The sequence below is a fragment of the Malania oleifera genome, chromosome 13 (genome assembly GCF_029873635.1).
Source record: "Malania oleifera isolate guangnan ecotype guangnan chromosome 13, ASM2987363v1, whole genome shotgun sequence".
In the NCBI taxonomy this organism is placed as follows: domain Eukaryota; kingdom Viridiplantae; phylum Streptophyta; class Magnoliopsida; order Santalales; family Ximeniaceae; genus Malania; species Malania oleifera.
The window spans coordinates 8,645,720-8,789,898 of record NC_080429.1 but is presented as its reverse complement, the minus strand read 5'-3'; the positions used below and the strand labels follow the sequence as shown (position 1 = coordinate 8,789,898).

Below are 144,179 nucleotides of genomic sequence, written 5' to 3'. Positions count from 1 at the left end.
ACGTCCCCAGCCATCTCAGCGTCTCCTAGTGTCAACGCATAAACCCTCACCGGTGCAGTGTTCCTCTTCTGACCACCGCGGGGCGCCTGATATCCACCCTGAAATGGTCTGGTAGCCCGTGCATAACCTGACGGCATCTGACATGCTCGTGCCATGTGACCGGGTCTCCCACAGCGATAGCAAACATTCTCCCTAAATCGACATTCACCCGAGTGTCTTCGGCCACACCTGGCACAAGTGGCGGGAGGCTGACTGCTCTAGAATCTCCTGTGCTCTACCATCTGTCTCTGGCCTCCACCAGATCAACCTCCTCTCCAAGGGCCTCGACTGGGACCCGCTTGATAACTCGAGGGTGCAGCCCTCTTCTTCTGACTCTGTGCCTCCGTCTCTCCAGATAGACTCTCCTCCACGATAGTGGCCCTGTCAACCAACTCTGAGAAATCCTGGATCCTCAGTACCGCCACCTGCTTGTAAATATCCCGTCTCAAATTTCTCTCAAACATTCTAGCTTTCTTTGCTTCATCTGGGACAATATAAGGGCAGAAGCGAGAGAGCTCAATAAATCTCGCCGCATATTGTGGAATAGTCAACGACCCCTAGGAAAAACTCAAAAACTCCTATACTCAAGCCTCTCTGATCGAAGCAGGATAATATCGATCAAAGAACATGTCCCTGAATCGGGCCTAGGTCATCTGCACTAGTATAGCTCTCTGCTCCTCCAACAACTTGGTGGCTATCCACCATCTCTCAGCCTCCCCTGCCAGCCTATATGTAGCGTACATAACTGTCTGCTCGTCAGTGCAGTGAAGTACTGTCAGGATCTTCTCCATTTCCTACATCTAATTCTTAGCAATTGTAGGGTCAGTCGCTCGAGAAAAAGACGGCGGATTCATCTTTATGAATTTCTCTATGGTACATCCCTAAGTTGAGGATGGACCTCCCTGCTCTCTAGAGCTCCGCGCTATCTCAGCCATAACTTGCTGAGCCACACTACGAAGCACAGCATTTGAATCCCCACCTGCTGCGCCAGAAGGACCTGTTCCATCATTCCCACTAGCGTGAGCACTATTGTCCCCTGGGTCCATCCTGCAAACACATAGAACACCGTTTCAAAATTCTATCTTCCTATAGACTCAACTTATTCAACTAAAACTCCAAAACCTCTATTAACTATCCCTCCTGTTCCTAATCCCAAAATCCACTCCTGCAACCTAAACACGTGACTCGTCGACAGTTTACTATGGTTTTCCTAAAATCGTCACCCCAGGAAAAACACAGAAACTACCATGAAATCCTGTATCCAGCTCATAGGACAAAACCTCAAACTCTTCTCCTATATTCTGGTATTGATTTCGCTGCACTCTAGAGTCTACAGAACCTAACAACCTAGGCTTTGATACCAAATTGTAACGACCTCAAAATTCTTATCATTTTTTAAAAAAAATATATACAATAAACATTCCTACGCAGCGGAAACACAAATTATAAAACCATTTATACATAAACTATATAATACCAGAATCCAGAATATACAGACTATACAAAAATGTCCCTCCAGTGTCATCTATCCAAAAACATACACTACTATGACAAAAACTGACCCTATAATCAGGGAGATCTGAGCTATACTCTATTCGCGAGCCTGATCTGCTCGCCTCACTGGTTCACCTGAAAAATGTTAGAGTAATAGGGTGAGTCGACGCTCAGTAAGTGGAAATATGCTATCACTAGTGTGTGGCAACTAAGTTACAAGTACTTTAAAATCTAGCAACTGAACTGTAATGCAACAATTTGTAAAACATATCTTTCAAGCATATCTATATTTGTCAATTTAAAATACACTGTATCGCCTGTATTTTCTACTTTTCATACTGATAATATCATACTATTCTGAAAAACTGTAAACATATATATAAAACTGTGCTTTTATCCCTAAGACTCTATACATTATGATTTGACCCCTCATGACAGGGTTGTGCGGCCCGTAGGCGGGACTCTATCTGGTCGGCCCTCCAGATAAGTCATCATACTCTACACTACCTCAGCCCGGCCAAACTACATCCTCTCATAAGCTCGGGACTAGCTACTACCTCGTCAAACCGGCCCCCTCAACCCAATGTACTGGGGAGCTGCATACTCTCTGAGCACGGCTGACGGTACCCACATACTATCTGAGATATGTGGTTGCACTCTATCTATATCTAGCAACGGTACCGTGCTATGTAATCTATATATGTCTGTGTAACTTTCCTCAGGGATCTGATACTATATACATATATACATATATACTCTTTTACTGTTTTCCATTATGTTTCCAAAATTACCATAACTCTATCTTTCTGTTTTGTATATTCTGTAATTTCTGTATACTGTATCCGTAGGTAAGGCAGCTGTAGTTTTAGATGGGTATGATAGTGCAGAAGTGTTGAACGTCTCTGAGAAAGATTTGGGAAAAGAATGGATATTAGATTCAGGATGTTCCTTCAATATGTGTCCATTGAAAAACTGGGGTTTGAGTCCTTTACATGCTTAGAAGGAGGTCAGGTTATCTTAGGAAACAATAAGTCATGCAAAACACAGGGTATTGGGATTGTGAGACTTCTAATGCATGATGGGATTGAAAGAGTGCTAAGAGATGTGAGGTACATACCTGAGTTGAAGAGAAACTTGATTTCTCTTGGTAGCTTAGATAAGACAGGGTACACGTTTAAGTTTGAAGGAGGTAGTCTAAGAGTATGTAAAGGTTCATTGGTAGTGATGAAAGGGGTGCTAAAGAATGGGTTGTACACCTTAGTAGGAAAGACAATGATTGGTGAGGCTTCATCTATCAATCACAGGGTAGAAAATTAAGTTTCCTTGTGGCATAAGAGGCTAGGACATGTTAGCCAACAGGGCCTAAAGGAGCTAGAGAAACAGGGGCTGCTTGGGGGTAGGAAACTTGAGGAATTGTCATTCTGTGAGGAGTGTTTCTTGGGTAAGTCTACTAGGGTTAGTTTTAAGAAGTCTACTCACACCACAAAACAAACTCTTGATTACATACATTCAGACTTGTGGAGACCTGCTACAGTTAGTTCTCATGGTGGTTCTAGGTATTTTCTGTCAATTATAGATTACGTTTCTAGGAAAGTATGGGTTTATATTCTAAAATGTAAAAGTGATACTTTTGAAAAGTTTAAATAATGGAAAACCTTAGTTGAAACTCAAATTAGCAGAAAAGTAAAAACACTGAGAACAGACAATGGATTAGAATACTTGTCAAATGAATTTTATGAATTTTGTAAAGCTGAGGGCATAGCTAGACATAGGACTATTAGGAATACTCCCCAATAGAATGGATTAGCTGAAAGGATGAATAGGACTATTTTGGAAAGGGTAAGATGTATGTTAGCCACTTCAGGTCTGCCCAAGACCTTTTGGGTAGAGGTGGTGACCACTGTTGTATACCTTATTAATAGGTGTCCTTCCACAACTCTAAATTTCAAAACCCCTCAAGAAATCTGGTCGGGTGAGCCTACTGATTATCAGGGTTTAAAAGTTTTTGGGTGCGTAGCCTTTGCCCACATTAGAATTGATAAATTAGAACCTAAAGCTATTAAATGATTTTTGTGGGATACCCAGAGGGGGTTAAAGGCTACAAGCTCTGGGTTGTAGAACCTGGAAAACAAAAATGTATTATCAGCAGGGATGTATTTTTTAATGAAACTAAAATGGGGGGGGGGGGGAGGGAAACCAGAAAATTCAGATGAAAGTGTTAGACACTCTGATACTAGTGACCTGCAGCTTGAGGTGGAGCAACCCTTCACTTCTCATAGACATTTAGAAACAGATGCTGCAGATTTCGAGGAGCAAAACTTAGAACTAGAAACCTCTGAATTCAGTAAAGCCTACCTTTTAGCACATGATAGGGAGAGGAGGGTCATAAGACCTCCTCAAAGGTATGGGGAAGCTTATATGACAGCTTTTGCTCTTTCTGTTGCTGAAACAGAAATTGAGGTGGAGCCTAAGACTTTTAGAGAGGCCATGGATAGTACGAGCTGAAAAATTGGATTCTTCAAATACAAAAGAGAAAATAACAGTCTCTAACAAGAATAAACCTGGGTTGATGGTACCTAGATCGGAAAAAAAAAAAAACCTCAGAGGATCCAAGTGGATCTTTAAGAGGAAAGAGGGAATCCCTGGAGTTGAACCACCTAGGTATAAAGCTAGGTTAATGGTTAAGGGATTTACACAAAGGGAAGGGAAAAACTATAATAAAATATTTTTCCCTGTTGCGAGGCATAGTTCAATTAGAATTCTATTATCTTTTGTTGCTGTACATGACTTGCATTTAGAACAACTTGATGTTAAAACTACTTTCTTGCATGGTACTTTAGAAGAAATAGTTTTTATGCAACCTCCCGAGGGTTTTGATACAAAAATGAATAAATCATATTATGTTTATTCAGACATCTTATATGGGCTGAAAACCATTACCTAAACAATGGTATAACGATTTGAGTTTCTTGCATGATTCAATGATTTTTGTAGAAGCACTTATGATGGATTGTTTTTTATTATAAATCATGTGTAACTTTCATATTATTTGCTATGAATATTGTGATGACCATGTTGTTTGGCTTGTGAAGACCTTGGATCTGTTTTACATCACGTTTAAGTGCGTGCTTAACTCGAATTTGAAATGATACTTAGGACCTGTTAAAAGAATACTTGGAGGGAATAACGAGAGAAGATTAACAAAAAGTTTCCTCTACTTATCTCAAAATCGTAGATTTCAGGTGGTAAAAAGTTTGGAATGAGTCATGTTAAATCTACTACTTCTATTCCGTTGCACACGTGTTAAATTATCCCTAGAAAATAGTGTCCTGAAACTGAAATGAGTCACTATTTATGAATAAATACCTTATGCTGTATGTGGTCGTGCAGTGTAATGCTATGGTAATGTTCTAAGACCTGATTTTTATCTTATACTGTAAGTCAAGTGAGTAGATTTATGAGCAAACCTGGAAAACCATCAAATTGGGGCATGCTTTGAACAAAAATTTTCATACTTTGTCTAGAACAGAACACATGTATCATATTTGGAACAAGTAATGCAGTTATGAAATATGCGCTAAAAGGATATGTCGATTCTGACTATGCTGAAAATCTAGATATCAGGAGTCTTGTCTGGTCGGTGGTTTTTCCTTTTTTAGGTAAGTGCTATTATTGGAAATCCCATTCAGTCGGTGGTAGCCTTGGTCTACCATGAGGCTAATATATTGGTCCCATGACTGAAGCCTTCAAGGAGGCTATATGGATAAAAGGACTGTGTCTAGAGTTAGGAATGTATATTGGAACCGTTATAATTTATTGTCAATATCAAACCACTATTCATTTGGCTAGGAATCATGTTTATCATGATAGGTCCATACATATAGATGTTAGGCTGCATTTTGTAAGGGATATTATTTCTAGTGGTGAAATAGAAGTAAGGAAAATTCCAACAGAGGATGATCCTTTTGATATGATGACTAAAGTAGTACCTAAATCCAAGTTTGAACATTATTCAAACTTGGTTAAGCTTGGAAGTTGCTAGTGTTTGTTTTGCAGGAACCGCCATAGGAGATGCTAAGGAGGTGCAAGGGTCACAAGCTTACCAAGGTGGAGAATTGTTGGAGTGTCAAGCTTGAAACAATCCAAGCCGTTTATATTAGGAGAGATCTAGTGGCTGTTTTTTATATGTTATGGGGGGGGGGGGAATGATGTAATTTACTTGTAATTGTAAATAAGTACATTTAAAACAAAAGGGGAGCGGGAGGGGGGGGATATTATTTTTTTGCTGTTTGCAGCTTCAGCGGTGCAGAACCGAGAGAGTCTTCTTCTTGCCCATTCAGCGAGACAACCGTGAGAGATTCTTTTCCAGCCGCGAGAGGGCACCTGTAGCCGAGGGTTCATTCAGCCGCGTGGGAGAGTGAGGGGCCCACAAGAGAAGGAGACGGTAGTGGAGGTTCGGCGTTGGGGGGATCTCCAACCTCCAGTGGAGGTTCACGCAAGTGTAAGGGAAGGTAATGCACAAATCTAGTTTATTGGGAGGGTTTCTTTTAGGGAAATCAGGGAGAAAGATAGGAAGAAGCCTAGGGTTCTTCGCATGTGTGAAGAGGGGGTTCTCTTGGGTCGTTCTTGGGCTGATTTTCGAAGGAGATTGGTAAGCCCCAAAGGTAAATCTGTGTATATGCGTTTATTTCCACCGTATTTAATAAAGTGTCTTGGAAGGTGAGTTCTTGTCGTGGATGTAGGCCAATTTTTTGGCCGAACCATGTAAATGTGTTCTTGTGGATTGTGATTGTGACATGTTTATATTTTACTGAATTTATTGTAGCTTTGCTGAATATTGGATTGGTGAACATATATTTTTCTTGCTCAGGCTTAGCACACACGCGCACGTTAAAATAAACAAGTTTTAGTTTAGGTGTGGTTGTGGTTGATGTTTAGGTAAAATCAGATTCTTATTGTTTTATAATTGATTGAAATATGAAAATTAGAATAAGTAATTAGCTTAATACACACAACAAATGTCATACAAGAAACTACAATAAACATCTGTTGGCTTGTTGAAATATCTCAAACTTTTTTTCAAAATCCCAAAACATCACTTAATAACATTTCTTAACAATGAATGACGAAAATTAAAAAACTTCATTCTTTCCTTGTGGTCTAACGCCTCTCTTGAAATCAAGAAAACGATATCTATTTTCCTCATACGGAGCCATGTAACCATAAGTATATTGGGATATCCGACATCAACCACATAATATTTTCCTGTCAAATGAAGGGTAAAATATATTATGCAACACTCAAGTATGTACCAACAACTAAATTTGTAGCTTTTACGCAGATGTTAACGGTACTACTCAGTGGAGGATGGGGAAAGTTTAGTTTAATCGATCGAAGGCAATGACTAAATATTCTTATGTCATTAGCACTTCCTTCCCATCCAACATTCACAAAGGTGAATAGCATATTGAACAAGCATGCAACCATGAAATTCTGTGTACAAATTAATTTACGCTCGCGATATGGAGCTTGTTTATCAACTCCTACAAATGCATTTATGTGTGTTCCATCAATTGCACCTATGTAGTCCTATAACAAAATCAATTATAAAGTTTAGACACTTTTTTTTTAATGTGATCATTAATAAAAAGAAAAGAGTTTACAAGATGTGTATGTTTAACTATCATACCTTAAAGAAGGGCCAATACTTATTATTTCTTATTTCAGGGGGAATTTTTGTTAGTCTCCTATGTGATTTGATAATCTCAATAGAAAATTAAAATAATGTCACGACTTTTTTTTTTTTTTTTTTATTACATAGGAACTCCAGTAACCAACAAACCCTTTGGACCTCCTGATGCAGTACCAAACTTACGGATCAGTGTCCTCCCCCTAAGTCTCGCTGATCAGGTAAAGTCCGGAATGTGGATACGGCTTTCGTGCATCAGTTGGATGTTCAGCCAATTTGATCCCTGAGATACATCTGCATTACCACTCACGGTCCCCCGCTGACTCACATAGAACTCTCACCATCACATGTCAAACGGTAGTTAGCTGCATGTGCAACACTATATAAAAAAAAAATGCACATCCCTTGTGATAATAAATTCTTTTCCTTAATTGTCTTTCTAAATCCGAAAGCACATGTCCTTCCATATGGAAAAGTTATTTGTAAGCAATAGGTTGATTCAATGCTTCAAGCATAGACTGATGCCCCAATAATATCGATGTCCTTATAGGCATTATTGTAGGATGCAAAATATTTTTATTTCATAGTTTTAGCAGTGTACGTAATAACACACAAAATAATTTTTTTTTAATATTCTTCTTCATATCTACAAACAATACACACATCCCATGAATTATACGGAATAGGCGTGGGTAATATAAAGAACCAATTAAAGTATAACAAATAAAATGGGCATAGGTGTTATATAGAACCAATTAAAGCAAAATAAAGAATATGGGCATAAGTTAACATAAAAATAAATAATATGGGCATAGGTTAACATAAAATATATTCATTTTGTGACTGAATGTTCACATTGTCTCTCATCATTTAATGCAAAATAAAATAGTTTCATGCATGAAAACATACAAGCATAACATAAGTCTATGGATTATAAAGTACAACTTAATAATTTCAAATTCATGGAGTTACTTTGATCTATTATAAAGTACAACTTAATAATTTCAAATTCATCAGTAAGCATTAATAGAAAATTTTTCCTTTTTCCTCTGTTAGTATAACTTCCTAAGTTACCCTTGTATCCTTGTATATTTCCTAAGTTACCCTTGTACCCTTGTATAAAGTCTTGTATAGTGTTATAAGATACTAGTGTGTCGCTTCTAACATGTATCAGAGCCTCCTAGGGTTCTTTATTTTTTCGCCGCCGCGCCTTTCCGTGAGGCTAGCACCAGCATCCTCCCGTGCAGTCCGCCACTGTCCTCCAGCCACCCGCGCTCCCGCCAGCCGTGACAAAAAGCAGCACCCGAACAACCCGCCATCCTCTCCTACAAGCAATAGACCATCGTGGCTGTTTGCTTCCTCGGGTGTTTCTCTCCCGGCGTCGTCTCCGTTCCACCATCTCTCGCGTGTTCTCGCTCCCGGCGTTGTCTCCGTTCCTCACCGTCTCGCGGCTCCTTCTCCGGCCGTCGTCCCTCTGCACTCGTCGGTCGTTTCTTGTTCGTGCATCTTGGTTCGTCGCGTGGTTGTTAAATGGCATCTTGGTTCGTCGTCTCTCTCCGGCGTCGTCTTTGTTTCTTCCTCCGGCGTCGTCTTTGTTTCTCCGGCATCCATCTCCGTTCCTCGTCTCTACCATTCGTGGTGAATCGTGTGTCTTTCGTTCTCCTCCGCCATCTTGGTTGTGGTCCTTCTTGATTTCTCCGGCGCCTTGCTCTCGCGTCGTCTCTCGGCTCTGTGCTCCACTGCGAGTCACCAGAAGCACCCCTTCTCTCTTAATAGTGCTACTATTTTTTAATTTTTTATTTTTTTCCTACTCTCCAATGCATCACCACTAACACAAAAAAAAAAAAAAAAAAATCTCTGAAGTACTTACTCTCCTCCTGTGCTTCACTTTTCCACCAGTGTCCTGCATTTTTATATTATTCTTTTTTTAATGCTCTTCACCGAGTTGCGTCAGCCTACATAGATTGTTTTGAATGGCTCCAACTAAATGCGTGGGCTCAACATATGTCAATTTTTTTGATTGGTCGTGATTATGGCGTTTTTTGTCACTGGCACAAACCGAAACCTACCAAACTGCCCACGCAATCCATTGAAGATTTTGATGAGGCTCTTGAGGAATGGGAAGTACTCACTGTAAAGATTTCTTCCTGGTTTAATTAATACCGTCCGTTCCTACATTACTATCAGAGTCTCCTTCCTAATTTTCGTATGCCAAACTTGCTTGGGATTTTTGGCCACACGATACCACTATGGCAGGGATGGTGCTCTCAGTTTCAGTTGCACTAGGCTTTCTCATATGCATCAGGAACCGGGACAGTCTATTGGCCGAGTTTCCTGCTCAGGTAATGGCATTTGGATCAGCTTTCTCATTTTTGACCCTGTTGTTTTTCTGATGAGCAATCAATTAGGAGGCCTTTTGCGGCATATTGGATCGCCGTCAGTTCCTTTACTTGAGGCATCATTACCGGGAGTGAATTTGAGACTACTCGATTCTTTGTGTGCTCGATCTCCTCTTTCCTCCATTTGAAGTTTGCTCTTGCGGACGCATTTGTTAGGAGACACGACAACAGACTCGCGGTTCATTCTACCGATATGATCTTGGCTATTGCTTCATCTATTCTCTACCCCCTGCTGCGGCTGTTGCTTTCTTCTAGCCGCCACGTTTTTCTGGCCAGTGCCACTATTGTGGAGGAAGGTCATCGTATTTCTGATTGCACTCCTAAAAAGAAGGCCAGGATGCTAGGGATGCTCTCAAGCTAATATCTCTTCCTCTTCTAGGCCTCTTGCTGCGTTCCTACAAGTCTACACCAGCTCCTCAGTTTCTCTCCATCTCCTTCACCTTCTTGGTCGTCTCTTTCTGCATCTGGACCTTGAGGCATTGTCACCCAGGTTCTTCATCCCGCACGTTCTAACTGGCCGTATCAGTTCTCCCCAGGTATCTCCTTCCCATTGGTTTATTGATTCTGCCTGTTGCAATCATATGACCCTGATTCCTCTTTACAATGCATCATAAACATTCTCTAACTCCTGTTCCCTGATTTGACTGCTGATGGTTCGCATATGTCCTGTTGTCATCTTGGTCTGTTTCTACTCCTTTTTTTTTCTGTACCTAACCCATATGTTATGCCTAACTTGTCTCTCAATCTCCGTTCTGTTTGTCAACTTGTTGAGAGTGGTTTTGATTTTTAACATTTTCATCACAAGGTTGTGATGTGTAGGATCCCAGACGAGCCAGCTTGTTGGGACTTGGTCGTAAGTTGTGGTCCGACTTTTTCGAGCTCACATTTCTGCATTTTGCCTCGTTCGTGTTTTCTCCCCCATCTCTTTCCTGTTGCAGTGTCTCCCGTGTTTGGCATTCTCGTCTCGGTCTACCTTATACCTCGTGTTTCAGTCTTTAGCTTCTAGTTGTTTGCTTGGGAAATGTTCATTTGACTTTTTGATTGTTATGTCTGTCCACTTGGAACCAGAAAGCTTTACCTTTTAATGAAAGTACTTCTCGGTCTTCTTCACCTTTTGATTTGGTTCATTCTGATATTTTGGGACCTGCTTCCTGTCCCCTACTCAGGTGGGTCTCCGGTACTTTGATTTTTATCGATGACTAGTCTCGTTTACCTGGTTTAGCTTTTACATGATTGCCTGGATTCTTTACTGTTTTCGTGACTTAAGAAATGATTAAAACACAATTTCACGGCACATTAAAGTCTTTCGTCCGACAATGCCCTAGAATAGCCTTTCTACTCCTTTCCTGCAGAACTTCACGAGGCTGCACCTTCTTCCGATCGATCTTTATTCCCCTCCCAACAGAATGGTCTGCTGAATTTAAGCATCGCCACATCCTTGACACTATTCCGCTCCTCACTCGTTCTCTGCCTCCTCCCAGAATCCTTTGGGAGAAGCCTGCTTTTTACAGCTGTTTACACTATTAATCGGGTTCCCACCCTTACTCTTTCTATAAATCCCCATATGAAGGCTCTCTATGGAAGGTACCCTATTATTCTTTCTCAATTTGTTGTTGCTTTGCTTGTGGTTTTTGCTTCTAACCTCATGACACAAAACTTGAACCTTGGTTCTCGTCTCTGTTGCTTATTCTTGTTATGACATTGAACACAATGGTTTCGGTGCTACGACCCCCATATCTAAGCGTCTTGGAGTCTCTCACAATGTTCAGTTTTGTGGGAACACAAAATGTTCACTCATATCCTCCCATTTTCTCTGGTTGTTCCTCCAGACTCGCCTATTTTTACTGACCCTTGACCCTGCCATGAATTCTCTCTCCCAATTTTTTCTCGAGGCAGGTCATGACAGCTCATCAGGGATCACTCACATCTTGTCTGCCCTCTCCCCGAACTATCCTTCTGATATCATGCCATCGCACCCTCCACCTCCACCTGAGTCTTGATTTGGGAATGTTCCATCGGGTAGTGCACTCCTACCTATCTTATTGATTATCACTCATCTACTGCTTTTTCTACTCTGACTCCTTCACGAGCCTCGCGATTATCGAAAGCTGTTCTGTTTCTGTTTTGGCAGCACTATTCCTGAGAACTAGACGACCATTCACAAACTCATACTTGGGACCTGATTGACCTTCCTCCCTGTAAAGACTGTAGTTGGGAACAACTGGGTGTATAAACGGAAAAATGAACTCCGAGCCGTTTCGAAGTAATAGGGAAGCTCGTTTAGTGGCAAAGGGCTTTCACTCAGAATATGGCATTGATTATGAGGAGACCTTTGCTCCTTTTGCGCGTATTAACCGGTCCGTTCACTCCTATTGGCGATGCCTCTGCTTCGCCGCTGGCTTTATTTCAGATGGATGTTAAGAAGCTTCTTACATGTGATCTTGGCTGAGAGGTATATCTGGCAGCCCCCTCCGGTATATCCTCCATCCTTCTGGTAGGTCTTGTCGTCTCCATCGTGCCTTTATATGGGCTTAAGCAGCTCCTCATGCTTTGGTTTGCCAAGTTCAGCTCCACTATTGCACCGCTTGGGTTTGCCTCTAGCCCTTATGATTCACAGCCCTTTTTAACCCATCACACACTAACTGCATCACTATTTTACACTTTATTTTGATGATATGATCCATATTGTGATGATACTACTACGGTTCATAAGCTTAGCCATTTTGTGTCAGCATTTTGGAGATGAAAGACCTCTGGTTTTCTCTGTTCGTTACTTCCTTGCTTAGAAGTGTCTCCTACCTCTGATGGCTACTCTTTGACTCAAAGCTAAATATGCTTCTGACTCTGAACGTGCCGGATCACCAATTGTAAGATCACTGATAGTCCGCTGGAGCCCAACATCACACTCCGTCTTATAACTGATGGGGATCTTCTTCCTGAGCCACTCGTTACCGACACTTGTTGGGGTCGTATTTATCTCACCTTTCATAGACCTAAACAGACTAGGCAGTGCACCTTGTTTAGCCAGTTTTATGTCAGCTCATCGTTCGTTCCTATGTAGCTGTTCTTCGCATTTACGATAATGTGAAGGTAACCCTATTTCATGGGCGTTTTCTTTTCCGTCTCCCTCATCCTTGACAGTTGCAGGTTTTATTCAGAGCTGATTGGCCAAGGGACCCTACTGAGCGTTTTGATCTAAACCACTTGGTTTTCTTTTTCCTACTTGGTGCTCCTTATCTCTTGGGGGGGGCGAAGCAAAAGCAACTATTGTTTGCTCGCTCCTAGTACTAAGGCTGAGGTATCGGGCTCCTTGCTGATACAACTTCTGAGCTTCTTGGCTTCCTCCACGATATGGGTGTTCCTCCCCTCACGCACTCCGCTTTAACTGTGACGATCACAGTGCCTGTCCATATCGCGTCACACTATGTTTTTTCATGAACACACCAACACATCGAGATCGATGTCATTCGGGCGTCATCCATCTTCCGGAAGGACACTTCACCTCTTGTCAGTTCCTCGACCGATCAATTGGCTGATTCTTCACAAAGGCTTCATCCACCTGGTCCGCCATTGTGCTTTAGTCTGCAACACTCCAGTTGACATCTTCATACCCCTTGAGTTTGAGGGTATGTTAGTATAACTAACTGCCTAAGTTACCAACCCTTGGTACCTTGTATATTTCCTAAGTTACCCTTGTACCCTTGTATAAAGTCTTGTATAGTGTTAATAAGATAATCTAGTATTTCTCTTCTAACATCCTCCATTCTCAAATAATTCAAATGACATCCAAATCTAAATCTGAATCTAAATCTTCAGAGATAAGTGTTGACATGCTATTCAACAGTTGAATGCATTTCTGCATTGAAAATTTATCTTTTGGAGGAGGTGGAGACGTTGATTTTATGTCCCCGCTACTCACTGATTTGCTTATCATTTGAATCAACCTTTCACTCTTTTTGACCATAGAAACCTTTCGGCGAGCTTTTCCCTTTCTAATAGATCCTTCGCCACTCTTACACTTTTGACCCCCACTACTTACTCGACACCCCTCCCTAGATGAGCTATGTTAACAGAAGAGAGGATGTGGTTAGGTAGGATCAAATGAGGTTCGTCACTCTCTCTCTCGATCCCTCGTCTATGATACGCGTACTACTCAATCCCTTCACACGCGTTAAACCAAAAGTTTGGGAATGTACCTACTATTGACGCCATAATTGTATGTGGGCTGATTTAATTGTATGTATGTAATGTATACTTAAAAGGTTTATTTTTTAAATTACTTAATTTTCAATTCAATGTGTTAGTCAAAAGTTGATTGATGCACTCGACCGTCAATGTTTAATCACACCACATCAACCTTAAAATTATGTGATTTTTGCTATATTGATAATATTAAAAACAACATTAATAATATTTAAACACATATTTGTAGGAAGCTGAGCAATCTTAATAGTTTCCTAATTTTTCAAACGAATTACATAGGATAAACGCGACCTTTGCCATACTATTGCTTTGAATGGAAAAAAATAGTAAAATTTGTGAAAAATAATATATATATATATATATATATATATATATATATATATTATCAACCAAAATTTTTGACAAGAAGTTTATTTTCGGCTTAACTTAACGATTCAATTCAATATATCGTCAGAGTTTAATATGCAACTAACATCTCATGTATTCCATCATGTCAACTTTCAATTGACACTTTTTATGTCTTGAAAAAGAAAATGTAATTTACTTCAATTCGAATATAATTTGAAAAATAAACACATAATTTTGTAATAAGCTTGAGTATATCCTATAATTTTTTAACCAATATATATATATAATCAACCAATATTATTGACAAGAAGTTACTTTTTTCCTTTTTTTTTTTTTTTTCTGCTTGACTTATGTTTCAATTCAACATAACTAGTCAAAAGTTGATGGCACAGCCTCAGCAATGGTATAAATCGTATCAGAAAAAATGAGATTTACTTTAGTTCGAAAAAAAAATAAAAAATAAATACAAAATTTTGTAATAAGCTTGAACAAATCCTAATAATCTCCTGAATATGTTCAAACTTATTACTTAGGAAAAATACATTGCCTTTGCCATATTGTAGCTTTTAATTGGGGAACAAATTTTGTGTCAATCAAACTAAATATATATATATATATATATATATGTATGTATGTATGTATGTATTTGTGCCAAACAAATTTATTGATTAAAAAAGGTTTACTTTTTGTTTAACTAAATAGTTTAATTCAACTGTATCAGTCAAAAGATGATGCAATTAGTACCATAAGTGTATTAATCACATCAACTTTTGATTGACACTTTTTATGTCTTGAGAAAAAAAATAATGTGATTCACTCTAATTTGATAAATAATTTGAAAAAAATTTAATAATTTTAAATGCATAATTTTGTAATAAGCTTGAGCTAATCCTAACAAATTTCTGACTATGTTCAAAACTATTATATGGAAAAAATGCAATGCCTTTTCCGTATTGTAGCTTTCAATGAAAACAAAAGAAGAACAAAATTTGTGTTAGTACAAATATATATATATATATTTATGTCAATAAAAATTATTGATAAAAAGTTCACTTTTTGTTTAACTCAACAATTCATTCATCAAATTCCCTTTGTAGCAGAAATTGAACAGGAAATTGCATGCTTGGTCACATTGTAGAAAATAAAATCACAAGCGCAAAAAAGAGATTGTCATGTTGCAACTTCAAATTAACTTAGTAGAAAGCATTAAGGATAAGTTTGGATGAGGTGTAGACAGTGACTAGAATGAGAGAGGGCATAAGAGTACAATTTGAGGTATGAGTTGGTCGATTACTATAGAGTGAAGGGGGGAGGAGGTTGCAATAGATGATTGTTGTTTTAGGCTATGGATGACAAAATCATTTACGTATCAAATTTCTTTTTCGTTGATTGTTATTATATTCGTTTCTTATTATTTGAGAAAGTTGTTGATAAAAACTTAGTTTTTATTTTTTCTAGCTAGTCAATTACTGATAAGCTTACATTTTATCACACTATTCAATTCAATTGTTTAATCCAGTTGTGCAAACCAGTATTTTAATCGATTAATCACAAAAATTTAATTGGAACCATGATAAAAAGAAGTGCACTTTAAAATATGCAAGTTGCTTCAATTAAGAAAATGTTTTTTTTTAAAAAAAAAAGGTCTGCTTATTTAGTTGAAAAATATTGAACATATATGGGTATACATTCATGGTGGAAATCCTGCATTTCGCCTTTTGTCAGTGATTGTAATTTTTCCATTAAGAAAAAGTACATGGATTAAAAGAAGATAAAAAGATTTTGCCAGTTTGGACAAAATTATTGACCGTAAAAGATATCACCGCCGTTTCCGGGGATCGAACCGGGCAACCGCGTGACAGGCGGGAATACTCACCACTTACTACAACGAGTTTGGTGCTCTCATTAGATTTCAGTGTATTTATATCTTTAAAATTAGAGCCGCCAAGTTGCAACGCCCTCAAGTGGGACATGGGAATCCAAACGCATAACTTTGTGGGTCCATTTATGTGGCTTATATTAGGCCCAACCAAACTGACCGTGTTTGACTCCATTCAGGCCCATTTGTGGGTATTACCTCTTTATCAGTTATACCTCAAGAAATATCAAATACTTTTAAGATCCAAATGGTGTTAATAATGCTTTGGCAGACTATTCTCTCTCTCGCTCTCTCTCTTTTGGTTTTTTTTTGGAGTTCGGAACTCAAAACTTCAAATTATAGTGTTGGGATTTGAGTGAGGGAACGAAAATAATTTTTTTATTTTAAATTTGATTGTTTGTTTTGCGTTTTTTACAATTAAAAAACCTTATTAAAATTAGAAACACTATTATTCATAATTTTCATAATACGGTCATTCAATAATTGCGCGCAAATCATTTTGCAGGCGTACAATACCAAATTAGTTTAGGATTTTTAAGTAGATGATAAAAGTGATTAATTTATTACCTCACTCTGAATTTTTTTTTTTTTTTAAATAGTTTTCAATAAATATGATTAACTCACATTTCATAATAAATATAATAAAAGTATATTAAAGAAGTATTCTTATGAATTAGTATAAAGTTAGATACAAAATTTTTTATGTGAGTAATGTTGAATTGAGATTGGGAAAACGGGACTAAGTTATTAGGTTTCAAGATTCTAGTCGGGGCTTCATAAGATTGAATGGGCAAACAATAATCAAGGATTTAATTTATTTTTTTTTTAGGATGCTAGTGGGTCCCGATATTCATTCAACACGATTAATTTATAGAATACAATTTAGCATAATTCAACAATCCTATTTTTTTTCATTTTTGTTATTTCATTTTTTATTTATTCTTTGCACTTCAAAAGTAAGAACAAAAAATAAAATAAAAGTTGTGAAAAAAGATTGACCAAATTACAATTTTTTGATACTGTATGAGTTCGTCAAAGTTTAAGTAAATTCATCAAAACTTTTTAATTGATTTTTTATTGAAGATGGGCCCTTATTTAATCAGAAAATTTACTTTGATTTTAAGTCAAATTTTTTTTTTTTTTGTCTAATCATCACCTATACAAATCTTGGTTATAGATTATTAAATATATTTATAATTTTAAATTATATGATCTTTTTACAAAACCTAATAATTTCCTTAAGAAATCAAAAGTGAATAATTGGACGACAAAAAAATTCCCATAGACCATCGAAAAGGAAGTTACAAAAAAACAAAATGGAGTGGAGGAAAGTGTACCAAAAACCCCATCATCCGTAAGAGCCTAGAGTGCAGAAAGCGTCATCTCTCTTCTCTGAGCGAAGCCTCAGTGCTCGACCCCTCTCTGAGTGGCCAGAGCGTTTCAAGTTCCAACGTTACCAATGGTGGCTCTGACCCTGCAGCTGCTCCCCTCATCTCCTCTCCTCTTTTTCGTCTCCTTCCGCGTCCGTCGCCGGCAGATCGCCGGACCTTTTTCCGCCGCGCCATCGTCCTCGGCTCTCTCCGCCAGTTAAGCGGCGTCTGCGCCCAGAGCACGGTGGAGAAAGAGTGCTTGCCGGAGGTCGAGCAGAAGCCGCGAGGAGAGGAGAAAGTCATCACGCCTCGTCTCAAGACTTCAACGCCTGGTTGCTCGATGTCATTGCTAACGCCGAGCTTGCCGATTATGGCCCGGTTCTGGTTTCCATGGCATAATCGTCCATACGGTTACCTATTTGGGAGGGCTAATCAGGTCCTCTGGGTGCCGTGAGTGTGTTGATTTGTTTGCAATCTTATTTCCTATTGATTTGGGAGGATTGTTGATTTTCGAGTCCACTCGAGTTCCGGAGCTGCTGAATTGACTTTTTCGTTCATTTTTTTGATTATTTTTGGTGTTGTTATGATTTTGAGGTTACTCTAAGTTATGGACAGGAGCTTGGTGGGCTTTGGAGTTGTTTTTCTTCGAGATCGGAGAGCGTAGGTTTTTGGTTTTGGGGTTTTTTTGTTTTTTTTTTTTGGGTGGGGGGGTTGTTTATGAACTTTTATAGAATTGATGATTTATTTCCGCGTTTTTGAATTTTCTATTTTTATGTTCGTATGCATACGCAGGCTGTCATTTTTTTGCAGGATAATGTGATTTAGGTTTCAGGAGACTGGTCACAGTACATTTATTTCCCACAGTCAATCAGTCTGAACTCTGTTTTGGTTGCTGAAAGTACAGGCGAGTGAGGTTTCTTATTTTTTTAAATTTTTTAATTATTTTATTTTGTGGGGGGGGGGGTTTTTTTGGGGTATTGTTAGAAGTCTAATCTTTTAGCATTTATATGTTAATAACAAGCACCTTCGCAAGCTTGATTAACTTAGTTTTGTGGTGACTATCTTGATCTTCTCACTTTCTCATAATATGAAGAGAAATGATTTGTTTAATAACCTGTAACATATTACTGTTCATTGTTTATGTAAGTTTAGAATGAGGAGGCTTTAAATTAGCTCTGAAGTTTCAATTTATCATGGAAAATGTTTAAATCAATCCATATATGTAATTTATGAAAATAATATATTATGGTTTTGTGATATTTTCATACCATTCCTTCTGCAGTTATCAATACTCATTCATTGAGAACGAAGCGCGCCATGTTGAGGGTTTTCATCCTGATGCCCTTGTGACTATTGGGAGGAGCAATGAACTTGGAAGAAAAACGCGTGGTATATTTTATTCCTCAAATCTAATGGTATTTGTCTTCTTTTTAAAAAAAAAAAAAATTTCATCTCATGGCGGGTTGGTTTGTTGTTTGTGGGTCTGACTGTTAAATCTGAATTTCATGTATCTGGTTCATGTTCATGCTAATATGACTGAGTTTTGGCTTTGATGTGCACTTCCTGAGGTCTGGCAAGGTTTTTCGACCTACGAGTGAAACTATAGTGAATCACATGTTTACTCAGTGGATTCCTAGTTACCGCGATCTTCCTCTTATGTCAATCAGGTGTGATGAGTTTATTGCATTGTTTACAATGTATCCGTTAAGTTTTATGAACTTATTTTCTTCTTTGTTGCAGTGGGCAAATGGCACAAGATGGGAGATCCGAACAAACCATTGGTGAGGACTCTATGAATTTCTTTGGCAGGAAGGTCATACTGCTCATGCAACTCCAGAAGAGGCGGAAAAAGAGGTTTGCATTTTAATTAACTGAAATTGCTTTTTAGTTTGTTGTAAATACTCTTATTTTCATGTAAAGTTAGTGCTGTGAATTGCAGGCATTACAGATGATTGATGTCTATACAAATTGCTTCTGAGCAAGCTGCAAATCCCTGTTTTGCAGTCGTAAATCAAGAGTTGAAAATTTTCTGGTGCATCTAAGACAATATAAACATTGAGCTATGATGGGTGACCGGAGTCTCTTCAGGCTGGAACCAGCCCACAACCTTGTGCATAATTTCTCCCGTGGCTTTTTGGAACACATGAATGTTTTCAGATATGAGCTTTTAGATTGTCAACTCTGCATCTAGGATTTGTCAAGTTTACTTCCCTCTCTTGTGAGAGTTTGCCTTTTTTTTAAAAAAAATAAATTTATGATTTTTCAATTTTTATCTCCTTATTTTTCTTCTCCTTTTTTCCTTTTTTCTGTTTACACATTGACTTGATATTTCTTGTTTGATTTGTCATGGAGATGTTAGGACGCTATAGAGCTCAATCATGCTTTTGATGAGTAAAGAATTACTGACCTTTTTTCCCAGTGATTGATCTGCAGGAGTTGATACTTCTATTGTTAGAACATGCATGGCTTTTTCTTTCGTTGTCACAACACACAAGGACCAATAGTAGGCGATCAAATGTCATTCATTTTCTTTTCTATGTGGTTATCTAACCATCTGGAATTATTTCAGTAACCACTGTCTACATCTAACTCCCACCTCCGACTGTGACGCACTTAGTGTCCTAATTTTTTTCACATGTATCCGGTCCCAAGCCCGGGTAAGGAGGAGAGTTGTTTTCTAGCTGACAGCCAGTGTAAAATTTGTCAGATTACTATGAATATGAATTCTTATACCGAATATTTGGCTTGGGTGTCCGTTAACTACTACGTGTTGCCTTGAACACTCGGGTTGTAACAAACGTGGGCGAGGGTAGCTAGGTCCGTTTGCCCCCCGAAGCGACGTGTCGTGTCGGCGCCCAGGTACGGCGCAAGTATCGAGGGTTCCTGCTCGTTTGGACGTGGGCATAAAGACGTAAGGAAAGTAGGATGAGAATTAGCAACTTGGAAATAGGACCACTTATGGGTAAAACATGAGATTTGTAGGGATACATGATCAGAAGAAGAATTATATATTTGCCTTCAAAAAACTAAGTGGGCGGCTTTTACAACATGATTTGCACTGGAAAAAAAATTACCTTACTGTTTTTTTTCGTGACTTTAAGAAAATGCATTAAAACCTCACTTCATCGCAACATTAAAGTCTTTCGGTCCGACAGGCCCTAGAATATACTTCTACTACTCCTTTTTCAGTCAGAACTCACGAGGCTTGGCAACCTTATCCCGATCGTCTTGTCCATTCACCTCCCCACAAATGGTCCGTGCCCTGCATGTATAAGCAATCCGCCACACAACACGCGAAGCCGTGACACTATTCCTCTCTTGCCACCCTTCTCTCTTCCTCCCTCCCAGAATCCTTTTTGGGAGAAGCTGCGTTTAACAGCTGTTTACACTATTATAATCGGTTCCCACCCTACCGTTCTACTAAATCCCCATAATGAGCTCTCTATGGAAAGGTCCCCTGATTATTCTTTCTCAATTTGGGTGTGCTTGCTTTGGTTTTGCTTCTAAACCTCATGACCATACAAAACATTGAACCTCGTCTCGTTCTGTTGCTTCTTGGTTAGACATTGAACACAAGGGTTAATCGGTGCTAAACTACTCCCATAGCTAAGCGTCTTCGAGTCTCTCTACATGTTCAGTTTTGGGAACCAAATGTTCACTAATATCTCCTCTTCCATTTCTTCTGGTTTCCCCTCATACTCTCGCTATTTTTACTGACCCTGCCATGCATCTCTCTCCCTTTTTCCTCTAGTGCAGGTCTAGACAGCTTCTCGGTGATCACTCCGTGTCTGCCCTCTCCCGAAACCGCCTGTCTGCTGATCATCGCCATCGCATTCCACTCCACCGGAGTCTATGATTTGGATGTCCATCGTGTAAGGGCACCTCCCTACCTACTTAGTGAATTATCACTGCTTTTCTTTCCTTTTTCTACTCTTGACTTTGCCCCTTCACGAGCCTCGCTATTATCTAAAGCTTGTTCTTTTCTGTTTTGGCAGCAAGCTTTATTCCTGAAGAACTAGACGCCTTCACACACACAAACTCATACTTTGGACCGCGCCTGAGTTGACCTGCCCCTCCCTGGAAAGACTGTATTTGGGACCAAATGGGTGTATAAACGGCAAAATGAACTCCGAACGTTCTGAAGTAAGATATAAGCCGCGTTTAGTGGCAAAGGGCTTACATCTCAAGATATGCTTGATTATGAGGAGAACATTGCTCCTGTTGCTCGTATTACCTCCTTCAACCTCACTATTGGGCTATTGTCCTGTCTGCTTCGCGCGATGGCTTTATTTCAGATGGATGTTTAGAATGCCTTCTTAACATGGTGATTTTGCTTGAGGAGTATATCGCAGCCCCCTCCGGATCTCCTCATCCGTCTGGTAAAGGTCTGTCGTCTCCATCGTGCTTTTATGGGCCTTAAGCAAGCTCCTCAGGCTTGGTTTGCCAAGTTCAGCCCACTATTTTGCACCAGCTGGTTTTTGCCTCTAAGCCCTGATGATTCAGCCCTTTTTATAAATACCCATCTCACACAGCTCACTGGCATCACTATTTTAACCTACTGTATGTTGATGATATGATCATTTTGGTGATGATACTAACTATTATTCATAAGCTTAAGGCAATTTTTTGTCAGCTTTTGAGAGGAAAGACCCTCGGTTCTCTTCGTTACTACTTTCTTGGCTTAGAGTGTCTCCTACCTCTGATGGCTACTTTTCTTTGACTCAAGCTAATATCTTCTGATCTTTCGTACACTTGCCGGTACACGATGTGAAGATCACTGATTGTCCGCTGAGCCAGCCCAACATCAAACAACTTCCGTCTTAACTGATGGGGAGCTTCTTCCTGATGCCACTCGTTAACCGACAACTTGTTGGAGCTTGATTTGATCTCACTTCACTAGACCTAACATTGACTATCAGTGCACCTTGTTAGCCATTTTATGTCAGCTTCCTCTTCCTCCGTTCACTATTTAGCTGTTCTTCGCATCTTACGATATGTGAAAACCCTATTTCAGGGCTTTTATTTCTTTTCCCCCTCTCACTCATCCTTGACGTTGCAGGTTTATATCCAATGCTGATTGGGCAATGGACCTACTGAGCGTTGACTAACCACTTCACTGGTTTTCTTCTTTATCTACTTGGTGACTCTCTTTCTCTTGGCTAAGCAAAAGCAACTATGTTGCTCCTCTAGTACTTAAGGCTGAGTATCCTCCGGGCTCTTCTGATACAACTTCTGAAGCTTCTTTTGGCTTCTACCCACCTATATGGTGGTCCTCACCCACCCTCACGCACTTCCTCCGCTTTACTAGTGACGATCCACAGTGCTGTCTCCAGATCGCTCACACGCTGTTTTTCATGAACACACCAAACACATCGAGATCGATTTTCCATTTTCGTGCGTCACATCGTCAGAAGGGACACTCACCTCTTGTCATTTCCTTCGACCGATCAATTGGCGGTACTTATCTTCACAAAGCTCCTCCACCTGGTCGCCATTGTGCTTTAGTAATGCAAACTCCAGTTGACAGCTCATACCACCTTGAGTTTTGGGGGATGTTAGTATAACTTCCTAAGTTACCCTTGTATCCTTGTATATTTCCTAAGTTACCCTTGTACCCTTGTATAAAGTCTTGTATAGTGTTAATAAGATAATCTAGTATTTCTCTTCTAACATCCTCCATTCTCAAATAATTCAAATGACATCCAAATCTAAATCTGAATCTAAATCTTCAGAGATAAGTGTTGACATGCTATTCAACAGTTGAATGCATTTCTGCATTGAAAAATTTAGCTTTTGGAGAGGTGGAGACGCTTATTTTATTCCCCCCCACCCTCGCTAACTCTCACATGATTGCTATCATTGAATCAACCTTTCACTCTTTTTGACCATAGAAACCTTTCGGCGAGCTTTTCCCTTTCTAATAGATCCTTCGCCACTCTTACACTTTTGACCCCCACTACTTACTCGACACCCCTCCCTAGATGAGCTATGTTAACAGAAGAGAGGATGTGGTTAGGTAGGATCAAAATGAGGGTCGTCACTCTCTCTCGATCCCTCGTCTATGATAAGCTACTCAATCCCTTCACACGAGTTACCAAAATTTTGGTAATGTACCTACCTATTGACGCCATAAATTGTATGTGGCTGATTTAAATTGTATGTATGTATGTATATTAAAAAGTTTATTTTTTATATTACTTAATTATTCAATTCAATTGTGTTAGTCAAAAGTTGATGCAACTCGGACCGTCAATGTATTAATCACATCAACCTTTAATTATGTGATTTGCTATAATTTGATAAATATTAAAAACAAATTAATAATATTAAACACATTATTTTGTAGTAAGCTTGAGCAAATCTTAATAATTTCCTAATTATGTTCAAAACTATTACATAGGATAAACGCGACCTTTGCCATACTATTGCTTTGAATGGAAAAAATAGTAAAATTTGTGAAAATAATTCTATATATCTATCTTCTATATATAATAGATATTTATCAACCAAAATTTTTGACAAGAAGTTTATTTTCGGCTTAACTTAACGATTCAATTCAATAATATCAGTCAAGAGTTTATGCAACTAACATCATCAATGTATTAATCATGTCAACTTTCAATTGACACTTTTTATGTCTTGAAAAAGAAAATGTAATTTACTTCAATTCGAATATAATTTGAAAAATAAACACATAATTTTGTAATAAGCTTGAGTATATCCTATAATTTTTTAACCAATATATATATATAATCAACCAATATTATTGACAAGAAGTTTACTTTCTGCTTGACTTAATGGTTCAATTCAACTATACTAGTCAAAAGTTGATGCAACTAGCATCATCATGGTATAAATCGTATCAGAAAAAATGAGATTTACTTTAGTTCGAAAAAAAAATAAAAAATAAATACAAAATTTTGTAATAAGCTTGAACCATCCTAAATAATCTGAATCTCCTGATATGTTTCAAACTTAACTGGAAAAATAACATTGCTTGCCATATTGTAAGCTTTTAATTGGGGAACAAATTTTGAGTCCACTCAACTAAGTATATCTGATATAATATATATATGTAGTGTATGTATGTATTTGTGCCAAACAAATTTATTGATTAAAAAGGTGAACTTTTTGTTTAACTAAATATTTTTAATTTCAACTGTATCAGTCAAAAGATGAGCATTAGTACCCTAAGTGGTATTAATCAATCACCTTTTGCTTGAGACAACTTTTTTATGTCTTGAGAAAAAAATAAGTGATTCACTCTACTTTTGATAAATAATTAAAACATTTACTAATTTAAATGCATAATTTTGTAATAAGCTTGAGCTAATCCTAACAAAATTTTTTTATTTCTGACTTAGTCAAAACTATTATATGGAAAACTGCAATGCCTTTTCCGTATTGTAATGCCTTTCAATGAAAACGAAAGAAGAACAAAATTTGTGTTTAGTACAAATATATATATATATATTTATGATCATACAAATTATGATAAAAAAAGGTTTTTCACTTTTGTTAACTCAACATTCCAATTCATTCATTCACTTTGGTGAGCGAAAATTGAACAAGGGAAAATTGCATGGCTTGGTCCACTTGTACAAATTAAAATCACAATCGAAAAAGAGATTGTCATGTTGCAACTTCAATTAACATTAGTAGAAAAGCATTAGGATAAGTTTGGATGAAGTTGTAGACAGTGACTGAATGAGATAGGGGCATAAGAGTAACAATTGAGGTTGAGTTGGTCGATTACTATAGAGTGAAGGGGGGAGAGTTGCAATAGATGTTGTTGTTTTAGGCTATGGATGACAAAATCATTTACGTATCAAATTTCTTTTTCGTTGATTGTTATTATATTCGTTTCTTATTATTTGAGAAAGTTGTTGATAAAAACTTAGTTTTTATTTTTTCTAGCTAGTCAAAATTACTGATAAAAAACTTACATTTTATCACAACTATTCAATTCAATTGTATTAATCAAAAGTTGGTGCAACCAGTATTTTTAATATATTAATCACAAAAAATTTTAATTGGTAACCATGAGAAAAAGAATGCATTTAAAATATGCAAGTTGCTTCAATTAAGAAAATGTTTTTTTTAAAAAAAGGTCTGCTTAGTTTAGTTGAAATATTGAACATATAATTGGTAATAAATTCAAGTAAATCCTGCATTTCCCTTTGTCATATTGTAATTTTCCAATTTAAGAAAAAGTACAATGGAATTAAAAGAGAGTAAAAAGATTTTGCCAGTTTGTAAAAATTATTGACCGTAAAAGATATCAACCGCCGTTGCCGGGGATCGAACCCGGGTCACCCGCGTGACAGGCGGGAATACTCACCACTATACTACAACGACTTTGGTGCTCTCTTGCATTTCAGTGTATTTATATCTTTAAAATTAGAGCCGACAAAGTTGCAACCGCCCTGCAAGTGGGACATGGGAACCAAACGCATAACTTTGTGGGTCAATTTATGGGGCTTAGGATTAGGCCCAACCAAACTGACACGGTTGACCCATTCAGGCCCATTTGTGGGGTATGACTCATTTATCAAGTTAGACCTCAAGAAATATCAATACTTTTAAGATCCAAAGTGTGTTAATATGCTTTGCAGACTATTCTCTCTCTCTCTCTCTCTCTTTTGTTTTTTTTTTGGAAAGTTCGAACTCAAAAACTTCAAATTATAGTTGTTGGGATTTGAGTGAGGGACGAAAAATAATTTTATTTTAAATTTGATTGTGTGTTGCGTTTTTACAATTAAAAAAAATTATTAAAAATTAGAAACACTATTATTCATAATTTTAAATAAATATCAGTCATTCAATAATTGCGCGCAAATCATTTATGCATGCTTAACAATACCAAATTAGTTAGGATTTTTAAGTAGATGATAAAAGTGATTTATTTATTACCTCACTCTGAATTTTTTTTTTTTTAAAGTTTTTCAATAAATATGATTAACTTAAAATTTTCATAAATAAATATGATAAAGTATATTTAAAGAGTTATTCTTATGAATTAGTTATAAGTTAGATACAAAATTTTTATGTGAGTTAATGTTGAAGTGAGATTGGGAAAAAGGGACTAAGTTATTAGGTTAAAGATTCGAGTAGGGGCTTCATAAGATTGATGGGCAAACAATAATCAAATTTATTTATTTTTTTAGGATGATAGTGTCCGATATTCATTAAACACTATTAATTTATTAGAATAACAAATTTAGCATAATTTCACAAATCCTATTTTTTTCATTTTTTGTTATTTAATTTTTTATTTATTCATTTGCACTTCAAAAAGTAAATAACAAAAAATAAAATAAAAGTTGTGAAAAAAGATTGACACAAATTACAATTTATGATACTGTATGAGTCGTCAAAGTTTAGTAAAATTCATCAAATTTAATTGATTTTTATTGAATATGGGCCCTTAATTAATCATAAAATTTACTTTGATTTTAAGTCAAAATTTTTTTTTTTTTGTCTAATCAATCACCTAATCAAAATCTATGAGTTATAGATTAATAATAAAATATTTAATAAATTTTAAATTATATGATCTTTATTACAAAACTAATAATTTACATTTAAGAAATCAAAAGTGAATAATTAGGAAGAAAAAAAATTCCATAGACCAATCGAAAAGGAAGTTACAAAAAACCAAAAATGGAGTGGAGGAAAGTGTACAACCATCATCCGTAAGAGACCTGAGGAGTGCAGAAAGCGTCATCTCTCTTCTCTTGAACGCGAAGCCTCAGTGCTCGACCCCTCTCTGAGTGGCCAGAGCGTTCAAGTTCCAACAGTTACCAATGGTGGCTCTGACACTGCGGCTCCCCTCTCTCTCCTCTTTTTTCGTCTCCGCGTCCGTCGCCGGCAGATCGCCGGACCTTTTCCGCCGCCGCCATCGGCTCGGCTCTCTCCGCCAGTTAAGCGGCGTCTGCGCCCAGAGCACGGTGGAGAAAGAGGTGCTGCCGGAGGTCGAGCAGAAGCCGCGAGGAGAGGAGAAAGTCATCACGCCTCGGTCTCAAGACTTCAACGCCTGGTTTCTCGATGTCATTGCTAACGCCGAGCTTGCCGATTATGGCCCGGTTCGTGGTACCATGGTCATTCGTCCATACGGTTACGCTATTTGGGAGGCTATCCAGGTCTCTGGGTGCGTGAGTGTGTTGATTTGGTTTGCAAGTCTTATTTCTATTGATTTGGGAGGATTAGTTGATTTTCGGAAGTCACTTCGAGTTCCGGAGCTGCGTGAATTTGACTTTTTCGTTCATTTTTGATTAATTTTTGGGTGTTGTATGATTTTTGAAGGTACTCTAAGTTATGGACATGAGCTTTGGTAGGCTTTGGAGTTGTTTTTCTTCGGAGACGGAGAGCGTTAGGTTTTTGTTTTGTTTTTGTATTTTTTTTTGGGTGGGGGGTTGTTTATTGGAAATTTTATAGAATTGGATGATTTAATTTCAGCGTTTTGATTTTCTATTTTTATGTTCGTATGCCATAAGCAGAGCTGTCATTTTTTGCAGGATTATTTGAATATTAGGTTCAAGGAGACTGGTCACAGTAACATGTATTTCCCACAGGTAAATCAGTCTGAAACTCTGTTTGGTTGCTGAGAAAGTACAGGAGAGTGAGGTTTATTATTTTTTTTAATTTTTAATTATTTATTTGTGGGGGGGGGGGGGGTTTGGGGGTATTGTTAGAAGTTCTAATCTTTTAGCATGTTATATGGAATAACAAGCACCTTCGCCAAGCTTGATTAACTAGTTTTGTGAATATCTTTGATCTTCTCACTTTCTCAGAATATGAGAGGAAAATGAGTTGTTATATGAACCTGTAACATATTACTTTCATTGTTTATGTAAGTTTAGAATGAGGAGGCGTTAAATTAGCTCTGAAAGTTCAAATATTATCATGGAAAATGTTTAGAAGCAAGCCATATATGTATTTATAGAAAATAATATATTATGGGTTTTGTGATATTTTCATACCATTCTCTTCTGCAGTTTATACCATACTCATTCATTGAGAAAGAAGCTAGCCATGTTGAGGGTTTCAGTCCTGAATTGGCCCTTGTGACTATTGGAGGAGGCAAGGAACTTGAAGAAAAACTCGTGGTATATTTATTCCTCAAAATCTAATGGTATTTGCTTCTTTTTAAAAAAAAAAAAAAATTTCATATCATGCGGGGTTGTTTGTTGTTGTGGTCTGACTGTTAATCTGAATTCATGTATACTGGTTCATGTTCATGCGAAATATGACCTGAGTTTTGGCTTTGATTGTTGCACTTCCTGAGGTTCTGGCAGGTTCGACCTACGAGTGAAACTATAGTGAATCACATGTTTACTCAGTGGATTCATAGTTACCGCGATCTTCCTCTTATGGTCAATCAGGTGTGATGAGTTATTGCATGGTTTACAATGTATCCCGTTATAGTTTTATGAACTTATTTTCTTCTTTGTTTCAGTGGGCAAATGTCACAAGATGGGAGATGCGGACAAAACCATTTGTGAGGACTCTTGAATTTCTTTGGCAGGAAGGTCATACTGCTCATGCAACTCCAGAAGAGGCGGAAAAAGAGGTTTGCATTTTAACTGAAATTTGCTTTTAGTTGTTGTAATATACTCTTATTTTCATGTAACAGATTAGTGCTGCTGAATTGCAGGCATTACAGATGATTGATGTCTATACAAAATTTGCTTATGAGCAAGCTGCAATACCTGTTATTGCAGGTCGTAAATCAAGAGTTGAAACATTTGCTGGTGCATCTAAGACATATACCATTGAAGCTATGATGGGTGACCGGAAGGCTCTTCAGGCTGGAACCAGCCACAACCTTGGGCAGAATTTCTCCCGTGCTTTTGGAACACAGGTTTTTCAGATATGAGCTTTTAGATTGTCAACTGCAATCTAGGAATTTGTCAAGTTGTACTTTCTCTTCTTGTGAGAGTTGCCTTTTTTTTAAAAAAAATAAAAATTTATGAATTTTCATTTTTATCTCCTTATTTTTCTTCTTCCTTTTTTCCTTTTTTTCTTTTTAAACATTGAGCTTGATATTCTTGTTGATTTGTCATGGAGATGTTAAGGAAGCTATAGAGCTAAATCAATGCTTTTGATGAGTAAAGAATTACTGACACCTTTGTTCCCAAGTGATTGATATGCAGAGAGTTGATACTTCTATTGTTAAACAAGCATGCTTTTTCTTTCCATGTTCACAACACACAAGACCAATATAAGATAAAAATGTCAATTCATTTTCTTTTTCTATGTTATCTAACCAATGAATTAATTTCAGTAACCACTGTCTACCTCTAACTCCGACTGTGACGCACTTAGTGTCCTAATTTTTTCACATGTAGCCGGTCCCAAGCCCGGGTAAAGGAGGAGAGTTGTGTTAAATAGCTGACAGCCAGTGTAAAATTTGTCAGATTACTATGATATGAATTCTTACCGAATATTTGCTTGGGTGTCCGTTACGAGCTACGTGTTGCACTTGAATCACTCGGGTGTAACTAAAAGTGGGCGAGGGTAGGCTAGGTCGTTGCCCCGAAGCGACGTGTCGTGTCGGCGCCCAGGTACGGCGTCAAGTATGCGAGGGTTCCTGCATCATTTTGGACGTGGGCAGGTAAAGACGTAGGAAAGTAGGATTAGATTAGCAACTTGGAAAATAGGGACACTTATGGGTAAAAACATGAAAATTGTGGATACAATGATCAGAAGAAGAATTAATATAATTTGCCTTCAAAAAACTAAGTGGGCGGGGGAGAAAGTTAGAGAAATTGATAAATCAGGATTCAAACTTTAGTACACTGGAAAAGAAAAACATAAGAATGGAGTAGACATTATTATAAACAAAAATTTAAAAGATAGCGTTGTGGATTTCCAAACTAGAGTAGGGGATAGAATTATAAAAATCAAGATGATATTAGGACAAGAGATAATAAATATCAATAGTGCTTATGCTTCTCAAGTCGGTTTAGCAGAAAATCTTAAGAGACAATTTTGGGAAAATATGGATAGTATTATATAAAGCATACCAGGGACGGAGAAAATATTCATATGAGGAGATCTGAATGGACATGTTGGAAGAGATAATAAAAATTTTGAGATGATACATAAAGGATATGGATATGGAGACAAAAATGAGTGTGGGGAGATGATCTTAGACTTCGCTATGTCATATGATTTTAGTATGAAGAATACTTGCTTTAAGAAGAGAGAAGAACACTTAATAACCTTTAAAAGTGACAAAATTGAAGTCAAATAGATTTTTTTTAACTAGGAGGGTAAATCGTTTATCATGCAAGGATTGTAAAGTTATTCCAGGTGAAAGCCTAACCACATAACATAGAGTCTTAGTGTTAGATATTTGTATTAAAAAATGGAAGAAAAAAGATAAAATAGACCTGTGTGAGAGAATTAGATGGTGGAACTAAAGGGAGAAAATATAATAAAATTTAAAGATAAAATGATCAAAGATGGTTTTGGACCATAGAGGATGGGATAGATACAAATACTCTTTGGAATAGATTAGCTAGTTCTATTATAAAGATAGCAAAAAAGATTTTAGGTAAATCAAGGAGAAGATTCTCAAATAGCAAAGAGGGTTGATGGTGGGATAAAGATGTACAAAAAATCATAAAGACAAAAATAATTTGATATAAAACGTGACAAAAATGTAGAAATAGAGATTACTTTGAAAAATATAAGGAGGCAAGAAAAGATGCAAAAAATGCCGTTAGTGAAGCTAAATATAGATCATTTAATAATTTGTATGATAGATTAGGTACAAAAGAAGGGGGAATAGATATATTTAAACTTGCTAAAGTTAGAGAAAGGAAGAGTAAGGATTTAGGAAATATAGAATGTATAAAAAGTGAGGATGATATTGTCTTGGTTAAGGATGAAGACGTTAAAGAAAGATGATGAAGTTACTTTAGTAAATCGTTTAATGAAAATTAGATAGAAGGTTTAAACTTAGAATTGTCAAATGAGGAAAAAACTAAAAAATATGAGATTTATTTGCAAAATTAGAGTTAACGAAGTTAAGTTTGCACTAAAAAAGATGAAAAATTGGAAAGCTATGCGAACAGATAACATCCAAATTGAAGTTTGGAAATGCTTAGGTGATAACGGAATTATATGGTTAACTAACTAATTTATTTAATATAATTCTAAAAACTAAGAAAATGCCAGATGAATAGAGGAAAAATACTTTAATACCCATATACAAAAATAAAGGAGATATTCAAAATTGTAATAACTATCGTAGAATTAAACTTATGAGTCATACGATGAAACTATAAGAAAGGGTAGTTGAACAAAGATTAAGGTTAGAAATGAAGGTTTCAGAAAATCAATTTGGTTTTATGCTTGGGAGATTTACCATAGAAGCTATTTATCTTTTAAGAAGATTAATGGAAAAGTTTAGGGAAAAGAAGAGGGACTTGCATATGATATTTATTGACCTTGAGAAAGCATATAATAGGATACCTAGGGAAGTTTTATGGTGGGTTTTAGAAAAAAAGGGTGTATGTAGTAGGTATACTGATATCATTAAGGATATGTACGATGGAGTAATGACTAGTGTAAGGACTATAGATGGAGAAACTAGAGAATTTTCAATCACCATAGGTGTACATCAAGGATTTGCTCTGAGTCCTTATCTTTTTGCTTTAGTGATGGACCAATTGACTAATAGTATTCAAAAGGAGGTTCCATGGTATATGTTGTTTGCAGATGATATTGTATTAATTGACGAAACTAGGGACGGAGTAGAGGCTGAGTTAGAATTTTGGAGAGAAGTTTTGGAATCTAGAAACTTTAGGATAAGTAGAAATAAGACAGAAAATATGAAATGTAATTTTAGTAATGATAGGAGGAATATTGGAGACAAAGTTAAACTTGATGATGAAGAAATAAATAGCACTTGTAGTTTTCGATACCTTGGATCTATTATGCATGCTAAAGGAGAAGTTGAAGATGTTGTAATGCATATAATTAAAATAAGTTGGGTAAAATGGAGAAGTGCTTCAAGTGTGCTCTATGATCGTTGAATACCGTTAAAATTGAAAGGGAAGTTTTATAGGACAACTATAAGACCAGCTATGCTTAATGGATCAAAATGTTGGGCGATGAAGAAACATAATATCCAAAAAGTAAAAGTTGTTTAGATGAGAATGCTTAGATGGATGAGTGCTATAACATTGAAAGATAAATTAAGGAATGAACATATTCGTGGTAAGTTAGGTCTAGCTTCTAAAGAAGATAAGGGAGGGACGACTCATATGGTATGGACACTTGCAACGTAGGCCACATAGTGCACCTGTGAGGAAGAGTGACTTAGTTACCGTGGGGGGCAGTAGAAGGTGTTGGAATTGGTGTGATCTCAAGAGGGGGGGTGAATTGGGTTTAAAAACTTTTTGGCTAATTTAAATATTTGTCGATTTACCACAGTTCATATCCCATTCAATATTGAAAGCATGTATGTAAAACGATTAAGCTATCGGTGCAGACATACATGTGTATCTCATTTAAAATATATGTGCATGCAAATAATTATAACTGTAAATGAACAGACATACACACATGGAAATTAAAGTGTGGAAATTAAATGAGATAATGAGAGAGAGAGAGAGACACGATATTTGTTATCGAGGTTTGGCCAAACCAGCCTACGTCCCCGCCTTGGGCATACCCCCCAAGGATTACACTACATCTACTCACTTAAATAGGCGGAGTAGAAGCTGTTAATACCTCTCCTTACGGGGCGAGATAAACCCTAACTCAATTATCAGGCTGAGCTCAACTGGTCTCCCTTACGGGGCGGAGACCATGGTTTGAAATCGCGGTCGTGGGTAACGTTGCGGGTCGTGGGAGACGCGGGTGTTACGTAACGGGAAGCGGGCGTAACGGTCGTGAATTTTTTTCATGCATGCACAACCATGCCAAAATTGAAAAATAAGCATGAAATCCATTAATACATGATTTTTAATGAATTTTGAAGGCTTTCATTCAACCTACAAATGCTTTTTAATAGGCATTATGATTTTTATATTAATTTTAGTGCGCTGTTTACAAAAAAAAGCATATTTTTTTATAGTTTACATTACTTTAATGAGTAAAAAGATGTAGAAATGTAAGAATCATTTAATTAAAGTCATAAAGTTACTAAAAATGAATCAATACTCAATAGACTCAATACTCAATATACACATTACACATACATGAATTTAAAAAGTGATTAATATCAAATATCAATAAATAGTTGAAAATACATGAATACAATATTTCAAATTTATAACATAACACATGTCACCACCAAAAAGAATGACGTGGAGGGTCTTCATAATTTGCATCTGTATCTTGAGATTGGGATGGGAAATTATCTCCCCATCCTTGTGGAAATACATAGTTGAATAAATCCAAGTTTGTGTCATTTCGTTGTTGCTCTTGAAAATGTACTGGTGATGAAAATTCTCCTAAATAATGTCCATAAGTTGGGGCAGGGGCTGGCTCTGGGTAGTGTGTAGAAAAAGACTCACTAGATTCTGAGATTCCGGATCCACTGAGATAAAAATGTGAGTCACGAGATGCATAATGTGGATATGCTGGATGAGATCCATATGATTGTAATGATGAACCATCTAAACCAAAGTCGCCAAAACTACGAACCACACCATATGAATCTTCAGTAGAATCACTAGGGTCACCACGAGCACTCCTTCTCCTGGGTTGTGAAGATTGGTTCTCTGGAGGAATACCCAAGTCATAATTTTCAGGTATGTCATGTAGTCCATAAGGATCAGAAGAATATATATCCCTTGCAAATGATGTCCCTGTGTCATATCCATAATTATATTCTACACCGCCGCTTCCACCACCACCACTGCCACCCCCCCCCCCAACCCCAGCTCCAGCACCACTATTACCATCATCATCACCTGGTGGGCTCAAACCAAGATTGTCATCACTTTGTGTACGTTCAGGGCTTGAACTTGAATCATCATGCGCGTTTATTGGTGGTTGATCACCTCCTTCTGTAGTACCACCAACTTTTTCATTTAACCAATTTGAATTGTCCTGACCGTCGAGTAGTGATGTCTCTCTCTTCTCTAACCATTGACTTAAAGGATCATCTTCTTCGAAAATGTAGTCCAAATTGATAGGATTGAAACCCTCTTCAATTTCTCGTTGGCTTCTTCTCATTGTACGTCTTAACTTTAACCTCATGTTGTAATGTACGAAAATAAGTTTTTGTAGTCTCATGTACTTTAATCTATTTCTTTTTTTCGTATGGATGAGGCTAAAGGTGCTCTAATTACGCTCACAGTTCGAAGTTGATGTGGTCTGGCTAAGAACTCTGATTGCCATTCTTTGGAGCTCAGGAGCACACAAGCCATAATGAATCCACCATTCAGCTGCATGAATAATTAAAAAGGGTTTTATGTTAGTATAGCGTATATTTCAAAAGTTAAATTTGAACATAAAGAGAGAAAATAGAGTCATTCTCCATTATTTAGCTATATAGCCATATTTACCAGGATTTGTTTGTTTCACTGCCCTTTGAGCTAACGGGGTTCCAAAAGTCTCTTGCCTATCTCGATATAGCAACAGCTAAAAAAGGATGATTGTGAAATATAATTAATTAATTAGATGTATTAATAATTATTCTTGAAAGTATTACAGAATACTATAACAATTCATTATTCAATTTAATGGAACCAATACTTACTTGATTAATAGCCCGAATTTGAGTATCTATATCGGATACCAACTTGGTTATCACTTTTTTAACCCCATCAATGACTTCTCTAGCAACTTCAGGAGAGGGTGGGGCACCATAAAGAAATTGTGGGTTCAAAAAATACCTTACAATTAAATTTAGAAACATATTAATCAATAGTTTTGTAATGCAACTATGCGTAATTTAAAAGTTAAAATAATAAAAAATTGTATTTGATTTACACTTACAAGCAGCGTGCAAATCTTGGTGCAACTGAAAACTCCACTAGTTGTCAATAATTTTCCAATAGTCTTTGTAAAATCGGCAATATTTTTGAATGGCCAATTTCGCCTTATCAATTGCCTCGTATATGAAGCCCATGGTTGGTTTTTCATCACCATCAACCAATTTAAGAATTTTTACTAAGGTTTCTTGCATTTTAATTATATCAGAGACCTTTTGCCAAAACTTTTTGCCTAAGATAATTTTCTTTGAATCATATGCTGGGCTTGATTTTGCCATCCCAAACTTTGAGTTTTTCCAAGCACCAGATGTAAACATTTCCCTTAATGCTTGTTTATGCCTGACAATAGTCTCCAAAGCAATGAAATTTGTGGCAAATCGCGTGATGGTAGGGCGAAGTAACTCTCTATTATTTGTGAATTTTTTCATGAAATTCACTGTCCATGTGTGGTTGTAAATAAATGAGGTTATTATTCTTACATCTTCTAAAACCTTCTTCACGTTACTTTTCTTACCAATATCTTTAAGAATAAGGTCTATGCAATGAGCTGCACATGCTGTCCAATAGAGATTGAGCCTTTTCTGCATTAATAATTTTCTTCCTGCCTTCATTGCAGCTTAATTATCAGTCACTACTTAGACAACATTCTCTTCTCCAATTTCTTCAACCACCTCGTCCATTAATCTGAAAAGAAATTATAGATTCAATAATTACTACTATTTAATTAAAAACATGCAAGTTCATAATACTATTTGCATATACAATTAAAATTAGAAAATTACCTGAAATAATATTCAGCTGTTTTGCTTGGCACATCAGAGGCATCAACTGATTTATGAAACACGGTGCCTCTATCGCAATAAACTAAAAAGTTTATAATGTGTTTTTAGTTGGTCCTGACCAACCATCACACATAAGGGTTACACCTCTTTCCTTCCTAATTCCAGCAAAAGAAGCTATATAATTTTTCATTTCTTGATACTCTTGCTCCAAATAAATTTCAGATATCTCATAGGGTGATGGACCCTTCACTCCTTTTCCAACCTCTGCAGTAATATCAAGCATAGGTTGCATAAATGGAGAGTCAGCTACATTCGCTGGAATTCGATTATAAATTAGGAATTTTCCAACTGCTTTTCCTAATTACTTCTTAAACCTTTCAGTAACTTTGTGTTGATTTCTAGTTGTTTCGCACTCTTGCTTCTTTCTAAAATAGGATCTATTGTCTTTAGTCGAGCTTCAGGGGCATCAGGATTATCCATTGTCGTCCACTACCTCCAGCTTCTCGACCACTATAAGATTGAGCTCCTGCTCTATTGAAACCACTGGTAGCACCACTGCCAGAGCCACCTCCCTCTTCATAAATATTACCCCCTCTAGATGTTCTTGCTCGAAATCTTTGTCTCTCTTCCCATTGTTGTTGTGATCATATGCTTTCTTGTCGAGTAAATCTCATTCTTTATTTTTCCAAGTCTTCTTCATCGCTCAAATTCTCAAAATCTCCTCTAATTTGGGCTTCTGCTTTTTCTTACCCTTTTTGTTTATCTCTTTTCTTCTTAGCATACTGGTGTAGATGTTTCATCATTTGTTCGCTGACTTGTGTGGTCACATTTGAGCATCCAGCTACTTGACCTTTTTTATGTGCCAAGTGTTGTTTCAAACGTGTAATGTCTCCTTTAATTATCTTCCCACATAACTTGCACATAATAACATGTCTATTACCGTCCACCGCAGTACCAAAATGCCATCCCATATCCTCACTAGGTAAGTTTTTATTTCCTTTATTACGTGACATATTGATAGACTTAATTTGATGATCTCTACACAAAACATAAAGAAAATACAAAGTTACAACCTTTCTAAAAAAAATGACAGGAATAATATTATAATTAGTAATTTAGTAAATATTAAATAATAAGTACTAAATAGTCCTTCTAATTTTAAATACTTATTACGTAAAAATAAAATATAATATTTGATTAAAAATAATAAGTGATGTTTAATTTATTTTTATATTTAATAAGAAAAATTATAAAATATTAAATATTTTATTCCAAAAAAATATATTCCTATATCTTTAAAAAGATATTTTCATTATTTTTATAACTTGATTTTGTTTTCATTTATAACTATAAAAAATTAACATTGTAATTTTAAAGGTGGAATTGGAAAAGACTTGCTCTACTTTTATATACAGCACAACATCACTAATAGAGATCCATATAGTACAAATTGACTATTTAATTTTTTAAGCATTTTCTCAGTTTATGGATTAAAATAAAATTTTTCTACAAATTCTAGTAGTAAACTAGTAATTAGTAAAAAATTGAATTATTGATATATTAACTATTAGGTTAAAATTTTTTTTATTAAGTTTTCAATTTTTACTTTATTTGATAACGAAAAACAAAAAATAGATTATGTAACGATTTATTTTATCTAATTTTAAATTTAAGGTCAAAATGATGTTTTAAAACTTAAAAAATATTTATAAATAGGAAATATGTGATGAAACTAAATTTTCCTAATTACCTTTCAGAAAATATAAGACAATTAAAATATTTATAAATTAAGAAAATTTTATTTTACATTATTATTATTGTTTTCTAATTTTTTACTCTATTAAATTGCTTTTTTTTTTAATTCAATTTAACAAACATAATTTACAACAAATTATAATTAAAAAAAAAAAACATAATAAAAAGTTTAAGATGTGGGAGATTTCTGATCTTTGAAAAAAAATGCTGTTAGGGGAAATAATTATGCAAAATGTTGTTTTACTCTTACAAATATAAAATAGCATAGAAATAGAACATGAGAAATTGTCCACTCCATATTTTTGGAATGCCATGTCATAGTCATTTATTTTAAAATAATATATATTTTATATGCAATGAAACCAAAAAGAAAGAAAGAATACGTATGTAAAAGTATGTTAATCAAAACTGAATATGACATGCTTAAATTGTTTAGAACCAATTTGCATATTAAATGAATCTGAAATTTTAAAGCTTATCTCAATTAATTTTTTACTCTATTAAATTACTTTTTTTTTTTAATTTAATTTAACAAACATATTTACAACAAATTATAATTAAAAAAAAAAAAAATAATAAAAAGTATAAGATGTGGCCATGTGGGTGTTGAGTGTTACTGAAATTTTAAAGCTTATCTCATACGCTGAGATGAGCAGAGGTCAGAGAGTCTGAGACTCTGAGTGAGACCGTCAGAGGGGAGGCGTCTCGGAGGACTGGAGGAGCCTCGAAGCCTTGAAGCTTCGTGCAATGACTGGCGGAGGGCTGGCTGGTGGCGGCGAGTGCGACGACTGGCGGAGGCTGCTGAAGGGCTATCGATGACTCCAAGCTTCGTGCGACGACTGGCAGAGGGCTGGCTGGTGGCGGCGAGTGTGACGACTGGCGGTTGAAGCTGCCTTCGGCCACTCTCAAGCTTCGAAGAACTTAGTTAGGATCAGGAATCATGAAGGCTAGGTGAAGGTTGCGAAGATGAGTAGATTAGCTCAGGCTTTGAAGGAGTGAAGGCGTGAAGCCTTCTTATAGCTTCGGCAGCTCGGCCAATAAAACTTCAAGTAAGTTTTTTTGCTCTTTGAATGTTAGATTTAGGTAGATTGAATGGCAGATGGGTGCTTGGGACTCGGGAAAGGGGGAAAGGAACGCTGCGCAACAGAAAGGAGATTCTGCAAGTTGTCGGCATGTAACGGTTCGTAACAGAGTGTAACGTTGGGGTAACGGCCGTTACGGACCGTTAGGAGACGTAATGGCCGTTACGGCTATGAATTTTTTTCAAACCGCATTATTGGCCTGTATCGGTTTCGGAGCCCTTGATTTACGTTACGTATCGGCCGTTACGTTACGTAATGGCCGTTATTTAAAACCATGGCTGAGACACCCCAGTTCAATTTTCGGACTGAACCGAACCGATTTCTCTTACGGGGCAGAGGCTTTTCAGTTCAATTTAAGGATTGAACTCAACTGGTCTCACTTATGGGGTTGAGACTTCCTAGTTCAATTTACGGGCTGAGCCCAACCGATATATTAAAAACATTTTTGTACATGATAAAATGCTTCTAAATACAAGCAGAGATGTACAACGTTTAAGCTCTAAATACATACACTCTAATATGATACGAGTTAAGCTCAGTAGAGTAAGGGTGCTTATCTAAGTAATTAATGCACAAATAAAACATATGAAAATATCAAAATGATTATTATGTTCTCCAATAAAAATTTTTGCTAATAAAAATGTTTGGAGAATTTGGAGTTTAGGCTCAAGAAAAATATTTGTGCAATAAAAGATTTCTTCCAAAAATGTTTATCAAGAAAAATAATCGGAAGAAGTATTAAAGTTACTCTAAAAAATGATTTTAATAAATGAAGATGCAAATGAGAATAAATGTAAATGAATAGAAAATAAATGCCCAAAATAAAAATGCTCTCCTTCAAAATAAATTTTGAAATAAATAAACGGAAAGAGAGTAGAAGAGATTTGACAAAAAATATGCCCCAGAGAAATGATTTTTATTAATAAAAATTCTTTTGGGAAACTTTGATTAACAAAGGATTTAGAGAGAATTTGGAGTTAATCAAAATTGCTAATATGAATTTATGAGGGGGTATTTATAAAGTTTGGGGAAATTATGACCGTTAGGGACGCGTTTGGTATTTTTAGAAAAGTTTAATTAATTTTAACAAGTTTTTAACATTTTAAAATGCTGGAACTTGAGAGGTTCGGTCGACCTGGGCACGGGCCAGTTGATTGACTATCCAAGCTCGATTGACCGAGCACAAGGCCGGTCGGCTGAGCCCTCACAATGAGTTTGAATTAAAAATGGGTTCGGTTGACCAGGGAAGCCGGACGGTTGACCATCGTAAGGCGATTTGGAACCCTTCATAGGTTCAGTCGACCATGGCAAGAGGTCGGTTGATCATTCATGAGGTTTGGTTGACCAAGACAATTTTGAACTACAAGGCCGGTCGACGAAGTGATTGGAAAAGTAAATTTTAGGAGACCGGTCAACCAAGGAAGCTTAGTTTAAAAGTGGTTCTGTCAACTGAGCAAGTCAAACTTTTGACTCCGGGCTGGTTCGGTCGACCGAGTTGATTAAAAGCTCGAACTGGTCAGTCAATCGAGGGTATTAACAATTAATATTTTGCTAAAAAAATCCAATGTTGGTTGACTGAAGGTCAACCGAAGTCTTTGTAAGCTCAAATTTAACCCTAAAGCTATTCCATAAACTTTGTATGATTTTAGTCCTTTTAGGAAAAATTTTTTTTGGTGAAATGTTAGGAGTTCTATGGTCATCTGAGCAATCAATCCATATCATGCAGATGCATGCATTATTACAAACCAAAGTTATAGAAATTAAATGCAATACAATTACAATAAATGTTTTCTTCTTTTGCTCTTCAAGTCTTCATGGAACAGCCAGGATGATGTGAGCTTTAAGTCCTTTCTGACTTCCGTCTTCCTCTTTTGTGTGTGTGGATTCCGAATTATGAACTTGTTCAAAATACTAGACACACACATGAAACACTTGTGTTTGTCAACATCAAAACAAAAATCGGACTCAAAAAGCCAATAGAAAGGTAGAAAGGGTAGGGCCGTAGGGGTAGACTTAAAATAACTTGGGAAGAGATAGCGAGTAAGGATTTAATATCCTTGAATCTATTAATAGAAATGATTCATGATCGCATAAATTGGCGGAAAAAGATTCATATAGCCGACCCTACCTAGTAGGACTAAGGCTTGGTTTTGTTGTTGTTGTTGTTGTACTGTCTACCTCCACACATGCAGATATATTGGTTTATTGGAATGAGGGTTCGAGGGATTTCTTATGTTTTGGAGAGGCATTATTCAATCTTGTTTCTTTCTTATTACTTTTTTTTTTTCATTTGTTATTTTAGGTTGTATTACTCCAGTTTCAGGTGTGGGGTTACTTTTCGCTTCCTTTTGATGCAATGCACTATTTGAAACATTCCCAATGACAGCTCTAAATTTGGGCTAGATGTGCAGCTGATAATGCAAGTAGAGCCCAACATAATTGTATTCTCCTTAATGTATTGCCTTCATCTTCTCCTTGATTGCTAGCTTTTGTAGGCTTTACTTTGGCATAGTGGGCCTGCATTCATTTGTATGCTCACTTTTTCGTCTTGGTCTTAGTTTCTTTTAGAACATTCCTTCAAAAGTTTATTTGGATTTTTTCTTTTGTAATAACCTTTGGAGTAGTCATTTTTCATTTTAAATATTGCATGTGCCTAAGCGATGCTATTATTTTAATACCTATATGCAAAAATAAAGATGATATCAAAAATTGTAATAACTATTGCAAAATCAAACTTATGAGTCATTTGATGAAACTGGAAGAATGAACAAGGAATAACATTAAAAACGAGGGTTTTAGAGAATCAATTTGGTTTTATGCCTGAGACATTGACAACATAAGCTATTTATTTATTAAGAAGGTTAATGGAAAAGTTTAGGGAAAAGAAGAGGGACTTGCCTATAGTTTTTACTTTTTATTTTCTTTAGAGAAAACCTATGATAGAGTACCTAGGGAAGTTCTATGATGGGTTTTAAAAAAAGGGGGAGTAGACAATAGAGATATTAGTGTCATTAAGGATATGTATGATAACAACTTGCGTGAAGACTGCATGAGGAAAGTCTAGAGAATTCCCAATCACAATAGGCGTACATCAAGGTTCTGGCCCCTATATTTTTGCTTTTTTAATTGAAGAACTCACTAGGAATATCCAAAACGAGATCCAATGGTATATGTTGTTCAAAGATGATATTGCTTAGGAGTGGAATGGAAGTAAGTTAAGACTATGGAGAATAACTTTAGAGTCTAGAGTTTTAGGATAAATAGTGGTATGATAGAATATATGAAATGTAATTTCATTCAAGTAAGGAGGTATATTGGAGATAAAAGATTAATCTTGGTAATCATAAAATTAATAGCACTAGTAGATTTTGTTATCTTGGATCTATTATGCAAACGGAAGGAGAAATTGAATGGGATGTAATACGTAGAGTTAAAACAAGTTGGATAAAATAGAGGAATGTTGCGGGCATGCTATGATCGTAGGATACCCTTAAAATTAAAAAGAAAGTTCTATAGGGCGGCTATAAGACTAGCCATGTTTTATGGAAATGTTAGGCAACTAAGAAAAAACATATCCAAAAAGTAAAAGTTTTATAATGCGAATTCTATGGTAGATGAGTGGTATAACATTAAAGGATAAATTAAGGAACAAACATATCTACAATAAGTTAGACATAACACCTGTAGAAGATAAGATAAGGCACGGGGCGACTTGGATGGTTTGAGCATTTAAAACGCAAGACAAATAGTGCACCAGTAAGGAGGAGTGACCTAGTTATTGTTACTGATAATAGAAGGGGTAGGGGTGGACCTAAAATAACTTAGATTGAGATAGTGAGGAAGGATCTAATAGCTCTTAAACTAGCCAAGGAAAATGCCCCTGATTGTAGGATTTATATAGCTGACCATAAAATGTGCGCCAATAAGGAGTGAGCTAGTTATTGCTATTGGTAATAGAAGGGGTAGGGTGTCATAGGCCAAATATTTCACACCTTTGTGAATGGACCGTGCGTTGCTAGCTAAAGCCCTCTTGTTTAACTAGCTAGCCTAGCGTTTACCACAATTCACCAACAAAACACTTTCATTGTCATTCAAGCACATCTAAGCAGAAGCAATAAGCGGCTTATGAAAGCAGTGACACTTGAGCAGTAAACAATGAAGCAACGTAATTCATTTTCAACACCTTCATTAACAGTGTGTGTCTAGCAAGTCAGGAAAGTAGGCTAAACGCGTTGAAAATAGCTAGTGAGTTTTACAAGTTGATGAACACTCACCCTCTCCTAGGCCTAAAATTTTTTTTATGCTATTCCCACTCTGGCACTAGGAAACATTAATATGACAGAGGAGTTATACTCCACTTTTTAGCCTAGGAAAAAATTATCTCTGAAAAATAACCCTACATTAGTATTTACATGATGGAAACCCATCTCAAACGCATGAGACAAGTGATCACAGGCAAGCATAATGCCCTAAACAAGCTCGGCTTGTGACGCTCCCTCACTTATGCGGTTGACGTCCTCGTGGACTTTGATGTTAGGTACACTTCAACTTTGTCCACGAATGGTTGCATATCTTCCGCAGAAACCTAGCTGATTTCTTTGTCGCGAAGGCCTTTCCACTTCACTAAGAACCCCCGCTGCTTCTTCCTTGAGGATGTGAACTCTTTGCAAGGATGTCTTCAACTTCTTGTTTGTCGGGTTGCACTGTCTTCAAATCTGCTCTGGTTGATTGACTTCTGCTTGGATCTTCGGTGTTGGCATTGAACGGTTTGAGGTAGCTGACATGAAACACAAGATGCACTTTCATCCAAGCTGGAGGGTCAATTCTGTAAGAGGCCTTCCCGACTTTGGCTAAGATGGGGATTGGTCCTTCATATTAATGAAGTTATGTGGAGTGGCAATAGTATTTTTAGAGTGTTAATAGCATCTTCTTTTTATATATCTATTTTCTGTGTAGTTTGCATGGCTTGTATTGCATAATAAAAAGTAGTTCATGTCTCATTTCAATGGTTTTTTCATGATTTTAACTTTAAGACCAATAATCAAGTCTCCTATCTTGTCCCCTTAATGACCTGATCTGTTTAGTACGTTAAAGTGCTGTGGTCTTATCCCCTAATCTGCCCACTTCTTCATCCGCTTAGAAGCTTTCTCCAGGCGGGGTCGGGCAATCTCTGTGTGAGGTAACAACGACTGTTGGCCTGTAACAAGCTCCAAAGGGGTTGTTGAGCTTTTTTGGGCATTGAAACAGAACTGAGCCACATCAAATAGTTGCACCCAATTCTTTTGGTTGGCATTGACAAAATGACACAAGTACTCTTTTAGTAGCCCGTTGAATGTCTCTGTCTACCCATCTATCTGTGGATGGTAGCTCGAAGAGATGTCAAGTTGTGAACCGAGGATTCTGAAAAGTTATGTCCAGAAGTTGCTAGTGAATCTTGAGTCTCGACCACTAATAATATCTTGGGGAACACCCCAATACTTCACAATATTCTTGAAGAATAGTTGTAATATCTCCTCTGTCGAATAGTACTTTGGTGCGGGTATAAACGTACCATACTTTGAAAACTTGTTTATAACCACAAGGATAGACCTTGCATCTCTCACTCTGGGTAGGTTGGTTATGAAGTCCAGTGAGACACTTTCCCACGGTCTGGATGGTACTACTAGGGACTTTAGCAGCCCTACAATCTTCTTCTGTGCCACCTTGTCTTGTTGGCGAGTGAGACAAGTTTGGGCATAATCAACCACATCATTATTCATGTGCGGCCAATAATATCTCAATTTTAGTAATGCCAAAGTGTGCTGCTATCCTAGATGTTTGGCCCACATGGTATCATGACACTCTCTCAACAGTGTCTTCCTCAAATCTCCAGCTCATGACACAAAGAGTCGGCTACCATGGGTCATCAACAATCCGTCTTCCTCCAGAATCGACGTGCTTTCCCCTCTTTGGTCAGTTTCATGATGTTTTGCGCTACTAGATCTTTGGCTAAATTCTCTTTGACGTGCTCTCGCATTGTCGTGGTAACGGTATTCACAACCAAGTGTGTTACCATTTGCAAAGCCTCCAACTCGACCTTCCTACTAAGTGCATCAGCAACTTGGTTCAGGCACCCCGCCTTGTGCTCAAATGAGAAATCAAATTCTGTCAAGAATTCTTGTCACCGATTTTGCTTGGGTGTCAACTTCGGCAGTGTGAAGAAGTGGCTAACACCCGAGTTATCTGTTTTCACCACAAACCTTGACCCAAGCAAGTAATTTCGCCACACGTGAAGACAATGTATCACCGCTAGCATCTCCTTCTCCTGAGCTATGTACTTCTGTTCCACTTCACTATGCTTACGACTCTTGTACGCAACAGGATGTGCCTTCTGTAACAAGGCTCTTCCGAGGGCGTAGTCCGATGCATCTGTTTGCACTTCGAAGGGTTTCATGATGTCCAAAAGAGCAAGTATTGAATTTCTCGTCATGGCATCCTTAAAGTCATCAAAGGCTCCGTGGCACGTCTCTGTCCAGTTCCACCCCTGACTCTTCTTCAGTATTTTTGTCATAGGAGCAGTTCTCCTCAAGTACCCTTCTACGAACTTCCTATAATAATTGACAAAATCAAGATAGGAATGCAACTCCTTCACTGTCGTTGGGATCTTTTATTCTTGAATTGCTCTCACCTTCTCCATATCCATCGATATGACTTTGCCCAATCACATGACCAAGTAACTTGATGCTCTGCTTAGTGAAAGAACACTTCTCTTTCTTCACATATAGACTGTTCTCCTTCAGCCTGTTGAACACTTTCCGTTGATGTTCTTTATGTTTCTCCAGAGTGGAACTGTAGACAACAATATCATGCAGTTATACCAAGACAAACTTGTCAAGGTACTCACGAAATACCTGGTTCATCAAGGTACAGAATGTTGCAGGCACATTCGTCAACTCGAATGGCATCACCAAGAATTCATATGCCCCATACCGTGTGACACAAGTTGTCTTTGGCTCATCCCATCAACAAGTTTCATCTGACAGTAGTTTGACCTCAAGTCGGGTTTAGTGAAGTACTTGGCATGACTTAGCTGATCAAACAGATCGGCAATCAATGGAATATGATACTTGTTGTGCACTGTCACCTTGTTGAGCGTGCAGTAGTCTGTACAAATCCCTATGCTCCAATCATGTTTCCTTTGAAACAACATCGGTGCTTCGAACAGTGCTTTGGAAGGGCGAATATATCCCGCTTCCAACAAATCATCAAGTTGTTTTCTCAACTCTGCTAGCTCTTGAGGTGCCATCTGATATGACCCCTTAGCATGTGGTTTCACTCCTGATAGCAACTTGATCTCATGCTCCATACCCTGTCGGGGAGGCAAGTTGCGAGGCAGCTTATCTAACATCACTTCCTTGTACTCATGCAACACAACTTGGATGGTCGTAGGCACCAGCTCTTGGCCTACTTCTTCCTTTACCACCATCGTGGTGAGATACGTCTGTTCACCCCTTCTTAATCCCTTCTTGAGTTGCATGGCTGAAAGGAACTTCTCATCGTCTCCTTTTTTTGTAACGACTTGCACTATGCAAGGGTGATCTCCCATTTGACACAGGGAACTAGCAAAAGGCATCGACATTGCCTTAGTCTTCCTCAAGAATTCCATTTCCAAAATGATTTGGAAGTCATCCAACGACACCGCTGTGAAATTCGCATGACCTGCCCATTGCCCAAGCTTCACAGTTACTTGCTTGGCTACTCCTATAGTAGGTTGGGCTACAGAATTCACGACTTTCATGCATTTTGAGGCCTTCTCCAAGGATAAGTTGAGTCTCCCTGTTTCTACCTGTGAATCAAAATTATGGGTAGCCTCGGTATCCACCATAGCACGGGTACTTTTCCTATTGATCCTCAAGTCTACAAACATCAATCCTTTTGCTTGTGTAACTTTTGGTGCTTTCGCCTGCTTTTCCAATGCATTCACCGGCCGCATTGCACCCATCCTTGGAGTATCCTTTTCTTCCCCATCACTTTCCACTACCTGCTCCACAGTGGAAGCTTGTAAGGCATTGAATGATGCCTTGTGAGGGCACTCAACAACTCTATGAGAGCCTCGACACAAGTAGCATGAAATTCTATCCTTTTCAGTGGGTGTGTTGAACCCTCGAGAAGATGAAGCTTCTTTTGAAGGTGATGCCTAATAGTCGGCTCCCCGCTTTTGGGTATGCCCTTCATGAAATACTGTCCGTTGTTTTCACCTATGCCAATCTCTTTGGACGAAGCGGTATTATCACTATCGTAGTTAGTCAAGCGTTTCGCGGTAGCTTGTGCAGTAGAAAAGTTTTGAACTCTTTGCCTATGAAGTTTTGTCCTTGCTCACGGTTTCATCCCCTCAAGAAAATAGAATAACTTGTCCTTTTCCGACATGTCCTTAATATCCAACATCAAAGCAGAAAATTGTTCTACGTATTCCCTGATTGACCCGGTATGCTTAAGGTCTCTTAGCTTCTTCCTAGCATTGTACTCAACATTCTTAAGAAAGAATTGGGCATTGAGCTCTCTGTTTAAGTCCGCCCAACAATCCGCTACACAATGCCCATTTTCAATTTCATTGTAGTTAGTACGCCACCACAGTTTGGTGTTACCAACCAAGTAAATAGTCGTAGTATCCACTTTTACTTGTTCTGAGTCCATCCTCAAAGCGCGAAAGTACTCCTCCATATCAAACAAGAAGTTCTCCAACTCCTTGACATCACGTGCAAACCCATACGTCCTGGGTTCTAGTACCTTGGTCTTGCTAAACCCCGGAGTGTTAGAGTTTCCCATAGCAAGAACCATCACATTCATCTTTGCAGTCAGATAAGCTATCTGAGCTTGCAAAGTCTCCACAGTGTCGTGAAAGTCCTCTGACATTTCCACCATCGAACTTTGTTGATGCTTTTGTGATCCCTCCTATTCATCAACACGTTTTGTTAATCGGGCCATCTCTATGACCACATTGTTGGCTTCCGTCTCAGCTTGTGCTTCCAGCACCTCAATTCTCTGGAAATTAGTTGATATGGTCATTTATCAAAGCTTTACTAATCCCACAATGAAGGCAACTGAATTCACACAGCGACTAACCTAGCTTTGATACGAGGTGTCACGGCCTGAATATTTCACACCTTTGTGAATGGACCATGCGGCACTAGCTAAAACCCTCTTGTTTAACTAGCTAGCATAGTGTCTACCACAATTCACCAACAAAACACTTTCATCGTCATTCAAACAGATATAAGCGGAAGCAATAAACAACTTATGAAAGCAGTGACACTTAAGCAGTAAACATTGAAGCAACGTAATTCATTATCAATACTTCCGTTAACAATGTGTGTCTAGCGAGGGAGGCAAGTAGACTAAACATGTTGACAATAGCTAGTGAGTTTTACGAGTTGATGAACATTCACCCTCCCCTAAAGGGCTTTCTATGCTATTCTCACTCTAGCACTAGGAAACATCAATATGACCGAGGAGTCATACTCCTCCTTTTAGCCTAGGGAATAACTAATCTCTAAAAAAATAACCCTACACTAGTATTTACATGATGAAAACCCATCCCAAACGCACGAGACAAGCGGTCACAGGCAAGCATAATGCCCTGAACAAGCTCAGCTTGTGACGGGGGTAGACTTAAAATAACTTGGAATGAGATAGTTAGGAAAGATTTAATAGCTCTTAAGCTAGCAGTGGAAAATGTCCTTGATTACTTGAATTGGTGGGAAAGGATCCATATAGCCGATCCCACCTAGTAGGACTTAAGGCTTCTTCTTGTTGTTGTTCTAACCAAGGTTGTTAGAATTGGGATCTTGCCTAGGATCATTTGAGGAGGAAGGGGGGGGGGGGGGGGGATTATTTAGGATTGGATTGTGGATCATAAGATTCTACGTACAAAGATAAGTTAAATATTTATGCATTTGGCATTTTATGACAACTATCAATAAAAGATATCTAAAACCTTGATAGTGAGTTTAAAAATTACAACAAATTTCAGGAATGTAGCATGCTGGTTGGCTAGCACCTAGCAGGTTTTTCCTTCAACAATTTTGAGCTAAAAAAATCCGAATAGTCTGAATTGCAAAGTGCTTTGCAAAGGTCAGACTGTTGTCAGCTTGTTTTTTCGATAATTATAATTAAAAAGAAAAGCAAAAAGAATGAAGGAAAAAAAAGGAAGAAGAAATTGCTGATCTTAATTCAATTGACTGCTGTAAACTTTTCAGGAATAAAAAAAAGGAAAGGCTTTTTGTTGAAGGAAGAACTTTTTGGTTAGTAGAAAAGAAAAGAAGAAGAAATAAGAAAGCTGTCTGCTCTTTGCTTCGGGGGAAAAGGGAAAAGAAGAGGAAGAAAGTAAATGACTACAAGGATAGTGGGGAAAAGAAGAGGAAGACAGTAAATGAGTACAAGGATAATGCATATCTGCTACAAGCCTGTAACTTTAAACTCTTAGCCAGCCTGTTCAACTCCCTGGTTGTTGAAGCTCTCTGCCGATCGCAAAGCTCTCAGCTGGTCTCTGCTGCTACTGGAAGAAGGAACTGTCCCAGCCTGCTGATAGACAACTTGGGGTTGCTGATCAAGAACTCTTGAAGCTCTTAAGAGAGCTTTAGGTTTTAAAGGAAGAGAGCTTTCGGGAGATGCTCAACTGCTCTCATGAATTGGAATAAACAAATCCGAGGAGACGCTGCATTTAGGCCAACTGGACCAAATTTTATTTCCATGGCAAACGTAAAGTGCTTGGGCCAATAAAAATATAGATTTGAGATTTTTATTTAAAATTCTAAGTGGATAAAATTCATATCCGTTGTACAAGTAGGATAAGTAGGGTTGCAAGTAGGATTTTGATCCTACGATCCTTACGACTGGGATCCTACATTCCTGCTTTTTTTCTTTTTTTCATACAATCTGTATCGATTAGGCAAGTATAGATCATAGGAGGGTAAGATTCCAATCAGAATTTTGACAACTTGATTCGAACATATCTGCGTTATTTCTAAATGGTTCAAAATTTGTGCTGCCTTCTACTGTCGCTTCGTTCAGTGCTAGAATAGAATTGTAAAAATAGGGCTCTATTGGCTGCCTAATTTACATGGACAAATACTTTTGGAGCACCAGATGATTAACTGTTTATATGACATCATGACCTCTTGTCTGTAGAACATGGTTTACTACTGTATAAATTTAAATTTCTTCCTTTTTATACAATAATTTAATATCTAAAACATTTGCAAGTGTAAGCAAATGTAAAATGTTGTGTACAATAAAAAATAGGGACCTTTGATTTTGTTTTATAAGGTTGGTCACACCTTGTGGTGTACTTGTCCTATAACTAACTGCCCTTTTTTGTCTAGGTGAGATATACCCCTTCTTATACTAAAAATGATATTACTTTTTGTATGGCAACCCTTTGTATGTGATACTTGGGGACAGCAGCACAAATCTTATCATGCCATTCTATTGTATATCATATGCGGTTAATTTTGGCTGCGGCCTGTTACTAGCTTAATTAGCTTTTCATTTTTGATCCATGCCTTCTTTTGTCCAATAAATCCACTCAAATCCTTCTACTACTACTACTACTAGTATAAAATTGGGTGTTCATTTCCAAACTCCTTGGCCTTTTGGGACCTGGTGATTGAGAGGATGGATAGAAGATTGGAGGTTTGAAAGAGGGTGTATATATCTCTTGGGGATCATGTCACACTCATTAATGCTTTATTGTCTAACATCCCTATCAATTTCCTTTCTCTTTTTAAAGTGCCTGTAAAGGTTAAAGGTGGCAAGGGCACTCGAGAAGCTGATGCATGTTTGTGTTTGGTCATACTTAGGGGAGAGCTAATTAGGAAGTTGTTAGAAAAACCAAATCCTAAGGAGGACTATGGCTTGGTAATGTGGTTTTCGAAATCATCTTCCTAATTGGAAAATGGTTGTGGAAGTTTCCTTTGGAAGTAAATTCCCTATGGCAAGAGGTGACTAGAAGTAAACATGGGCTTATCGAAATGGATGGGTGACTTGAGGAAGTGGTATTATCGCTCATGCTTGTCAAGTTTTCTTTTCTTCACAATGCACCTATCGGCTCATTCTTTTCTTCTATTTTGTATTATAGTGTGGCCTGGGGGAGGGGGGATCCTTTCGTGAGATTTCCACTTTTTCAGGCATCTCAATGAAAGAGAGGTTGAAGAGCTTACGACATTGCTTTCTGTATTGGATCATTTCGTTCCTTCCAATGAGGATGAGAGAGTTTGGGAGGTTGGTTCCTCAGGGCTGTTCTTTTCTAAAACTTTCTTCTCACACTTAAAGCACTTCCACCTCCCCCTCCCCCTCCCCCTCTCTGTATTGGATCATTTCGTTCCTTCCAATGAGGATGAGAGAGTTTGGGAGGTTGGTTCCTCAGGGCTGTTCTTTTCTAAAACTTTCTTCTCACACTTAAAGCACTTCCACCTCCCCCTCCCCCAACCCTTTCTGTGGAGCCAAATCATTTGGAAGGCTTAAGGTTCCCTTGAAGATTTGGACCTTTGCTTGTCATTGGATGGACTTAATACACATGATGCATTATAAATAAGAAGGTCCTACATGTTTCTCAATCACGATATGTGCTTGATATGCCGTGAGTCCCATGAAACAAACACCCACTTGTTGTTTTGATTGTAATGTGGTATCACACCTTTGAAATACTCTTTTTGTATCTTGGAGAGCATGGGCGGTGTCCTGCAATGTGAGAAATCTCTTGTTAGTGAATTACAAGGGTTTGGGTTCAAGCAAAAAAGGACATGCTCTTTGGAATGGGACAGCCTTTGTGATCGTTTGGACTCTTTGGGTAGGGGACACTTGTCTGGCCCGCATTCATTATGGAATAGAGTGGTTTTTCCTTGGCTTCTTTTTGGGTTCATTCCCTTGGTTTCTTTTGGGGTTTGATGCTGTCTGTTCTCCAGAGGGATTTGAGGGCAGCTCTTATGTAGTCTTTTTGGTTTTTTGATCTTTGTTCATTGTTCTATGTGAACACCTTGTCCTCAGACTTCTTGTACTTCATTTTGGTTGCTAGTAAAAATTTCTCTTATAAAAAAAGGGTTCTTGTTGATTTTACTCCTTTTTGCCAGTTATATCAACTATTACTGACTGAAACTTGTTGAACATGTGTTTGTATAGTTCACTGATGAAAATGGACAAAGGCAAAATGTATGGCAAACATCATGGGCTATCAGTACGCGCTTTGTTGGTGGTATTATTATGACCCATGGAGATGATGCTGGTTTAATGCTCCCCCCAAGGATTGCACCGACACAGGTAAAATTTTGAACACCTTTTTGTGGTATATTGAAGTCGGTGCTACTGTTTTCCTAATGTTTAATTCATACTTGTTTCAACTAAAGGCTAAAATTTGCTTCTGTCATTTTGGTGATTGATATTTATCATGTTTCTAATGGTATTGGCCGAGCACTTTTATGTTTTTCTTGTTCAAAAGAAAGTATGCCATTGTTTTTGTGAAAAAAACTCAATATAATAAAAGGTTTGTTTTGGAACTTGAAAAACATGAAAGAAAGGAAAATATGAAGGAATCCACCTTTTCTCCTTTGGCTAGCAGGGAAAATTATAAAGAGAACATAATATATAACTAATCAATGAACAAAATTTTTAATGGTTATTTAGTCATTTAGCATTATTATTAATTGTAAGAGTTTGGTTTGTAATAAGTGTAAGGGTATTTTCGTCATTCTAATTTTACTTGACATATATTATAAATAGAGAGAGAGACCTATCATTGAATTTAGGTCTTCCATTTTACCCAATTATTCAACATGGTATCAGAGCATGATTCTGAAACCTAAACCCTAAGTGTTGCCACCACCATCAAACCGGAGGCTAAAACCCAAAATGCACTGCATGTCTATCATCATAGAATATTTTTCAGCGATACTATAACCCTAGAGAACAGCCAGCAGCAGCAGAGAGTCAGACCAGTTGCTGGAATTTTCTGGGCGACACTGCCAGTTTGAGAAGCAGTTAATCAATGGTTATTGAGTTTATTGGGTCTGAAACAGTGGGATTTGCTGTGTTTTTTGATTCAATGATCTATTTCCTTCCATATATCAAAATATCAAGCTGTTGGACTTGCGTTTTGTTCAAAGATCCAATCTTTGTTTAACCATACACTCATGGAATTCGTCAATTGTTGTTTGGTGTTAATAATAGTCATTGGTTACTTTCTTGGAGCAGTGACAGTGCTCATAAGCTGTTTTTTTTTTTTTTTTGTGTGGCTACAGCGGTGTTATATAAGTTGGTGATTTCTCCATGGTAGTTTCAATGGCTCACTTCTTCAATTGTTTCAGTGCTGTGAGTTGCTTTCTTGGGACTGTGTCTGAATTTCTTGGTGCTGTGGCAGTCTTGTACTGATTTATTTGTGACTTGTTCATGTTTGGTCACCTTGTTTGTGGTTGTTCCGATTGTTCCAACAATTAATCTTATGGTCATTGGTTTGAGTTTGTCAATGCTGGGATGGAGTTTACAAATCCCAAAAGTATGGTTCCTTCATTAATCACTTGTTTGAGTGAACCGCGTATTGTGACTATGTCAGAGGAGGAGTATTCAAGGTTTCTACAGTATCAGTCGTCTTAACAAGCAACTTCTCACGTTGCATTTTTTGCCCAGAAAGGTAATCCTACAGTCTTTATGTCATCTAGTATCCCTCCTACTAGTCCTTGGGTTATTGATTTTGCTGCCACTCACCATATGATAGGTGCAACCAACTTCTTTTCTAATCTCCAGTATCCTAAAAATCTTCCTCAAGTTACCCTTGCTGATGGGTCCACTATCGCTGTTAAGGGGATAGGACTAGCCAATCCAACTCCTTCCATCTCTCTTTCTTTTGCTTTATACATTCCTAAATCTCCTTTCAATCTCATGTCAGTTAGTAAGCTTACAAAGTCACTAAATTGTTCTGTCACATTCTTTCCTGGTTTTGTGGTTATTTGGGATCTAAAGACGAGAAAGACAATTGGCACAGGATGTGAGGCTCGTGGACTTTACTACTTTGAGCCACCTTCTCTAGCCATTGCCTGCATAATCGTAGCTACACCACTTCAAATCCATTGTTGCCTTGGTCATCCGTTCTTGAACAAGTTGAAACAGCTAGTTCCTACATTGAATTCTGTGTCTAATCTTGAGTGTGAGTCTTGTCAATTGGGCAAGCATCATCGTGTTCCCTTTGTTTCCCGGGTCGACAAACAAGTGGTTAGTCTTTTCATGCTAGTCCATTCCGATATTTGTGGTCCTAGTCATGTCACATCAAAGTTGGGGTTTTGGTTCTTTGTTACATTTGTTGATGACTAATCTAGGATGACTTGGTTATATTTAATGAAAGACCGTTTCGAGTTTTTTGATGTATTTTGTGCCTTTTGTTCCCGAATAAGGACTCAATTTAATATGCCAGTCAAGATGTTTCATAGAGATAATGCTAAGGGGTACTTTAGTACCCAATTCAGTACTGATATGGCTAGTTCTGGTATGATCCATTTGTCCTTTTGTGCCCACACTCCACAACAAAATGGGGTTGCAGAGCGGAAAAACAAACATATTCTTGAAGTCGCTTGTCCTATTGTATCAAATGGATGTCCCCAAATTTTTTTTGTTGAGTGATGTTGTGCACACAACGTGCTCCCTCATAAAAAAAATGCCATCCTTTGTCCTTGGTGGTAAAATCCCATATTCAGTTATCTTCTCTAAGGCTCTTTGTTCTCCCTTCCTCGTATGTTCGGTCGTGTGTCCTTTGCCCATCAGTTGATTCCAGGAATGGATAAGTTGGATCCTTGTGCTATCAAATGTATCTTTTTGGTCTATTGCTTTTCTAAAAATGGATATCGATGTTATAGTCTTACTCTACATCGATTTTTTGTCTCTACTGATGTCACCTTTTTTGAGTCTACACCATAGTACTCTGATTCCTTGAGTTTTGTTGACATTAATGAGTCTTTTCCTTTGCCTTGCCTTCCTGATCCAAACCTAGTATCTATGCCCTATCCTCCTACATCTTCATCTAATTTGTGTCCTTCTCGTCGCTTGGATCATCCCAATTTGCAGGTATACACACGGCGACTCAAGGGGGAAGTGCCTCCTCTAGCTTCTACTTGTGTGCCTCTAGTTCCCTCATCAGATGATTTTATTTCCCATGATGTTGATCCTCCTATAGCTGTTCGAAAAGGTAAATACAGTTGTACCCAACCTCCGATCTCTAATTTTGTTTGTTATGATTTCTTGTCCCCTTCTTATTACTATTTTGTTAGTATTCTATTTTCTATTGCTTTTCCAAAATCTATTTTTGAAGCCCTATCCCGTTTTGGGTGGAAGACAACAATGTTTGAAGTGATGCGCGCACTACATGATAATGATAATTGGGTTTTGGTACCTCTTCCTTTCAATACGTTTGTGGTTGGTTGTCGTTGGGTGTACATTGTGAAAGTCAATCTTGATGGTTTTGTGGCTCATTTCAAGGCTCGCCATACTGCTAAGGGGTATACTTAGGTGTATGGTTTGGATTATTTAGACACATTCTCTCTTGTCGCTAAGCTTGCCTTAGTACGTTTGTTCGTTTCTTTGGCCACCACTTGTCATTGGCCTCTACATCAGTTAGATGTGAAGAATGCTTTCCTACATGGTGATCTTCATAAGGAGTTATATATGGAGCAACCACTTGGTTTTGTTGCTCAGGGGGGAGTCAGGCTCGGTATATCGACTTAAGAAATCATTGTATGGATTAAAATGATCTCCAAGGGCATGGTTTGACCGTTTTAGTGTCATAGTACTTGAGTTTGGCCTTCATCGGTGTGCAATAGATTACTTCGTTTTTTGTCATCATACTCCATCTGGAAGGATTTTGCTTATTGTGTATGTGGATGACATTGTGATCATTGGTGATGATGATCGAGGCATCCAAGACCTAAAGCTTTTCCTACAAAGTAAGTTTCAGACCAAGGACTTGGGACCATTGAAGTACTCCTTGGGTATAGAAGTATCAATATCTCGTACGGGAGCTGTATTGTCATAGAGATGGTGTGTTCTTGATATTTTAGATGAGATGGGGCTGTTGGGATCCAAACTTATTGATACATCCATGGATCTCAATAGTAAGTTAGCGCCAAATATGGGTGATTTGTTGCCCAACCCAGGTCGGTACAGGAGACTTGTTAAAAAGTTAAATTATTTTATTGTCACCTAATCAGATATATCCTTCGCAACAAGTGGTGTGAGTCAGTTTCTCAATTCCCTGAGAACAAGTCACTGGAATGCAGTAATTTGCATTTTGAGATATCTCAAAGGTGCACCAGGGAGAGGTCTCTTATATCAGGATTGAGGTCACACATATTCAAGGGTATACAGATGCAGATTGGGCCGGGTCACCTTTCAAACAAAAATCCACAATGGAGTATTGTATCTTTGTCAATGGTAATTTGGTGTCTCGGAAAAGTAAGAAACAAACTGTGGTGGCCAAGTGGAGTGCTGAGTTAGAATACAGGGTTATGACGCAGACTGCATGTGAATTTGTTTGGCTAAAGAACATGTTGAAAGAACTAGGTTTTCCACATTCTTAGCCTATGGAGTTGATGTGTGATAATCGAGCCTCTATTCATATTGCCTCCAACCTTGTCTTCCATGAGCGGACGAAGCACATTGAAGTTGATTGCCATTTTATTCGAGAGAAACTTGTATAGAAGCTCATTACAACCACTCATGTGAAGTCTGAGTTTCAGCTTGCTGAATTGTTCACTAAAGTCTTGGGAGGTGCTCATGTGAAATTCATTTGTAACAAGCTAGGAGCATATGATATATATGCTCCAGCTTGAGGGGGACTGTTAATGGTTATTTCGTCATTTAGCATTATTATTAATTGTTAGAATTTGGGTTGTAATAAGTGTAAGCTAGTACGGGTATTATGGTCGTTCCAATTGTACTTGACACATATTATAAATAGAGGGAGAGACCTATCATTTGAGTTTAGGTCTTCCATTTTACCCAATTATTCAACAAAAATTTGCATTTTGGATGCCATTAACCTTTAATTTTTCTTAATTTACTGTCTTATTTTAATAAAATTTCATCCTAGAAATAGATATGAAATCAATAAAAAACAGACAAATTTTCCCCCTGATGAAATACTTTATCTAAATGGAGTCTTAGTAAACAAAACCTTCTTATTAAGTTGGATCCCTAAGAAGAAAAAAAAATGAGAAGGGATTGCTCAGTTAGGCAAGTCTGTTATTGCTGTACTTCACCATCAAACATCACTTGCTTCTCTTCCTTGTAGTGAGATTGTTATTATGTCAGTTTTGTAGTTATCCAACTATTATTCATTTAGAGGATATGATTTTTTTTTTTTTTTTTTTTTTTAATGAATCTTACCCTAGTTATGTAATTATCTACATTGAACCCAGTAAAAAATCTTGTAGTGTAACTATATAAAAGCATATAGCCATTATCACTTTTGGACATAAATAATAGCATTCATAAGATCTTTTTGTGAAAGAGTTAATAGAATTACTTTCATATGTTTTAGCATGTTTGTTAACCAACTAGTATTATGGAATTCCTTTCATTTAATTCCAAGAATAGCACCTTCATCAAGCTAAACCTGACCATGAGTTCCTTAAGAGTGATTGGTGAATAGCATGTCAAAGACTCGTGTTTTCAGTTTCAGACAGAACAGGATTTTGTAGGAAAGGTGACCAAAAAAAAAAAAATCCTCACAAATGCAATTCTGATTTAAATTTATGCAGAAAGTTAGGGTGCAGCTGAGGTACTAATTTAAGAATTTAGTGTATTGTGTAGATGAGTCTTAGGGTTCATGAAATTAGGTGAAGGGGCTATAGATATTGGATAAGATATTTTTTTTGGGTGATCTAATTTTTTTTTTTTTCAAAGTGTTGATGAAGTAGTAGCTAGTGCATGGGATTAAATGAAGCAAATGCAAGAAAAGGTGTGTGGAAAGCAATAACAAGAAGCCTTAAGCCCTACTAGGTGATGTTGGCTACATGAATCCTTTTCTGCCAATTCACATGACTGAGTGCAGTTTCCTTGGCTAACTTAAGAGCTATTAAATCCTTTGTCTCTATTTCATTCCATGTTATTTTAGGTCTACCCCTACCTCTTTAATTCCAGTAACAATAACTTGCTTACTTTTCCTCACTAGGCCACTACTTGGCTTGTGTTTCAAATGCCGAAATCATCTAAATTTCCCCTCCCTTATAATATCTCTTACTAGTGCTATCTCTCATGGACGTGGAGTTCTTAATGGGCAAAAGGAATCACCTTGGCTAAAATCCTCCCAAAGTGTGAAGGAATCATGCCTGTGCAGTGGCGATTTTACATCAAGTCTAGCCTACCCGTACTCATCCTTATGCAAGGAAACACTCAAGTGTCTAGCCTAGTGGTCAAATCTCACGGCTCGACAGCTCTTAAACCAACTAAGGTCATCACTAAGGAACCTGGACTCGAATGGTAAGGGAAATAACTCACGTTTCACTAGTACCGTAGGTAACTCTCATCCCCTTAGCACAATTAGGGTCTCAGATGATACCGCCCAAGTATATAGCCGATTGCCGACGGTTAAGAAAGGCGTACATCCAAATCTCCAAGCTGAGAGTACTCACGCAATCCCTTTCCCAAATGGATTGTCTATGGGACTCCCAATCCCACATAGAAGCCCAAGACAACCCTTGAGGATGTCAAGAGCTCACCCTTAAGCACTCCTTAGGGTTGCTCACTTAGTACCCATCAAGATATTGGGGGGAGTTGGGATGCATACCTAGTCCACCCTCAAGAGTCATTTTCCTAAGTATTCGCTGTCATATACTAGTAACCACCAACGATCTAATTATCATACATCTTAGATTCGAGAACACCACAATTAGAACTATCTAGATCAACCACAATGTCATTGAGACATACCGAAACCATCCCCATGACAATAACACAGTTGCATCCAGGTTAACTGACCATACCTCCAAGTTAATAATCATACACCAAAACCATGTGTTAGGGTCACAAAACTCTTATGACTTTAACACTATGCCTGCCTAACTTATTACGAATATATATATATATATATGTATATATATATATATATGTATATATTTATTTATAATGAGAACTAAATAGATAGGAGTTGTTTTGAAGGTAATTGGGCTTAAGAAAAGAACTAATGTCATGACTGGTCTGCAGAATGGAATGGGGTTAGTGATGCAGGGGCAGCATCAAGGAGAGATTAGAAGGAATTGAAGAGAGGAAGGGGAAGAGAGGAGATACAAGGGGGAAACTCACGTTCACTTCAATCCAAATTCAACAAAAACTGCTGCAACATGGCTTTCACACGCCATTTATGAGGAAGTCTCAATACATTACCAACATAAAGAAGCTCCCAAATACACAATCATATACAAATTAAACTAAACATGCAATTAACTACTAGCTAAACCCAACAATTCTCGATCTAATTCTTCTTATCTCCAACAAGGATCATCCTGAGGTCTTGCTTCTTGTTTTAATTTATTTTGGATACTGTTTTTTTTTTTTTTAAATATTTTTTTTCACATTGCTTTTCCCCCATGTTAAATTTTTTAGTATAGTATTATCTTTATGACCATAATATGGTTAAAATGGGAAAGGTGGAAACATGAATAATATTGTAAATGGAAAATATTTTTATTTCCCTTTTTTTGAATATTAATAATATTATTAACATTATGGGTTTTTTATATTAGAATTTTATTTCTATTTTATTTTATTAAAATATTATAAAATGAAAAAAAAAAGGAGTTGAAGCAGTACAAAAATATAAAAGAAAAAATAGGTTTATTAGGGTCTTTCGTATTTGTAGGTTTATTACTATCATTGTTATTATAGTTTTATGCCTTTTATTGATTACTAGAAAATCTCAAGAATTTTAAATTTTTTTTAGAAAAGAAAAAATTCTAAAAGAAAAAAAAGTTGATTTTTAGGAATTCTAGAGTCCAATTTATTGCATTTTTCTTTGCTAGATTTTAAATTTTTCAAAAATCACAAGAAAGAAAATTAAGAAATGTAGAAAGAAATGCTTCCTTTTTGTATATAAATGTGTTTTTTTTTTTTTTTTTGTTTGGTAACTTTGGATTTTACTTTTATGACTTACTTTCTTTGAAAAGTTAGTATCTTGTGAAAAAAAAAAAAAAAGGACAAGTAAGGTTATGTGGTTATTTTTTTAGCCTTATTCTTGTCTTGAATATTGCACTTGCCTTTTTAATGTGGTCTCTTTTTAGGCAATGATAAACCTTATTTCTAATTTGATTGATCATGTTTCATATTTTAGCATTTAAAAATTCTAACTTGATGAGTAAGTCCATTTCTTCGTTTTGATTTATTCACCCATTCTTGTTGCTGATTTAGTCTAGACTCCTGAGGACCCTAATTTGAATCAACCTGATGACGGGTTCTCCAAATGAACACACTAGCACTTTACTAGGATTTTTTGAGGTGAAATGGTCCTTGCATACTTGATTGGACTGTTGTGAAATGATGCAGAAGGATTCAATCTTAAAAGGAAATGTAATAAAAAAATGAAATTTGAGGGTTAACGATCTCATTCGTGAACATGCAAGGTTTTGTAGGTACATTCATGAGATGGGTGCATTGGGAGTTAGGAATGACACCTATTTAACCTTGTACAATCACCGTTCAAATTGATAAAGCTTCAATTTTTTCATTATTTCATTTTCTTTTAAGATTGAACCCTCTTGCATCTTTTCACGGTAGCCTAATCAAATGTGCAATGACCATCTCACTTCAAGAAACCCTATAAGAGCGCTAGTACACTTATTTAGGGAATTTGTCATTGGATTGATTTAAATTAGGATTTTCAAGGCTAAAACAGTGACAAACATGTGTGAATAAATCAAAAAAGAAGAAATTAAACTTAAACATCAAACAAGAATATCAACCTTAAATGCCAAATAGGAAAACATGATCAACCAAATAAGAAATGACAAATAATGTTCATCATTGCCTAAAAAGAGACCACATTTGAAAAGGCAAGTGCAATATTCTAATAAAATAAGGAAAATAAGATATGGGTCGGTCATTGCCCAAGACAAGAAAGAGGCTATAACCATATAAACTTAATTATCTTTTTTTCAAGATACCAACTTTCCTAAGACAAGTAAGATATAAAAGTAAAATCATAACCTACCAAACAGAAGGAAATACATTTATATACAAAAGGAAACCTCTTTGTTTAGGTTTGATATACATTGTTGGTTGACAATCTGACAACTTAAGGGCCTATTTGGTGTCGTCGTTGTTTTTAGTTTTCTGTTTCTGCTTCTCCAGAGTGAAAAAACAGATTATAAAAACGTGTTTTTTTTCTGTTGTCAGTCTTCTACTTCTATTGGTGGTCTTCAATTGTTTGCCCAAAAATTGAAAACCAAATTTTATGATTTTCATTTGTTTTGGCAACCTATTGTCAGAAATTTTAATATCCAAAAATTATTATTTTTGGATTAAATCATTCATTTTATACACTTTAAAATTAAAATCAAAATTAAATGATTACATGAATTTAAATAAAATAAAAATAAAAATATACATAAATTTCAAAAAATAATAATAGAGCCAATTAAAAAAAATACTTTTACTACTTTTCAATTGTTACATCCAATAGAATTTTTATTGTAAAGTAAAATTTGAAAGTAAAACAATTAAGTAAAAGAATTATAATAAATTTTTTTTTATTATAGTAGTTTTTTTTTATGTGCATTATTTGTAATTTTATTATTTTATTCATATTTTTATAATATTTTGATTTAAAGATGAAAATGAGCATTTTTAGTTAAGTTTTTAATTTGTATTAGTTTTTAAAATGTTAACCAAATAGGTTGCTGGTTTCTAGTTTTTAGTTTTAGCTTTTGATTTTTGGTTTTTGTTTTTCTAATTTTTGACAATGATATCAAATAGCCCCTAAGCTTTTTAGGTGAAGTGATAATTTAACATGGTATCAGTGCAGGTTGCCACTGCATTTATTGTTTGTTTATTAAGAATTATCTTATATAATGGATGTTGTTTATCTCTCCACGTGCTTTTTTAAATTATTATTTTTATATGTTTTTTGAAAATTTAAAATCGAGCAAACCAAAAGGCAATAAATAAACCCAAAGATTCCTAAAAATAAAATATTTTTGTCTTTTAGATATTTTTTGAATTTTCAGAATTTTTGATATATTGTAGTAATGACTGCAATAATAATAAGCCTGCAACTACTACATAAGACCTTATTTTTTGTATTTTTCTACTTTTTCAACTTTTTCTATGTTTGTCATTTTCCAATGTTTTAATTAAAGAAAATAAAATAAAATGTTAATAATAAGAAAGACATAATGTTAATAACAATATTAATATTAATCTAATAATATACAAAAAAAAAGTCCTTTTTTTTTTTTTTTTCTTTTTCAGGTTTTTTTTTTTTTTTTTTCCCACCTTTTACAACTCAAATGCTAAATTTGCATGGGTAAGAAAAACATTTTTTACTTCCAAGATTCTTCATGTTTTCACTTTCCCGTCCCTAATTATCATATGATTAATGAAGATTATACTAAAGTGTATGAGCAAAAAGCAGTGCAAAAATATGAAAAAAAAAAAAAAAAAGTGCCTAAAGTAAATTAAAACAAGAGCACTTATGTGGGGAAGAGCAGCCATGCAAAAATGAGGATTTAAAAAAGAGCATAGCTAAATAAATTACAAAAAGAAAATAAAAATGACTTACCTGTTGGGGGTACCCTAGACCTCCCCTCCCCTCCCCTCCCCTCCCCTTTTTTGCTGTTTTTCCAGGGGCAGTCTGCAGGCCTTGTTGTCATCATGCCTGTTACAGCCATAGGAGACCATCACTGCCAAAATCGAGATGCTGCCCAGCAGCTTTGTGGGAGAAGTGTTGCTGTTGTTCAAACCACACCAGAATGGGCAGCCAGGAAGGACTATTGGCTTCCGGAACCTGCTAGTTTTGTGGCCATGTTGTCATAAATCTTTTGATCTCTATACACACACACCCACACATAAGCACACACATATCTCCCTTGCTTTCTCTCTCCAAGTATAGAACTTGAGCAGGAAGAAGAAGAAGAAGAAGAAGAAGAAGAAGAAGATCATGGAAATAGGGTGCAGTGCAGCTACAAAAGCGCAGTACTTGTGACACCTGCTTACATACATGAAATCATGTATAGGTTTATGCATGAAGCTAATGTGACCTTAGTGGAGGGGGTTGAGGATAATGATTACCTACATGAGATGAAGATTGTGATTGTAAGATTATGATTATGATGTTATGATGGAGTATAAAGAGGATAATCATCAAGAATTCTTCATGCAAATCTAAGAACTTGTATGAATGAAGGACAAGTGAATGATCATGCCTTTGATGGTGCCCCCTTTAATACTGAATCTCCCATAAGTAGGATTTTTTCTCCCTTCCCTTTAAATCGTCCCTCTCCTCTCTCCCTTGAGATCCCCTCTTCCCTAACACCCCCCCCCCCCGCCCCAAAAAAACAACAACAACAAAAAAAAAAAGGCACACACACACACGCAGACAGCCTCCCTTAAATAGACCATGTTGCAATAACTCCCATGATCTCCTTTTGTTATTGCAGTCCCTAATTCTCTCCATTTGTTCCATAGATTGCAAGTCACAATATTAAATCCTTCCGCAATCTTCTTCCCCTGCTTTATTAGTTGTTGACCTTGTATAGGGAGTGAACCTGTGCATAGCTTGCCAAGGGAACGAACCTAGGAAAGACCATAGTCTCAGTTCACTTAAAACTATCAAAACAGACCGGGTTTGTTTCCAAGGCAAACATAGTTGGAACAGTTCCTCCAGAAAGGGCAAGGGAGTTAGAAGTTTGCCTGGACAAAATATGTACTCACAATTTCACTTTGTGAATGATGCTATTATCTTTTGCTTAAATTAAAGTTTGAATTTGAAATGCATTTGTGCTTTGAGACGGTCACAGGCTGAGGGTGAATTTAGTAAAGACTAAGTTCGTTGCCATTGGGGAAGGTGTGGACGGGGGAGCCTCTGGATAGTGTCCTTGGGTGTAAGGTGGGATTTTGGGGTTTCTGCTCTGATTAAGATTCAAGGATAAAGGAATATGCGATTCAGTAGTGGAAAAGCTTGAGTAGAGACAGGATGGAAGAGGCACTCTCTCTCTAAAAGAGGTAGGCTAATTCTTATTCAAACTACTATTTGCAACCTATTAGTTTACTTCATGCTTCTCTTCTATCCTTTACTACGTGGCGAGATGATTGGGCATCCAAAAGAAACTTCTTTGGCATACAGGAGAGCAGTTTAGATACCATTTGGTGAGATAAGGAGTGGTGAACCAACATCTTTGTAATGGTGTGAAGGGACTTTGGGAGCCAATAGTTTAGTTACTTTTAACAGGGCCTTGTTATTCAGGTAGAGTAGCGGTGTGGGATCCATCCTTTCTGAGAAGAGCTCTACATTGAGAAATGTAAAGTTCTGTTAATTAGTATGACAAGTTGTATTCTAGTCAGGTGATGCATGGAAAGGAGGTGTTGAGATGGAAAGGATCAAAGAGAGGATGCTTTTGGGGTTAAATACTTTTACAAGATCGTTAATAGGAGGGATCAAAGAGGTGCTCCTATCAAAGTTGCTTTTTTTATCTGGCAGGCAGCGTGGGAAATAATTTTGATCCTTGATAATTTGCAATCTACAAAGAAGAGGCATTTAGTTGGCCAATAGATGCCTTTTGAGTAAAGAAGGCTGAGATACGTTACCACATTATTATTGGGTGCTAGCAAATTCCATGATGGGTATGCAATGGCCATGATAGGTACTCATTGGGTGCTAGCAAATTTCAGTAGGGGAACTGTTCATATGGATGGGAGCACCAACAAAAAGACAAACAAAGAAAATTTAGACTTGATTCCTATAGCTATTTTTGGCTGGTCTGGGGGGAAAGAAATATGAGAGCTTTTGAAGGAATAAAACAGTGTCTTAAAAAGGCGCTCAGGGGGCACACTTTGAGGTGAGAGGAGCAAGTGAAAAGCCTCATAGCGCAGTTTGAATGGTGAGATTCCCAAAATGCTGGCACATTCCTGTTCAAGGCATACGCCTTGAGTGAAAGGCACACAGTACTACAGGATCAGTGCCATTACTTTGGTTTTTTATCAATTTTAGAAAACATAGTTTGGAATTAAAGGGTTGATGACTCATTTAGGACCTTTTGACAAACCTGGACTCCATACATTCCATTGAGTTTCAGCTCCTCCGACAGCCTCTTGATTTTGATGAGGTCTTCTCGTTTTAAGAAACACATCAGATCTGGATGTTGCTTGATTGACAGCTGGTTCTCCTAGCGGAGTAAATCACCTGAAGGTCATCAATTTTCATAAAGCTCTAGATTATTATTTATCTGGTTTCATATTTACTGGGTGAGAAGGCAACCGACATATTGAAGTTATGTGTAAGCTCTTTGGTGCCTCTCATTAGAAGGGCACATAGCTGTGTAGCATTGCTGTCCATGGGCAATGATCACAGCTTGGTTTTATGCAAGTTTGGATTTTTTTTTTCTAATATGCTTTTTTGGTTCTAAAATTCATACAACAAAAACATTTAGTTTATTTTAGTAAGTTTCATACTATTTTTGGTATATATGGTTCATTTTTATATCTCTTAAATAGGAATTTAATTTCTTAAAAAGTTTATGCAGGCTGCCATTAATTTTGGGGATTCTATCTACTTGTAAAATTTATTTGGCTACTTGGGTTGGATCCCTTGGTGCCCATACTGCCTTTTCTTTCATCTGTTAAGGGAAAAAGAGTGAGAGAACAGTAGAGGTCAACAAATATGGAGCATATGGTTTGAAGGGTTATACAAAAATACATGAACAATGAGAATAAAGATGTTCTGGAATTTCCCTACCTATGATTTGTGATAAATATCCTCAAAGCATGTGCATCAGTTTTAATGAAAAATCAAGCTCAAAGCTGGGCAATTTCACATTTATTTGTAAAGAACACTAGCAGTGGTACATTACAAATCTTTAACTTATAAGAGGACTCAAACTTGTTCAAAAGTAAAGCATCTAGAGAACACCTTTTTGGATGGTTTGCCACATTAAAGAACACTATCAGGGTGATGCAACTAGCATGGAAGAGATTTTACATTTACTTTATTTTCTTTTTTCATTGTTTGGACCATATCTCTTAAATTTCAGAATATTTATTTTAGGAAATTAGTATTTTAATTTATTTAGGTTTTGTAGTACCCCTATGCTCCAAGCATTGAAAGCCTATAAAAGGCCCCTATGTATTAGTTTTTCCGGATTAATAATGAGAGCTGTGGGATATCAGTCCTGCACTACATGGCTATTGCTACATGTGTTGGTTAAATTGTTGTATTGCATCCATTTGAGTGAAAATATAAAGATGCTGCTGGTGAGTGTAAATATAATGAAGGTCTTCTATCTTTTAAACTATTGGCTTAAAAAACTGTGAATAATCATGAACTTGTTATGGTCTGTGATTCAATGCACACCATTGCTGCCTAGAATGCAGAATATTATGGTTCATGGAATGGGAACAGGATTGTGGCACACTACATGCTAGATGCCGCCTTTTAGGGGTGTGCTAATATAGATATATAGTTTGAAAATGTGTAGTGACACTTATGGATTTAGAAAAGGATGTTAAGATGTTCCTAATTTTTTTAAAAGAAATGATTTTCTTTGGTGAAGTTGATTAATAATGATTGAAAATAAAATTAAAAAGTGTTAATGCTCCACTTACAGTAATAAAAATTTGTTATATAAGAAAAATATTCAATTAAAAATTTATGTAGGTAGGGATGATGTGGTTGAGTTAAAAATTTTGGTTGTGGGAATTTATAGTTGCCTTTGACTTATTTAGGAGTTCGTTCAGGTGGGAATGGTTGTGGAAATTCATGGTTGAGAAAGATCACCTTTGGTGGGGGAATCATTGCTGTGAAATATGGGCTTGAACATAATGATTGGATCTCCCGGACTGGCAGAGGATCACGTGGTGTAGAGGTGTGGAATTTTATCAGGTAAGGGTGGAATGATTTCTTTTCTTGTATTAGATTTCAGGTGGGGAATGGGGACAATATTTATTTTTGGCATGATATGTGGTGTGATCAGGAAGCCCTCAATGTCTTTTTCCAGCCATTCACTACTTGGTCTGTGACAAAGATGCCTGCATCAGTCAGCACCTCCAAACCTCAGATTAAAGGCTCGTTTGGAACACCCCCTTCCTTAGAAATGTGGAAGATTGGGAAATCAACCAGCACACAGACTTCTACTGCTTTCTCTACATCTTCCTGCATCAAAATAGTACTAATCATACAATTTGGATCTTAAATGAGAAGGGGTTCTTCACTGTTACATCCTTCTACAGGAAGCTCTTTCCTTTGGAGTCCATAAGCATAATTTCCCTTGGACTCAGATTTGGAAGATAGCTGCCCCCACAAAAGCTGCCTGTCTTGCCAGGGAGGCAACACATGGTAAGATCTTGACTTTGGATAACTTGCAAAGAAGGGGTCTGTTCATCACCAACAGATGTCTCCTTTGCATGGCTGATGCAAAGTCAGGAGAGCACATCCTCCTCATTGCTCTTGGACTAGGAGTCTTTGGAATATGGCACTGACTTTGATTGGACAACAGTGGGTTATCGCCAGCTCTATGGGAGGGGAACTCTGGGCCTGTAAAGGGATTCAGGCAACAAAAGAGAAGAGAAAGGCCTTGTCTCTCATTCCCCTCGCAATTTTCTGGCGTGCTTGGAAAGAGAGGAATAGGAGTGTCAGAAGGTTCATTAATTCAACCTCAGAGCTCCAGATCAGCAAGGAGGCAGTGGTTTACTGCAGCCTATAGCTGGCATAGTGGGACTGTTGTAAATGATTATAATGCAATCTTTGATCTTTGTGACACCCTTCAGGGTGGTTGACTTCTTGTATTATGGGCTGCGATCCCTTTGATGCCTTTTCGATGAATATTCCATTATTTATCAATGAAATTTTAAGGTGGGAATCCTCATCTTGAGGGGTTTCAGGATCCAATGATTGCTAAGGTTTCTAAACAACTTGATGGGTAGAAGGATATGGTTTTCTCCATTGAGGGTTGCATTATTTCAATCCAGGTGTGTCTCTCTTTGATTCCCTTGTATTTTTTGTCTTTGTTTTAAGATCTTGGCAGGGCTTGCTAATGGCCTGGGGTGGATTACAAGAGATTTCCTTGTGGGTTGGGAGGTTGTTTGTAAGTCTAAGGAGGAAGGGAGCTCGGGCCTTGGAAAGTTGGTATCTAAGGAGATTGCTTTGGTGGGCAAATGGTTACGGTGTCTCCCTTGTAAACAGATCCACTGCGGTATTGGGTTATTAAAAGGAAATTTGGTCTACAGGAGAATGGATGGGCTGCTAGTATGATGGATAGAGAAATGCTCTATTGCAAATATCTTTTTTTTTTCCTTTCCTTTTATCAAATATAGTATGGCCTTCTTATATGCTCAGCATGATTAGCAGGCCCTTCTAGTGCACTTTTTTTGATTTGTTTTATGTATTTGCTAGCTTTTGTTCTCAATTTCCTCTTGTTTTGTGAGGATGTCTCATTTTCCTTTTACCTCTTAACAGATTTCTTCTTTTTTTATCAAAAATAGAAATATTTAGGATTGCCCAATTAGTATTATGGAATGAAAATGTACAAGGATGACAGCTTGGTTTTATGTGAGTTTAGATTTTTTCTAAAATTCGTACAACAAAATTTATAATTTATTTTAGTAAGTTTTATATTACTATAAGTATATATAGTTTATTTTTATATCTCTTCAATAAAAATTTAAATTCTTAAAAAGCTCCTCAATTCCTTGATGCTTATAACTCATCTCATCGAGGGCAAAATGCCTTGCCTTATGCCTTCCCATTTTACAATGCTGGAATAGTATCAATTCAGGTGTTGCTAGAGTATTAGCATTTTTTGATAACTGTGACGTACACTCATGTAAAATTCTCTGGTAGTGTTTGGAACATGGATTTAGGGCTTGGATTTGGATTTGTGTGAGTTTGCAAGCAACTCAATACAATTTTATACTATGTTTTGTTCAAATCTACCTAAATCCAAATCCACAGTCCGAAATCCTTGCTCCCAAACACTATCTCAATGGATTCTGTTAAATACCCAAGACCTGCAACTGGTTGTGAGAACCAGTTGGGGTAGCATCTTTTGTTCCACAAGTAGATTTCATTTTCTATCATCTGTCTTGTCATGCTGTAGACCCATTGAGATACGGTACTCCTATGCGTTTGCTGATTTCTTTCGAAAATTTCTACATATGATTAGTTGAAAATATATAAATCAGTGATCCTGGAAACAGTTGCTCTCTATGCATCAATGAACACATACTCAGATTGACTTTGACCTGCATGTCTGGAAGTAAATCCATAATTCATTTTTATTATTTATTTCCTTGTTCCTGCTTGGGTTATTAAATATAATCTATTTAGATGTTCATGTTTGTTATATGTGAGCATGCTTAGCTGTAGTGTAATTTGGATGTCTTCGTATTGTTCTTATTCCTGTTTGTTGCAGGAATGCTTAATAGTTTAATAAGCATTAATATTTATCCAGCAATGTGACAATTTCTGTACTTAATGGGTGTTGCATGGTTCCAGGTGATAGTCATACCAATTTGGAAAAAGGTTGACGAAAAAACAAGAGTTCTCAATGCTGCGTCATCTGTTAAAGAAGTTTTGAAGACCGCTGGGATTAAAGTTGGAATTGATGACTCAGATCAGAGAACCCCGGGATGGAAATTCAATTTTTGGGAGATGAAGGTCTGCCTTCTTTCTTGAAGATCAAATTTCTGTCATAAAATTCTTTAGTCCTTTCCTGACCCCCCGCCCACCCCCCCCCCCCCCCCCCAAAAAAAAAAAAAAAGAAAAAAAGAAAAGTGATAATAAATAAAAAGGTCAAAACACCCCAGTGGAAAATTTGAGTCTGGTTTTCAGTGCTCAAGATCCTTTTATCTGTGGGAAGTATGAATTAAGTGCCATCATCCAACCCACCTTTTAACTTCAATTTGATGGAATGCTTTCCTGATCTCTTCAAAGATCTAAAAAGCCTTGGACTAAAGATTACTAATAAAATTCCTGATATTAAATCCACAAAAAATTACCTATTCAGCCATATCTGCTAATCATAAGTGGTTAAACTGCTTAGTGGTCTTAATGAACACTGTAACCATAGTTTCATGCTGTGTGAGGGATGTTTTAATGTGACATTGCCATTTGCTGATTATTGACTGTTTAATTTTTTTGGTGCTCATGCTGTTTTATGTTTTGTTAGGGGCAACACGCATGATGAAGCACACAATCAAGCACATACAAAAGAACACTTAAGATATTTAATGTGGTCTGATCTTCTACTGTTGCCTTAACTCCATGTACCACACAAATCAATCCACTTGAGGAGAACGGATTTACGGGGTTTCACCACTCACTCTCCACCCAACTCATCCATGCTCACAAACTAGCAGTTTCATGTCATATTGAACATTCCCCAAACAAGATTTCTCCAAATACTAGGGGTGTACAAAAATTACTGAAAAACCAAAACCGGACCAAAACTAAACAATTTAATGTTTTGATTTGATTTTTCAATTTTGGTTTCAGTTTTACACAATGACCAAACTGAAAAAAGCAAACACTGATCAATAAATTTATACGTATCTATTTTTGTTTTTGTATGTTATATTTATTTTTATTTATATGTTGAAATATTTTTAATCATAAAATCAATTAATTAATATTTGTTTACATAGTGCTTTTTGGAATGGCAAGAAGAGAGTATGTAGGTGTGGGGCTTTTATATGGAGGGGGAGGCTCCCCCACTTTTCACCTTTCCAATATGGGACAAGGGACTCAAAGGGAGAGGCGAGGCAATGAAGGCTTTCTGAGAACCATTGTTGCTGCAAGCTGCTCTGGGTTTTGGGAGCATTGCCCCTCATGTGTGTTACGGAGATAATTTAGGATAATTAGGCTGTAAATAATTTAGTTGAAATATTTTAGTTTATATTTAGATTGTATATAGCAGAAAATTAGGCTGTAAATAATGCTGAAAATCTGGCAGCATTTAGGTGCTAAAAATGTGCTAAAAATCAGGAAACAACTATGTAAATTTCTTCTATATATAATGCAAGCAAACCCGATGAAAAGGGGCATGCAGACCAAAATGACATGGCATCAGAGCCCCTCTTCTGATTCCGTCGTTTTGGTCTTAGTCACTGGGTGCGATTCTCATCGCTGTTCTTAAAAAAAAATTTCTCTCGGTTTCAGTAAGTTCTTTCTTGCTTTTTGTGGTGTGGTGTCCACTTTGGTGGTTTTGAGTTTTGTTGGGGGCTGCCGGAATTTTTTAGTTGCACACGCTGTCCTTGGTTGCGGGCTACTCATCTTGGTGTTTTTCTCGTGGTGGCTGGGCATCTTTGTGGCTGTTGGCAGTTTCTGTGGTGGTCAGCAGCTTCGACTTCTCCTGGTGTGATTGACAAAGGTGCTGTGTTTCTTCCTCTGCTGTGTCGTTTTTCACACAGAGCAGGTATTTCGAGTTAGCCTTCTGTGTTTGATCTGGGCTTTTTTATTTCTGCTGGGCTTTTGTAATCTGGTTGTGTCTGTGGACCTCTTATTATTTGGATTTGGACCTGATTTGAGTTAGGCTTGCTGTTTATTTGGTTGATTGCTTGGGCTTATTTTTTTTTAGTGCCTTTCATCATGTCTATTGAAAAAATTACTGTTGGATTTACTGGAAAGAATTTCCCTACGTGTGAATTCCAATTTAAAATGTTCTTGAAAGGGAACGAATTAGCAAATCATATTGATAATTCTGCTCAAGTTCCCACTGATGAAAAGGAATTTGCACAATGAGAGGTCAATGATGCTAAGGTGATCTCTTTGCTGTTGGGGACGATTGAGTCTCACCTTGTGACCAATCTTCGCTGTTTTATTATGGCTTAGGCTATGTGGGATTATCTTCAATGTATTTACCACCAAGATTGTAGTGCTCGGAAGTTCCAATTATAGTTGGAAATTAGTAATTACAGTCAACAATTTTATTATGGTTTTATTAATCTTTGGAGTGAGTATTCTGCTATTGTTCATGCTAAGGTTCCCCCTATGACACTTGCGGCTCTTCAAGCGGTTCATACTGAGAGTCAATGCGATCAGTTTTTGATGAAACTTTGACTTGAGTTTGAGCTTGTTCGAGCCAGTTTATTGAACCGTAATCCGGTTCTGTCTTTGGATATTTGTTTGGGAGATTTATTGCGTGAAGAACATCGGTTATCCACTCAGATTGGGTATGACTTCTGAGAAGGTATTTTTTGAGGTTGTGAATGTAGCATATGCAACACAAGGGAGAGGGAGGAACAAGTTGTAGTGTTTTAGTTGCAAGGAGTTTGGTCATATTGCTCACAATTGTCCTAAGAAAGTTTGTAACTACTACAAGAAAGAAGGCCATATCATCAAATACTATCGAGTGAAGCCTCAAAATCGCCAATCCCAAGCTTTTCAGGCTGCTGTTCAGTCGTCTTCTTCTTCTTTTGAGCCACCCACTGTAAGCTTTAATTCGTCTGTTTTCACACTAGCAATGGTCCAACAGATGATTGTGTCTGCTTTTACGGCCTTAGGCTTGCAAGGTACGACTACTAACTCAACTTCTTGGATTGTTGATTCGGGCGCTTCTAATCGTATGACTGGTAATATGACGGGTCTCCATGGTGTTCATAAGTATAAAGGCACACAAAATATTTAGATTGCTATTGGCAGTACTCTTCCAATTACTGTTGTTGGTAATTTTGGCTCTTCATTTCGTGATGTTTTTGTCTCTCCTGGATTGTCTACCAATTTGTTTTCTATTGGATAATTGGTAGATAATAACTATGATGTTCATTTTTCTCGTGGTGGTTGTCTTGTGCAGGATCGGGTGTTGGGGACGGTGATCACGAAGGGGCCTAATGTGGGACATTTATTTCCTTTACAATTTTCTATTCCGAATGTCGTTTCTCTTGCTTGTACGGCTAGTGCCAATAATAATGAAGTCTGGGATAGGAAATTGGGTCATCCTAATTCTGTTGTCTTGGCTCATCTTATGAAACATGGTTTTTTGGGAAATAAAGATTCCTTTTCTTCTTTTCCTGTATCTTTTGATTGTGCCACTTGTCATCTTGGTAAAAGTAAAACTTTACCTTTTTCTGCGCATGGTAGTCATGCTTCTAATTGCTTTGAGATTGTGCATACTGATGTTTGGGCTGTGAGTCCTGTTATTTCTCATGGCCAGTATCGTTTTTGTGCGACTTTTATTGATGATTATAGTCAATTCACTTGGATATATTTTCTCCGCTCTAAAGTCGACGTGTTTTCTGTCTTTAAAAAATTTGTTGCGTTTGTTGATCCAAAGGTCAGTACTTGTATCAAAACTTTACGCTTCGACTCAGAGGGGGAGTACATGTCTCATTCTTTTCAGACTTTTCTTCAACAAAAGGGGATCATTTTCCAGCGTTCTTGTCCTTATACCCCTCAACAAAATAGAGTTGCCGAGCATAAGAATCGTCATCTCTTAGATGTCGTTCGTACTTTGTTGATTGATTCTTTTGTACCTTCTAAGTTTTGGGTAGAAGCTTTATCTACTGCTGTCTATTTGATCAATCGTTTGCCTATTACCACTCTAAATTATGATTCTCCCTATTTTCAATTATTTGGCAAATCTCTTGAGTATCAATCCTTTCATACTTTTGGGCGTGTTTGTTTTGTTCATCTACTTCCTATTGAGCGTCACAAGCTTATTGCCCAGTCTGTCACACGCCTTTATGGGATATAGTACTACTCAGAAAGGATTTTTTTGTTATGATGCCCATGCAAACAAATTCTGGATCTCCTGGAATGTGATTTTATTAGAAAATCAATATTTCTTTCAGTCTCAGGTTATTTCTGATACTCCTATTACTCTTCTTCCCGCTTTTGATGATGTGTCTTCTTCTATTGAGCGATTTAAACCAAGTGTGGTGTATCATCGATGTCCTCCTCCTTATGCAACGCCCCTTCCAGACACTTATTTGTCATCTGATTCTGCGGTTCCTCGACGCTCCACCCGAGTTATACATCCACCCGGATAGGTATGGTTTTCCTCATACCTCGCTTACTGCCACTCTCGACATTGTTTTTGTTCCTCACTCAGATACTTAGGCAACCAACCAAGCATGTTGGCAGCAGGCCATGCAAGAAGAAATCCAAGCTCTTCAAGATAATCACACTTGGGATCTTGTGACTTGCCCCTCTGGTGTCAAACCTATTGGTTGTAAATGGGTGTACTCAGTCAAGTTTCGGTCTGATGGGTCACTGGACAGATATAAGGCCCGTCTCGTGGCTTTTGGGAACCGGTAGAAGTATAGTATTGATTATGAAGAGACCTTTGCACCTGTTGCCAAAATGACTACTATGCAGACTATCTTGGCACTTGCTGCGTCGCAGGGGTGGTCTCTCCTGCAAATGGATGTGAAAAATGCTTTCTGCATGGGGTTTTGAAGGAAGAAATCTATATGTCTCCACCTCTTGGCATGTTTACTACACCTTCCTCGGAGGTTTGTCGACTACGCTGATCCTTGTATGGACTGAAACAGGCTCCATGTGCATGGTTTGATAAATTTCGCTCTACCCTACTTGTTTTTCATTTTACTTAAGAGTCAGTTTGATTCCTCTCTTTTTCTTCGCAAGACTTCTGGAGGAAATGTTTTGCTTCTGGTATATGTTGATGACGTGGTGATTACTGGCTCTGATACCGAGTTAATTAAGCAATTACCACAGCATCTCAAGGCCTCTTTTCACATGAAAGATCTTGGTCCCCCTTGGCCTTGAGGTGCGGCTTACTCTGACTGGTATGTTGTCACACCAGCACAAATACATGCAGGAAGTGATTTCATTGGCTGGTCTCCAATCGGGTAACTCAGCTTCGTCAGGATGAAGGTAAGCTTCTATCAGATCCATCCTTGTATCGGTAGCTTGTTGGGAGTTTGAACTACTTAATGATTACTCGTCCTGATATTTCTTTTGCTGTGCAGCAAGTCAGTCAATTTATGTAGGCTCCCCGACATCTTCATTTAGCCGATGTCCGCCGCATTATCCGATATCTGAAGGGCACCTCTACATGCAGGTTGTTCTTTCCTAAGGAATCTTCCTTACAGTTGGTGGGATATAGTGATGCTGATTGGGCCGGATGTGCGGATACTCATCACTCTGTTACTGGCTGGTGCATGTTCTTAGGCAATGCACTCATTTCTTGGAAGAGTAAGAAGCAAGACAAGAGTTTCCAGGTCCTCCATTGAGTCTGAGTATCGTGCTATGTCTTCTGCATGCTTTGAGATCACATGGCTTTGTGGGTTATTGGGTAAACTTGGTTTTTCTCAGCTTCATTCCACTCCTCTTCATGCTGATAATACCAGTGCTATTCATATCGCCGCTTATCCTGTCTTCCATGAGTGTACGAAACATATCGAAGTCGATTGCCATTCCATAAGTGAATCTTTTGACAAACAAGTGATTACTCTTCCTCACATTTCCACCAAACTTTAAATTGCAGACATATTCACTAAAGCTCTTTCTCGGCACCGGCATCAGTTCTTGGTTGACAACTTGATGCTTCTTGATCTACCAGCATCTATTTGAGGGGGATGTTACGGAGACAAATTAGGATAATTAGGCTGTAAATAATTTAGTTGAAATATTTTAGTTTATATTTAGATTGTATATAGCAGAAAATTAGGCTATAAATAATGCTGAAAATCTGGCAGCATTTAGGTGCTGAAAGTTAGGCTGTAAATAATGCTAAAAATCTGGCAGCATTTAGGTGCTGAAAATGTGCTGAAAATCAGGAAACAACTATGTAAATCTCTTCTATATATAATGAAAGCAAACCCGATGAAAAGGGGTATTTAGACCAAAATTGACTATGTGAAAGCCCCTTCTATAGGACTCCACCACACTTTCCTACTATTATGCTTAATGCTTATGTGGTGCTGCATACACCCCATTCTCCTACTATTGTCTGTAAAGAGCTGCGCTTGTTAATGTGGGCCTCTATAGGGCCCAGAATTTAACAAATATAATAAGTTAAAAGAAACTGGAAATAAAATCTGAGCAGAGCTGATTGAATTGTTTTTTTTTTTTTTTTTTTAAGATAACAAAAATTTCATTAATGCAAGGAGGAGGAGATAGTTACAGAAAAAAGAGGACAAGACATCCTTTGCAAAAACAAAGGATTTACAGTAATGCTCCTGCTCCCTTCCAATCCCTCTGGATATTGGACTCTGAAATATTCTTATAAACCCCAAAAGAGTGAACCCAATAGGAATCCAAAAACATTGCTTTCTCCCAAATCAAATTTATGGGAGTCTTCTGGTCTCTAAAATCCTGGCATTCCTTTCAAGCCAAAGAGTCCACAATATAGCAAAACAACACAAGTCCAAGACCTTTTCTTTTTCCTCTTCTTTCCAAAGCCCCAGAACTCTACCGATATGAATTCGTAGTCTTTGGAGCCATCCAATCCTCACCACTGCAGGAACACAAAATATTTCACAACACTCTTGCCACCTCACAATGCAAAGATAAATGGCAATTAGTCTCTCTCTTTGCCACGCATCAAACAAGCATCAGGACTGAGAGCTTCATAAGGCTTCCTAATCTGAAGCTAGTCATTTGATCGGTTTTTGGTTTCACTTTAACTGTTGGTACTCTCTTTGGTTTTTGTTCATGAATTTTAGAACTGATAAATTTGGTTGGGTTATTGGATTTGGTCAAAACTGAACCAAATTGAACTGATTTACATCCCTACCAAATGGAGTTTTACATTGTGCTGGATGCTTCCTTAGGACAATCCCTTTACTCTCTTGGGACAATGGCCCCTTTCTTTTGGAACAAGTCTGTCTTTTGTCTTGAAGAAATCTTCCTTTTTATGGACTCCAAGCTTTCATCTCCAGGTATCCTACTCCTACAAAGAGCAGGAAATCCTACCTTGCACCCCAAGCCATTCCTTATGTGTGTTGGTTTGACTGCCTTAGACTGCTTTCCAAAAAGAAACTTAAAAGCAAACTGGAAGTAAGAAAAGATGATTAGAATGATAAAAATGCATGTTCATGCTCTGTTTGGATCAGGGGGTCAGTCTGCCCCTGTTTCGTAGGTTGACCACTCAAATATTCAAGATGTAGTACGTAAGTCTACCACTTGTTTTGAACTGAAACCTTAAACTGCTTGGTTGTAGACAAACAATGTTAAGCCTTGACACTCCCTTGGACGTGCGACTCAAATGCATGTAGATAGAAAGAAAAATGATGAATGACACTCATTAGAAAGAACAAGATAATTTAAAACAAATTGACTATAAACATGGGCAACAAAAATAGAACCTAGGACTTCCTTGCAACCTGGCTCCAATACCATCTTAAGCCACCACTTAATTTAAAAGCTTAGGAGACTGCTTGGCATCACTATAAAAAATTATGAAAATAAAAACCAGAAACAAAACTAATAACTAGTAATGGAAACTAAAATTTCAAAAAATGCTAACTTTTTTGGTTACACTCCCAAAACTTCCAAACAAAACCTGATTGGGGAAATGTTCATTTTTGTCCTTGGATCAATTAACAATTAATTATCTTACCATCCTTTGATTGTCATAAATTTATTATTATTGAGTACTAAGTAATTTAATGATACTACTATTATGAAACCTTAATAAATCAAGCATACAAATTGTATATGAAGGTTGAAAAGTGGTGGAAATATTTTTTGATAAATTTTCTTATTTTTGAGCAAGGGATATTTGAATTCTAATATTAATTTTATTTTGAATTGACACGACAGATTTATTTTAATTTTTATTCATTAAAAATTTTGTGCATACAATGATCTACTCCACTAAAACTGAACTTTGGATTTTAAGTTAGGCAATAGGTTGTACAAGAAGTGAAAACCAGCAAATTTCACCTTAACAATGGTAAGCAGGCTTATAAAATGGAGCTGTGCAAAGAGACAAATGCATTGTTGTCGCCTGCCACTGGTTTCTTCCATGTGTTGCCGCCAAAAAATAAAAAACAAAATGCAGCAGGAAACAAAAATGATGCTTACTTGTTAGGTTGTGGACCAATAACGTATATCAAGCTTTGACATTGTAGTTAATCATTTCATGTTGAGTTGTCTTCAGACACTCCACATGTTTCCTTGATAGAATAAACATTAACTTGCCCAAATTTGGGTCATATCTAAGCATGTTTTATGGTAAGTAATACATGGATGATGAAGCCGATTGTATTTTAATAAGAGTGTCTGATTATATGTTATCACCATCTGCTACTTAAACCAAAATGTGATATGTTAGGGAGTCCCTCTAAGGATTGAAGTTGGCCCTCGTGATGTTGCAAGTGGAAGCGTGGTCATCTCGCGGAGAGATGTTCCTGGAAAGCAAGGAAAAGTTTTTGGAATATCTATGGAACCTTCGATTTTGATAGCTTACGTCAAAGACAAGTTGGATGAGATCCAGTCGTCGCTTCTTGGAAGGGCAACCTCATTTCGTGATAGGTGCATACTTCTGCCCTGACATGTTCTATTCTGTTTTGGTTAAGTCGACGCAGTTCTCATGAATTTAAGTGACTTTCTTTGATTCATGTGCCACTGTATGAGCCTCAGGTGAAAATTAACCAAATTTCGTGCAACTTTCATTTTTGTATAGAAGCTGGTTGTGCAAGTACCTGAATGTTTTACAAAAAACAATGAGATTTAAGTGTCTGAGTTCAAAGAGACTCGTAATCGAACGAGAATAATATGGTCTGCAGTTGACAATAAATTATAATTGTATTATTACTTTATCTCCTAGTTGAGCACCTTAGTTAAGTTTTCTCATTTTTCATTATCACAATAGGCGTCACGTTGATTACCCAAATATTGAAAAATGCCAAAAATGAAACTTTTTTGAGCCTTAGGAAATCTCTCCTTCAAATCACTCAATTATTATGTGAAACCTCTACCTACTGTTGCCTATAAACCTAGAACTTCAGATTATTGCTTTATTTTAATCAAGGAGAGACAGGTTATCTGGTTGCATCCTTGAGAGTGTAGTTAAGACCCTAGCTTGCTCCGATAGTTTCATTGGGTTTTTGGTCTAAGGTGCGAGAATTGGAGTCATGTATTTGCAGTTTTAGCATCATATTTATTCATTGCACCCAGAGTTTGCCTCTACACTCAGCAGTGTGTTGAGCGCAGTTCTTTTTTCCCCGGTCTGTTCATTCATTTATCTTCAAATATTTTTTATTTTTTTTTGCTGAAACCAAGGATTTTCTTCCGCAGTAACATCGTGGATGTGAGCTCATATGATGAGCTCAAAGCAGCAATCTCCAAGGGCAAATGGGCAAGGGGCCCTTGGTCAGCTAGGTAGTAGATGTTTCAACCATGCTTTTGGTCATTTACAATATACACCGGTGCATGTGCAAATGCATGTTTTTCTGAGGCTTTGCTTTATTTTTTTGGTTACAGTGACAAAGAAGAGCTTGCAGTAAAAGAAGAAACAGGAGCAACAATTCGATGTTTCCCCTTTGAACAGCCCCAAGGGACAAAACCATGCTTGATGACTGGCAATCCTGCAGCAGAAGTAGCAATTTTCGCAAAATCATACTAGGTGGATCATGTGCCCCTTCAACTTTTTTTAATTTTTTAAACATATTTTTACTTTTTGGTTTTGTAGAATATTTTTAGGCCTTATTGTCTTCATTATCATCTCTGATATGAGAATATGATCTGGGTGCATTCTCTAGTTTATTCTTCTTTTGTAAAGATATTAGCTGAATGTAGAAACAGTTGATGTTCATTGTTCACAGCTCCCTGGAGAAATGGGGAAAGGGGAAGTATTGTGATTTAAGCTACCGAGAGATGTTTTAAATTTTTAATTCGTGAGAGATATTGCGATCCCTTTCCATGTATGTTTTTAAATTGGAGGTTTATTTTTGAGTTAAATTTTTGCATTTCCTGAAAATTTAAAATTTTTGTATATGTTAAAGAGATTAAAAAATGTTTTCTTTTTTTATTTTTTTATTTTAAATCTTTTGCAGTCTTAAATTTAAATAGCGGGGTAAATGGGAACATGGGTTCTTGCTTTAAGGATGCTTGGTCCATAATGGGAAAAAACCTTCGAGAGTGAAGATGAAAAATTAAGGGCATGCCTAGTTGTGGGAAATGTATTATTTTTCCCACATGATTTGTTTGGGACATGAATTTCAGACTTTGGATTTGGATTTGGATTTGAATGGATTTGGATAAAGTATAATATAATTTTATATTAAATTTTATTTAAATTTAATACAATTCTAAATTCAAGGCTCACCAAACATAAGATTATCGTTTTCTAAAGAATTACGAACACGAAAAAAGTCTTTACTTTTGCAATATTTGTAAAAGGAAAAAAAAAACTAGAAAGTTATATCATTATTGGCTTGTAAGACTGAGGTCTTGAATTCGAATCTCTTGCAAAAATGTAAGACAAGGTTGCGTACTATGAACTATTGTAATTTGTCCCTTTTAAAGTTTACATGCGTGGGAGCTCCGTGCATTAGGGTGTATATTTTTTAAAAGTAATTATAAAAATGCCATTTTATTTTTAAATTTCTTACATTTTTCAAGAGAATTGAAAAAAAATCATTTTTTTTTTCAAAAGTTTGATTTTTATGTAATTTAGAAAAATTGTGAACCAAGTTGTCTTTTTGTAATTATTTGAAAATTTAAAAAAATAAAAAAAAAATATATTTTTCATAACTAAACAAGTTTTTTAATACTATTTAGAAAATTTCAAATAAAAAATTTAAATTATTGACCGTAACTAAATAGATCCTACCCTTAATTTTTTCATAGAAAACCCTACTTTGAAGCTCAACATTCAAATAATAATAATAATAATAATAATAATAATAATTAGAAGGAGAGAGGACATCCGATAATTAAATATTAAAAACTTTTACCTTCATATTATAGTACTGTACATCGCAGTGTTTAGTAGGTGAAATAAAATAAAAATCATACCTCCAATTTAAAAAAATTATAAAGATAATTTTTTTAATCCTTTTCTTTCATGCCAAACAGAGTGCAAAAGAAAAATGGGGTATTTTAAAAAAAAAAAAAAAATTTCAAAAAACAGCAGACCTGAATGTGGTGGTAAATGAAAATAAAAACTTTAGCGGGGGCATGGAATAAATTTCGTGAAATACAGGTGCAAGAAGCAGCAAAACCCAAGGTGAGAAGGGGCCACCAGTGAGAAAACCTCGAGTTCCTCGCGCTCCGAACAGCTTCGTCCGGTTCGGAACCGCAGGTGGCAGATCTCGGAAATCGGAATAAAGCGAGACCCTGGGAAAGATGACGGATTGGCTGATCTCGACCGTACGATAAAAGGACTTTTTGACTTTCCCTCGTGGTTCCCATTCGGGTTGGGTGAATACCAACCGTAGAATTTAAGCAATCAGCGACGTGTGGACCGCATTAAAAAAATTAAATATGTAAATTTACTTGTGGTTTTAGAATGGCATCAAACTCCTTCCTTGCAAGGAAGTATTGATTAGGTCATTTTCTTTATTTAATTTATTTTTCCCACCATTGTTTTGTGCACTCAGCACCATGGTTAGGTTCGTTTTTCCATAAGTGAAAAATTAAGGTCAATGAGTTGCATAAAAAGAAGACTTAATATTTGCTAAAATCATTTTTAATGGTATTAGTTTTATGTTTTCGTATATTGCGTTGATTTTTTTTTTCTATTGGATTACATAATTAAATGTTTTGATATAATTTAGGATCATTTTTATTAATAGAGAAAATAAGATGATATTTTTTTAAAAAAAAATCTTGTATTTTTGTGATGAAATTACTTGTTGGATTTATAATAGTAAGAATTAAAAAAAAAAAATAGATTATGAATTGATTAGGGATTAATGAAATGAATAACACTTTAATAAGAATATTTGTTGATTTATGGTCTCAAGTCTAAAAAAATGAATTAAAAAAAAAACCAGACCTAGAAAAAAAAGACTATTAGTCATATATTAGAACTTTTAAACCTAGGTTTTGAGAAACAAGTTCGCTAAAATTTGAAATATTCTTGTGAGAAGTCTTAAGCTCAAATTTTTTTTAGGTCAATCGAAAATCTAGAACGTTTTTGAACTACACAATAGACTGCTGTCACTTTTTTCTATTCATAAGATTCAAATTTGAGACCTTTAATATGTAAATTTCTAATCTTTAATGATTAAGATGTTCCTCACAAGTATGAATTTTGAACCTTAGATTTGAATTTGTATAGATTTGAATAAAATATAATATAAAATCGTATATAATTTCTTCTAAATTAATACATATTTAAATTTAAAACTCGAAATTCATACTTTTAAATACTAACTTAAAGAAGAGATTAATAATAAGTGTAACATGAAATCGTAAAACTTGAGAGTTGAAATTACGGAAGAGGTACAAATTATATCTAAAGTCTTTTTGCTCCAATACATAAAAAAGGTTTTCCCATTATATATGTGTGCGTTTGTGTTGTTGGTGCATTGATCAAGGTCAAGACTTGGAGGCTTGGAGCAAAATGAAGCCCGATAAGATTTTTTGACTTAGTTCAATGTCAGTTTATACTCTAATCCCATGTTTGGAGAGGTCCGGAACTTAGATTTGTATTAAATTTGTATAAAATGTAACACAAAATTATGTTGAAATTTGCCAAAATTCACCAAAATTCAAATTTAACCTCTAAAATTCATGTTTTCAAATGCAGCTTAATATATTTTTAAAGTCCTTGAAAATAGAACTTGACATTTTTAGTTAATTAATTTGAACCTTACAAAATCAATTTGAAAGGGACAAATCTAAAAATTTATATAATTTTCATAAATATTTTTTTAAAAATATATTTTTAAGTTGCCCCATGAAAAAATAAGACATGGAAAAAGGGTGTTGTGCCTTTTTTTTTTTTGTTGGATTGGAGGTTGGTGACGAACCTAAACTACATAATAGCAGGTAACACATTTTTTATCTCATACCCTTTCCCACCCCTCATAAGTAGGACTCGAAGATGAAACTTTTAACATAAGAGTACAAAATTTTAACCAATATCTCTAAAGAAATGCGGGTCTTACATAAGCCCATATCTCTTTTTCTCAAAGGAAATTATTAGCTCAAGTTTTATCCTATTTTTGTATTACAAATCACATTATTCGATATGGGAGTGAGCCTTCGGTCAGTTCGATTAAGTCGGTTAAATAGCCAAATTAACCGAAAATATCGATTAAAAAATTTCATTAACCGAATTGACTGAAATTCCATATTTAATCAAATTCAAAATCGATCAAACCAAATTTCGGTTAAATTGATTAATCGATTTAATATTTTAGTATATATAAAATATATATTTTTAATATACATAAAATATAAATAATATATATAATATAAGAAAAATAATATAAAATTTTGGTATATATATAATATATAAAAAAATTTAATATATAATGATATAATCTAAATATATCAAGGTCAAATGAGCTCATCTGCCATAAAGGAGTATTAAAGCACAACAACAATAAGGGTCATCATCGCTCAACGACAGTTGCTCAGCTAGAGCAATTGGCGTCATGTGACGCCTCGACTTTTTATACCATTTTTTTTTTTCATATAACAACATATATATCACATATTAGTCACATCAACCACTGATACCATAATACATAACCCAACTCAAAAGTGGGTACCGGGTATACAATCATACTCAAATACATAATCTTAACAGCGGAAGTCATTTCATATATATATATATATACATACATACCACAACGAATACACATACTAGAGTATCAACCATCCATATATACAAGTCAACCACAGAATTCTAGGGGAATCAAACCTCTCTAGCACAAAATACTCACCCTGACTACTCAGGTTATCGACTCCCCTCTATCTCGAAGCTCTATCACCAGGTCTATCTCGGTTACCTGAAATATTTAAATGATTGGGTGAGACACATCTTAGTAAGGCAGAATAAATTATCTACAGTGTGGGCCAGTATATGATTCATTATATCATAACATATATTCATTTCAGTAAAAATATCTTCTGCGAAAACATACCATTTCCACAATCATAATCATATAGATATATAACACAAACTTTCATAAGCTTTTACTTTTATTTCCAAAACCATACACACGCAACCCATAATTTACCTGCGAGGTTCCCGAGAATAGGGAAGCTTACCCGCCCATACAAGTAGCTTCCCTCTGCCCTGATATCGTTTGCATCCTAACCCGATTAACTCGGGTTCAGCTACAACTGATACTTATCAGAGCATTCACCTTACTCAATAAGCCCTTAGGCGGTGTGTTCTACTTCGCTTTAATTATTTATATTATTAACTCACGCTATTTCATTTCTCATTTCCATTCTCATTTCATTTCCATTTCCATTTCTATTTCCATATCTAGCTCATGAGTGTCCCCAATTACCGATACATCCGTGTTTGTACTCATAATTGCCTTGAGGATATCTCTCCATGAGGATATCTCTCCACGTAATGCTTCCCCCATGAATAGGGTTGTGCGGCCCAAAGGCTGGACCTAACCGCGATTAGCCGACCTGGTTAGGTCAAATATCATATCATATATCTCGTGTCTGTAATACAACTGACCGACCAATAGCCCTGATCCAGACTCAGGGGGTACAACAACTCTACTATACAGCTTAGTCTACTGTCACGCCACACGTTCCACGAGTCTGTGTGGTTGCACTAACACCACTGGTACCGTGCTCAATATCACAACCCATCATTAGAGTTTTTATATCCATCCATCAGGGTTATCAGTACCATATACCAGCAATCATTATACAATATTAGCATTTCATCAATCACATTTCTGTATTCCTGTTTCGGAATTCCACATTTCAATTCTCACAAATCAATATTTATATTGGAGAATTAACGTTCCAATATTCACATTTCTCATATTCATATTTCTCATATTCACATTTCAATATCTGTATTGTAATATTCACATTACAATACTCACATTTTCATATTCTTAATTTCATATTATCATATTAGTATTCACATATCATTATTCTCATTGCAATATTATTATTGCAATGTTCACATTTTCAGTATTCACAACTCATTTTATCATTTCAATGGTATTTCATCAGTTCAATACTCATTCATCTCATAAATACATATACACATCTCATTTCACGTAATTCACATTTCTCAATAAAACATTTTCATATCTCGTAAGAAATACATTTTTCAATACATTCCACTTTCATCATTTTTCCCCATTTCAAATTTCATATCTCCATTCACATTTCATAATCTATATTCTCAGGGTAAATCATTTAACCCAGTTTTAAATATATCTCAATATAAATCATATGTCACACAAATTTCATCTGATATTTATATCATAAATAAATTACAGGTAAAATATTATAAATCCATTTCTCATATTTCTCAACCCATAATTTTCAGAAATAGATTGTTATAGTGTCTTCCCCTTACCTGACTTACTGAGAGGTCCACTAACACCCTAAAGCTAACGCTCCTCGGCGTTCACAATTCAAAAGCATAAAAGTCACATTTTTACCAAATCAGTCAACTCATTTCCCACAACAATTTTTGTATAGTGCTTCTTAGATTTCAAATACTTCAAACAACCCATCAAACCCTTAAATCTCTTACTTACCCTGATTTTGGGATAATACCCAAGAACTCCAAATTGAAAATTTACTTGGCCTATGTTGTAGAGAATCTTCCCAGGAACCTTGTGGCGGTTCCTGATCGTCAATCCGGGCTTTAACGAAGTCAGAAACGAAGAGAGAAGGAGAGGGAACCGTGGATCTAGAGAGAGAGAGAGAGAGAGAAAATGCACACTGAAATAAGGGTTTCCAATATTTATAACTCGGCATTCGTCGGCAAATTCAAGTGGTTCGAGGATGAACCTATGAAGGAACTTCGCCAACGAGGAGGCTATTTCGTCGATGAACCTGAAATTCCCTAAACTCTCTCGGTAATCTCTCGTCGACGAGACACGTGTACCTCATTGTCGAAATCTATGAGACAATCGTCAACGAAGACTCTGGGTTCATCGACGAAGCCCTAATTTCTCCTTTTTAAAATTTCCTTCCCCTTACTCTATCCTTTATTATTATCATTATCCATGAATAAATTTTCCAGGTCTCTACATTTTCTCCTTATAAAATTTCGTCGTCGAAATTTGTCATTTCTCACATTTCCACTCTTCAAGAAAAACTCCACCATTTTATTAATCACCCTCACTTATGGCAGAGGAATACCGTGGTTACATAGGGTATCTGGGAGATTACAACCATTGAAAGCAAATTCTTCCCAAAACCATTAAAACCAAAATACTACCTATACTATACAAATTCAATTTCATAACTTATTCTTGGTTCCCACTGAACAGTTGTGGGTATCTCTGGCGCATCTGCTCCTCTAATTCCCAAGAAGCTTCCTCTACTGCATGGTTGCACCACAAAAATTTTACCAGTGATATTTTTTTCGTACGTAGTTCCTGCTCTTTCCAATCCAAAATCTGCACTGGCGCTTCTTCATAAGAGAAAGCATCACTGAGCTCCAGTGCCTCATATCTGATCACATGGTAGGGATTTGAGACGTATTTTCTCAACATAAAAACATGAAATACGTTGTGAATTCTAAACAAAACTGGTGGTAAAGCTAACCTGTAGGCAATTAGACCCACTCTTTCAAGAATCTAGAATGGTCCAGTATACCTAGGGTTCATTTTACCCTTCCTCTCAAATCTCATAACTCCTTTAAACAGTGCCACCCTAAAAAATACGTGATCTCCAACGTCAAACTCTAACCCACGTTGGTGAGTATCTACATAACTCTTCTACCGACTTTGCACTATTCTGATCCTGTCCTTGATGAGTCTGACTTTATCCTGAGTTTGCTGTATCTGCTCTGGCCCCAATATCTGTTTCTCCCCAATCTCATCCTAGTACAATGGGGATCAACATTTCCTACTATACAATGCCTCAAATGGTGTCATCCAAATGCTGGTCTGATAGTTGTTATTATACGCAAACTCGACTAGTGGTATAAACCGTAACCAACTACCTCCAAAGTCCAACACAGATGCATGTAGCATATCATCCAATATCTATATCGTTCTCTTTGTCTACCCATCTGACTGAGGATGAAATGTTGTACTGAACAACAACTGAGAACCCATGGCCCCTTATAAACTCCTCCATAAACGAGATGTGAACCGTGGGTCTCAATCTGAAACTATGGACATTGGCATGCCATGCATTCTCACTATCTCCTAAATGTATAACTCTGCTAGTTGGTTTAAGGATTCAGAAAATGGGCAGTCTTCGTAATTCGATGCACAACTACTCAAGTGACGTCCTATCTATGTAACATCGGCAATAACCCAGTAACAAAATCCATCGTTATATGCTTCCACTTCCACTTAAGAATATACAGCGGTTGCAATGACCCCGCCGGTCTTTGATGCTCAGCTTTTACCTACTGACATGTCAAATACTGTGCTACAAATTTAGCAATATCTCTTTTCATTTCGCTCCACCAAAAATATTCCCGAAGATCCCTATACATTTTAGTACTACCCGGATGTACCGTATACAAGGATCGGTGCGCTTCCTTTAGAATCACTTTCTTAATTTCAGTATCGGCAGGTATACATAACTTGGTACGGAACCTCAAGGCCCTATCATCTGGGATACTGAAATTCTCCTCCAGACCATCCTATACTTTCCCTATAAGCTCTACTAACTCTACATCACTCATCTATGCTGCTTTAATTCTTTCCTATAGAGTCGATTGCAACACCAGATTGGTAATAAATGTTTGATGATCACCCTCTATGAGTTCTATCCCCAGTCTCTCCAAATCCATTTGAACTGGATGCTATATTGCCACTACAGATATCGATGCACCCAGTGATTTTTGGCTCAAGGCATCAACCGCCACATTAGCCTTTCTCAGGTGGTAATTGATGGTGTAGTCATAATCTTTTATCAGTTCCAACCACCTCCTCTACCTCATATTCAATTCTTTCTGCGTGAAAAAGTATTTTAGGCTTTTGTGATCAATAAAAATTTCACACCTACCCCAATAGAGATAATGTCTCCAAATCTTTAGTGTGTATACCACTACTGCTAACTCCAAATCATAGGTAGGGTAATTCTTCTCATATTCTTTTAACTGTCATGAGGCATATGCTATAACTCTCCCCTACTGCATCAGAACACAACTGAGCTCTTTATGCGATGCATCATTGTAAATCACCAAATCCTTTTCACCTAAAGGAATCGTCAACACCGGTGCAGTGATGAGCCGCTGTTTCAACTCTTGAAAACTCTTCTTATATTCATCAGACCACTGAAATTTCACCCCTTTCCTGGTCAATCTAGTCAACGGACCCGACAATTTAGAAAAACCATCAACAAACATGCGGTAGTATCCAGCCAATCTTAGGAAACTTCTGATTTCTTGCACATTCTTTGGTCATACCCAGTCTAGTACTGCCTCAATTATACTCGGGTCTACTGAGATACCACCCTTGCAGATCACATGTCCAGGGAAGGTAACCTGCTCTAGCTAGAACTTGCACTTCTTAAATTTTGCAAACAATTTCTTTTCCCTCAGTACCTGAAGTACTATCCTCAAATGTTCCTTATGCTCCTCTAGGCTCTTTAAATACACCAGTATATCATTGATAAACACTACCAAAAACTGATCTAAATACTGGTGGAATACGCGGTTCATCAAGTCCATAAACACTACAGGAGCATTTGTTAGTCCATACGGTATAACCAAGAATTCATAATGGCCATAGCGAGTCCTGAATGCCGTCTTTGAAATATCCTCTGCTCTGACCTTTACCTGATGATACCCAAACCGTAAATCTATCTTCGAGAAAACCTGTGTCCCATGTAGCTGATCAAACAAATTGTCGAAGCGGGGAAGCAGGTATTTATTCTTGATAGTCATTTTGTTAATTTCTCGATAGTTGGTACAAGGTGACCCAAAAGATGGGTACAATTCATTAGACCTACGAGAGGAGTTGGTCAGAACAAAGTCCCACTAGATTAGCTGCTTGGCACAATTCCTCAAGAAGAGCTGGTTGGAACAATGTTCCACCAGGGGAGCTGCTCAACACAATTTCTTAAGAAGAGCTGGTCAAAACAAAGTTCCACAAGAAGAGCTGCTCGGCACAATTCCTCGAGAAGAGCTGGTCGGAACAAAGTTCCACCATAGGAGCTACTTGACTCAAACGCCTACGAGAAAAGCTAGTCGGAAAAAAGTTCCACCTAGGGAGCTGCTCGGCACAATTCCTCAAGAAGATTTGGTCGAAACAAAGTCCCACTAGAGGAGCTGCTTGGCACAATTCCTCGAGAAGAGCTAGTTGGAACAAAGTTTCATAAGAAGAGCTGCTCGACAGAAATTCCTGTAACGCCTCGAACCCTTAAACCCGGGTTCGGGTATAACGCATTATACCTGATAAAATCCCTGATAGTCTATAATTCGTAATATATGCAGTGGAAAACGTAAACATAATCTCCATATAATAAAATACCAGAGTTTACTAATTTTAACTATAATCCATAATAGATCATCCATCACCTGCATTTCCATAAATCTACATAACTCCCAAAATATTTTAATATTTTCACAATCATTCCCTACTCAACAGCCTTAAAACATAAAGATATAACACATAAATATTTACATTCCCCAAAATTAACTTAGAAATATTCCATTTTCTTTTTCTATTTCCCAATAATGCTATAAAAACCTTGAGCTCTCAAAGCTCGATCCCGAGGAAATCCTGAAAAAGATAAATTCATATTCGGGTGAGACACATCTTAGTAAAGGAAGAAACCATATATTAAAACAGTGTGTGGCCAACATGAATCTATATAACAACAAAATATTTAACATTTGAAAATCATTAACATAATTCTAAAATCATTCTCTCAGCCTACTAAATCATATGCAAAAGATTTAACCCACGAGATTACCCAAGAATAGGGGTGATTACCTGCCCATACAAGTAGCACCCCTCTACCCTGATACTTAGGTAACCCTATGGTCACAACTAAAGCATACCAGAGCACTCACCTTACTCAGTAAGTCCTCAAGCGTTAGATTGATCTCGCACTCACACAGTTCAACAATAGCTTACCAGTAAAGGCCCTAAGGATAGAAAAATCCACCCGCCCATACAAGTAGGTTCTCTCTGCCCTAGTACGTTTTGCAGCTACTGCCACCTCTAAAGCCACTAGTGCACTTGCCTTTCTCAGCAAGCCCTCAGGCGAAAGTTTGCCTTGCCCAATCGTAACATGTTCTGTATACATAGATACTTCTAATATCATAATACATTATTCCTTTCTGTCATTATTCATTCATACACATATGTTCATATTCATAGCTTAAACATTGCATTACATTTCACTTTACGTAATTCTTCATATACATCATTTACATTTGTCATTTCATACCATGTCATCTCATTGTCATTTCATAGCATTTCCATTTCTTTCCTTCGCACTACAGCTGGTCTTTAGCCATCATCAGTTAGTCTACAATTCCTTTTTAGTTGTCATACTACAACTCCTTTTAACTGTCATCAGTTAGTCTACGTAGAAACGTCTAGATCTGCTAACATGGCTGTCTTTCAGTTGTCTTACATTTACATGGTTGCATTTAGCATACACAAGCAACATAGTCCATTTCATATTTTATTCTTAATGCCTTACTTACTTAGCTTGTATCTCATATATTTAATATATATTTGCACAGAACCTCATGCCACACAATTTAGCAGTAAAATTCATACATATTCCTGTAAAATAGGCCAACCCACATTTAGCATTTACTACTGAAAATACAATTTTCATTTCTTGCATAATTATCCAGAAAATTCCTTCCACTTTCTTCAGTTTATTTCCACAAATACATAACTAAATAAGTGGTCCTAGGCTCAGTAATCATAGTTTTACATGATTGACATTTTAGTAATTCACACCAAAACATACATGTAGACACCCTATTTTTGCCCTAACCAAATAAAACACGGGGTCCCCTCTTATTTTATTATTTTCATTATTATTATTATTATTATTTTCCTATATTATTAGTACTTTACTATTATTTTACTAGCACTTGTATTATCTTCATTTTTATTTTACTTTACTATAACTATTTTTATTTTTCATTCATTTTATTGTTTGTGATATATTATTATTATTATTATTATTATTATTATTATTATTATTATTATTTTATTTTCCTATATTATTATAAGTAATTTATTATTATCACTATTATTGATTTATTATTGTTATTATTTTATATTTATTATTTTTATTTTTACTATAATTATTTATTACTATTTACTATTTAGTAGTATTATTATTATTATTACCTTATTGATATTTATATTATTATGATTATTATTATTATTATTATTTCCTTTTTTATTATTACCATAAGAATAAAATCATAAAAAAAAAAGAAGAAAAATAAAAATCACAAAAGGAAAGTTTCTTAGTTTTATAATTTTTTTTTTTTTTTTATAAAAGAGGGGGGCACCGCACGGCAAAGGAGGAGGGAGGCCAAAAAGAAAAAACCCTAACTCTCATCTCTCCCTCACGCATCTCACTCGCTGCAACAGCAGCGGCCTCACACCGGGGGGCAGAAACAAAAAAAAAAAACCTCTCTTTGTTCTTCAGCCTCACCGCTGCACCCAGCAGCTCTCCGGCAACCCTAGCCTCCCCCATCTCCTTCTCCCCTCTGCTCTCTGTTTCTCCCACACCACCAGGCCTGATCGCCCTTTGCATCCATCAATCTTCTCCACTCTGTCGAGCACCACCCTCCCCGCAGCAGTGCACCAGCGATCCCAGTAGCCCTCTGCAACCAGCTTCTCCGGCCACCCTCTGTGGCAGTCCTCCTCCAGCCGTTCCAGCCAGCCGAGCTCCTCTGCCTCTCCACGAACCAGCAGCAGAACCACAGCACCCGCAGCCAAGCTCCACAGACCACCATCATCTCCGACGAACCAGCGACCTCAATCTCGAATCCCTCTCTCCGTTCTCGCCTGTAACTCCGGCAAGACCCCCAGTAGGAGCAACCACCCAGCAGCCCACTCACTCCAGCCACCGTCGCCGTCGCTCGCTCCCGTCGCCGTCGACGTCTCCCGGTGGTACCCCCGTGGATCTCAGGCCATCAGTTCCTCACGGTTGTAGTCACAGTGCTCTCCAAGGTGAAATTTTCATGTGATTATCAGGGGAGTAGCTATATTATTATTATGTATATAGATTTACATTCTATATTATTTCTGCTGTCATATACATATTGCGGGGTTATTATATTATGCTCGTTAGTTTTTGTTTTGTTAATTTTGTGTATATATTTTATCATTGTTTATGGGGCTATTATTATCATATGGTATTATCATTTAACATGTATAGTTTTTATTTATTATTATTATTATTATTATTGTTGTTGTATAACATGTCGTATATATTTTAATATCTAACATATATGGGTTTTCTTTCGCTTTTGTTATTGTTGTTATATTTAATATATGCATACTCATATTAGTATTTTAACACATTTAGTATCAGTATTTTAGAACTTTTACATATTCACATACAAGGGTATCGATTATTAGGTCGAGTTTGACATTTTGGTATATATTAGGTAAGTTACTATTATGTTTAGTGTGATAATGCATAGAATATTCGCATGGTAAGGGTTATATTGATGGGGCATATAATTTAATGTTTAATATGTATTTTTAGGGTGTGTTCGTTGTTCGTTGTATTTATTGAGGTAAGGTTTATATTATAAGATTTTATCATGATGGCATTTATATTGTAAAATTTGTATTGTCTTAATATGTATTCTTAGGGTTTGGATTGACATCTTGTTGTGGTTCTTATGTGTAAGATATTTTATTCATACTTATATTGTGTGTTAACTTTATATTATATCATTAGTATTTTATAATTTTGGTCATGTTGGAATTTTTAGTAAATTAGTTGCACTATATGTGGTATTTTAGAACTATAGTTGTATTGTTTTTAATATTCTAGAATGTTAGTAATATTAGGTATTTAATAACTTAGGATTTATAAGTAACATCGTGCATATAATTTAGTATTTTAGGTAATTTTTAATATAGCATCTTGAGTAATACTATATATTTATTATTATTATGATACTTTTAGTATGTTAATTATTATGGTAAGTTTAATATTTTAGGTAATATTTTTGGTGTTTTGGTATCATGCTATTATATGGTATGTTTAGTATATATAGTATTATAGTAATTTATTACGTAGCATATTATTTGTGGATATTTATTATTGTTATCATCGTGTTTATGTTTATTATGGTATGTTTAAGTATTTTTGTTTATAACGCACATGTAGTATTTTAATAATATGATATGCTCATTATCTTAGTCTATATTATATGTTTATATTCTACTATTATTGGTATGTTAGATATTTTAACTTCTATTATATATGTTGATTAGTACATATTATGGTATCCTAATACTCTAGTTTATTGTTATTTTATTCATTTATCTATTTATTTATTATGTTTAAATTATTATATCTATTATCCAAAACCTCCCAAACTAGCATTTTCATATTTAGGAAAACCCATAAAATTTCTAAAATTTGGGAGCGTATTTTATAAAGTATTTTTGATTTTTAATCCCTATGATTTTATTGCGAGGGTATGAGCCTTCGGGCATCACGTACCCTAGGCTCTGAGGGAATATATATGTATATATTATCTTTATTTATTTATTATTTTATTTATTTATTTATTTTATTTATAAATTCATAAAAAGGAGTAATTTAAAGAATTATTAGATTAACTTAGGGATAATTTCAAATTAATTAGGTACCGTTCGTAAGAACGGGCGCGTAGGGGGTGCTCGTACCTTCCCCTCGCGTAACCGAACTCCCGACCCCAACTCTGGTAATGTAGACCGATTCTACCCCTAACGGGGTAGTAATCATGTGTTCTAATCGCACTAAAGGTTAGTGGCGACTCCGACCTTTTCCATGATTTTCCTTGAAAAAATAATCATTTAAATTTTGCCACCCGGGGCACACGCGCCCCCGGGACGTCTCGACAATACATATAATATAACAAAAATTATTATCTTTAATTTTATAAAATTTGATTTAATATATAATTTCTCCTTACCTGGTTTCTTGAACTACGCCAACAGGGATCTCGAAAAATACCTACGGCGCTCACTTGGACCCTGAATCAAAAATCCTAATTCCATTAAATTAACCTTAAAAATATTATTTTAATTCTTCCTAAGTCTCTAAATACCAAATAAATAATTCTACCCTTAAATATAGTTAAATTACCAAATTTTCTAAATCCCACTTTCGCTTTAAAGTGGGGCATAGAAAACCCCAATTGAAAATTGACTTATGTCAAAATGACGACGATCACGACTAGGATCTTGTGGTCGTGCCTGATCGTCGATTTAACAGCATATTTAATGAAAAATTGAGAAATTAGGAGAAATTTGCCTTACCCCAAGAATGGTGCCTATGCTATTCCCATAACAAATTCGCTCTAGTAGAAATGTCGATGGCAGAGTTAGAAATCCAACGGCACCTTCCGTTTCCTGATTGGTCGAATATTCGTCGAGAAATGAGGGGAGAGAGAGAGGCGGGGACGAAGAGGCGATGGAGAAGGAGACAGAGAGCTGAGCGGATCTGTTTCTCCTAGAAGCTTCAAGCTTCTTTCTTTTTTTCTTTTAGTTACTTTACATATAACATAATAATATTATATTTTATATATATATATATATATATATATATATATATATATATATATATATATATATAGACACACACACATATATACTTTAACCATTATATATATTTGTATATCATCTTATTTATATAATACATCAGATTTAATAATACTTAATTAATTCATAATAATTTATCTTTAAAATTTCTATTATTTTTTATTTAATTAATTTAATAATATTTAATTAATAAATTTAATTAATTAATAATTACTCTTAACTTTTTTTTAATTAAAATTTTTTTTTTTTCGGGTTATTACAACGCCTACGAGAAGAGCTAGTCAAAACAAAGTCCCACTTGAGGAGCTACTCGGCACAATTCCTCGAGAAGAGCTGGTTGGAACAAAGTTCCACCAGAGGAACTGCTCAGCACAATTCCTTGAGAAGAGCTGGTCGGAGCAAAGTTCCACCAAGGGAGCTGCACGGCACAATTCCTTGAGAAGAGCTTGTCGAAACAAAGTTCCACAAGAAGAGCTGCTAGGCACAAATGCCTACAAGAAGAGTTGGCCAGAACAAAGTTACACCAGAGGAATTGCTCAGCACAATTCCTCGAGAAGAGCTAGTTGGAACAAAGTTCCACCAGAGGAACTGCTCATCACAATTCCTCGTGAAGAGCTGGTCGGAACAAAGTCCCACCAGAGGACCTGCTCGGCACAATTCCTTGAGAAGAGCTGGTCGAAACAAAGTTCGCAGAAAGAGCTGATCAACATAATTCCACGGGAAGAGCTGGTTGGAACAAAGTTGCACAAGAAGAGCTTCTTAGCACAAACAACCTACGGGAAGAGCTAGTTGAGACAAAGTTCCACAAGAGGGACTACTCAGCACGAATGCCTACGAGAGGAGCTGGTCGGAACAAAGTTCCACTAGAGGAGCTTCTTGGCAAAATTCCTCGGGAAGAGCTGGTCAGAACAAAGCTTCACAAGAGGAGCTGTTCGACACAAACACCTACGAGAGGAGCTGTTGGAACAAAGTTCCACCAGAGGAGCTGCTCGGCATGATTGGCTTGGTGAAGCCATACGAGCCTCAACATCGGCTTGGATCAGCCAACCTATTTCAAACCTAGCCCGGCAAATCTAGATACGCCTTAATATGGGCTCGGATCAGTCAACCTTTCAAACTCTACTCAGCAAAGCCATACGAGCCTTAACATCGGCTCGGATCAGTTGACCTCCTTCAAACCCAGCTCGGTAAAGCCAAATAAGCCTTAATATCGGCTCAGATCAACCGACATCCTTCGAACTCAACTCGGCAAATATATATATATATAGGGAGAGATAGGACAACTTTCGAACATTTAAGAACAAGTTCTGAAAATTCGAAACTAAGGGGGGGACAACTGATATACCCTAAATATATCAAGGTCAAAGGAGCTCATTCGCCATAAAAGAGCATTAAGACACAACAATAATAGGGGCCATCATCGCTCAACGACAATTGCTCAGCCAGAGCAATTAACATCAACTCCATAAAGACCAGAGTGATTCATGCCTGCACCATAATTTGCCAATAAATGGCATTACACCCTCGGGTCAACTCCCGCCACTATAAATAGGGACTTAGAGAAGAGGCTAAGGTATTTCATTCTTAACCCATATTTACTATTGCTTGCAACATCTCTAGAGCAATCCCTTACTTAGGCATCAGAGTAATCCCCCGGAGTACACCCCGGGTCTTCTAAGCCTTGCCTATTTTTCTATCCTTTTTAGAAGATCGAGATCAGAAGGTCCACCGGAGGTACTTCAACTTTTTATCTAGCAACATATAATATGTATAATTATTTATTATTAATTTATACTATTCGGTTAATTCGGTTAACTTTATTAACCAAACCCAAAAATCAAACTGAAAACTGAAAATCAAAATTCAATGAAAATGAAAATCGAACCGAACCGAATAAATTTTTAACAAAACCGAACCAATCGAATTTATTCAGTTAATTCAGTTTTAACGGAATTACGCTCACCCCTAATTAGATTGCAATCGAGTGGCATAGGGTTGGCAATGAATCTGAACTACATGATAGCAGGTAACACATTTTTTATCCCATATCTCTTCCTACCCCTCATAAGTAAGACTATGAAGATAAAACTTTAAACATTCAAGTACAAAATTTTAACCAATATCTCTAAAGAGATGTGGGCCTTAAATAAGCTAATTTGTCTTTTTCTTAAAGGAAATTATTAGTTCAAGTTTTATCACAATTTTTTTTATTACAAATCACATTATTAGAATGCAATCAAGTGAGAAGGGGTTGACAACGAACTGAACTACATAATAGTAGATAATGCATTTTTTTTCTATTCTATATCCTTTCTTACACCTTGTTAGACCTAGTGGCTAAGGGCTTTCATTCCAGTCTTTTTTTTATGACAACAACCCATTAGCAGTTCTTTAAGATTACTAACAGTTTTCCTTTAGTCCAGTCCGGATGCACAGGACAAATCCAAAGTAAGCATAAGAGTTAAACAAGTCTCAAACCAGCAAAGAGCAAATGACCATCAACATAGTCCAACATATGACATACCCGGAACTTAGCCACTCAACCAAAGCGTTTATGGATCCTGCATAGCAAGCACAAGCTCTGGGTTGTGAGTGTGAGTAAGGGAGATTGATATTGTAATCCCTTGTGTATGGTGCGGTGCAAAAGTAGCGAGCAAGAGATGGGCAAATTACATATGCACTTAGTTCACGGTAGACTAGAACACAAGCACTAGTCTCACATATACATAACAAGTCAAGTAAACTGCACAAGATGTCTATAACCCTCAAACATATTTTATTAAACCCAAGACATCTTAAAATATATTAAAGATCATTTCTAAAACAAAGATGAAAACCTTTTACTTCAACATAAACCAAAGTTTGAACGAATTTAGAAGGAAAAGTAAAGGGTTTGTCGATGAATACATGGGATTCGTTGACGAGAACAACACATCACCTCATTGATGTACACATGGTACTCATCGACGAGAATATATTGAGATCACCCAAAAAGTTCAGAGCACCTTCGTCAACGAATACAGGAGATTCGACGACAAAGTCTGTGCAAAGGTTCGTCGACGTACATAGGGTACTCGTCGACGAGAATATACCAAGACCACCTAAAAGTTAAGAGCACCTTTGTCGGCGAATACAGGGGATTCGGCAACGAAGTCTGTGCAATGGTTTGTTGACGTACATAGGGTACTCGTAGACAAAAAAAAACCAAGACCTATATAAATTCAGAACCAATGGTTCATCGATGAACATAGGGCTTCGTTGAAGAAGGGACTCATAAGACTCATCAACGAAGTCGTGACCTCGTCGACGAACGTCGGGTTGTAGACAGTATTAAATGAGCCAAAACGGCTAGTTTTCAATTTGTCTCATATCAAGAAATGCCCAACGGATCTCTAGCGCTTGGCTCGTCCTTTTGGCCTTTAAAATAGGTCTTATGTATTTATTTCAAACTAGTTAAGCATATTAGTTGTTGAGAACAATTATTGTGCATTCATACTAGGGTTTCACTTTGTGCCATCTTGCCCTCTTGCTCTTGTTTTTTTTTACTCTCCATTGACAAAGAGGGAATAGTGTGAGGTTTGTATTGGGATATTCAGCTCAAAGAGGAGCATTTTACATTGTATCTACTTGTTTTCAAATTCTTTGTATTGGAAGACTATTTGTGAGCCATTATAAGGTGACTCTAGGTGAGCACCATTGTAAGAGCTCGTTGTGAGCAGCTAGTTGTATAGGCTTCTCCATCGGGAAAGAGGATCACATAGTGGATTTGAGGAATCCTTGAGTTGGTCTCAAGGTGTGGACGTAGGCTTGGTGCCGAACCACATTAACATCGTTGCGTTAAGCTTCTCTCTTCTCTTTTCTCTTGTGTTGCTCAGTTATTGCTATTTGCTTTTTATATATACTATGATATAATACTCTTGTTCTTGTCAAGAAATCTTTGTGATTGTAGAAAAAGTTGTATATCCGTGAAAGACGTCTATTCCCCCCCCCCCTCTAGATGCATATTCGGGCCAACAAGTGGTATCAGAGCGCCAGTCGCTAGACATTCGGAGTAATTTCTTGGCGCAAAGATCAGAATGGCGGATATGTTTGACCAAGGTCAATCCGTGGATCATCCTACCAAGTTTTGTGGAATTAACTATCAGGCATGGAAAGATCAGATGTCAATCTTCATCCAAGCTTATGACTACCGAATGTGGAATGTCATCACCGAAGGAGACTACGTTTTCAAGAATGAGGAAGGCGATGACATACCAATTGGGAAACTTCTCGAGGCTGATGCAAAGCTAGCACAGCTAAATTTCAAGATTGAAAACTTCCTTTATTGTGCTGTAAATGATGAAGAACACAACTGAATCTGTGGATGCAACATGACAAAGGAGATGTGGGAAAAGCTTCAGGTAACATATGAAGGAACAACCTAGGTAAAGAAATCAAAAATTTATATGTTAGTTAAAGAATACAAAATGTTTAAAATGGAAGAGGGTGAGTCAATTACTCCTATGTTTACTCATTTTGCACATATTACAAATGGACTAAAAGCCCTTGGTATAGAATATTCTATGGAAGATAATGTGCAGAAAGTCCTTCGCCCTCTACCAGAATCTTGGCATGCAAAGTCCACAGCAATTGAGGAGGCAAAGGACCAATCAAAGGTCACTATCGATGAGCTAATTGGGTCACTCATGACCTATGAAATCAAAAGAAAAATGCTACCGCAGAAGCTGAGGGACCAAAGAAGGCAATCAGAATTGCCCTAAAAGCTGGAAAACAAAAGGAGCTCATGTAGAAAGAAGAAAATGACGATGATGATGAAGCTACTCTCCTTACAAGAAGATTTAGAAATTTTTTGATGAAGATACAAGGTGGCAAACAAAGGGAGAAAGGAGAATCAAGCATAAGGTGCTACAACTGCAAAAAAGATTGGACACTGCATGGCTAACTGCCCTCTCTTCAAAAACAAAGGTAACAATCAGCAAGGAGACAAAAAGAAGTTCAAAACCATGAACGCAACCGGATGGGATGAGCTAGATGGAACCTAAACCGATGAAGAAATCAAAGAAGAAGTTGCCAACTTCTGCTTTATGGTGGACAAACAAAATGAGGTAAATTCTAATGATGAATACCTTCCATCATACGAAGAATTAGAAGAAAATTGTAGGAAGCTTTACATTGAATTGATAGCTACCAAAAAGAAAAAAAAACTTTTAGAAGAAACTCATACAAGATGTAAGCAAAAACAAATCTACTCATGTGACACTTTAAAGAAGGAAAATGCATCTCTCAGTCTCGAAAACGAAAAACTTATCAAGGATTGTAAAAATTACAAGGAGTCCTCTCAAAAAGAAGTTGGAAGTTTGAAAAAACATATTATGGGAACTCTTCAAGAAAATTCAAAATTGAAAAAGAAGGTTAAAGATCAAAATAATACAATTTACAAATGGTAAAGAGAATTTTGATAAGCTACTTGGAGTCCAAAGGTTTGGAATTTTCAAAGAAGGATTAGCGTATGGCTTATCGTCATCCAAATCAATCGGTTTTGCAAATCTTTGTGCTAAAAGAAGCTCATTGTCAAAGAAAATCCTTGCACCTAAACCAAACCCCTTACATGCTAATAAAGTTTTCTTATATTGCGAACAAAAGGGTCATGTACGCTTTACTTGCCCCTTCATGGGAAACAGAGGAAAAGGCATGAAACACAAATGGGTGATTAAGAACACAAACCCTGTAGGACCCAAGACAATATGTGTAACGCCCCGAACCCTTAAACTTGGGCCCGGTGCATTAAACCTAATAATATCCTGATAAATCATAATCCATAACATACATACGTAACGGAAAACATAATCATAATCTCCATACAATATATACCATAATACCGTAATACCAGAGTTTTCTATTTTCTATCTACAAATCCATAAAAACCAACCATCACCTGCATTTCCATAAATACATACATCTCTAGAACATTTCAGTATTTTCGCAACCATACTTTCTCAACAGACTTAAAGCATAAAGACATAAATCATAAACTAGAACTTTAAACTTTATACAACTCCTTTGTATATAAAAAATATACCCTTTTCTCTTTACAACCCTCAAAGAGGTATAAACCCTCGAGCTCCTAAGCCCGACCTTGAGGATGTCCTGAAAATGAAACATTCATATTCGGGTGAGACATATCTTAGTAAGAAATATATTAAAACAGTGCATGGGTAACATGAGGTATATATATCATTTTAATACATTTGCAAATCATTAACATAATTCTGAAATCATTTTCTGAACCCAATCAAATACATGCAAATATTTAACCAACGAGATTACCCAAGGATAGGGGTGATTACCAGCCCATACAAGTAGTACCCCTCTGCTCTGATACTTAGATAACCCTAAGGTCACAATTAAAGCATACTAGGGCACTTACCTTACTCAGTAAGCCCTCAAGTGTTAGATTAATTTCGTATTCATGCATTCAATAATAGTTTACCAGCAAAGGCCCTAAGGATAGGGAAATCTACCCTCCCATACAAATAGGTTCTCTGGCCTAGTACATTATGCAGCTACTGCCACATCTGAAGCTAGTAGTGCACTCGCCTTACTCAGCAAGCCCTCAGGCGAAGAGTTCGCCTTGCCTAATCGTAACATGTGCTACATACATAAATACTTCTAATAACATAATACGTTATTCCTTTATGTCATTATTCAATCATACATATCTGTTCATATTCATAGCTTAACATTGCATTGTATTTCACTTTAAGTGACTCTTTCCCATTCGTATCGTTCACGTTTTACATTTCTTTTCATTGCATTGTCATTCCATTGTCATTTCATTGCATAACATTTTCATTTCATTCCTTCGTTGTACAACTGGTCTTTAGTCATTATCAGTTAATTTCCACATAGAAATATGCTAGAATCTGCTGCAGTTAGTCCACATAGAAATGCGCTAGAATCTGCTAACATGGCTTACGTTTACATGGTTGCATTTAACATACACAAGCAACATTGTCCATATCATATTTTATTCATAAAACTTTACTTAACCTTCATTTCGTATATTTAACATATATTCGCACAGAATCTCATGCCACACAGCTTTAGCAGTAAAATTCATATACATTTCTTACAAAATAAGCCATCCCATAATTAACATTTATATGCCAAAAATATATTTCATTTCTTACTTAATTCACCAGAAAGTTCCTTTTCACTTACATTCGTTTACTTTCACAAATACATAACTATATAAGCATTCCTAAGCTCAGAAAACATAAATTTCATGGTTGACATTTTAAACCCACATAAAAGCATATATACATAAATAACACTTAATCCTTTTTAATTTATGAAAAACTTGATTTAATACATAAATTTCCCCCTTACTTCAAACTATGCCTGCAGGATTCCCGAACTGATACCCATAGCGTTCACTTGGACCCTGAATCCAAAAATCCTAACTTAATTAAAATAAATTCCAATTAACTTAAATCTTAATAAAAATACTTATTTACTACTTCCTAGGCTCCAAATAACAACATTCCTTAAGACAATCCCAAAATAACTAACTTACCCTGATTTTGGGATGTTTCTCAGACGTCACAATCCAACGATCAGCTCCTACAGCCTTACAGAGAATGATCCTACGAACCTCGTGGCGGTTCCGGATCGTCAAACCGGGTCAAATTCGGCTCGAAATTGAGGAGAGAAGGTAGGAAAATCGTTTTAGAGAGAGAGAGAGTTCGTGAATTTATGTTGAAAATGAAGAACAACCTATTTATAGGTAGGGCTTCGTCGACAAGACACTTCGATTCATCAACCAGGCATTATAGAGGCTTCGTCGACAAGAAGATACCTTCGTCAACGAAATTCAAAGTTCCAAAATATACTCTCTTGGGATTCCTTCGTCGACGAGGAACTAGATTTGTCGACGAGCTTAGAAGGACACTCGTCGATAAGGATAGGACATTCATCGACGAGGCCTGCTATTCCTTCTAAAAATCCTTCCTTTTCCCCTTATTATCCTTTAATCCATTCTATTCATTATATTTCCTAATTATTTAAATTTCTGGGTCATTACAATATGGGTACCAAAACAAATCACTTAGTGCTGTGTGCAGGTATGCCTAAAGACCAATTCCACAAGAAATAAATGGTTCCTTGATAGTGGCTGCTCAAGAAACATGACGGGAGATGCAAGTAAATTCATCTCACTCACCTACAAGAAGGAAGGATTGGTAACATTTGGAGACAATGCCAAAGGAATAATCATCGGTAAAGGTAAAATAGGTAATTCATCCTTGACTATTGAAAATGTTGCACTTGTAGATATACTTAAACATAACTTATTAAGTATTAGTCAGTTGTGTGATAAAGGGTTAAACATTACATTCTAATCCACCCAATGCTTGATAAATGATTTAAACGGAAATATCATACTAGTAGGAAAATGTGAATCCAACATCTACACAATTGAGTTTGATGACATTAAAACTTATGACGTTAGATGTTTGGCTGCAACTAATGAAAATTGTTGGTTATGACATAGAAGACTAGGTCATGCTAGCATGGATTTACTGCATAGGCTATCATCTAAGGAACTAGTAAATGGCCTACCGAAAGATAATTATGTAAGAGACAAAGTATGTGATGCATGTCAATACGGAAAACAAGTTAAATCATCTTTCAAAATCAAGAAAATGACGTCCACTTCAAGACCTTTAGAATTGATTCATCTTGATTTGTTTGGACCAAATGATATTGCAAGTATTAGTAGAAAACTGTATGCTTTTGTAATAGTTGATGATTTCTCTAGATTCTCATGGGTAATCTTTCTTGCAAACAAAAGTGATACTTGCAATGCCTTCATCCATTTTGGTGGAAAAATTCAAAATGAAAAGGGAATGTCAATTGTTCACATTAGGAGTGATAGAGGAAGAGAATTTAGAAACAAAGAACTAGAATAATTTTGTAACGAAAATGGCTATTCACACAACTTCTCCACACCAAAAACTCCACAACAAAACGGAGTAGTTGAAAGAAAAAATCGAACACTCCAAGAAATGGCTAGGACAATGCTTAACGAACATAATCTTCCAAAATATTTCTAGGCCGAAGCCGTTAGCACAGCTTGTTATGTTAGTAATCACGTCATCATTAGATCCAAAATAGGAAAAACCCCATACGAGATATGGAAGGGTAGAAAACCAAACATTTCACACTTTAAGGTTTTTGGATGCAAATGTTTCATATTAAATGATAGAGATCATCTGGAAAAATTTGATTCAAAATCTAATGAGAGAATCTTTATAGGATATGCCATGAACAACAAAGCGTATAGGGTGTTCAATAAAAGAACTCAAACTGTTCAAGAATCAACACACATTGTTTTTGATGAAACTGACCCTCACATATCCAAAGCAGCTGTTGATATGGAAGAAGATGATCAAGTCACCACTTTTAGAATTGAAAAGGAACTTGAGCAACTTAAGATAAATAATGACCAAGATAAAGACTGTCAAGACATAAAAATTGATCATCTGGAATCATCATCTCATGAAAAGTCTAGGGAACCAAAAGAAGAAAATTACGAACTCCCTAAAGCTTAGAAATTTGTTAGGAATCACCCAACTAACCTTATCATAGGTAGTCCATCCCAAGGAGTTAGCACTAGATCTCACTTAAGAAGTGGATGTAATCATATAGCTTTTGTATCCCATCTAGAACCAAAGAACTTTGAGGAAGCTGAAAATGATGAAAACTAGATCAATGCCATCCAAGAAGAACTAGACCAATTTGAAAGAAACAAAGTATGAGACTTAGTTCCTAAACCCAAAAACACTACAATAATAGGCACAAAATGGGTGTTTAGGAATAAGAAAGACGAAGATGGCAATATTGTTAGAAACAAAGCTAGATTAGTGGCACAAGGGTATAACCAACAAGAGGGTATTGACTATGATGAAACTTATGTCCTTGTGGCAAGACTAAAAGCTATTAGGATGTTACTAGCATTTGCTTGTTGCAAAGACTTCAAACTATTTCAAATGGACGTAAAAAGTGCATTTCTAAATGGATACATAAATGAAGAAGTCTATGTTAAGCAACCTCTAGGATTTGAGAGCCACATACATCCCGAATATGTATACAAACTCTCAAAAGCCCTTTACGGACTTAAGTAAGCACCATGAGCGTGGTATGAACATTTAAGAAAATTTCTCCTAGAAGATGGGTTCACAAGAGGAAAATTTGACACTACACTATTCTTAAAATATAAAGAAAAGGATATGCTAGTCATACAAATTTATGCAGATGATATCATTTTTGGTGCTACAAATGAGACTTTGTGTCAAGAATTTGCCCAAACTATGCAGAAAACATTTGAGATGAGTATGATAGGTGAATTAACCTTCTTCCTAGGATTGCAAATAAAACAAATGAAACATCAAATTTTTATTAATCAAGCCAAATACGTTAAGGACATGCTTAGGAAGTTTGGTCTTGAAATGGGCAAATCTAAAGTAACCCCTATGAGCATCACAACGAAACTTGACACTGATGAAAAAGGGAAGAATGTTGACCAAAAGCTTTATCGAGGGATGATTAGCAGTCTGTTGAATCTCACTTCTAGCAGACCCAATATCATGTTTAGTGTCTGTTTATGCGCTAAATTCTAATAATGTCCTTAAGAGTCACATTTTCATGCCGTCAAGAGAATTTTTAGATACATAGCAGGAACACATGACTTAGGACTCTTTTACCCTAAGAATGCTCCCTTTGATCTCACCTGCTACTCGGATGTAGACTATGGAGGTTGCAAAATCGATAGAAAAAGCACTAGTGGAACATGTCACTTCCTAGGACATTCACTTGTGTCAAGGTTTTGCAAAAAGCAAACTTCTGTTGCTCTCTCAACCACCGAGGCTAAATACATTGCAGCCGGGAGTTGTTGTGTTCAAGGCTTATACATGAAGCAACAGCTTGAGGATTTCAAAGTTTTAATCAAGGGTACTCCAATTCATTGTGATAACACTAGTACCATCAACATCTCAAAAAACCAGTGCCTGCACTCTAGGACCAAACATATTGAGATACAACACCATTTTATCCGAGATCATGTCCAAAAGGGGGATGTTGAGTTAGTTTACGTTCCTACTGAAAATTAGCTAGCGGATATCTAAACAAAACCTCTCAATGAAGAAAGGTTCAACAAAATCCGGCATGCCCTGGGCATGTGTACTCTCACGGATCTATCTTAGGATCTTCTAGCTGTCCCTCCTCTGCTCTAAAGCTCTAACTAGGTGAAACACAACTTTTCTCACTAGCCTCGTCGACGAACACAGGGGATTCGTCGCCGAGACGTATAAGGTTCTTCGTCGATGAACACGGGGGATTCATCGCCAAGAAGTATAAGGTTCTTCATCAACGAATACAGGGGTTTCATCGCCAAAATGTTTGATAACCTCATCGACAAACACAAGGTATTCGTCGACGAAAACTGTCAGGACACTTCAAATATTAGCTAGCCAACCGCGACCTCCTTCAACCCCTAACCCTAATCTTTTGAACCCACTCCATCCTCTCGCCACTCTAAAGCCATCCTCCCTTGCACCAATCCTTCTTTCGCCATCCTGCTCGCCCTATCCACCTTCTTCCTTCACTCGCACTAGCACACAATCGCACATACTCCACCACCGACACCAAGCTCACTAGCTGCTCAGAGTTTCCCTCTCTCTCGCGCCGTCTCTGCTCTCCTAGTGACTCAACCCTCCCTTCCTCAAATGGCTCCCTGTCCGAAAAGGAGAGTTCTTCAAACTGAGGTCGGCAAAGGGTCTTCTCAACGTCCTCTTACTGACCAACCTCGGCAGACCTCCACCGACGTTGACCCGCGATTTGTTTTTGCCGAGGCTACCTATCGCTATCATAACGACATATCCAAGCGGCATATTGTCCATGGTATAAGATCGTACCATCGGCATTCCTTCAACTTTACTTTCCCACATTGTTATCCAAAATTCAAGCCGTTAGATGGGATGCCCTCTTCGATCTAGGGGAGCTCGTCTATAAGGAGCTAGTACGTGAGTTTTACGCTAATTTGTTCCATCACATCGTGGCGTTGCCGCATACTCTACAGTACGAGGAACCCTCATTCACCTTTCCAACGACACTTTCACTCAGGTCCTCGGTTGCCGATTCTTCCCTATCCAGGGCCTCCCCAAGGCCTCTTGGCCTAAACGTTCAATTGGTTTGAATCTCAAGAAGCCCTCAAACTGATAATTGGTAACCCTCGTATCCCTCCTGTCGCACGACCCAAATCTAAGGATCTCAAAGTTGAGTTTCGGGTCCTCCACCACATGATCACCTATAACTTCTGCCCCCAGACTAGTGGATAAGATTAGGTGACCCTCGGCGATATCTTCAGCATATATTGCCAATGGGTTGGTAGAGGCATCTACTTGCCCATGGTTATTGTTCAGAACATGGAAGAAAGTCTGAAACGGCAACGGGGTTGCCTCCCTTACGGTCGTCTACTTACCATATTCTTTGATCATTTTGGCCTCATTCGCACTAGGATGCCTTCTATTCGACCTGTGCCGGATGACACCTATTTAGAGGCAACCCTGCATCGCATGCACTTCGAAAATGATGGCGATACAAACATGTGGGTCAAAACCCATGAGCAGGGTCGGGCACCAGTTGATGAGGTCAAAGCAGCCATAGATGAGGACGATGAGGTTAAGGACTCTGCGGTTGACCCTATCCTAGAGCGACTAGATGGTATTCGGCTCACCATGACGCAGTACGATCTGCGTACCCGTTCGCACTTCGATTTGATCGATGCGGCCCTCGTACTTTAAGAGAATAGCAATCGCGCCCGCTTTGATTCCATTGACGATACCCTAGCTGCTCTCCTCGCAAAATTTGATCGCCCATAGGATTAGTGCACAGTGGCACCCCCCTATTTTTGATAATGGCAAAGGGGGAGATGAAAGGACCTTTTGTAGGACTGTTTGTAGGATGTTAGTTTCTGATATAGTGATGATGTAGTAATGATGTTTCTGATGTAGTTAGACATGTTGATTGAGTTTCTGATGTAGTGATGATGATGACTTAGCTCCTGATGACTTTGCATTTATTTTGATTTTTTTGAGGCAAATTACTGTACATTAATCATGGATGGACTTGCGTTGAATGAAAAGTACTGAAATGCTTGTGATGGATATGCTTGTGTGGAATAATGAGATGCTTATATATTGAACTGCTAGTATAAGATATTAAATTCATGCAAGTTTAAAAACACAAAAAATGATTTATTTACAGACGACATGCTACCGAAAATTCACTTGAGTCTCTTTTCAAAAACTAAAAATGATTATCACAAAGTGCATACATTAAGGGGGAGGAATTGCCAAAATTTCAATGTTTGCATATAGTGAGGGAGAGCATCTTTTCAAAAGAACACTAATGGATTCAATCATAAAAAAGGAAGAGAATGTTACACCTAGTGTCTAAGGGCTTTCATTCCAGTCTTTTTTTGATGACAACAACCTATTAGCAGTTCTTTAAGATTACTAACAGTTTTCCTCTAGTCCAGTCCGGATGCACAGGACAATTCCAAAGCAAGCATAAGAGTTAAACAAGTCTCAAACCAGCAAAGAGCAAATGGCCATCAACACAGTCCAACATATGACATACCCGGAACTTAGCCACTCAACCAAAGCGTTTATGGATCCTGCATAGCAAGCACAAGCTCTGGGTTGTGAGTGTGAGTAAGGGAGATTGATATTGTAATCCTTTGTGTATGGTGTGGTGCAAAAGTAGTGAGCAAGAGATGTGCAAATTACATATGCATTTAGTTTATGGTAGACTAGAACACAGGCACTAGTCTCACATATACATAACAAGTCAAGTAAACTGCATAAAATGTCTATAACCCTCAAACATATTTTATTAAACCCAAGACATCTTAAAATAGATTAAAGATCATTTCTAAATCAAAGATGAAAACCTGTTACTTCAATATAAACCAAAATTTGAACGAATTTAGAAGGAAAAGTAAAGGGTTCATCAACGAATACAGGGGATTCGTTGATGAGAACAACACATCACCTTGTCGATGTACATAGGGTACTCGTCGACAAAAATATACCGAGACCACCCAAAAAGTTCAGAGTACCTTTGTCAACGAATATAGGGGATTCGGTGACGAAGTCTGTGCAATGGTTCGTCGACGTACACAGGGTACTCGTCGACGAGAATATACCAAGACCACCTAAAAGTTCAGAGCACCGTCGTCAACGAATACAGGGGATTCAGCAACAAAGTCTATGCAATGGTTTGTCAACGTACACAGGGTACTCGTCGATGAAAAGAAACCGAGACCTATCTAAATTCAGAACCAATGGTTCGTCGACGAACACAGGGCTTCGTCGACGAAGGAACTCATAAGACTCGTCGACGAAGTCATGACCTCATCAACGAATGTCGAGCTACAGACATCATTAAATGCGCCAAACCGGCTAGTTTTCAATTTGTCTCATGTCAATAAATGCCCAATGACTCTCTAGCGCTTAGCTCGTTCCTTTGGCCTTTAAAATAGGTCTTATGCATTTATTTTAAACTAGTTAAGCATATTTGTTGTTGAGAACAATTCTTGTGCATTCATACTAGGGTTTCACTTTGTGCCATCTTGCCCTCTTGCTCTTGCTTTTTTTTACTATCCATTGACAAAGAGGGAATAGTGTGAGGTTTGTATTGAGATATTCAACTCAAAGAGGAACATCTTACATTGTATCTACTTGTTTTCAAATTCTTTGTTTTGGAAGGCTCTTTGTGAGCCATTATAAGGTGACTATAGGTGAGCACCATGGTAAGAGCTTGTTGTGAGCAGCTGGTTGTATAGGCTTCTCCGTTGGGAAGGAGGATCACATAGTGGATTTGGGGAATCCTTGCGTTGGTCTCAAGGCGTGGACGTAGGCTCGGTGCCAAACCATGTTAACGTCGCTGCGTTAAGCTTCTCTCTTCTCTTTTCTCTTGTGTTGCTTAGTTATTACTATTTGCTTTTTATATATACTGTGATATAATATTCTTGTTCTTGTCAATAAATCTTTGTGATTATAGAAAAAGCTGTATATTCGTGAAAGACATCTATTCACCCCCCTCTAGACGCATATCCGGGCCAACACCCCTCATAAGTAGGGCTTGAAGATAAAACTTTTAACATAAAAGTACAAAATTTTAACCAATATCTCTAAAGAGATGCCCATCTTAAATGAGCCAATGTGTCTTTTTCTTAAAGGAAATTATTAGCTCAAGTTTTATCATGTTTTTTAATATTACAAATAACATTATTAGATTGCAATCGAGTAGCTTTAATTTTAAGATGCAGTTATTTATTTCAATTAAATTATCTCGTAACTGTTCACCATTAAATTGTCTAAAATTTAGCATAATTAAAAAATATGTAATTTGATAATTTATTCTTCTTTAATAAAGGAGAAAGAGGATCATTAAAAATACCGACAAGAACAGAACAACGTTGACACGTAGCTGTAAATTAGATATATCCTAATCGTATTTACTCACAAAAATACATTCACGGAAGAAGACAAAAATATTAAATAACATGTCACGACAATATATACAATTACTTTTATGCTATGGGCCTATGGCATTGTATTTTGTAAATCAAATTTTGATAAAAAGATCTCTCTCCTCTATCTCTAAGATAAAGTAACAAAATTTTAATCTTATATTTTAGAGAGGTAACAAAAATTTTTTTATTATTATTATTATTATTATTATTATTATTATTATTATTATTATTATTATTATTATTATTGAGGAGAAGCTTATCAATGTACTATATCCTCATAAATAAAATTAACTTGCTTAACATATGATGGCATTACAATTTAATGGCACAATATTTTTCCTCTTTGTCAATTTTAAGTAGGTCAATGGCATTTTTGCTTCCTTTTCTGTTGGATCAAAAATTTTATTTGGGTAAAAGAAAGGAAAGTAAAATAAGGAGAAAATTCATTTTTTCTTATATTTTCCTTTTTTATTAAATACAATTAAAAATAAAAAATATATTTTAATATGATTAAAAATTAGAAAAAATTAAATATTAATAATGTGCAAAATCAAAATTCTGTTCATAGTTGTAGTATACTTTTTATTTTCTATTTCACTTTCTTCGATAACAGAATATGAAAATATACATTGCTTAATATTTTCCTTTCTTTTCTCTAATATTTTTTGAGTTCTAAATACATTGCTTAATATTTTCCTTTCTTTTCTCTAATATTTTTTGAGTTCTAAACAGGAGCCTAGTAATATGAGAAATACAAAAATGTGGAAGAAAGAAAAGGAAACATGTTTTCTTCTATCTTATGTCATTTGGTTGGATAAATGAAAGGAAAGAAAATCTTAAGATAAGTAATGCAACAATTTTAGTCAATGAGTTTAATGACCCAATTTTCTTTTTCTAGCTTTTTAAAAGCTTTTTTTTTTTTTTTTTCTCTTTTTAAGGGATTGATTGAGAGCATAATAAATAAGAGACATTTTTTCTTTCATTTTTCTTTATTTGTCAATTGAAATTCAAGGTATTGAATGAACGAAAAAAAGACTTTTCAACATTCCTTTTTCTTTTTGTCTTTTGAAAAACACAGTATTAATTCACAATGAGCATTCATAATTTTTTTGCACGTTCTATTGTTTGTGTTCTCTACTTTCTTGATTGAATAAAATGATTGTAGACACACATGATAAGCAATAAATAATTAAGCGACAACTCCTTTTATAATTGGAGCATGAATGAATTTTAGATAGGAAGAAAATGAAAAAAAATTAACATTTAGTTAGCATGGAAAATTTAACCCAAATCGCCGTAAATTAATATTATAGTCTCCATTGTGAGTAGAAAAAAGCAAGAAGAATTTAAAAATGATTTAAAGATAAAAATGTTTCATTGTTTAAAATTATTAACTAAATATATGATAAATATTATTTATATTAAATTAAAACTTTTAGCTTATGAAGTTGATAATAAATTTTATAAAATATTTATACCCTTTAAGTATTGAAAAGGTTAAAATTGGAAAACAATCCATATTCAAATATTAGATTGAAAGAGTTAAAATGATTCGGATATTAAATTTAGTGTCAGTTGAAATTCAATTTAGAACTGAAAGTGCAAATCGAGAAAACTTCTGGGAACGAATACAAATACGGAAAGTTAAAGGGTCACAACTCAAAAATCAAAATCTACAAGCCACAAAGTCAAAATCGCATAATTTGACTTCTGCAATGTGCAGCCAAAACGCAGCCTATAAGATTGAATTGATCCCCATTGGGCATTGGTTCACCCCGATGGAGGGGTTGTTTGGGAATATTGCAGAATACGCAAGGGCATTTTAGGCATATATTCCACCATAAATACGTGGTGATGAAACCCTCCCCCGTTCATCCAAACAGCCAAACAGGGTACAAAGAGGAGAACGAGCAGGTGGAGGAGGATCTGAGAAAGAGGGGAAGAGAGAGAGAGGGAGAGAAGAGAGAGAGAGGCGCAGGCGGCTTTGCGATCTGCGATCAGCGATCAGCGATCGGCGGTTGGCGTTTCGTCGGTTTCAGGAATCGGCGTGTTTGAGGTCGAGGGTATTGAAGACCACAAGAAGAAGAGGAAGAGGGGAGGAGAAGAATCCAAGAATCCAATACCTCGTTTTCTTTGGAGCAGGATTTGAAGATTTTTGCGGGGTTAGTCTCCTGAAGGTTTCGTGTTTCGTCAGTCTTCGATCAATCGCGGCGGTTTTGACGAAGAGAACAGGTATTGAAAAATCCAGCTTTTGTTTCTACCCTTTTTTACTGGTTATTTTTCTTCAAATCAGAGGGGAATGTGGTTTTATTGTCTTGGCCTGACGGTCGCTAGGCTCCGATCTCCAGTTCTGAGAACTCCAACTAGGTTTTTCTTTTTTCTGAAGCGTCAGAAGATGAATCTGGTCCAAGGCGGGTCCTGGAACTGGGATTTCTTAAGATTCATCTAGTTTTTGGTAGGTTTAGATGAACGGAGCTAACCGAGATGCAATCTGAAGAAACTAGCGTTTCGCATCCACGTTGGGGTTGTTGATGGTTTTTTCAAATGCCCCGCTTCACCTGCAATTTTTGTCGAGCTTCTCTGGTGCTGGAGGAATCGCTTTGATCCCAGAACGTTGCAGGAATCATCTATGGACTATGGATTGAATACCCAATTAGGGTTTCGGACATAACTTCTTTAACAATAAGTTATTCTTTACCGCACCATCTATGCGTAAGGCCCTGATTGGAGAAGGTGCTCCGAATGCATAGATCAATATTAGGGCTTCTTCTTGCAGGAATTATGATGACCGCTAAGACCGCCGATGCATCTTCTAATATTGTTTGTAGAACAGTCGAACATGTCTCACCAGATTTGTTGTTTGTGGTGGATGCTTTGTCATTTCAGAAGCCCCATACACTATATTGTGCTCATTTTAGGTTCCGGAATCCAAACATTACTTTTGCAGGAAGGAGGCAGTTCATGGTATTTGATTTTGATTGAATCAAAGGGATTAGATATTTTGGAGTTGTCCTTGAGGAGATGTGATCTTGTCCAAAACAAGTAGCGGATGTTGTTATCCGGATAACTGCCGAATTGAAGAAACTTGCTGGCCCAATTGATTTTTGATAACCACTTTATTTTGTGGATCATACAAGGCTTGGGCACAGATTTGAGATGAAGAGATGGCTTCCTCCTTTTTTGATGTTAGTGATTTTATTTGATGAAGCCCTTTGGGTCTACAAACAGTCGGTCCAAGTCCACTCACATGTTTTGAGTAGCTGTGTAGATTGCTTTGCTGCCACCTTTGGCATATTCTGAAGTAGCAATATAATTCCCTTGGATATTAATGTGATGGAATTAATGTTTAGAAACAAATTTTGGTGTTAAAACTCTACTTCCCGGAGTGATGAAATTATTACATTTTGCCTTCATTGTCGTACATGAAGTCTTTCAATTTCCTTAATTATTTTCTTGCAAAGAAGCCCTGGTTCCGAATATTAGGAATCAGCTGTCCAATGCTACAATGTGAACTGAGGGAGTTTCCTGCAGGCCTTCAAAACTGCTTAACAACATCTGCCTCAAGGTAATGGCCTGTGGAGGCATATGCCGGCAGTCTTGTTACCGGCTTGTGGGCTAAATAATATTATTATTGAGTAGACAGGCCTGCTTTTTTGGCTTTTCTGTTGCATCTACTTGTATTTCATACTGGTGGTGTTGCTAATATAAATTTATACATTTTACAGGGGAGATAAGGCAACTACTCTGAATTTGCTGTGGTTCTTGGAAAAGTATTTTGTTCAACCACATATTTGAACAGGCAACAACGGGGTCTGCACCAAAAGTAAGTAACTAGGATTTGTTATAATCTTCAATATTAATCCCAGAAAAATATTTCTCATTGCCCAGTTGCATTTATGAGTTGTCTACTTCCAGACATTCCTGTGCCTTTCACCTAAATATTTTAATTTTACATGTAAGCTGCTTCTGTTGCCTGGCTGTTGATTCAGGGTTAGGTTAGGGCAGTAATGCAGAAGACAAGCATCATGACATGCATGACGCTTCTGTTATTTCGTTTTATATTTTAATGTGTATGATGTTGTGTAGAGTATTATAATTTGAATAATACTACTGAAAAAATTAAATGGGGCATGATGTGTTATGATAATTGTGCAAGATCATTTAGCATGTCATTTGTGGTATCTAATTGGATATATTTTTGAAGTTAATTTGCAGACTTGATTAGAGCAGTGCACTGGGGTGACGTCATCGGCCCTGGAGCTGAAAAGCGAGTAACAACGGCATCTTGCAAGACTTGTGATAGTAGATCAATTGTTAATGGGATAGGATCTTTGTCTGCTCAAATGATGAGCATGGTGGGCCTTGAACTTACAAATTTTATCAATCCTAACTTGACGTGGAAAACAGTATCAAAAGGCAGTAGGAGTGCATCAAGGCGCTCCAGGAAATCAGTTGCTAGAAACGAGAAAGTAAGTCTGGAGCAGGCTGATAAGAGCCCTGAAGGGGTGGACACATTAGTGTCAGAATCTGAGAAGGTTAGTATTGGATGCTTTTTTTATCCGTGGGGTCTGGGAGTGGGGGTTTATAAAATGCACAGCTATGTAGGTGCTTAACTCTTGTCCCCTTCTCACATTATGTTCAAATCTTCAACGTGTTCTATTTGGCAGCTTGGCGTAGCTGTACTTGGGAGGCGCTTTCGGGATAAGGTAGAGCATGTACCGATCAAGAAAAGGAGATTTTTGTTCCGGTCTCCATCACCACCACTTCGGACTTCCTCTCCATGCCTTGAGGAGTCTGAGCAATCTGTAAATAGTCAGCATGATTTGGGTCAACGGTCTTGTCAAAATTCAATCTCGGAAAAACAAGTAGTGGGTATTGATGCCTTTACTTCCATGAAGTGTAACAATGTTGTTGATGGGAAGATCCCAGAGGAGATGACAAAAGAAAAACCTGGTTACAGTGAGGACTTTTCAGGTATTCAGATACTTGCTGCTGCTGCCTGCGATGATAGCATGGGTGACGATGTTAATGTTCTGGAGGATGACTCATTAGCAGAAGAGTCTCCAGCTCGAGGAGGGAATGAGTTATCTTCTACTACACCTTTGAAAGAAACTGTTGCATCCTCGGAAACAACTTTCACTCAAGATTTGGCACGTGAAGATGGTTTTGGTGGTTCTTTTTTTCAGGAAAACTCTGTTCCCATTAAGCAGAATTTTTCCACTCTAAAGGATGACACTACAGAAAAAAAGTCTGTCATTTCCCGTGATGATAGGTCACACTGGGACCTAAATACTGTCATGGATGCATGGGAGCACCCCTGTGCTGATTTAGCTGTTGATTCTCAAGCAGATGTTATGGACGGTTTCTCTGGGGATGCTACATGCGCAGAATACCTGCAGACTTTGGAAGCTTGCAAGATAGCGAGGGATTCTGGGGATGACAATCAGAGTAATATTCAGTCTACAGTGGGAAAAGTAGTTTTGTTTGATGCTCGTGCTGTCCATGTTTGTTTGGACTCAAGAAATTCAGTTTTTGGTACTTGCAAATTGGACAGAGAAGAACATAATTTGGCAGTGTGCTCTGATACTGACCGGACCAAAGTCCTGGATATGTATGCCCCTTTATCAGCTGAACTTTCTCTAAAGTCTTCAGCAATGCCTGTTTCTGGTACAGAAGCTTCCACTCATGCTGTCAGCATGGATGCATGCCTTGACCTTTCTTCCCATGCTGGATCAGATTTTGTCTCAAGCTCGTTGACATTTGAGGAAAAGGAAAATCCTCTGCCTTCTGGTGTTATTCGCAAGCATAGCAGTGAAAATTCAGTTTCTGATATGCTTTTGGGCAATGCTAGCTCAGAAACTGACCAGGCTGAGAAGCGTGATGTTGCTTTTCCTGCTGCACCAGTCTCAGAGAAGATCACCTGTGCAAGTATGGATGAAGTGTGTGAGGATTCTTCTAGAATGTCTGGATTGGATGGAAAAAGAATCTCTCCCAGGTTGATCACTGATGCATGTCAATCTCCATGTCCTGATCCCCTAGATGTTGAGAATCCATCCAGTGAATCTGGTGAAATCATGGATGTTTCTCCATTGTCGCCTATGTGCATGGATGTGTCTGCATCAGTTGCGCATGTTGGGGAATACCGACCTACGGTAACTGAGGATCCAAGTAGACACAATACCATGGATTCTGGTGCTGTTAGGAATGAATCTGACATGTCAATGAACCTTGGTCCAAATGAACTGTTGAACAAATCCTCTGGACATTCTAGTGTCATCTTGGGAGAGAGAGGTGAACTAACCTCTTGTGAGGAATGCAAAGGCCATGGTAATGATCCTGCCATTTCACCTGGAAAAATGCTTGACAATGAAGATGGTCAGGGTCGCACAGTAGGCATGGAAAACATGGTGGAACTTCAAGAGGGTTATGATTCTCAGTTTGAGGATGGGGAGTTAAGGGAGTCAGTTGTGCATTGCTGGGAGGACAGTGAAGCTGAAGATGGGGAAGCTGAACCTGTGGACTATGAGACTGATGACAGAGACACATATGATGATTCTATTGATTATTCTGTTTCCTTTGAGAATAGCACGAGAGAAACAAATTGTCAACCTTGTCTGGGAGTTCCTTCGCCAAAAATTATTCTGGATGCTGAATTAAATAAGAGATGGTCAAAGAAAACTTCAAATATGCATTTGGGGATGGAGTCTGCTAGAAAAGATGGCATTGAGAAACTTGAGATGGATGTGAAGGTTGATACGTGTTATGGTACAGGATCTGCTGATGTGGGTGATAAAAATGGACTTGTTAATGGGGTAGATGCGTTAAAGGAGCCAAACCATTCAGCAAGATTGAAGTCAAAATTTTCTGGATGGGATTATCGGCTGCCTGAAGGTTGTGTAATTTCTTCTGATAAACGTTTCGAAATAAATGGCAATACACGAAGAAGTCGTGCAAATAATTGCGTGAATGGTCCTGGTGATGTGAAAGATATCTCTAACAGAGTAAATGGAATGAGGGAATCCAAGTCATTCAGCAAGCTCGAAGGACATTCTTCCTCTGATTTCGTACATAGGAAAGACACCATGCATTTACAGTGGAACAGGTTATTTTTGTGAAGCTATTATATATTAATTATTTCTGATACACGTTTTTATTATTTGCCTGATTATTTTAATGTTTTCTTTGTTTCAGATCCAACCAACTTGATGATTCACATCCTCAAGCTGATAGAGCGTTTAATGGTTCCGAGAGATCTGCAGGAAGGATGAGAACATTACACATGCACGGCAGAAGCCATGTTGGCGGGCACTGGGATGATCATCATTCACTGGGCTCATGGGATTCAAAGCGCTACGATGGCCCTTGTGATTCTAGGAAGCCCAGGCCAAAAAGCGTTATTGTAAATTCCGATTCTAAGGTTGAGGACAGCGCGCCCTCAGACCGTGCACTTTCAAAAGCTAGGGTTTCAGAAATCAACTGCCATCTTCGTGGTCAATCTATGCATTCTTCCTCAAAAGGGGTGTATAGGCGCTTTATTAGGCGGAGGTCACCGGTGGCTAGGGATTATAATTATCACTTGAATATGGGAATACCAGTGAGAGACGTCAGTCCTGATAGAACTAGGTGCAGGCCTGGAAGGTATCCTGGGTTTAGCCCCAGGGAGGGGTATTACAGGCCCCTGCCCAATGGTGCTGCTGAATCCTTTGTTCGCATGCCGCCTCATTTAGCCAGGAGAGAGCGAAGCTTTTCTCCCATTCTTCATAGAGGAGCTCCTCATTTTTCTCGACCCCATGAGAGGTACCGGTCGAGGTCCAGAAGTCGCTCTCCCCTTATGCGGCAGTTGCCCAGGGAACGGAATACAGGCTTGAGGCCACTCAGTAGATCCCCAGATTTCAGGTCTGAGGTGAGCATGGAGAGAGTGAGGTTGCCTGTTCAAAAGCAGCCTGGTTTTGCTTCAGATTTTGAAGCAGGTTTTGTGTCCCCACCAAGAAACCGCTTCTCCCCACAGCGAAATCTCAGATGGATTGATGATCGGAATTGTGGCGTGGACCAATTCAGGGAAAGGAGATCCCCGGTGAGAATATTCCGGCGGGGGCATAGGTTCAGTTCGCCATGTTCCCCTGGACGATTGAAACCAGACAATTACTTCAGACCGGCAATGCGATCTGGAAGATTTCCTGAGATGGGTTGTGCAGGCAGGGGACGCAAATACGACTGTAACAATGACCATAGAAGGAAGCAGGGCAGCAGGTACAACATGATTCATCCAGAGAGACACTATGATGTTACGGATGGAGATGGGGGAGGGAGGCGGTTCCGATTCGATGTGGGTGACAGCGGATTTGTAGGGCACGACAGTCGAGTCAAGGATGAGTGCATTAAGAACACTGACAGACGGCACAAGGATATACCTAGGAGAGGTAGAGAAGAGAGAGATCATTCATGAGATAGAGTAAAATGATTAGAGCTTGTAGATTTTGGTGCCATCTTTGATTTGGGTTGGGGCGTGGGAAGATGATGAAGATGCAGCTTCCATGGTAACATCACTCATCCAATCCGTATGTGCCTTGCCTTCCTCGTTATTCTCTCGTTGGATGATGATGGGTTTGCTAGCTGGTGGTATATATATAAGAAGGGGGAAGGAGGGGGTGGTGCACACACCTGTAGAATATATTTTGGCCCAGTTCGTTCTTTATCCTGCCCTTATGGAGATGGTCTCTTCATCTTGATTTTCTTGGCTGATATTTTTTTTTTAAATTTTATTTTTAATATATATATTTTTTTAACCAGGCCTGATGTTTCCTCCAGATTTTTTCATTATGGGCTTTTGTTTTTTCGGCTCCCATCTTAATGGTATTTTCTTGCTTGCTGCTGGTTCAGCTGTTTCAATCTCTCTATTTGAGGGCACAAAGATGCATTGAATTAGTAAAAAATTTGATATTCTGAAATTCTATTTTTCTTCTGTAACTTTAATTATTTATGGGAATGTGGAGACTAATATAAATGTATGTGTATAATATATATATATATGGTATATGGACTGTGTATTTAAGTAAGTTAAAAATAAACTAGGAACTCGTTGAGAAGCATGGAGTACAAAATATTCAGTAAGCAGTAAGCAAGCATGAACTCATTTAGATTTGTAAATTGTTGTGTCAACCTTTTGTTCTGTGTTTGTTTGTGTAAATATATGGTAAGGGTACATGGTAAAAACTTCAAAAAAAGTTTCTAGATGCTAACTTTTGTACTATCCATTTGGTGTTAATATACATAATATGTACTTCCTATTAGACCACGACGGAATTTAAACTACCTTCTATGGCATAGACACATTGCGTCATATGGTTCAATTTCTTTTTTAAAATTGAAGAAAGATAGAAAAGAAAAAAAAAATGTTGGTAGTCATTAGATGCAGTGCATTGGGTGACAATATTTTTTGGTTTGAATTTCACTTAACGAAAATGTGTTACGAGTTATATAAGAGCTTGTGAATATTAAATAGTGTATATTTTTATAATCAACCTGTTAGGAATTAATGGAATTTTCTTGAAAACTTTGTTTTTGAAAAAAGAGAAAAGAAAAGAAATAACAAACACTTGTTCTCGTCATGAAAAAAATTAATCTCTACGGAAACTGCTGATAAATATTTCTAAATTTGATGGATATTTTGAACATCTTAAAATATGGTCATCCAAAAATTCATATTTTGCGTTATACATCGAGTAAAGTACAAAGAAAATAATTAAGTTTTGCAGGAAATTTGCTTTTAATCAATTACTTTATTTGCAACCTACTTGTTAGACAAAACTAGTAGAAAATAAGAAATTGTACTTTTAACATTTCTTAGAATTCAAAGTTACGATAAAACAATTGAAACAACTAAATACCAATAATATGCGAGCTACGACACTCCTCTATGAGGGAAAACTTAAATGAAAATTTTAAAAATTTTCTAATATGCCTCCTCTTTCTTAAATCTCTGTACAAAAAAAATTTACCTCTTTCTACTAGCCTTTCAAATTAGTTATCGTAAAAACGTTTTAGTTAAAGCTAAATTTATTATAATGGCAGTGTTATGAAAATCCAAATGAAGAGAGGAACAAATTATAAAGTACCCTATGCAAAGAGTAATTATGAGTGAGAACATCTAAGAATGCTTGAAAAGGGTAGACCTAATTTTTAGTAATTTTGACTTAAAAATAGTTATATTTGTATGGACCAATTAAATATGTTATTCCAAATTTACCCATAAGAAATATGCATGCAATTAAAATTTAAAGTGAACCTAAATTTTATTTCAAAAAGTATAAAAATAAGATAAAAGTAGTTAATTGGAAGAGATCAGAAAGGGTGATTGTCAGTAAGAACTTACGCTGCATTTGATAGTATGAATTTTGGACCTTAAATTTTTATTTGGGCTGATTTGAACAAATTTTAATACAATTTTATATTATATTTTATCCAAATTCAATGCAAATTCAAATCCAAACTTGTTTTATAATTTTATATGTAGGGTTTTTTTTTTTTTTTTTTTTTTCTCACGATTGGTGTACTTCCTAACAAGATTTATCATCTATGCACAACTAGAAGTTGGGATTGACAATAGTAATAATGGTGTAGGGTTAATTATCGTCATAAGTGATATGGGTTAGTATCAAAATTTTGATATACACATGCTTGTGAAGCATTGGAATTTGATTTATCTATATTGCACAAAGTGTTGTTTTACGCCCAACATTTGAAAGTATAGAATTACTTAAGATTTAAATTTGTATGAATTTGAACAAAATATAGTAAAAACTTTTGTTGACATTCTCTCAAAGTTGCACAAATCTGTATTACGAAATCCATGCTCCCACATATATATATTAACTAAAGTGTACATTATTTTTTAAGTAACAAAAATTAAATTTATTTATAACTATAAAAACTTAATAATAATTAAGTCATTTAGTTAACAAAAAAAAATTAATATCTATAAAGGTGTTTAACTACTCATACATAAAAGAATGATGTACAGAGTTCTTTGTGAGCTAGCGGAGACTGTAGATGGTAATGGAGATGTGTCCCGGGGGTTGGGCTGGCCGAATGTCCAATTGATGCACAGAAGTTGTGTCCGCATTCTGGACTTTGTCCTAATCAGCGAGACTTGGGGGTGGAGGACGCTGATCTGTAAGTTTGGTGCTGCACCAAGGGGTTCGAAGGGTTCGTTAGTGGCTGAAGTTCCTATATAATTAAAAAAAGAAAAAGAAAAGAAAAAAGAATGATGTATCAAAATTATTGAACTTAACATAGGTTTTTTTTCTTTTTAAGTAAAAGAGGGCGGCAGCTCCATTTATTTATTAATATAACATCACTTTTGGTGGATGAATACCATGGTTACAAGATAAAACAAAAGGGAGAGTACAGAAAAACACTCCAAAAAAAACCAACACCAGTAAACCAACCAAATTAGGACAATAAAACTAAAACATAACTAACAAAAAGGATAAAAACATAAATACAACCAAAATCAACACTAAGCGAAACTCTAGAGATGAACTAATGGCAAACGAAAATGAGACTCCACCAATCTATGGTATTCCTCTATATGTACCATATAAAAGGTTGGTATTGGGTAAATTATTTTTACCCCATATGCAAAAGTATGGATAGTGTAACTTATTTTATAGATAAAAATAGTATTACTTTTTAAATTAGAGTAAGATAAATAATTTTTAAAAAAATAAATTCAATAAAGCTAGATAAATTTTCATTTAAAATTTTATTTTAAATCGATTAAGATTTGATGCTAAATAATGCATTTGATTAAAAAAGAAAATAAATATAGTCTTATAGACGTTACATAAAATGGTGCACGCTAAAATAAAATAGGTTAATATTTCTTGTATCCTTGTTTTTGTGTAGTACCATAGTAATATCATATATCTCTATTTTTAGTTTATAGTTTTAGATTATATATATTTATATATGCACACATTTCATATGCTCATACTTTAATATTTGAAAAATATATTATGTTAATATGCTATTAAATTTTGAAACAAAAATTAAAATATATTAAAAACCGATCACATGCAATGCAAGTGATCAACGTATTTACTCATATGATAAATGTCGTATTTATTCATATGTAATTGCGATCAAATGTTATTATAAAATCTAGTCTAACTTTGAAAATATTTATTTATATATCATAGTCATGATGCAAAGCTATATATAGTAAAATATTAATTAAATAACCAATTTTTTGAAATATATTTCAAATGACTTATAATAATGTTCTTTCACACTCTAATTATAGAGTTTATGTGTTGAGATGATGTTCTTCTTGAAACATTGGATAACAATGCTCCATGGCTTATAGCAGTTGCTGCCAACAGAGCATTTCCTACTCAAATTACCTTGGGAAAGAACCTAACTGTTGTGATATTCTAGCACTCTACTTTTTTGTAGTTTGTATTATCATGAATTAATGCCTACTCTAGAACCAAACCCTTAGATTTAACTGAAAATATTGTAAAAGAATTGAACAAACAACAAAGGACAATGAGATTTATATTTACCATATATTTATTTGAGAGTTTAGATTTTTGATCTTAAATCTGAATTTGTGTAGATTTACGAAAAATACAGTACAAAAGTGTATTAACTTTCATCTAAATCTTCACAAATTCAATTTTTCAAGACCTGAAATTTCCCATCTTTCAAGCACTACCTAAGGTATTGTTGTCAATCGACAGGTTAAATAGTGATCTAGAATAAATTCAGCCTATCTTGATCAAATTAATTTGATCATGGTACCAATTTATTGAATTCAAATATGATTTATAGAATCTTATTATGATCAAATTGGATTCAAAAAGTGTTTAATAAGGGTTCGTATTTAACTAACTATACCTATTATACATGACCTATTCATATAGAATTTGAAAATCTGAATCTATAATTAAACGATATGAACTCGGAAGATGGGAAACTTGTTTCGATTTAACTTGTTTTACTCCAAAGGTTTGGTAGTATGACCATCAACGAGGACATGGAAAATAATTTATGAAATTTGTGATTAGATTATGGCTTATTTGTTTATGTTTCAACTATTTTTTTAGTTATTACGTAATACTTCAACTTTTGAGTTCGTTTGTGCATAGAATTAATTTTTTTTGCTTTGTTCTATAGGTCGAGCTCACACAGGAAATTAACTAGTCCTGTACTCTTGTATATGGAAATGACATTGACAGAAGGCCCATCACAAGTCATACGTGTGGACCAACAGACAGTGATGCAAACTGCCAGGGATGAGTGACATTGCACTGTATGTGCCACTGGTTGTTAGGGGTTGTGCCAGCTAACACGGGGATGCATGGTTCCCGCATCCGCATGCACTATTTACATGAGCAATTCAGTCATTTATCAATATATGCAGATAATCAGACTATAGTCTTATTCGCACGAGCCCACATTTTGCGGTAGATATGTGGGACATTATTTTGCGATCTGTCGAGCAGTTACACCCATTTGATGTTCTTGTCACTATTAAAGGACCTTACACAGATTAGCTCGCATAATTGGGGAACTGTTTGGCGTGGCTGTATAGAGAGATGTGCTGTGTCACACACCCGTTGAGGAGGGAGATCTTTGTTCCTCTACATTTACTTCAGATATGGGCATGGGAGAGATGCCCCTCCCTAGCTCCTTTGTGCCTGGGTATGTTGAAGATTGCGAGAGACACAGATGGTCGTCTAGTTAAGTGATTACCACTGACATACCGGTTAGTAACAACATCTGTTATAATGGAGTTGTACTCTAAGTAGTACGAAGTAGCACTTACTATTTGGTTACATTCTTATATTTTAAGTTTTCATTTTGTCCACGTGGAGGGACGTCGTGAGGGCTCCGCCAATTGTGCAGCATACATTGCCCTGGTACAGGTTCGAGTTGAATATGCATTGGGAGCAGGAGGTACTAAACTTTAACATATCATAGCTTTTTTCCATAGGAGATATGTATAGTCTGCTTAATTTTTTTTTTCTTATTTTTATGTAGTTCATATGGAGGTCGTACACCAATGAGGTTATAGTCAAATTACCTGCCGATTATCACATTGAGAGTGACTTGTGGGTAGCCCGAGTGTTACGTATATGCTTTCATTTTGTGGAGTGGTATCTCCTTGATCGAGTTCTGCGTCAGTTTGGTTATCGGTAGGGCATTCTCGACCCCTTCTCGACATTGGAGGTACATCTTCATGGGTATGACCTCCATGTAGTTGACGTACGCGGTTGAGGGGTGACTGATTGGATGAATTTCTACAGGATGTATGTGGATGCATCACAGCATCGGAGAGAACATATCATCCTAGTGGAGCTAGAGGATGGTCCTTTGCTTTCGATGACCCATACTTCAGGTGGTATAAGTTCATCACATGACACTTTGTGAATAGGACCGCTGCTGTATATGTGAGCCTCGTAAGTAGACATTAACCAACACATTGTACTTTTGTTATGTGAATTTTATGATGTGAATGTACTAACTAAATTTTGTTCTATACTGCAGGCTGACATACTGTAGGAGGCAGATCTGGTATCTCCAGATCTTGTAGTATAGGGATTGGTGAGGTTTGGATTGAGGATTGTCCATGAGGATGGACAATAGACACATGTACTTCAACCTGACCCGCCTACATGAGGAGGTCGAGTTGCTCCAGTACGAGGACATGCTCCGCGTGCAGATAGTGGTTCATGGAGCCGCTTCGGTGAGCCGTCTGTTGTACAAACTGAGTACGTGTTTGGCCCCTCAGTACCATATGCATGTTCGACAAGAGCAAATATTGCAAAGTCATCCAATAGCAGACTGTATGCTGGAGATGTTCCTTCATCCTCCAGGCCTTCAGGTTTGAGTACCCCGTTTGACTCTCCTACAACCCCATCCGCGTAATTCTTGTTGTATGACAATCTAGATGCTGAGGATGTGGATGCACCAATCATGCCACCTCGTTCCTGTCCAACATTATTATATGATTCATCTCCCCATCCGCTTCATATGGATGATGATGCAGTACCTTAGGGCGGAGATGATAAACCTACAGGACGACAATGAAGTAGGAGACTGGATGGAGATGACCAACAAGGAGAGTGCAGACGCAGACGGTAGCCACCCCGACACCGGAGATCACTTGCGTGTGACACTTGAGTAGTCATTTGTTGCATATGTACTTTACAACCTATATTGTGTTGTACATTAGTTTGATTCTTATGTTTTCATGTGTATAGCCTCATTGCATTATTTATGTATAATTTGGGATGTTTATTTGTTGTTTCCTAATATATATATGTAATTGGAAACTATTGCTTGCATAGTCTCAATGTATGCAATTGTGTATGAAATTTGTGAAAATATTGCTATTGATTGCCTAAATTTTTGCAGTAATTCGATGTAGTGTGAATGTCAACAATTGTATATGAAAGCTGTGTAAATAATGGTATCAATTGCCAATATAAATTGTTTTCTTTGAACATGTGCGACCATGCATGGATATACTTGATTTTAAGAAGAGACTTTGCCAAATATTTTATAGTAATTCAATATAGTGTGAATGTAAACAATTAGTATGAAAGTTGTGAAAATACTGTTATCAATTGCCAATGAAAATTGTTTTCTTTGAACAAGCGTGAACATGAATGGATATACCTGATTTTAAGAGGAAATTCTGCTGAAATTTTTACAGTAATTTGATGTACTGTGAATGTGTACTCTGCCAAAATTTTTAGATCTCTTTCCTTTTTATATTTGTTGTTTTTATTTTGGATCGTATAGACCACTTTATATTTGTAAATTTATGTTACCTAAGTAGATTATCTTGAACTGCACATACATTACGTTGGGCTAAACTTAAAAAAAAAAAAAAACTACAAAAAAAAAAAAACATGTCAATAATGACCCTCCATAGATTTGCCTGTATAGGCCGCAACTAAAGTTGCAAAAATAAGACATTGAATACCGCTTGTAAATAATTCAAGGAACATAACGGGTATAGGAACCACTAAAGGTATTAAAAACAAGAACAACTAATTCATCGACTAATATATTCCTAAGTTTCACGTTGCATGGGCAGTGCAAAAAACATTGGATGGTCCAATCTATGGAGGTGGACATTTCAATAAGAAATGTTTTTTTTTTTAATTTATTTTATAGCTGAGGTATTTTCACTTAATTTCTATAGCTGAGGTATTTTCACATAAGTTGGCTGATCGTTCGACTATGGAGGTGGACATTTCAATCCTAACAAAGTCATGGATCCTGGTCTAATTTATGACATGGATCCTTCACATCATGTTGGTTTTCTTAGTTCTTTGGGCATACACATGAGGGATGATCCACTGGTTTTGTCATTCAACGCTAAAGTAAAGAAGCAGAAGTTTAATATGACATTTTGTATAAGTAAAAAATTGATCTAGTATAAATTAAGAGAATCAAGTTTTTTTTTCATTTAATTTGTTGTATTTATTTTCTCTTCCACCTTCTTCATTAACTAAATGTACAAAAGTGAATTCCTTATATTTTTCACCCATTTTTCTGATTTTTCAAATGGATTATAAAGGCTATCCAAAAGCACTCAAATAGAATCAAGAAGCAAATTAATGGAAGCATAATTGTATGGATAATTTCATTACTTGATGGAAATTTTTATCAGCAAAAGAAGTGTTTCATACCTAATTATGTACTTCAAAGCAACAGGGGAGAAAGGCCCTCCTCAACAGGCTGAACACCTCACTCCCTGCTGGTGTACTTCCTTTGCAGTATTTGCCTAGACAGCAACAACTGCTGGACCTTTCAAGGCCTGAGCTCTTAACTCTCTCTTTAAATGCCAACAATCAAGCCAAACTAACCATTGAGATTATAAGTCACTTGTTTTGACATCTAACCTTGCACTCAGTCATAAGTTAACACAGTACAACATTCGGGTTATTTTGCAGAAGACTTAACTTGGAGTGTACATCTGAATTAAGGGTATACACTTTGAAAGTCTCATATGTATTTGAGAACTTTTGCACCAAAACCAATGCCAAGAAAAGTTGCAATAGCGATTCTGAAGATTCCTGCAAGAATACCATGAATAACCACGGAACCCCACCCTTTGGCCCTTGCCATGGCACACGCTGTTGTAGGGCCTCAAATGTTGGCATTTGATGCCAGGAGCAAAAGTTTCAGGTTGAAGCGAAATAGCTTTCCAATCCAAGGATCACAGCAAGATGGACTGCAATTTGTAAAGAGAGAAAACATGAAAATACTTGGTTGCCATGCTGATGGCATTCCAAATATTTCCCCTTGCACCTACCATAGTAAAAAATACCTATTTGCTCAAACCCAAATAGCAGAAAACACATCAGTGTAGTGTCAACCAACTGATGGAAAGCATACTGGACCTTCTCGAATTCCCAAAAAGCTAGGTTATGGTGCACATGCAAGGGAGTTTGCTGATGGGCCGAGGTGGAAGCAAGTGATGTTAATCAGAGCCATAAACAGAGGAGAGGAAGGCCAAAAATAAAGGCCATGCTGAATGTTGCATAAGCACACGATTGTTGGTCAAACCTAACACCCCAAAAAAATTGTTGGTCTACAATATCAAGGGGAAGGAATTGCACATAGTCAAACAAGATTTGTGAGGCCGCATGAGAAGCTCTTCATTAATCCTATTTTGTATCCATATTTAAGAAAACTACAACATCTTATTCAAGATTCATTTAAGAGAACATGATGAACAAGCATTACAGAATGATGGAAAACAAAGTATAATAGTGGAGCTTTGCTAACAGTTTACCTTACCTGCATCAAAATCATAGCCAAAGCATCGCCAGAAGGTGCAAGTTGACTGAACTGGGTTGGAAATGCAGTCGCTAAAGTAACTACTAGTGCTGTAATGGATGGAAGGCTGCCCCCTGGAATTCTAAAGAATTTGTGAGATAAGAGCCACACATGCAAATGGCAATAGATACAGTGAGAGCTGTAGCATTCTGCAGCACAGGAAGCCTGTTCCCAGGCTGAGTTAATACTAGTCCCACGCAACAATCAAGCCTCCACAAGCCTCAAGGTCCAAATCAATTAGAAGGAGAAATTGAAGGTATTGAAATGTTACTGTATGTTCAGTACTAGGGGCATTATTGACTTTTTATGTATATGAGATGTATTACGAAATTGGGAGACCTAATCGTCAGTACCGAACAAAAATAAAAAGCTAAAATCTGTCTTTTAATTCAAGGTTAGTATTGAGTGAAAAAAGGAACTTAGAGAACACGTGCAAAGCTGGAGGAATAACTTCAATTCAGGCGTATTGTCAATGGTTGAAAAGTTTGCAGTGAGTTTTGCTTCACTTAGGTGCCTAATTCCTGACCACCCCAAACAAATAACACCATTAGATCTTGCCAGTCCATAAAATTATATTCAAAGGAAATACCCAGCAAACTGGTCATTTCCCACCACATCAATCACCATAAAAAACTGCAAAATCTATTTTCTGACAAAGCGACTCAATGAATAGCACATCAGCAATAGGTAATAACATTGTTAAACATACACCAATGTAGTATAGAATAAACAAGGAATATTTACGAAGCAAAATTGCTAATCAATTAAAAAGATAATGTATCAGCAGAAACAAAATTGATAATCTATCAAAAAGACACTATGCCCAAAGAAGCAAAGCAACAAATAATCATGTAATGTTCAGCCCTTCAGGAGCAGATTACCTCCGCCGATACGTCTATCCATTAGTGCAGCAGCTATCTTCCAACTCTCTTTGACCAAGTGATCACATTGGTAGCATAAAAAAAGCCATGTAGTTCCAATTGCGGTTGCAACTGTTATATAATAAAGCAGGAAAAGACATTTAGAAAGACCAACTAGACATGAAAACAAATCACAATAAAGTTATTTTTCATGATAATAGCAACTGAAAAGATGGGTAAACTCAAGGTCTTAAATTTCAATTTCGACTCAAATTTCTAAACTCCAAAAGTACGGAAATTTTGACGAAATTTTTAACTTCGATGTCAATTTCGATTTCGATTTGAAAATATAACAGAAATTAGTAGTAAAACATGGGATTCCTTGTAAAACTTTAGAAATGGTTAACAAACATAATAATATAAGTTTTAGAGCTAATATATTACAAATTAAATACATTTATGTTTTGTATGAGATGGAAAAGTTGAAAAATAGTGTGTATCAAACATATTTGTAAGATATGTACATTAAACATATTCAGTTAATACAAATGAAATTCATAAATCATTTAAATATTATTTATTATGCAAATAATGATAATTTAGACATGAATGTTTAAATAAAATGTTACTGTAAGTTTGTTTTTTCATATAATTTCAAAAGCATTTGTAATAATATTTTGTTTTGATAAAATAAATTAAGATAAAAATTTCACTTCACTCCTAAATTTCTCATTTGAATTCTGGTGAAATTTCATCATATAGTTAAAATTTTGACAAGTTTCGTTAAAATTTTGAGATTTCGATAAATTTCGGATGATTCGTTGAGTTTTCAACGGAAATTATGCAAGATGGAAATCGACTGTCATTTCTTTCAAGCCAAAAATACTATTCCATTTAGCATTCCTTTGAAATATAATCTTGTGTGAGAGTGTAGTAGTTCATCCTACATTGATTCTGCTCCCCTAAACTCTCATTTGTTTAATTGACTGAATTATTTTTATTTAAGAGTTTTAGCACAAGTTTTCCCCCGGTTTAAATTGATAAATCTTTTGTGTGGGAAACTTGAAAGCTTGTGGCTCTTAGCATCTAGATTGCAAGACGCCTTAGCTTATAATTTTTGTGTGCACAAAAATCTTTTTACAAACTAAGTTTTGAATATCTCTTGCGCTTGAATATTGAGTAAATATTTGTTGAGATATTTTGATTTATCCTGGTGCAAATCTTTGAACCCTAACTTGTGATTGAGATCAACTTCCATATATATTTTCAAATATTAGCTTGTTTATACACTCTTATGCTTGATTGAGTATAGAAATTATCATGAGTGTTGATTGCACACATTTAGCACTGAACTTTTAATTCGTATGTCATTGATGTGCATTGATTGATAGGTGGTTAGTCGTTGGGTGTGTGTTATTGTGAACTCTCGAGACGATATATGTATGTAACCACGGTATTCCTCCGCCATAAGCGATGGTATGTATGTATTGTGACTGGGCTGCGTTGTAAGTGGCTGCAGGCTCTTCCTAGAGTCGGGTATGTATATTTAGTTATGTGGATGAGTCCATAAATGAGAGATTACAAATTTCGAGGATGAAATTTTGTAAGGAGGGGAGGTTGTAAGAAACCAACCGGTGAGATATGGAATAAATAAATAAGAAAAGGGTAAAACAGTAATTTGAGCAGGCTTCATCGACAAAGCCAGTGTTTTCGTCGACGGAGCCGCTTCTATTGTTCGGCGATGAAATGCAGAGGTTTGTCGACGAGGAGAAGCCGAGATATTTTAGGAAATCCTAAAATCTCATGCTCGTCGACGAGGCCACCGCGACGTCGACGAATTTCCTTCGCTGGCTTGTCGACAAAGAAGCCACCTCATCGACGAGGTTGACCAGGTCAAAGGCTCTATAAATATCCATTTCCTTTGCTTCTTGGCTAAGTTATCAAAATTCTCTCTCTCTCTCTCTCTCTAGAACTCGAAGCTCCACTCTTTCTCCCTCTAGATTTCTTCACCATTCATCATTAGAATAGACAATCCGACGTTACTGCGAGGATCAGGGAAGGAATCTCTACGTGTTTTGTGGAACGGATCTTTGTTTTGAGGTCTTCGGGTTTTGACCTAAAGATCGAGGTAAGGCTCGATTTTCATTTCCATTTCAGTAGATCTGTAGAAAGTAAGATTATAAGTAATTATCGTATTGTGATTTATATGTTTTGGAAACTTGGTTCGCTGTTTAGGAGTCATAGAGTTCGTATTTGGATTTTTGGAGAAAAGTAAGGGGATTCTGTTTATATCGGTTATTTTTTAAATCGAATTCGGTATAATTGTGGTTCCCGATCCTGTGTATGTTTTGGCTAGTTATTTGGGGAAATCTAATGGGTAAAAATTATGGGGTTTTCACATTACAATTTTGGAGAAAAGGGGGCGTCGGGTTGCATCTCTTGTTTCGTTGGAAAACTGTGGATATATTGTTGAGTATACTGTGTTATGGAGATGGTTCTGCCTTGACTTGTTTTAAACTGTATTCTAAAAATCATGATTTTGCAATTACCAAATAAGAGTGGAATGAACTGTTATATGAATATGCATTGAGTTGTGATATGCTGAAATGAGATATAGGAATATCTGTTCCGAATTGTTTTAGGTTGTGAAAGAGTGTCCAGCTCTATATCCGAGGGGGGAAAATACCACCTACTAGTGGCAAGAATGTCCGGCTCTATATCCGAGGGTGTGAAATTCAACCTGCTAGTGGCAAGAGTGTCTGGATCTATATCCTAGGGCGTGAAATATCACCTCTTACTAGATGATCACCGAAGGATGTGGATCCACCAAATGTACCGGTACGATGTCATGGGAGTGTGGTGCTATGCCATGTGCCGAGGAAGCCGTGTAATGCGGGCCGACTTCGTGCTGAAGAGTGTGACGACACTAGGTTGATTGATCATGTGTGTGTTGACAACTATACTGGGACTGTATTGTGGAAATACTGGAACTAAACTGTGTTATATTTTACGTTATGATAACACTCATATGCCACACACCGATATAACCTGAATCTGCCTTACTGAGATGTGTCTTACCCCTATCATACGTATATGTTTTCAAATCTTTCGAGTAATCGAAACTAGCGTCCTAGTGTTGGGAGCATGGTGGTCGGTTTACTGCGTAAAGTACTTATGTAAGTACTTGGACTGTAAGAGGGTTGTCATTTTGGGTATTGCTGGCACCCTGGGTTATGTTTTGTAATATGGAGCGTAGACTCTATTTGTATAAACTCTGGTATGGGACGATGTATGTATGGAATGAACTTTTTCGTTGCATATATGTAGTGTATGTAAATGTGTATAGGGTGTACGGAAACCCCACGAGGTTGGACCCTCATTCATTATAGTATCATGTGTGTTTTGTATGATACATGGATAGGTTAGGTTATTACATCACACACTGGGGCTCATTGTTGGGTTCGAGGCGTGACATATATGGATGTTTGTGAATACTGGATGTTGGGTTATGTTTTAAGATGTATATAGGAATTGAAACACTAGTATATTTTATTGAGGATATGTTGTTATTTCTGCTGCATAATTGATATAGAGCGAGGTATTATGATATTAGATATGCGTGATTGAGATTATGATATTAGATACATGTGGTATATTTTGTATAACAATCCGGACCATAGTTCTGGGTTCGGGGCGTTACAAAAACCCAATTTCATCTAGGTCAATTTAATTGAAATCAAAGAATTTCCCAAGTAATTGAGCAAATGAAGGACGAAAAAAAAAAGAGGTTGATAGCAATAAATTAAAAAAAAAAAAAAAAGGATCGAATAACTTGCAAACTTCACTTGTGCATATTTAGGGACTAGATCCACCTTAATGGAATGGAAGACTAACTCTAGCAAGAATATGCCTTTTCTTGTTTGGAATAAGGTGTTGCAGGTATTTAAAGACCTTTTTTGGAAGGAGAAAAAAAAATCCATCATTATCCCAATAGATTTTAGGGATTTATCTCTTCATTATCCCAAAAAATTCTTTTGAATTTGGAGAGGAGTTTGTTTCTGTAAAGAGCTGAAAATTTAAAAGGATTAAAATAATTTAAAAAATAATAATAAATTAAATAACAAATAAATAAATAAAAGGAATGACGTGGGAAAAGAGAAAAAAAATTAAAATTAAAGAAATTAAATTAAATTAAGATAAATTAAATAATTAGTTATTAAATTAAATATTTTTACATTGGATTAAAAAAAAAACTAATTGAAATAAGAGAAATATATATATGGTTAATATAATATATAAATATATATATGTATATATAATAAGTATATGATAAGATATATATATATATATAAAGTACTGACAGAAGAAAAGTAAAAGAAGAAGAAAGAAGAAAAAGAAGAAGGAAGAAGAAAGAGAAGATGTCAGGCACGCCCCCTCTTTGGAAACTTTCCTACGTTCAGTACGCATAGCCACTCTTTCGTCTCCGTCTCTCTTCTTCTCTCAATTACTCGGCGAATTGGTAGCGGATTGGAAAACGGAAGGTGCCGTTGGAATCCTGGTTCTGCTGCCGACACTGGAGCAGATTTTTTATGGGAATGACTTAGGCACTGCTCCTAGGGAAAGGTAATTTTTTCTCATTTTCTCAATTTCGTCGTTAATATGTGGTTAAATCGACGAACGGACACCACCACGGGGTCCTAATCATTGTTGTCGTCATTTTGACGTAAGTAATTTTTCAATTGAGATTTTTTAGGCCCTACTCCAAAGCGAGAGTGGAATTTGAGAAATTTGGCAACTTGGCTAAATTTAAGGGTATATCTATTTATTTAGGAATTATGGCCCTAGGAAGTATTAAATTAATATTTTATTCATGAATAATTTATTGGAACTAGGAATTTAATTTCAAGGTCCGGGTGAGCGCCACAGGTATTTTTCGGAGTCCCTATTGGCGTAGTTCAAGAAATCAGGTAAAGGAAAAAATATATATTAAATCAGAATTTTTATGAATTTAATAGAAAAATAAATTGTGGTATATGTACGTGTATATGTTTCAGTATGGGTAAAATGCAAGCTATTTAAATTATATTTCCTTCGAGTTTAGGGCTGTTTATTAGATATGTATGTGTGAAAATGAACTGATGAAAGTGGAAAAATATTTTCAGAATATTTATGTAAGACATGAAAGGTATTTTTAATATATATAAACATTAAATATTGGTTGGCTTATTTTACAGGTAGTGTATGAATTTTACTGTTAAATTGTGTGGCATGAGAATCTGTGCAAATATATGTTAAATGTATGAGATGCAGGTTAAGTAAGTAAAACCATGAAAATAAAATATGGTATGGACAATGTTGCATGTGTATGTTAATGCAATTATGTAAACAGCTGAAAGATGCTGGGTAAACAGCTGAAATATGCTGGGTAAAACAGCTAAAAGTGGTTGGGTAAATGTGTCGCAGTTGAAAGTGGTTGGGTAAATGTGTCACAGCTGAAAGTGGCTGGGTAAATATGAAACAGCTGAAAGTGGTTGGGTAAATATATAACAACTGAAAGATGCCGGGTAAAACAGCTGAAAGATGCTGGGTAAAACAGCTGAAAGATGCTGGATATGAAATGAAATGAAATGAAAAGGGGAATGAACGAAATGGAAATGAAATGTGAAATGTGAACAATGTAAAATGGGAAAGAGTCACTTAAAGTGAAATACAATGCAATGTTAAGCCATGAATATGAACAGATGTGTATAATTAAATAATGATAGAAAGAATGATGTATTATGATATTAGAAGTATGTATGTACATAGAACATTGGGCGAGGCGTACCTTTCGCCTGAGGGCTTGCTGAGTAAGGCGAGTGCACTGGTAGTTACAGATGTGGCAGTAGCCGCATAACGTACTAAGGCAGAGGGAACTTACTTGTATGGGCGGGTAGATTTCCCTATCCTTAGGGCCTTTACAGGTAAACTTTTGTATGAACTGTGTGAGTACGAGATCTATTTATCACTTGAGGGCTTACTAAGTAAGGTGAGTGCCCTGGTATGCTTTAGTTGTGACCTTTGGGTTGCCAAATGTATCAGAGCAGAGAGGTGCTACTTGTATGGGCGGGTAATCACCCCTATCCTTGGGTAATCTCGTGGGTTAAACATTTGCATGTGTTTGATTAGGTTCAGAGAATGATTTCAAAAATTATGTTGACGATTTTCAAATGTTAAATCTTATGTTATTTATAAACTCATGTTGGCCACACACTGCTTTAATATATGATTTCTTCCCTTACTGAGATGTGTCTCACCCGAATATGAATGTATTTTTTTTTTTTTCAGGATTTCCTCGAGATCGAGTTTTGAGAGCTCAAGGTTTTTATAGCGTTATTGGGGAATATAAAAAGTAAAGGGTATATTTCTATGTTTATTTTGAGATGTACAAAATTTATGTTTTACGTCCTTATATTTTAAGTTTGTGGAGAAAAGAAAGTTGTGAACATACTGAAATGTTTTGGAGATATATGTAATTATGGAAATGCAGGTGTTGGATAATTTATTATAGATTATAGTTAGAATTAGTAAACTCTGGTATTATGTTATATGGAGATTATGATCATGTTTTCCGCTGCGTATGTTATGTTAATTATGGAATATGATTTATCAGAGATTTTATCAGGTATAACGCGCCGAACCCTGGTTTAAGGGTTCGGGGCATTACAGTTTCTTTCACTAGATTCTTTTGAATTTCAAAAGGGTTTACGTCTTCATTATCCAAACAAATCTTTTTATGAACTCCCAAAAAAAAAAAAAGTTTTCATTTAAATCTCAAAACAGTGATAAGGATAAAACAATTTTCGTTCGTCATTAATTCAACTCTAGAGTTTCGTTTAGTGTATTTTGTTTTGATTTTTGTTGTGTTTATCTTTTTATCTTCTGTGTTAGTTATGTTTAGTTTTGTTGTCCTAATTTGGTTGGTTGCTAGTTTTGGGAGAGTTTTTCTATACTCTCTCTTTTGTTTTATCTTGTAACCGCGGTATTCTTCTGCCAAAAGTGAGGGTATATTAATAAAAAAATAGAGGTGCCGCCCTCTTTTTTTAAAAGAAAAATGGTATGTTTCCTTCTTTGCATGTTCCTTCTATTTGGATTGTACGCGATCATTCAAAGAATAGGGTGTTCTTCTCCCTTCCCACATTCCCAATGAAAAAAAAAAATTTAAAAAAAAAAAAACATCAAAAGAACATAAACACGCATATTGGCATTGTATCAAAGGTAAAAACACAAATTTTGAAGAGACAAGGTAATCCAAAGTTAAATCTGCCCCATACTTCTAAGTTCTTTTATATATTTTCAACCCAACAAACGCAACCCAATTAATGGCATCTCCCGGCCGTATGTTAAGGCTTAAATGAGTGGGCTTGATTGCTCATTTTTTTATGAAAAAGTTATAAGAAAATTAGAATTTTTTTAAAGAAGTAGAAAAACCATATGAATTGAGACTGCCATTTTCAATACTTTTGATGAAAAGTTAATCCTACTTTTGATGAAAAGTTAAAGGAGAAAAAAGTTATTAATTAGTTGGAAATTTTGGTGATAATGACGACAAATTGAATCCACTACGTTTATCTTCTGAAAATTTTGGTGATAATGACGTCAAACTGAATCCACTACTTTTATCTTCTTAATATGTCTATATATAAATGATACACTTACTTTGGATATGCAACCTCTTCTTCGATCTTTCTTCTCAATCTTAGGTCTTGCATGCGCATATGGCTCTTCTAAGGATAAGTTTCTTTGTTGTTCTTTTTCTACAACAATGCTCAGTCCAAACTGCTCGACAAAGTAATGTAAGTTATAATTTTCTTCTCAATATGACGTTTAATAGCACTATGTTTATATAGTAATTTTTTAAAAATTTCACAGGTTTACATTGTCTATATGGGTGCCGTAACTAATGATAACCCCCAACTCATTGAAGACTCACACCATGAGATGCTTACAAGTTTACTTGGAAGGTTTGATATTTAATCTATCAACCTTAGTTTTACACACATGCACACACACACACACAATATATATATATATATATATATATATATATATATATATATAGAGAGAGAGAGAGAGAGAGAGAGAGAGAGAGAGAGTTTTATATCATTTTCCTTGTGCTGTACCATGGAATCATGTATAAAAAGGATATTCACTACTAGATTGAAAAATAATTGCACGCATTAGTAGCCAATCAAATTTAGATTCACTATAATAATTGTTGAGTCCAATCTAACTAGTCAGTGTTAGAAACAGATAAAGGGAATAAACATCTCAAAAAATGTTTTGATATCATTGATTAGGGCATGTTTGTGGACTAATTAAATTTAAAAACACGTCCTATGATATAACTTTTGATTCAATATTGGTGATCCTACCTTAAAAAAATTAATGCAAAATTATCCATGTAAATGAATTATTTATATTTCATATATTCTCTTTTGGTCCAATTTGATTTTCTTTTTGAACAAAACTGAAAAACCCCAAACTGGAAACCCAAAAAAAATATTTCTCAACTTTTATATAAAATACAAAATATTGAGCCGCACTTCGTGACGGGCATGTATGTGAAATTTTTTGGTAATTAATTCTAACAATAATATCAGAATTTAATATAATTTTGCATCATTTGTTCAACATAACTGTTAAATATTGATAAATTAGATAGTGTTTCTATAAATCGTGTGCAGTACATAAAATTTGAAAGATGTTTGAGGGGCATGTTGGTTGTAGATATTAATAAACTTTTTTTCTTTATCAAATTTAAGCAAGTAAACATTATTTTCAAAAGTATCACTGACAGTGGCTTGATGGTAGAAAAATATAATTTTTTAAACCTAAACTTGTTTTTAAATCTCTGTTTGCAGTGTACTCATCATGGTAATCAAGAGTTTAAATAAACAATGAAGATTTTTCAATCAAAATAACAAAGGCTTTCAATTATTTTCAAGTTGTTTCGAGTTGTTTTAAAAAAAGTTCATCAAAATATTTTCTAAAAAAAGTCATTTTGAAAATATTTTGACGAACTTCAGATGACTTGATTTTTCTATGCAGGGTGTGTATGCAATCCACACATGTAGGACAGAAACGTAATTATAAAAATAATAATATAAGATTAGTATTTTTAATTAACAATAATCTTGTTATTAATTCATAAAACATATCAGTATGATATTAAATTATGATAAAAATAATATTACTAATTAGATACAAAATTTTAATTTATTTAATTTTAATTTAAATTAATAAACATTTTTTTGTTCAATCCAGATTTGAATTATAATAACTGATATGTCATAATAGATAGTAAAATACTATAAAGCTATTTTTAAATATATTTTTAAAATAATAATTATATTAATTTTATAATTTAAATTTAAATATTTTCTATTAGATAAAATATATAAAAATATTATATTTATTAATTAACAATAATCTTGTTATTAATATATATTTATAACATATGATTATCACATTAATTTATGTTTAGAATGGTGTTAATAACTAATGTAAAATTTTTAGTTTATTTAACGTTAATTTAAATTTATAAATGGTTCGTTTTATTCATTCCAAAAAATTATAGTTTAGGTTCTTATGCATAATAACATAATATACGGTTGATTTTAAATTACCTATTTAATTAATCATTATGTTAACAAGTTGATTTTAATTAATATTTAATTTTTTTATTAAGTAAAATAATATTATATTATTTTTTAATTAACAATAATCTTGTTATTAATTTTTATTTATAACATATGAATAGCATATTAATTTATGATGGATATAATATTAATAATTAAATTAGTATTTTTAATTTTTAATATAATTTAAATTAATAGATGGCTCTTTTTTCTTCATTCTGGAATTGAATTATGCTTCATTAATAATTAATATATTATGATACATAATAAAATAGTATATGATTATCTTATAATAATTATAAAAGAGCTATTACATTTTCTTATATTTACAATTTTGACCATCTATGAACAATGTCACTTATAGGTGAACAAAATTATTTTTGAATGCTTCTCGAAATTCATTTAAATAGTTTTACAAAAAAGTAGTTGTGGAAAAATACTTTTTGTAAGCAAGGGAAGGCAGGCATTGTTGGGTATTGTTTAAATTGTTAGGTTTAAATTGTTTATTCAAGTTTGGTTTGTACCAGTTGAAAATATTTATTAGCTTTTATAAATGAGTTATCAATCTCAAAGGGGAAAAAAAAATGTTCATCATGGACAAATTAATTACTAGCTATTGTTAAAAGAAAGAAATTGACTTTTACTTTGATTTGACAGCGAAGAAGCTTCCAAGAAATCAATCATATACAATTACAAGCATGGATTTTCAGGGTTTGCCGCCTTGTTAACAGAGTCCCAAGCAAAGGATATTGCAGGTGCGTTGATGTTGGTACAGTTTTGAATTCTATTTCTTAACACACGAGTCACGGATTAATAGGATGTGGTAGGTAGCATTCGTGGTTGATGCACTCTTGTTTGCGGATAATAAAAATGCAGGTTCTCCTAGAGTCGTTAGCGTGCTCCCTAACAAGATTTATCATCCGTGTACAACTAGAAGTTGGGATTTTTTGCAACTAAGGCCCTCGGAACGCTTTGTAGGAATAATAGCGGCGCAGGGGTAATTGTGGGCGTCTTTGATACCGGTTAGTATTGAAATTATAATATGTTGTTGATTAAGGAAGTTTTCCTTATGGTTATTATTTATTGTTGTAAAGGGATATGGCCAGAGTCTGAAAGCTTTAAAGATGAAAATATGGAAGACGCCCCATCCCGTTGGAAACGGAATATGTCAAGAAGGAGATGCATTTAATCGTTCCATGTGTAATAGGTTGATTAACTTATTTTTTGTTCTGCTTGACTCTTTTCAATCTCTAATTTATGTGGATGCTCATAAATACAATTTTCTATGCTTTTGTTGAAATAAATTATCGGTATCATGAAAGAGGCTAGAGAATTTAGTCGTAAATTTATGGACAGGAAAATTATCGGCGCACGCTATTACATCGAAGGATACGAAGCAGAATTTGGAAAGCTCAATGCGAGCAATGGTCACGAATTTTTATCGCCTCGAGATAAAATCGGCCACGGAACTCACACCTCGTCTACCATAGCAGGGGCTCTCGTACAAAATGCAAGCTTTTTTGGGCTAGCTAAAGGATTGGCAAGAGGGGGAGCACCCATGGCCTGGTTAGCCGTTTATAAAGTTTGTTGGGCTGCGGGGTGTAGCGTTGCAGACATCCTTGCTGCATTTGATGATGCAATTTTTGATGGAGTTGATGTGCTTTCAGTGTCTCTTGGCTCATCAGTCCCACTTGACACTTATGCCCAAGATCCTATCTCTATTTGGTCCTTCCATGCCATGATTAAAGGGATTCCTGTAGTTTCTTCTGGTGGAAACGACGGTCCTGACCCTGGAACAGTCAATAGTGGTTCTCCATGGCTTATAACAGTTGCTGCTAACACCATCGATAGAGCATTTCCTACTCAAATTACCTTGGGGAAGAACCTTACTGTTGTGGTACTCCTTTAAGCTATAGAAATTGTGTTTAGCTTATATTTTCGTGTCTGTTTTAATTATGATATAACCTTAAATGTAACTAAAGATATAGTAAAAAGAGCACATAATAGAAGATAGTGACATTTATATGTAGTTGTTAAACTACATATATTATATGTACATAATTAATACTATTCTGTTTTACACAGGGTCAATCTTTGTCTACAAGGGGGATTACGAATAGATCCTACAATCTTGTATATGGGGAAGACATTGTAGCTGATGGTCGAGATGAACTCGATGCAGCGTATAATGCACCTCTAGATTTGCATATTTTAAAAATAAAACAGGCATAATTAATCCTCTCATTCTATAGCTAACAAATTTATATCCACATTTTTTTTTGTGATTTTTAACAGATATTGCGTAGCGGATTCCCTAAATGCCACACTAATAGAAGGAAATGTAGTTCTTTGCTTCCAGCAGAGTCGCTCTACAAGTTCGATTAATAAACCGGTTACAAATGTATTTACATCCGGAGGGATTGCTCTCATCTTTTCTCAAGCTATGGTCACCTACCTTCCATCATTCGTTCCCATTCCTGTTATTCATGTTGATTATACAATAGGAACAACTTTGGTGAGGCAAATGGAAGTAAATCGGTAATAATCTAGAAACTAAGCTATTTGTACCATACCAAGAACCAACATAGCAGAGGACTAGACTGCAGTTCCCATAAGTTTCTTGACAAAGAAGATATTTTGTATCATTAGCTATCATTAGATGGGTTTAGGTTTCTATAGTTTCACTTTACATACACTTCTTTTAGCCCTACAAAATATAACCTAAATTTCTTGAGTACCAAAATATCACCAGCTCCTAATGTATTATGTATCTTACAGAGATCATTCAGTTAAGATCAGCCTCACAAAAACTGTTATAGGGCAACAGATTGCCCCAACTGTGGCATACTACTCTTCCCGAGGCCCCAGCTCACTCGCACCCTCTGTGTTAAAGGTACGATTATTCTTCACAAAACTAATTAAATTTTTTTTAAGTCATGGTTTTTAATTCTCAAACCTGCATTTAAATATTTGTTTAGCCTGACATTGCCGCTCCTGGGAGTTCTATCCTCGCCGCGTGGTCCCCTGCTTCCTCCCCACCCACTGACTTCAACATTATTTCCGGAACTTCAATGGCTTGTCCCCATGTATCAGGTATTGTTGCTCTTTTAAGATCTGCTCACCCAACTTGGAGTCCTGCTGCCATCAAGTCTGCGCTGATCACAACAGGTAGAACGCAAGTTGGAAAATGAATTTCTAATTAATTACCAGTATGTATCGTGCAGCTAGGGAATGATCTCTCTCTCTCTCTCTCTCTCTCTCTCTCTCTCTCTCTCTCTCTCTCTAGCATCATCGGACGATGCATATGGCCAAAGGTCTGTAGTTGAGGGATTCCCGTATGATTTGGCTAACCCATTTGACTATGGAGGTGGTCATGTCAATCCCAAGAAAGCCATGGATCCAGGTCTTATATTTGACATGGACCCTTCAGATCATGTAGGTTTTCTTTGTGCCTCAGGCTACAACGAAACTGAAATAAGCCTCATCACTGGGTCTGACACTCACACCCCATGCAACAACAAGAGTACCGATTTCTTACTAAATTTTAATTTGCCTTCTATTTCAATCCCTGAACTAATGAATTGCACAACAGTATCCAGAACAGTTACAAATGTTGGTCTCGCAAATTCTTTCTACGTTGCACGATTTGAAATTCCCCCCGGCATACAGATGATGGTTGAACCATTATCTTTGGCATTTAACTCTAAAATGAAGAAGCACAAGTTTCAGGCAACGCTTTGTTCTTCACGAAGAGTTCAAGGAAAGTACTCATTTGGAAGTATTTCTTGGGCGGATATTTACGGTTTGCATGCAGTGCGCATACCAGTAGCTGTTCGGCCAGTAATTGATCGCTTTTATGCAGGGTTATGATGCAAGTTACAGCCTTCAACACCTCCTTATGATTAATCAATCCTTATTAGTTGTTGAATGTTGAGACTCTATTTGGTCAGTTTATGTAAGCTTTCTCCAATTCGTGTGTTTTAGTTTCGTGATTTATCTATCAAACTTAGAACTTTGTTTTGTGCTTTAGAAAACATCTTCTTTTGTTTCAACTATATATTGGTCTTTCTACATTTGGTATTTTGTGACTTTTTACTACTTTCAACTCGTTTTGCATAACAAAATGGAATTGATGGGAGCAAAATAAAATGAAAATTTATATAAGCAAAAATGTTAAAACATAAAGATTGATTCTATTCTTGTGTATCAAGCATTGGGGAAGAGATGTATTCATCAATTTATGTAAAAATCATTTGAATAGAATCGAGAATTTAATTAGGAAGCTTAATGCATGGTTGGGATAATTTCATACTTTAAGTCTTTTTCTATTGGTAAATGAAATGCAATGCTTCATGACTAGTGATTGATGGGTGGAGGGGACACTCAGTCACTGGTTGTGATTGAAACTCAGTAAGTATCAATTGCACACGAATACAAAACGTTTGATTTCAATCTAAAAAATTATACACAGGAAAAATTTCAGAACTTCTCGTTCACACTGGTTATTCACCCTCTCAACACCACATACTACATTGCACACACACACATTTATTTATAGCTGATTCTAAATCAAAATAATCAACGATTGTGGCTGGTTGGTGCGGCAGCCGTCGTCAAATTTTACTGTCACCGTCAAGTTTACACTTCAACATCCTCCCTTAAACTTGACTCTCCAAGTTTTGTCATTCTGAGCATTGTCTTCAGTTTTACAAAAATATCATGTCTGAGTGGTTTTGTGAAAATGTCAGCAATCTGATCATACGTTCTGCAAGATATCAACTCCACTTCTTTGTTCTTGACATGCTCCCTGATAAAATGATATCGAGTATCAATATGTTTGCTTCTTTCATGGTAAACTAGATTTTTCGCAAGTGAATCTCTAATCGGTTGTTGATGTAGACTTCTATGAGGTTATCTTGAAAAAATCCCAAATATTTCAGTATATTCCTAATTCATATACCATGACAAACAGCTGAGCTGGCAGCAACATACTCAGCTTTACATGATGACAACGTTACGATGGGTAGCTTCTTCGAAGACCATGTAAACGTTGTATCTCCCATGAAAAATGTGAATCCCGTCGTGTTTTTTCTTTCATCAAGATCTCTTCCCCAATCTCTATTTAAATAGCCGATAAGTTTGTAATCACCTTTTGATGAATAGAAC

At 36.4% G+C, this 144,179-nt stretch overlaps 4 protein-coding genes, 1 non-coding gene and 1 pseudogene across 8 annotated transcripts; 4 read left to right on the top strand and 2 right to left on the bottom strand.

Annotated features, from left to right (window-relative positions):
• Nucleotides 1–25,707: 25,707 nt before the first annotated feature.
• Nucleotides 25,708–25,779, bottom strand: TRNAD-GUC (transfer RNA aspartic acid (anticodon GUC)). The gene has a single exon. It is a non-coding gene; the product is annotated as a tRNA-Asp (tRNA).
• Nucleotides 25,780–27,037: 1,258 nt separating this feature from the next.
• On the top strand, nt 27,038–80,080 carry LOC131146315 (proline--tRNA ligase, chloroplastic/mitochondrial). Of its 2 annotated transcripts, none has more exons than XM_058095847.1 (11): nt 27,038–27,563; nt 27,939–27,995; nt 28,419–28,529; nt 28,719–28,805; nt 28,880–28,993; nt 29,078–29,284; nt 52,156–52,293; nt 69,710–69,871; nt 78,453–78,652; nt 79,418–79,501; nt 79,604–80,080. In XM_058095847.1, exons 1-11 carry the CDS (start codon nt 27,228–27,230, stop codon nt 79,743–79,745), a joined length of 1,638 nt encoding a protein of 545 aa, XP_057951830.1. In that variant the 5' UTR covers nt 27,038–27,227; the 3' UTR covers nt 79,746–80,080. The 2 variants fall into 2 exon arrangements, with proteins under 2 accessions (XP_057951830.1, XP_057951831.1); XM_058095848.1 differs by having other exon boundaries at nt 27,439–27,571.
• Nucleotides 80,081–81,213: 1,133 nt separating this feature from the next.
• LOC131145675 (vegetative cell wall protein gp1-like) lies at nt 81,214–92,435 on the top strand. The gene is made up of 3 exons (XM_058094874.1): nt 81,214–81,218; nt 81,327–81,350; nt 91,892–92,435. Exons 1-3 carry the CDS (start codon nt 81,214–81,216, stop codon nt 92,433–92,435), a joined length of 573 nt encoding a protein of 190 aa, XP_057950857.1.
• Nucleotides 92,436–112,480: 20,045 nt separating this feature from the next.
• Nucleotides 112,481–119,559, top strand: LOC131146426 (uncharacterized). 3 transcript variants are annotated; one of them, XM_058096035.1, is made up of 5 exons: nt 112,481–112,843; nt 114,337–114,434; nt 114,827–115,146; nt 115,279–117,713; nt 117,803–119,559. In XM_058096035.1, the coding sequence occupies exons 3-5, from the start codon at nt 114,955–114,957 to the stop codon at nt 119,055–119,057; spliced, it is 3,882 nt and encodes a 1,293-aa protein (XP_057952018.1). In that variant the 5' UTR covers nt 112,481–112,843; nt 114,337–114,434; nt 114,827–114,954; the 3' UTR covers nt 119,058–119,559. The 3 variants fall into 3 exon arrangements, with proteins under 3 accessions (XP_057952018.1, XP_057952017.1, XP_057952019.1); XM_058096034.1 differs by having other exon boundaries at nt 114,816–115,146; XM_058096036.1 differs by having other exon boundaries at nt 112,485–114,176; nt 114,816–115,146.
• An 8,072-nt stretch (nt 119,560–127,631) lies between these two features.
• On the bottom strand, nt 127,632–129,376 carry LOC131145674 (uncharacterized). The gene is given in 6 exon segments (XM_058094873.1): nt 127,632–127,842; nt 127,845–127,890; nt 127,893–127,961; nt 128,435–128,565; nt 128,568–128,660; nt 129,355–129,376. Coding segments are annotated over 6 exon segments (567 nt in total). The 3' UTR covers nt 127,632–127,636.
• Nucleotides 129,377–137,090: 7,714 nt separating this feature from the next.
• Nucleotides 137,091–142,883, top strand: LOC131145672 (subtilisin-like protease SBT3.10; annotated as a pseudogene).
• Nucleotides 142,884–144,179: the final 1,296 nt, after the last annotated feature.

Excerpts from the sequence above, each read along its gene's own strand:
- LOC131146315 (XM_058095847.1), top strand. The coding sequence starts at position 27,228 with ATGGTGGCTCTGACACTGCGGCTCCCCTCTCTCTCCTCTTTTTTCGTC. Across the intron at positions 28,994-29,077 it reads CAGAAGAGGCGGAAAAAGAG|GCATTACAGATGATTGATGT; the intron begins GTTTGCATTTTA and ends GCTGAATTGCAG. Across the intron at positions 69,872-78,452 it reads TCAATTTTTGGGAGATGAAG|GGAGTCCCTCTAAGGATTGA; the intron begins GTCTGCCTTCTT and ends GTGATATGTTAG.
- LOC131145675 (XM_058094874.1), top strand. Across the intron at positions 81,351-91,891 it reads AAGAAGCAGCAAAACCCAAG|CCTCACCGCTGCACCCAGCA; the intron begins GTGAGAAGGGGC and ends TTTGTTCTTCAG.
- LOC131146426 (XM_058096035.1), top strand. The coding sequence starts at position 114,955 with ATGATGAGCATGGTGGGCCTTGAACTTACAAATTTTATCAATCCTAAC. Across the intron at positions 115,147-115,278 it reads TAGTGTCAGAATCTGAGAAG|CTTGGCGTAGCTGTACTTGG; the intron begins GTTAGTATTGGA and ends TCTATTTGGCAG. Across the intron at positions 117,714-117,802 it reads ATGCATTTACAGTGGAACAG|ATCCAACCAACTTGATGATT; the intron begins GTTATTTTTGTG and ends TCTTTGTTTCAG.